Genomic DNA, 121,896 nt, shown 5'->3' on the forward strand with positions numbered 1-121,896 from the left:
TTGAGACATTGTGATCTCTAAGCAAACTATTGTAGAATTGCCCCATTATACTTTCATGGCAGAGTTGATATTGACTTCCACGATGGTCCTGTGCACGGTAACCAATCACTGTCAACTCTCCCTCAGTTCTACCTCAAAATTGCTGCAAGGTGGCTGGTGACATTCAAATGCAGAGTGTCTTGGAGTCCCCATTTGAGTTTGTAGCCAAATTCATGTGAGACCTCGTCCTGAGCTGACATCCCTGTATCTTTCTCCCTGTTCCGGATGTAGGCCATTCAGGCCTACCCCCTGGCCACATGCTGCTCTACAAAGTGAATTCTGTTCATTTGTAGTGAATGAGATACTGTGCAAATCACCTTTTTGTGACTTCTTTTGAAAAATTACTCTTCCTTTTTTTGATTTCACCTTCCAGACTACTCCCTTGTCTGTTGTCTTGTGCTTTTTATCATATTATTATGTAACAGTGGTTTATAAAGTGCCACTCAGGGACTTGTGCTAATATTATTGTAACTGTATTCTCTGTTGTAGCTATGTGTTGAGTGCTGTGTGAGACAGTATCTACTGTATTTTGCACCTTAGCTCTGGAGGAACAAGGTTTCATTTAGCTGCATAATGTGTATGGTTCCTTAAGGTTGTCATAGGCGGGATAGGTAGTAGGCTCAAGCCCCTACTACCTATTAAATGCTCCAAGTGGCAGCATCTCAAATAGCCTCTGACAACCAAGTCCAGCTCCTGCCCTTCATGTGTGGCTTAGCTACAAAGCCTGGCAATTAACAACTATCTTTACTGACAGGAGAAGGGGCAAAGTGGGTTACTGGTGCCTTAAAAGTAGCTTCGGGCAGATGAGTCTCGTCAGATGAGTGGCAGCTCATCTAGGAGAAGGAAAACTCTAATCTCAAACCTCCTCTGCCTTGTGGCTATATCCACCCATGGGGAAGGCTTTTGAAGTAAAACTCTGTGGGAAAAATCCAGAGCTGGAGTCTCTTAGGCAGTTCTATATTGACTTTAATGCTGAATGGCATGTTCCTGTAACGCTGCTGGTGCCAAACTATATCGATCTCTGCCATTCTTTTGGATTCATCTACTGTGTAGAAAGGGGGCAATAGCTCGCTCTCCGTTCATACTGCCTGGCTTGCATAACATGTAGAAGGCTAAGACACAATATCCACAATTATGACCCTGACCCGTGGAGGGCCATAACGTGTATGATTGACTGACAACTAAATTTGAACTTGAACAGATATTCTTTCTTCTGGATAAGTAGGTCTCAAACTCCTTAAACATATGGCATTGTGGGGAATTGCTTCTGGTACTGAACTCCTGACACTTGTAGTCACATGGTCACATGGTATTGTTGCTGCTTCAAGCATATTTTAACCAGAAGAAGGAACTTGTGGCATTAGAACATCAATTATATAGTTTGAAAATGCAGTAGATAATTTGAGGTACAGCGAGAATCCATAGCTATATTGTAATGATCAAATCATCAGTGTTTATTTTATGATGATGAAAATCGAAGGACTAATTCTGTGCATACCCAGCAGAACTCTCAGACTCAGTATCTCTAGAAGGCCTTGGTTTAAAATCACATCGAATAACATATACATGGATGCAGTACTGACATGCTAGTTATATGTTTTTTCAAAATCCTCAATGCTAAGGAAGAATTACTCTTCTCCTGTTTGACCCTTCATGGGCTGGAGATTCTCAGGTGTTGGTGAGCATATTGCATCTTTTCAAGTAAACTCTGAGTGTATTGTAGAATCTTTTCCTCTACGCAATAGGTAATCTCTTCCTCTGACAGAGCTCTAAACAGCAATCTGGCTTCCAGCATGTGAGAGACATGAACTGCCCAATATAACCAACTTAGGCCTCGATGCTGGGGATACCGGTCTGAGAGGGGACACTGATTTTATAGTTTGTGTGATGGAATTGATAACTTTATAGCCTTGTTTGCGGATAATACAAAGATAGGTGGAAAGGTAGGTAATGTTGAAGAAGTATGGATTCTGCAGAAGGACATAGTCAGATTACGAGAATGAGCAATGAATTGGCAGATGGAATATAGTGTTGGGAAGTGTCCAGTCATGTACTTAGGCAGAAGAAATAAAGGTGTAGACTATTTTCTAAATGGAGAGAAATTTCAAAATCAGAAGTGCAAAGTCACAGGGAGAAGGCAGGAGAATGGGCTTGGGAGGGAAAATCAGTCAGCCATGATGGAATAGTGGGGCAGACTTGATGGGCCGAATTACCTAATTTGCTCCTACGTCTTATGGTCTTATGGTATAGGATATGCATCAAAAGTCCCTGTCAACCAGGAGAGGATGGATATGCAATGGGCCTCACACATGTTGTCAATACACTCTCCTCAATTGTGAGCGACAGAGGATCCAGCCAATCCAACAGTTCTTCTTCAAGGATAAAAGAAATATGAGATTAAATTTTAAGTGGAATGGAAGGAGCAAACACTTCAAAATTTATGGACTCTGTCTTACATTCTCTTCCAACTGGGCTTGTTGCTGTGCAGAAGCAGCAATAGACTTCTTTTCTTCCCGTTTCTTTTCACTAATACGTAAGCACAGAAATGTCAAATGTCATCTCTGCACACGTGTCTTATGTGATCCGATTGCAATTGACTGAATGAGGAAAGGCAGCAGCCTCTTTAGTTGATTTCACCCATAACTGTGATGTTGGGGAAGGAACGCGTGTATGCATGAGAAATAAACTCAGTTCAAAGGCTAAGATAAAAACACACCATTGCTTTTATAACAAAAAATCTTAGTTAATTCATTTTTGATAGTTTCAGCTGAAATGTTTTGCATTGTATATACTGTAAAATATAAGCATTCAAATAAAAAGTAATGTTTACCTTTAAGGTCAGGGCACACCCATCCTGCCTAATGTCACTGGGGCAGGCATTTAAGAAGCAAGGATAGAGGTGAACCTCAGAAAGGTTCATAAGCAGGTGATTTAACTGGAATTGCCACATCGACTATAATTACAACAGCATTGCAAATGGCCTCAGGCCCACTAAGAAATCAAAATCTTATTTTGTTGATTTATTTGGAACTTATTCAGCTTCAGTTTAAATGAAGACTTCGGGAATGATACCTATTATATTATTAATCAAAATCTGTAGGCTAATATTTGTGAACATTTCTCTCTCACCAAATGTTATGTACTTCTATTTTCTTTCAAACTACTTTAATGGCAAGATCATAGTCTTCATTTGCTCATCTATTGATATGATGGATCCTTCCATTCACAAGCACGTAGGCTGTGGGTGTTTGGGTGAATGGTGTAAATCTGGTGACCAGTGAAGGAGGAGCTTGGTACCATGATCTAGACATACTTGTTCTTCACCCCATTAATAGGGTGAAAAGTATTGAAGCAATATTGCAACATTTCAGAGAGTGGAGAAAGGAGCTTAAATCTTGGCTCATATCCAACACCATCTAAATCATCACTTTTATTTTTCTAAACTAAACACACCCTAAATTTACTACTAGTTAAGCTTAAAGGGTCAGATTGCATTTCCACATTCCTTAATCCTTACATACTGTCCGGGTCAAATTTGACCTGTTTTGACATTTGACGGCAGTAAAAACACCCTAAATGCCATTTTTTTAGCCAAAATTTGACGACTTTTCCTAAAGTGACCCAAAATGCGCAAAAATGAAAATATTTTAAAATGTTATACTTTTGTACAGGTGCTACAAATTTTTGAAACATTGAGGCTGCTCCGGATCAAATTTGACCTGTATCTATTGAAATGGATTTTAGATCTCTGAAACATTAATTAAGGATCAATCACCCATTTGTTAATGTCAGATAGGCTATTTATACATTCTAAATAGATCCATGGTTCAAAATTTGGTATAGACACTTGTTATGAGGGGATTCTTGGGCCGGGTCAAAATTGACTTGGACTATACTGTGAAGGTATAGAATATGAACAGGTTGCCTGGGTTAAAACATTTTGGTTTAAGAAACATCTGTATGTTATTTCTGGTGCATTATTTTGACAAAAGTACAGGCATCATTTTGTAACTGAAAGTTTTGAAATGTTGCTGGTATTATTATTGCATTATTAGTAGTGCAATCTCTCGAGGTGAGTAAGATGTTCTCCTAAGGGTTGTCTATTGGTCAGTTGTCAGGTAGTTGTAGAGGCCGATCTGGGATCCAAATATTCTCTGTAGACATGAGTAAAGTGGTGACTGTGGTTACCACATATAGTGATCCCTCTGATCACGATAACCCAGTCAGGAGATTTCAAGGCAAGCTATTATTAGTGCACCTTTTCCAGCCCCTTCCCTGAATGGATTGATCCTAAATAGTGCTGCTTAGACATGGGTGCCGTAGCTGAAGTGCTCTTTCTACCTCAGTCCAAAAGCCCAACGACTGAATCAAACACCCACTGCACAATGTGGCAGCTCCTGACTAGGGGCTTCCAGACTTCATAATCCTGCCCTCATCGCCATGGGACTTAATCTGGGATGTGAGGGTGGATTGGTGGATTCCTTTAATGGAGAGTGCCTGTGTGTAACTTTATTTAACATGGGGAGGCTGATGCACAGGCAGCCATTACGTGGTCCTCAGCAGATCGGGGTCAGGTTCCAGTGGCAGGAGTGCAAGGTGTCTTGAGACCTTTCACTGCGGCTTCCTTCATCCGCCTTCACGGACGTTGTGACGTATTATCATCTTCTACCAGCTCCACTCTCGAAATCTTGGTTGGATTGCTCTTTGTCTGGAACCTCTCTCTTGATGTTACCACCAAGGGTGACTCGACCAGGAGCTAAAATCCAGACAGCATCATTCTCAGGATCGCAGGAACTCACAAGCCTCTCCACTAGAGCAAGATGACGATCCTTGGAGAAGGTTAATACTGTATACTATTATTATAATAAATAAAACACTTTTAATTGTGGCCTACATTCTCCATATCTTATCCTCAAATTGAATCCCCAATGCCCCAATATGTGTTTTTTTTTAGGCTTTAACTTGTTTCTAGCTGCCCAGTCTATCGGTGGATAAACATGATAGCATCAAGTTTTAGTGAAACAGGCAACATACTCCATTTATTAATGAGTGTGTGAAGCAGAATTGAGAAGGTTCTGCAGCACCTCCAGGTATGAAGCAACTTCTCAAGGAGAAGGGCTCCACAAAATGCAAGTATGTGAGAATCATCAGGACCCTCGAAGGTGGCTATCTCCACCTGCACTAGGTGTCAGAATTGGGACCATCCTCAGTGGTTTCAGTACTCTGGAGGGTGACAGCAGTTTAGCATCTGTTCCCAGGAAGTGGTGGGGATCATGGGTTGCGGCTCCCAAAATGAGAAATTGTCGATGGTCGATAAATTCAACAGGGTTATATAGGTGGGGCATCCAGAGTGCAGAAGGCAGATGAAGGAAAGAAGTCCTTTGTCCTGGCCCAGATTCACAACAGTGTCCAGATACAGTGGCTTTCACACAGTCCCTCTTGATGGGGCTTCTTCTGGGGCAGTGTTTTGACTTTCACATTGCTGATTTAAAAGTGTCACCTACGCCTGAACCAGTTGTCTAAATCTAAAGATCTAGCAGCTTTTGCCCACCTTATGAGGATAATCATCTAACCATTTACCTTGCTGATACACTTTACCAAAGGCATTGATGTGAAAATATAATTGAAAAGTGAAGTTTTGACACATTTATGCATTCTACTAAAAATGGAACCTCCACCTCCTAACTTCTAAATACTGTTCAAATTGGGATGATGTCATTCCATAAAGTGAAAAAAAAGATGGAGAGATTAAATTCCTAGGAGGCAAAATTTTGCCTTCTGTTGTATCCATTACATGGCCCTAGTCCAAAAGACAAAGCTTCCATGAAGAAAACAGAGTGAACAAAAAGCAGTTGTATATACAGGTGGAAGAGTGAAGTACCGCTGGTCACAGATCAGGGAGAAGATTGGCAAACAAAATAATAGAGAGACATTTTCATGCTGTGATCTGGCGTGTGCTGCTCAGATGGATGTTAGCTGTGACTTTCAACAAAAAAAACTTGATAATTACTTGATGGAAAAATTAATTGCATCATCAACAGGGAAATCGGAAAATTGTGGGGAATAACCACAACTGGTTGCACGGGTTCAGTGGTTAAGGAATTAAAATTCCATGCAGTGTATTAAAACCTCCAACATGATCCAACTAGTTGCATAGTGTTTAGGTATCAATTATTCAGCAGTTGAGATATGGACTCAGCTTTTGAAATGTCAGCATACAGGCAGAACAAAATTTTACCTTGCAGGTAGTGAAAGGTGAATTTTAGTTGGGCGGAGCTGCTGGATGAGTTATTAGGACAAATTATCCTTTGTGAAACTTTAGAAGATGTGAATGATATATTAGCAGGATGTTCAAAGACCTCTATTATCTAACTTAAATTGCCAGACTGCAAGAACAATTGCGAAAAGTTTCAACTCAGAAAATATTGCATGGAACGACACTTCTTAATAATATTTATACAACGTCTTTCCTTCAAATATAATGTTTTGTAGGATTCTGAAGGAATAAATTTGGCCAATATTGCAGCATTATTATTGAGACAAATACTTTCACTGGTACCTGATAGTACAAGTTGAAGAAGTCATGCTATAAAAGATCTTTTCAATGCAGATTTGTTTGAATTCAATTATAATTACTGTAAATTATCGGTCCAAATTTCTTATACTTTGTTTATGAGGTAAATATGCTTTGTGCCGTCTGTGAAGCGAGAAATGGATGCAAGGGAAATACATGAATGAGAATGTGCTCCTTTCTACCTTCAGGATAACAAACAAGTGCTAGAGGCAAGCCAAAATAAGGTGACAAATGTTATACCCTGTGAATACCAGCACTAATTCTTAAAAATAAATTAACGTCTGGAACTTAAAAAGACGTCGTCTCAGTACGATTAAGTGCTTTAAATTTATCCAATGATCACACTGATTGTCTGGCCATGTCAATTTTCAGGCTTCTGCTGAAGTCATGAACTGTGTAAAAGCTTATGTAAGAACTAGGCTTTCCATACTTCCAGATTCTACCTTGATAACCTCCAACCTGATGGCATGGATATTGATTCCTCTAACTTGTAGTAATAACTCTTCTCTGTTCTCCCCCCCATTGTTTTCCCTTATGCCACTGGTCTCCACAACCTCCTCTTTTTCCACTACCCTGTCCTTTCTATTTGCCCATCACTGATGCATTCTCCTTTCTGGCTCCCCTCCTCACATCCCTCCCTTTATTCCATGATCCACTGTCCCCACCTATCAGATTCCATCTTCTTCAGCCCTTTGTCACTTTCACCTATCAACTCTCAGCTTCTTACATCATTTCCACTCTCCACCTCCACTAACTATCAATCTACTCCATTTCACCTGCAATCACTTCTGTCCCTCCACTTTTATTCTGACTTCTGCCCTCTTTCTTTCCAGTCCTGATGAAGGGCCTCAACCTGATGTTAACAGTTCAGCACAGACTAGATGGTCCACAGGTCCTGTTTCTGGGCTGTGGCGCCACTGTAGCTTAGCGCTTTAGCGTGATGCTATTACAGCTCAGGGCACCGAAGTTCGTAGTTCAATTCCGGAACCATCTGTAAGGAGTTTGTACATTCTTCCCATGATTGCATGGACTTCCTCCAGATCTTCCAGTTTCCTCCCCCATTCCAAATACGTACGGGTTGGTGGGTTAATTGTCACATTGTAACTGGGTGGTGCAGACTCGTTAGCTGGAAGGTCTTGTTACCGTGCTCTGTCTCTAAGTAAATGGTTACGGGGGAATACAGTGCATGGAGACAAAATGAAGGCATGGCAAGGTAGACAGGAAGGTCAACTGTGAATCTCTTAGTGTATAGAGGGACACCATTTAGAACAGAGATGAGGAGGAATTTCTTTAGCCAGAGAGCAGTGAATCTGTGGAATTTGTTTTCACGGGTGGCTGTTGAGGCCGAGTCGTTGGGTGTATTTAAAGCAGAGATTGATTAGTCAATGCATGAAGGGATATGGGGAGAAGGTAGGAGATTGAGGCTGATTGGGAAAATGGATCAGCCATGATGAAGTGGCAGATCAGACTTGATAGGCCCAATGGCCTAATTCTGCTCCTATATCTTTTGGGATGAGATGTCTGTTCAGTGATCTGATAATCGCCGGCAAGAAGCTCTCAAAAGTTTCAATTGCATAATTTGCTTCGATATTTCTATGTGGATAAGTGGCACTGTGATTTCCCAATGGAGCAATTCAATCACCTCTGGGAATTCAGATGCCCCAAAATGAGCTCCTTTTGCCACTGCATTAGGAGCTGGCTTTCACTGCTGAGGACAGTGTGGATTCATGAAGCTATCTGTGTCCTAGATCAAAGTCTGGTTCTTGTTTGTGTTAATGGCTGCTAGATCTTGGTACAGGCAAGGCAGAAGGTAAGAGTTTTGTCAAGGTAAGGGAGCTTAGAGGGGTATGGGCAGAACACAATAAATTGAGACTGGCTGGTTGAGCACTGTGGTTAGCGAGGGCTTGTTGTGCTGAAGGGTCTGTATTGAATCACCTAGGCGTATACCACTGGAATTCAGAAGATTGGTTAGGGCATGAAGGGAGATGGAGAGAAGGCAAGAGACTGAGGCTGAGATGAAAATTGGATTGGCCATGATGAAATGGTGGAGCAGACTTGATGGGCCAAATGGCCTAATTCTGCTCCTCTATCTTATGGTCTTATAGTTTTGATTTCCTCTAGCTTTTTGTGTGTTGCTTCAAAACTTGCTCACACACATTGGAATCAGCTCATTTAATCCAGCATTCAGGGTGGAGTTGCTGATAATTTGTGTGCCTGCATCTTCCTACTTCAATAGCTCTGGCTCTTTTCCGCGGTGATCCTAATAATTCCTACTTTCCTCAAGGATTTTCCTGATCAAGGATTAGACTTTAACCAAGGAAACAAGCTGACTCTGGCCCTAAAATGGCTGGCCACTATTTACCCACAGACCATCCACAAATAAACTTCGTCTTGTTCAGGGAACTCAACTTACAGCCTTTGACCCTTTTCTTTACGGAAATAAGGGCCTGTACATATGAACAGATAACCAAAGTGTAAAATTAACATCACTTTTAAGGGATAGAGAAGAGAAATCAGTGGAAATGAAAATGTTGTCTTCTGTATAATTGAATCTCATTTGTTACTGCCATTTTACATCATTTTCTAAGCATTGAATTTAACTTGAACAACAACCAGTTTATGAATCAGACTCTGGAATCCGTTCCAAATCCTTTGAGCACACTCTACCTCAAGAAGAGACTTCACCCAAATTACTCAAATGTTGGCAGTAAGCAATTTATTATCCTTTGCTGAATAGGTGAATGTTCCAGTAACTTAAACAGCTCCAGATTACAATGGCACAGTTGGAAACATAGCTTTGACATCTTGGTTGCCTTACACTTTAGTTGTTTTGTCCTTTACTATGATTCAGATGAATGATTGCTTTTATCCATATTTCGTAACCATCAAATATACTTCTTTTTCAGCTTTATGCATGACTTAATTTAAATATTACCTACTGGAATTTCTTCCGGAAAATGATGATGTTCTGGCAATACCTACAACTTGTCCTAATATGCTGAAGAATGAAACTTGCCTGATGCAGTTTCAGAATGATCTGTTGTACTTGGATACAGAATGGGAGACAGATGTTATAGGCTTTCAGTGATAAGCACAGATAGTCTAGGTGAATGCTTTAAGGATCATGTCTACTCAGTCTGAAAGAGAGACCTTGAGTAACTGGTCATCTATTATTTGATTTCTCCACCCCACGCCCTTACACTGACCTCCCCATCTTTTGCCAACTATACAACATTGCTGCAGATGGGAGCGACAGCACCACGTTCATGTAGATACTTTTCAGATTCTGGATTCAGAACTGCCCTCAGCAATTTCAGCATGTCAGATTTTCTCAATGATTCGGTTATTGCCATTTATATTCCTGAAGACTACAGTACGAGTTTAGAATATAGAACATAGAACAGTGTAGCACAGTACAGGCCTTTTGCCTATAATGTTGTGCCATCCTTTTAACCAGCTTTTGTGTTTCTTTTGTGTCAGAATGGGAATGAGAATGAGAATCAGGTTTATAATCATTAATTTTTCTGTAATATGTGATTTTGCAGCAGCAGTACAATGCAATACATAAAAATACTATAAGATACAATATGAAATATTTTTAAAAATCATCATCATGATGTGCTGTGTCGTATGATGTACATAGGTGATCATGGTCTTCCATCTGTCTTTAATCTGAGAAGTTCTAATAAGTTCTACAAAACATTTGCCTGTTCATCCCTTGATATAACTCACGAATGTCATGTGCTGTGGACCGTGACTCTTTTTCCATCAGGTTTTCCCATCACTACAAGATGCTCGAGCTTCTCTTTCCTCAGCACATTCCAGAAATTCCAGCTGCTGCTTCCTGATTGATGACACCAGTTCTCTTCTTTTTCCAGCTTTTTGCAACACTATTTCCTTTGTTACTCTCCTTCCATGACACTTTCATCATTCTCAAAAATCACATGTTTTCAGTTTTGAGTCTTCTCTCCGTTTTCATTGATATTGTCCAACATTTGCTTCCATATGTTAGTATGGAATGGACGTAGCACCACAGCACTGAGTTTCATATCCATAGAAATTATGTTATTCTTTAGTATCTTGAAATGTTCAAATGTGCATTTAGCAATTCCCGATCCTTCTTTTGGTTTCAACATTATCCTTACCATCAGATGCTATGCTCCCTAGGTATTTGAAATTCCATGTTTAATTATTTTGTTGCCCACTTTCAGTTTGCATTTCTGTATTTCTTCCTTCTTTGTGACAACCATACATCCTGTCCTCTTGCAGTTCATGGCCAATCCTCTCCTTGCACTTTTTTTTTGATGACTTTATCCAATATTTCTTGGAGCTTCTATCCGCATTGTGTCATCTGTGTATTTCAGGTTGCTCAAATTTTATCCACCCAAAAAAAGTAAATAAGTAGTGCTGTAACAGAGCAAAATAATGAGGCAGTATTCATGCGTTCATAGATTGTTCAGAAATCTGATGGAGGAGGCAAAATGCTGTTCCTAATCATCGAGTGTGTATGTCTTCAGGCTCCTGTACCTCTTCTCTGATGGTGGTATTGAGAAGAAGGTATGTCTTGGATGTTGAAGATCTTTGATAATGGATGCCACCTTTCTGAGATATTGCCTTTCGTATATGTTCTCGATGGTGGGTGGGGAGGCAAGTGCCTGTGATGGAGTTGGCTCAATTACAATCCTCTGCAGCGATTTCTGATCCTGTGCGCTGGTTCCTCCATGCCAGGCAATGATGCAACCAGTCAGAATGCACTCCATGGTACATAGAACATAGAACATAAAACAGCGTAGCACAGGAACGAAATACTGAACTGAACCAGATAAAAAGCAAATCAAAAACTCCCAAAAATGAATCCTACCTATGTCCAATATCCATATCCCTCCATCTTCCTCACATTCATGTGCTTTCTAAACGTCTCATCAAAGCCTCCAATGTATTTGCTTCTACCATCATCCCTGGCAGTCCCTTCCAGGTACCCATCACTGACTGAGTAAAAAACTTACCCCTCACATTCCCTTTGAACCTACCACCTTTACCTTCAATGCATGCCCTCTGGTATTGGATATTTCTATCCTGGGAAAAAGATACCCCCTGTCTAATTTGCCTCTCATAACCTTACAATTCTGTATCAGATCTCCACTCAGCCTCCACCGCTCCAGAGAAAACAACCCAAGTTTGCCCAGCCTCTCATGATAGCAAATGCCCTCTAAACTTGGTAAACCTCTTCTGCACCCTCCCTAAAGCCCCAACATCCTTCCTATAGCGGGGTGGCCAGAACTGTATGCAATTCTCCAGATGTGACCTAACCACAGTTGCCACATAAGGAGAAAAGTAAAAGTGGCAGGCCGACAAATCCAGGGCAAGCATTAAAAAGGGCCACTTTTCAGCATAATTGTATGAGGGCTAAGAGAGTTGTAAAAGAGCGCCTGAAGGCTTTGTGTGTCAATGCAAGGAGCATTCGTAATAAGGTGGATGAATTGAAAGTGCAGATTGTTATTAATGGCTATGATATAGTTGGGATCACAGAGACATGGCTCCAGGGTGACCAGAGATGGGAGCTCAACGTTCAGGGATATTCAATATTCAGGAGGGATAGACATGAAGGAAGGGGAGGTGGGGTGGCGTTGCTGGTTAAAGAAGATATTAACGCAATAGAAAGGAAGGACATAAGCCGGGAAGATGTGGAATCGATATGGGTAGAGCTGCGTAACACTAAGGGGCAGAAAACGCTGGTGGGAGTTGTGTACAGGCCACCTAACAGTAGTAGTGAGGTCGGAGATGGTATTAAACAGGAAATTAGAAATGCGTGCAATAAAGGAACAGCAGTTATAATGGGTGACTTCAATCTACATGTAGATTGGGTGAACCAAATTGGTAAAGGTGCTGAGGAAGAGGATTTCTTGGAATGTATGCTGGATGGTTTTTTGAACCAACATGTCGAGGAACCAACCAGAGAGCAGGCTATTCTGGACTGGGTTTTGAGCAATGAGGAAGGGTTAATTAGCAATCTTGTTGTGAGAGGCCCCTTGGGGAAGAGTGACCATAATATGGTGGAATTCTTCATTAAGATGGAGCGTGACATAGTTAATTCAGAAACAAATGTTCTGAACTTAAAGAGGGGTAACTTTGAAGGTATGAGACGTGAATTAGCTAAGATAGACTGGCAAATGACACTTAAAGGAATGACGGTGGATATGCAATGGCAAGCATTTAAAGGTTGCATGGATGAACTACAACAATTGTTCATCCCAGTTTGGCAAAAGAATAAATCAAGGAAGGTAGTGCACCCGTGGCTGACAAGAGAAATTAGGGATAGTATCAATTCCAAGGAAGAAGCATACAAATTAGCCAGAGAAAGTGGCTCACCTGAGGACTGGGAGGAATTCAGAGTTCAGCAGAGGAGGACAAAGTGCTTAATTAGGAAGGGGAAAAAAGATTATGAGAGAAAACTGGCAGAGAACATAAAAACGGACTGTAAAAGCTTTTATAGATATGTAAAAAGGAAAAGACTGGTAAAGACAAATGTAGGTCCCCTGCAGAGAGGGTCCAGTGAGATGGAGGAACTGAGCGAAATACATATTAGTAGGGAAGTGGTGTTAGGTAAATTGAAGGGATTGAAGGCAGATAAATCCCCAGGGCCAGATGGTCTGCATCCTAGAGTGCTTAAGGAAGTAGCCCAAGAAATAGTGGATGCATTAGTGATAATTTTTCAAAACTCGTTAGATTCTGGACTAGTTCCTGAGGATTGGAGGGTGGCTAATGTAACTCCACTTTTTAAAAAAGGAGGGAGAGAGAAACTGGGGAATTATAGACCGGTTAGCCTAACATCGGTGGTGGGGAAACTGCTGGAGTCAGTTATCAAGGATGTGATAACAGCACATTTGGAAAGCGGTGAAATGATCGGACAAAGTCAACATGGATTTGTGAAAGGAAAATCATGTCTGACGAATCTCATAGAATTTTTTGAGGATGTAACTAGTAGAGTGGATAGGGGAGAACCAGTGGATGTGGTATATTTGGATTTTCGAAAGGCTTTTGACAAGGTTCCACACAGGAGATTAGTGTGCAAACTTAAAGCACACGGTATTGGGGGTAAGGTATTGGTGTGGGTGGAGAATTGGTTAGCAGACAGGAAGCAAAGAGTGGGAATAAACGGGACCTTTTCAGAATGGCAGGTGGTGACTAGTGGGGTACCGCAAGGCTCAGTGCTGGGACCCCAGTTGTTTACAATATATATTAATGACTTGGATGAGGGAATTAAATGCAGCATCTCCAAGTTTGCGGATGACACGAAGCTGGGTGGCAGTGTTTGCTGTGAGGAGGATGCTAAGAGGATGTAGGGTGACTTGGATAGGTTGGGTGAGTGGGCAAGTTCATGGCAGATACAATTTAATGTGGATAAATGTGAAGTTATCCACTTTGGTGGCAAAAATAGGAAAACAGATTATTATCTGAATGGTGGCCGATTAGGAAAAGGGGAGGTGCAATGAGACCTGGGTGTCATTATACACCAGTCATTGAAAGTGGGCATGCAGGTACAGCAGACGGTGAAAAAGGCGAATGGTATGCTGGCATTTATAGCGAGAGGATTCGAGTACAGGAGCAGGGAGGTACTACTGCAGTTGTACAAGGCCTTGGTGAGACCACACCTGGAGTATTGTGTGCAGTTTTGGTCCCCTAATCTGAGGAAAGACATCCTTGCCATAGAAGGAGTACAAAGAAGGTTCACCAGATTGATTCCTGGGATGGCAGGACTTTCATATGAAATAAGACTGGATGAACTAGGCTTGTACTTGTTGGAATTTAGAAGATTGAGGGGGGATCTGATTGAAACGTATAAGATCCTAAAGGGATTGGACAGGCTAGATGCAGGAAGATTATTTCCGATGTTGGGGAAGTCCAGAATGAGGGGCCACAGTTTGAGGATAGAGGGGAAGCCTTTTAGGACCGAGATTAGGAAAAACTTCTTCACACAGAGAGTGGTGAATCTGTGGAATTCTCTGCCACAGGAAACAGTTGAGGCCAGTTCATTGGCTATATTTAAGAGGGAGTTAGATATGGCCCTTGTGGCTACGGGGGTCAGGGGGCATGGAGGGAAGGCTGGGGCGGGGTTCTGAGTTGGATGATCAGCCATGATCATAATGAATGGCGGTGCAGGCTCGAAGGGCCGAATGGCCTACTCCTGCACCTATTTTCTATGTTTCTATGTTTCTATAACCTCTTGATTTTTGAACTCTTTGCCTCAAATAGTGAAAGCAAGCAAAACCAGCCCTGTCGACCCTGCAAGGTCCTCCTTACTAACATCTGGAGACTTGTGCCAAAGTTGGGAGAGCTGTCTCACAGACTAGTCTAGCAACAGCCTGACATGGCTGTACTGACAGAATCATACCTTACAGTTCACATTCCAGACTCCACCATCACTGTTCCTGGGTTCTGGGTATGTACTGTCTCACCGGCAGGTCAGATCCTGCAGAGGTGGCGGCAACGTGGCACACAGAAGAGGGGGAGTTGCAACTCTCAACATCGACTCTGGACGCCATGAAGTCTCATGGCACCAGGTTAAGCATTCGCAAGGAAACCTCCTGCTGATTTCCACGTACCGGCCTCCCTCAGCTGATGAATCAGTACGTCTCCACGTTGAGCAGCTCTGGGAGGAGGCATTGAGGGTGGCAAGGGCACAGAGTGTACTCTGGGTAGGGGACTTTAATGTCCATCACCGAGTAGCTCAGTAGTACCACCACAGGTCGAGCAGGTTGGGTCCTACTAGACATTACTACTAGACTGGAACTACAGCAGGTGGTGAGGGAACTAACAAGAGGGAAAAACACACTTGACCTCATTTTCACTATCCTGCCTACTGCGGAAGCATCTGTCCATGAAATGACCACCACTTTGTATTTGTGGAGACTAAATCCCATCTTTACATTGAAGAAACCCTCCACCGCATTGTGTGGCACCACCACTGTGCTAAATGGGATAGAATTCCAACGGATCTAGCAGCCCAAGACTGGGCATCTATGAGGCATCATGGGCCATCAGCAGCAGCAGAATTGTACTCAACTACAATCATGGCCGGGCATATCCCCCACTCTGACATTACCACCAGGCCAGGGGATCAATCCTGGTTCAATGAAGAGTGCAGCAGGACATACGGAGAACAACACCAGGCATACCTCAATATGAGGTGTCACCCTGGTGAAGCCACAATACAGAACTACTTGCATGCCAAACACCATAAGCAGCAAGTGATAGACAGAGCTGAGTGGTCCCACAACCAATGGATCAGATCTAAGCTCCGTAGTCCTGCCACATTCAGCCATGAACGATCATGGACAATCAAACAACTCACTGGAGAAGGAGGCTCCACAAATATCCCCATCCTCAATTATAGAGGAGCCCAGCAAACCTGAGCAAAAGATAAGGCTGAGGCATTTGCAACAATCTTCCATCAGAAGTGCTGAGTAGATGATCCAGCTCAGCCTCCTATAGAGATCCCCAACATCCCAGATGTTAGTATGCAGACAATCCGATTCACTCCATGTGATATCAAGAAACAGGTGAAAACACTGGACACTGCAAAGGCTATGGGCCCAGATAAAATCCCGGCAACAATCCTGAAGACTTGTGCTCCAGAACTTGCTGCACCACTAGCCAAGCTGTTCCAGTACAGCTACAACACCGGCACCTACCGGCAATGTGGAAATTGTCCAGGTACGTCCTGTACACAAGAAACAGGACAAGTCCAACCCAGCCAGTTACTGCTCTATCAGCCTACTCTCAATCACCAGAAAAGTAAGGGAAGAGGTCATCAATAGTGCTATCATGCAGCACCTGCCCGGCAATAACCTGCTTACAGATGCCCAGTTTGGGTTCCGTCAAGGCCACTCAGCTCCTGACCTCATCACCTCCTTGGTCCAAAGATGGACCAAAGCACTAAATACCAGAGGTGAGGTGAGAGTGATAGCCCTCATCATCAAGGCAGCATTTGACCGAGTACGGCATCAAGGTGTCCTACCTAAAATAGAGTCAATGGGAATTAGGGGGAAAAACCTCTGCTGGTTGGAATGATACCTGACACAAAGGAAGATGGTTGTGGTGGCTGGAGGTCAATCACTCAACCTCAGGACATCACTGCAGGAGTTCCTCAGGGAAGTGCACAGGGACCAACCATCTTCAGCTGCCTCATCAATGACCTTCCTTCAGTCATAAGGTCAGAACTGGGAATGTTTGCAGATGACTGCACAATGATCTGCACCATTCGTGACTCCTCAGATACTGAAACAGTTCGTACCCAAATGCAGCAGGACCTAGGCAATATCTGGGCTTGGGCTGACAAATGGCAAGTAACATTCGAGCAATGCAAGTGCCTGGCAATATCCATCTCCAACAAGAGAGGTTCTAACCATCGTCCCTTAACATTCAGTGGCAGCACCATCACTGAATCCCCTACTATCAATATCATGGGGGTTACCATTGACAGGAAACCGAACTGGTCTAAACATATAAGCACCATGGCTACCTGAGCAGGTCAAAGACTAGGAATCCTGCAGCGTGTAACTCACCTACTGACTCCCCAAAACATGTCTACTATCTGTAAGGCTCAGGTCAGGAGTGTAATGGAATGCTTGTCACGTGCCTGGATGAGTGCAGCTCCATCAACACTCAAGCAGATTGACACCATCCAGTGCATGCCAGTCAACTTAATTGATACCCCATCCACAAGCATCCAATCGCTCCATCATCGACGAACAGTTGCAGTGTGTACTATCTACAAGATGCACTGCAACAACACAACGAATTTCCGAAGGCAACATCTTCCAGACCCATGAACTCTACCATCTAGAATGGTAAGAACAGCAGACACCTGGGAACACCACAACTTGGAAATCCCTCTCCAAGTCACTCACCATCCTGACTTGGAAACATATCACCATTAGTGGGTCAAGATCATGTAATTCCCTCCCGAGCAGCACTGTGGGTCTGTCAACACCTCAGGGACTGCAGTGGTTCAAGAAGGCAGCTCATCACCACCTTCTCAAGGGCAAATAGGGATGGGCAATAAATGCTGGCTTAGCTGGCGATGCCCACATCCCATAAATGAATAATAAACAAAAATAAGCCTTGTTAACCACCCTATTGACCTACGTAGCCGCTTTCATAAGACTGTGAACTTACTATTAACAGTCTACTATCTCCTTGCATTTGCCCCACCAAGGTGCAACAACTCACATTTCTCTGGTTTAACTCCAACTGCCTTTTCTGTGCCCATATCTGCAACTGATCGATATCACACTGTATTCTTTGCCAGTCTTCTAACAGTCTTCCACCAATCTTTGTATCACCTGCAAACTTACTAACCCTCCAATCTACATTTTCATTCAGGTCATTAATATACATCACAACTCAGAGGTCCCAGAACAGGTCTCTGTGGAACGCCTCAACTTATAGACCTCCAGCTTGGATGACTTCCTTCCATCACTACTCTCTGTGTTCTATGTGCAGGCCAGTTCTGAATCCAAATAGCCAATTCACTGCAGACTCCCTGCATCTTAATCTTCTGGATTAGCCTCCCAGGAGGGACTTTATCAAATGCCTTACTAAAATCCGTGTAGACAATATCTACTGCCCTACCCTCATCAATTTCTCTTATCAACTTGTCAAAAAATAAATCAAGTTAGGAATACATGACCTTCCCTGCACAAAGCCATGCTGGCTCGAACTAATTAGGCAATGGGTTTCCAAAAACTCTCAGATCCTATCCCTGCGAATTTGCTTCAGCAATTTCCCTACAACTGACATGAGAGTCACCGGTCCATAGTTCCCAGGATTTTCCCTTGTTCCCTTCTTAAATAGAGATAAAACATTAGCCACTCGCTAGACCAGGGGTCCCCAACCTATTTTGCACCGCGGACCAGTCTAATATTGACAATATTCTCGCAGACCGGCTGACCCGGGGGGGGGGGTGTTCAAGTAGGGTTAAACTCACCTCAACATGTCTTTTACAGTTATGGTTGCCAACTTTCTCACTCCCAAATAAGGGACAAAAGTAGCAGTCAAATTCCGGGACACTTTACCCCAGGAAAGACTACAATGACGATGAGGCCTTGCGCAGGCACCTGTGTGCGCATGTGTGACAAGTGTGTCTCATGTGCGCATGCGCGTACGTGCCGATTTTTCCCCATAAATCGGTTTTGCCTTCATCTTCCTGACTATACTGTACATACATTATTTCTACTTTATATAGGCTGCGTATTTATCATATCATTCCTGATTGTACCATATGTTAGTGTTACTTATTTTCATTTTTTTTTTGTTGCTATTTTTTGGGTTTGGGAACGCTCAAAAATTTTTCCCATATAAATTAATGGTAATTACTTCTTCGCTTCACGTCATTTCGGCACGAAAGGTTTCATAGGAACGCTCTACCTTAGCGGGGGAAATGCAGGACAAGGGTGGTCCCGCATGGGACAAACCAGTTTAGCTCAATATACGGGATGTCCCGGCAAATACGGGACAGTTGGCAACCCCATGTTCAAGTTCAACAGTGCGTGACGGAATGAGGATATGGTGCAGCTGACTCATATCGTTTTCTCACGGCCCGGTAGCACATGCTTTGCGGCCCAGTACTGGTCCGCAGCCCGGTGGTTGGGGACCGCTGCACTAGACCTCCGGGACCTTGCCTGTAACTACAGAGGACATGAGGACGCTGGTCAAGGCCCTGGCAATCTCATCTCTCGTCTCCTTCAATAACCTGGGGAAAATTCCATCAAGCCCTGGGAACGTATCAACTTTAATACTCATTAGGAGACCCAACATTTCCTTCTCCTTGACCCCTAAAAGCCCTAACATATGTAATCACTCAGCACTGATCTCCTGGTCCTTCATACCCCTTTCCCTGGTAAATACTGAAGAAAAGTACTCATTAAGTACCTCACTCACATTCTTCACATCCAAGCAAATGTTCCCATCTTTATCCTTGAGTGATCCTACCCTTTTCTTAGTTAGCCTCTTGCTCTTGATATATGTATAGAATGCCTTGGGATTCACAATCCTACTTGCCAAGGACTTTTCATGGCCTCTCATGGCTTTCCTAATTCCATTCTTTAGTTCTTTTCTGGCTTCTTTATACTCCTCATGTGCTCCATTTGATTCTAACTTCTTCCTTTTTTTTCTTGACTAAATTCATCGCCTCTCTAGACATCCAAAGTTCTCTGATCTTTTCATCTCTGTCCTTCCTTCTAACAGGAACATACCTTTCCTGTACTCTGTGTGATTGATCTTTAAATGCCCTCCGCATGTTTGATTCCCAATTAATTCTTCTTAGTTCCTGCCTAATGCCCTCATAATTTGCCCTACTTCAACTTAAGACTCTGCCAGAAGGACCATACCTATCCTTATCTATAGCTATCCTGAAAGTTAAAGAGCTGTGGCCACTGTAATCTAACTGCTCATCTACTGAAAGGTAAGTTATCTGTAGAAATTTGCTGGAGTCTTTAGTGACATACTAAATCTCCTCAAACACTGAATTAAATGTAGCCATTGGCATGCCTTCTTCATAATTGCAACAATATGTTGGGCCCAGGATAGATCTTCTGAAGTGTTGACACCCAGGAACTTGAAGCTGCTCACTCTTTCCACTGCTGACTCCTCAGTGAAATTATGTTCCATTAGCACCATCTTAATCTGTTTCATCAATAATCTTCTATTCATCCTAAGGTCCAAAGTGGATGCTCAACTCCACAGAAAATGTCGTCACTCAAGCACTTTCTTATAGCAAACCCCAAGCCATATTGAAATCTGGGCTAATAAAATGAGTAACATTCCCACTGTGTAAATTCCAAGTAATCATTATCTCCAAAAATAAGCAAGACTAACTACTAACTTTTGATATTCAAAGGGACCACCATTGCTGATTCCTGCATTATCTGCATCCAGGAAGTCACCATTGACTGGAAGTTCAATGGGACTGTGGCAAGAAGCTGCTATCCTAGTGAATGATGCACCTCCTGGGAGCTTTCTCTATGATCTATAATGCACATGTGAAGAGTATGATGGAACTCTCAAAATGACTAGCGAAGTCCATTGAGTCTGACAAAGCTCAGTACAACTCATGACAAAGCAGCCCACTTAACTGGCATCCCATCCTCTACAGTAAACACTCACGCCCCTTTCCACCAGCTGCACCATGAACCATCTGCAAGATCTAATGCAGCTACTCACCTGGGATACTCCTAAACTTGAAACTTTATGTTCTCTCATCACCTCTACTCTTCCTCTGTTTCTGTACTGGCTTAAGAAGTGTTATATGTCTAGTCTTTCTCCATTTGATGGAAGGCCTGGAAGCATCAGTGCTGGTTGACCTGTCAGATACCTTTTATAATGCGATGTTTTCAGGTCCTGCATTACTTTCTCCATGTGAAATACTGGTTTCCTTTTTAAAGATATTTTTATAAATCCTCCCAAAGTATGGCAAATATGCTACCATTGGGTATTATATAAACTTACAAATACTTCTTGTAGGTCTACGTCCCACTCAATGGGATTTATCAGACAAAATAGTTCAGTAATCGAATCCCTTAATGAATCATTATAAAATTAAAATGAGTAATGAAAATCTTGGATGGAAGTCAAGACATCCCTGCTTGAAGGATTGTGACCTCAACAAATGCAATTGCAGCTTTATGTAAGTCATACATAAAGCTGATTAAAGATAAATTATTGCAAATATTCAACCTCTGCAAACTACAGAAGAAGATGAAAAACACAATACAAATACGTATATTTCACATATCAGGCTTGTCATTTTCAGAAAACCATAGTTAAATTTATTGAGGGTTCTTCTAAGAGCAGTCCATAATCATTGCTTAACATTCCCGATCTAGGCAACTCATGCTAACTATAGGTGGCATTTCAGAAATAACACTCCATCCTGGTTCCAGTTGTTCTATATGTGGTTCAAAATGGAATGAAGCTGTCTGCCTTTCTCCAATTTGCATCCTTAAATATCTGTTACTTGTGAAAGCTAACAAGGTAATTATACCATTATCAGTTACCTTTTTGGGAACCAGGCTTATGCAAAATCCTAGTGCTGATATTTGTCACAAGATTTGTTCTTGGGAAGATTTTCAAGAATGTAACTGTAGTGTCTGTAGTTTCTAAGGTCCAGCTTATTCAGAGTAATAATAGATAGTGATCCCAACGAAAGATCCTTTACTGAAGTAGTCCAGATCGCAATATATCAAAGTAATTCCATGTGATCTATACAATTAATAAATGTGTCCTTATGTTCTTTACAACACACTCATTGGAAATTTCACATGACCTTCCATGCTAACAAAGAATAATCAATGTATTTTTGCAATATTTGTGGCAATACATAATGTAAATGCTATAGAAGTTCCAATTTTCAAATTGAACCAGAATCTAATTAGCCTAGTAATTTTTCCTCATTTGGTAGACCTGAACCAGCCGTCACCACAAGTAAAGCAGAAAAATGTTAACAGTTAGTCAGTGTAAATAATGTCTGCTATATTGGTCGCTAAGGAAGGGTTTACAAAGAAGCATGAGAGTACATTTTACACTCCAAGATATGGTGAGTTTCCATTGGACTTATCACCTTGTTTATTCAAGCTCCAGCGCAACTTGATCTTGAATCTGTCAAGATTTTAACCAAATCAGAGACTGATCCCATTTATTTTGTCACGTTCCAGATTATGTCCACATCCAGGTGGGAATTTACTACAGGTGTGGCTGTAGTAAAGAATTTCTGAGAAGGAACATGATGATATGAAATGTTGTATCTCCAATTCTTGGATAAAAAAGATTCAGTGAAACATCTACAGTGTGATTTTGCTCTGAATTGTGATCAATAACATCGTGAAGGATCCCACCCACCCTGCTCATGCACTGTTTCTTCCTCTCCCATCAGGGAAGAGGTTACATAGAATCCACACCAGGACCTCCAGACTCAAAAGCATTTACTTTCCCCAAGTAGTAAAGCTGATCAACACCTCCACCCACTAACCCACCCCTTCACACCCCCAAACACCACTACTTTGTTATTTCCTGTCAGTCACCTTAAGTACAGACACTGCTGGACATACGACTTTTTGTCCTGGACATGTCACTTTATTGACATTCAAACAATCTATGTGTATAAGTTATCTTATGTATTTATATTTATTGCATTTTATTATTATTATTCTTTTGTGCTTTATCATTTGTGCTTTTTATGCTGCTTTGGATCCAAAGTAACAATTATTTTGTTCTCCTATACACTTGTGTACAGGAAATGACATTAAACAATCTTGAATCTTCAATCCTGAAGAAGTGAAAAGTTCCAGAGTTCAATACATTTGCACATGTCTGTAGTTTCTTAGGAGATTTTGCACAGGAATCTTGCTGTAAGTTAGAGCACCAAATAACACATTGCCCTCTACAGGGAAACTGGTTCCTGCGTAAACAGGTAAAACAACTGTGTTTTCCCTTAATCAATCAGAATGAAGAATTGTAAACAAGTCCATAGAGTTTGATCCAGGTGCTGTCAGTCTGAATATTTAATTGAATGTCAAGTCATGTACAGACAGAGAAATAAATAGAAGAAGAAAAGATGGGATTAACAGAAAAGATACAAAATGAATCAAAAATGATTAACTTAAAACAATTTTTGGAAAGGGTACAAAAGAGATTTACCAGGATGCTGCCTGGTTTGGAGAGTATTAGATTAGATTAGATTAGAGTATGCATTATGATCAGAGATTAAGGGAGCTAGGGGTTTACTCTTTGGAGAGAAGGAGGATGAGAGGAGACATGATAGAGGTATACAAGATATTGAGAGGAATAGATAGAGTGGGTAGCCAGCGCCTCTTCCCCAGGGCACCACTGCTCAATACAAGAGGACATGGCTTTAAGGTAAGGGGTAGGAAGTTCAAGGGGGATATTAGAGGAAGGTTTTTTACTCAGAGAGTGGTTGGTGCATGGAATGCACTGCCTGAGTCAGTGGTGGAGGCAGATACACTAGTGAAATTTAAGAGACTACTGGACAGGTATATGGAGGAATTTAAGGTGGGGGTTATATTGGGAGGCAGGGTTTGATAGTCGGCACAATATTGTGGGCCAAAGGGCCTGTACTGTACCATTCTATGTTCTATGTTCTATAATCTAAAGGAATAATACTCTAAGACCTACCATAGTATCAAAATTAATATTTAAGTTGGAATGGAAGACACTACCATTCTCTTCTGAGTTTAGTGGGCATCTATCATGTTAACTGAGCTAATAAGAGGTCCGCTATTTGTTTAAGTGCTGAAACTCATCGCAAAGCATCTATACACAACAGCTTCTGCAATGGCAGGACCCTTTGAACAGTAAATTCTCATCTTCCACAATTAACCACACATGTGCAGACATTATAAGCTGTTGTTAGATTTACATTGAGTATTTATTATGCACTACAATGATTTGCTTCTGAAGCCAGACTAATTAATTAAAATGTTGGCTGGGAGCTCATGGCAAGCTTTCACCTCTAGCAGAGGATGTTATGCAGTGCCATTTAGATATCTTCGCTATTGAAGCCAAGCAAATATAATGTCTTGTCCAGTTAGAAAGAAACTTGTTTTATCGATGGTGGTGAAAATGCAAGATGAGTTTCACTGACCGAGAAAAGTTGATGGAAGCAGATTGGTTGGTTCGTGGGTACTTCCTTTATAAAGTATATCTCAAAATTCTTACCTGTGATGCCAAAGAAATCTGTACCATTGCATTCTACTTATGGCATTAGTAAACCAGTTAAGTCTACTTTGATTCATTTGCATTTTATACTTGTGAGCTTGATCCAATCAATGCAAGAAAATTGGCAAATCTCATTAATGCACTTGCTCAGCTATGCACTTCCCTATAAGCTATGAAATATTGACACATAGTCCTGGCATCTGATTCATTCTCTCCTTCCAAAATTTGCAGTTTTCATATGAGCTCAATGTCGTTTCACTCATCGACATTATCGAAATAGTGTTTTTGTATGGACAAAATATAACTGTGAGTAGGCTGATTCAATCACTTTAGCCATTAAACCAAAGAGCAACTGCCACACTGGAGTGTACAGAATAAATGTTGCTCTTTCACGCAGATCGCGCATTGGGAGAAATAAATGTTGTCTCCTACCTTGCTGGTAGAGCCCCAAAGGTACATTCCAAATTAGTGGTGAGAAGCTAAATGGCAATAAGGCAGCAGTCCTGACTGGGTTATGTTGACTCCCTGGCTTAGCCTGTTCCTGTGGCAATGCTCATCCAAATGTTGTGATTGTACCTGCCTAAATCACTTCCTCTGGCTGCTCATTCCAGGTGCTCGCTAATCTCTGGGTAAAGAAATTGTCTTTAAAATTTCTCCCCCTTTTTCTTGTATCTGTGCCCTCTGGTTTGGGACTCTTCAGCACTGGGGAGGTGTGTAAGACTGTGCATCTGATCCATACCACTCATCATTTTATAAATTTCTAAGAGGACACCCTTCATTCTCTGTGCTCTGGGGAATAAATGTCCAGCATGGTCAAATTCTCCCTTTAACTCAGAGCTTCTAGACCAGGTGGCAACCTTGTAAATATCTTCTGTGCTCTGTCCAGCTTTATGATATCTTTCCTACAACATTGTGATCAAAATTGTACACAATACTCCAAGTGCTGACTCACCAACAACTTATACAGTTGCAACATAATGCTCCTACTCCTAAACTTGATGTTATGGCTGATGAAGGCCAGCACGATAAGCACCTTCTTCAGTATCTTGTCTGTTGGCGCAGCAGCTTTCAGTGAAACGTGCTCCTGTACTCCCAGGTCCCTGTGTTCCAGAACAACCCCCACTGCCCTGCCATTCTTTTTATTTATTTATTGACAACAGCGCAGCATATGTCCTCCCAGCGCTTCAATCCGTGCCGCACAGCAATCCTCCAATTTAATCCTAGCCCAATCATACGTTAATTTACAATGACGAATTAACCTACCAACTGGTACGTCTTTGGATTGTGGGAGGAAACCGGAGCACTAATGGGAAGAATGTACAAACTCCTTACAGGCAGTGGTGGGAATTGAACCCTGGTCGCTGGTACTGTTAAGCATTATGCTAACCACTTTGCTACCATGGCACCTGTATAAGTCCTACCCTGGTTTTAGTGTCCCAAACACATCACCTTACACTTACCTAAGCTGAAATCCTTCTTCCATTCCTTAGTCACCTCTCTAACTGATCAGGATCTCTTTGCAATTCATTGTAGTGAGTTTCACTAATAACAGGATGTCCTAATTTAGTATCACGAGGAAACTTGCTAATTGTGCCATGTACATCATATTCAAATCATTTACATAAGTAATGAACAATAGTGGTCTCAGGATTGACCCCTGGGACTCCTCCAGTACTCACTAGCCTGTAGCTCCCTGGCCTGTCCTTGCTAGTCTTCTTGAACAATAGAGTAACATTAGCCACCTTCCAGTCGCCTGGAACTTTGCTGGTGGCTAACAACAAATATCTCTACAAAAGCCTCTGTGATTTCTTCCCTGGCCTTCTATTAGGTGCACCTGTTCAGGCACAGAGGATTGTCCCACCTTAACGCACTTCAAGGCTGCAAATACCTCCTTCCTCACCATAATCCAAGAACTCACAATTTATTATCCTAATTTCTTTGACATCCATAACTGCCTTCTTAGTAAATACAGATGAAGAATAGGCATTAAATATCTTAGCCAGCTCTTCCATCTCTACAAGGACGTTGTTTCTCCCCAGAATCCTGCAGTAAAAAAAGGCCAGACAGATGATACTTCAGCTTGCTCTTCAAAAGAGCTAATTCAGCTGACGATCAAGCTTTATGGACATCCCGGTAACTTAGACTTTTTAAATTATATGCCATTTGAAACTCTACTATAAGCTATAGTAGAGTTACTAGTAAATCTAGATAGTGGATATTATAAATCTACTATAATAGATGGAATCTACTTCCATTACTCTTTCAGTTAGTCCTTTCCAGAACAACCACTATCTGTGTGAAAAATAATTCCCCTATATTTCCTTCTTTGTTACTTATTTTAAATGGCCTTTGGTTTACCGCCCAGTTACTAAAGGAAACTGCTTCTCCCTACTTGCTTTAAAAAAACCATTCATAAACCTGAATATCATTTTATGGTCTTCCCTGAAACTTCCATCTTCTCAGTCCTTCCTTCATTCTTTGCATTATCTAATAAATTTTGGGAAACTCTTTAAAGCAGGACAATGTTATCGTGCAGCCAATAAAGTCGCTGCTGCACAGGAGCAGGAAATTGAGTTTCATCTTATCCTCCGCTATTTGATGTAGATGTCTACAACTGCTTGTCTTTCTCCTGGATACTCTGTTTTCTTCCTACGTCCCAAAGACCACTGTAGATTGTTTCTGGTGTGGAGATGAGTGCAAGAATCTAGGGAAGTTGATGGAAATGTGCGGATAATTAGTTATGAAAATTAATAGAAAATGGGTTTGCTTTAATATATAACCATATAACAATTACAACACGGAAACAGATCATCTCAGCCTTCTAGTCCATGCCGAACTCTTACTCTCACCTAGTCCCACCGACCTGCACTCAGCCCATAGCCCTCCATTCCTTTCCTGTCCATATAGCTATCCAATTTAACTTTAAATGACAACATAAAACCTGCCTCAACCACTTCTGCTGGAAGCTCGTTCCACACAGCTACCACTCTCTGAATAAAGAGGTTCCCCCTCATGTTACCCCTAAACTTTTGCCCTTTAATTCTCAACTCATGTCCTCTTGTTTGAATCTCCCCCACTCTCAGTGGAAAAAGCCTATCCACGTCAACTCTATCTATCCCCCTCATAATTTTAAATACCTCTATCAAGTCCCCCCTCAACCTTCTACGCTCCAAAGAATAAAGACCCAACCTGTTCAACCTTTCTCTGTAACTTAGGAGATGAAGCCCAGGTAACATTCTAGTAAATCTTCTCTGTACTCTCTCAATTTTGTGGACATCTTCCCTATAATTCGGTGACCAGAACTGTACACAATAGTCCAAATTTGGCCTTACCAATGCCATGTACAATTTCAACATTACTTCCCAATTCCTATACTCAATGCTCTGATTTATAAAGGCCAGCATACCAAAAGCTTTCTTCACCACCCTATCCACATGAGAGTCCACCTTCAGGGAACTATGTACCATTATTCCTAGATCCCTCTGTTCTACTGCATTCTTCAACGCCCTACCATTTACCATGTATGTCCTATTTTGATTTGTCCTACCAAAATGTAGCACCTCACATTTAGCTGCATTAAACTCCATCTGCCATCTTTCAGCCCACTCTTCTAACCGGCCTAAATCTCTCTGCAAGCTTTGAAAACCTACTTCATCATTCACAACTCCACCTATCTTAGTATCATCTGCGTACTTACTAATCCAATTTACCACCCCATCTACAAACATCAGCCATCATATTTTTTTTTTGTGAAGACTTGACTCAGATTTCCCAAAATGAATCTACCTTGAGGAACAGTTTACTATTTCCCAAAGACACTTATGGAGGTAAATTGACATCACTAACTTTTATCAATCTGACCAATGCAACCAACCTGTAAACTCAGATTAATCCTATGATCAAATTGTCTCTGAGAGAGGCAACATTTCTGTACCCATTGGGCAAAATGCGTTTCTAATGGAAAATATCTTTTGTGAACATGAGAAGTTCATGCCGGTGAAATTTTGCCTCACCTGGAAAGACTGTTTAGGGCCCAGAGTGGAGGTGAATGGGCAGGTGTACACTTTGGTTGCTTGCAGAGATAAGTATATGGAGGGAGATTAGTGGGGCTGGATGGATGGATAAGGAAATCATGGAGGGAGCAATCCCTGTAGAAAGTAGAGGGGGAGGGGGTGGTAAGTATACGTTTAGTGGTACTGTATCTCCTTTGGGAATGTCGGAAATTGCAGAGGATGATGTGTTGGATGCAGCACACATCAAAGTTGCTGGTGAATGCAGCAGGCCAGGCAGCATCTCTAGGAAGAGGTACAGTCAACGTTTCCAGATGAGACTCTTCGTCAGGACTAACAGAAAGAAGAAATAGTAAGTGATTTGAAAGTGGGAGGGGGAGGGGAGATCCGAAATGATAGGAGAAGAGAGGAGGGGGAGGGGATGGAGCTAAGAACTGGAAAGTTGATTGGCAAAAGGGATATGAGAGGATCCCACCGTCAGCTGCTGGGCCCTCAGAGGCTCCATCTTCCTCTCAACCCAACCCTCCCCTCTCCACTGACACCACCAGAAACCCCCTCCCCCCTCTGATCCTAGCTCTTAAGACTCCAGCCTTGATCTCCAGGCCGGGTCTTCACATGCTGCTATTGTGACTCCCGTCTCCCCTTACCCCACCAACACTCTGCAACCCCGTCTCCCTCACATTCCATCATCTGCTCCTGGGCACTAGGAGGCTCCTTCTTCCTCTCACCCCAACCCTCCCCTCACCACTGACCCCACCAGCCTCCCTCCCCCTGCCCCCTCTGATCCCACTTCTCATCCGTGCCGGGCCTTTACCATCCCCTACGACCTTCAGCTCTCTGAGGCAGAGTGCTCAGTAAGGGCCTCATCTTTGTCCCCCTTCGCCCACACCTCAGTGAGTTCCACGTTCGCCATGATGCGGAACTCTTCTTCCGTCGGCTCCGTCTTCGAGTCTACTTCTTCGGCAAGGACTCTTCCACCCCCACCGATGACCCCTTCTCCCATCTTCAACCCTCCTCCTCTTCATGGACACCCCACTCTGGTCTTCTGCCTGCTCTGGATCTCATTATTGCTAACTGCCGACGGGACATCAACCGTCTCGACTTCACCGCACCTTGTTCCCATTCTAGCCTCACTCCTTCCGAACGCTCTGCTCTCCACTCCCTCCGTACTAATCCTAACCTTATTATAAAACCCGCCAATAAGGGGGGGGTGCTGTTATAGTCTGACATACTGACCTCTACCTTGACGAGGCACAGCGACAATTTGCTGATACCTCCTCTTATTTACCCCTCGATCGTGACCCCACTAAGGAGCACCAGGCCATTGTCTCCCACACCATCACCGACTTTATCCGCTCAGGCGACCTCCCATCCGCTGCTACCAACCTTATAGTTCCCACACCTCACACTTCCCGTTTCTACCTCCTACCCAAGATCCACAAGCCTGCCTGTCCTGGCAGACCTATTGTCTCAGCTTGCTCCTGCCCCACCGAACTCGTTTCTGCATACCTCGACACGGTTTTATCCCCCCTTGTTCAATCCCTTCCTACCTATGTTCGTGACACTTCTCACGCTCTTAAACTTTTCGATGATTTTAAGTTCCCTGGCCCCCACCGCTTTATTTTCACCACAGATGTCCAGTCCCTATATACTTCCATCCCCCATCAGGAAGGTCTCAAAGTTCTCCGCTTCTTTTTGGATTCCAGACCTAACCAGTTCCCCTCTACTACCACTCTGCTCTGTCTAGCGGAATTAGTCCTTGCACTTAATAATTTCTCCTTTGGCTCCTCCCACTTCCTCCAAACTAAAGGTGTAGCCATGGGCACCCGTATGGGTCCCAGCTCTGCCTGCCTTTTTGTTGGCTTTGTGGAACAATACATGTTCCAAACCTATACTGGTATCTGTCCCCCACTTTCCCTTCACTACATCGATGACTGCATTGGCACTGCTTCCTGCACGTATGCTGAGCTCGTAGACTTCATTAACTTTGCCTCCAACTTTCACCCTGCCCTCAAGTTTACCTGGTCCATTTCCGACACCTCCCTCCCCTTTCTTGATCTTTCTGTCTCTATCTCTGGAGACAGCTTATCGACTGATGTCTACTATAAGCCTACGGACTCTCACAGCTACCTGGACTATTCCTCTTCTCACCCTGTCTCTTGTAAAAATGCCACCCCCTTCTCGCAATTCCTCTGTCTCCGCCGCATTTGCTCTCAGGATAAGGCTTTTCATTCCAGGACGAAGGAGATGTCCTCCTTTTTTAAAGAAAGGGGCTTCCCTTCCTCCATCATCAACTCTGCGCTCAAACACATCTCTCCCATTTCATGCACATCTGCTCTCACCCCATCCTCCTGCCACCCCACTAGGAATAGGGTTCCCCTTGTCCTCACCTACCACCCCACCAGCCTCCGGGTCCAACATATTATTCTCCGTAACTTCTGCTTTCTGCCACCTCCAACAGGATCCCACCACTAAGCACATCTTTCCCCCCACCCCCCCCCACCGGCTTTCCGCAGGGATCGCTCCCTACACGACTCCCTTGTCCATTCGTCCCTCTCATCGCTTCCAACCGATCTCCCTCCCGGCACTTATCCTTGTAAGCAGAACAAGTGCTACACATGCCCTTACACTTCCTCCCTCACCACCATTCAGGGCCCCAGACAGTCCTTCCAGGTGAGGCAACACTTCACCTGTGAGTCCACTGGGGTGATATACTGCGTCCGGTGCTCCCGGTGCAGCCTTCTATATATCGGCGAGACCCAACGCAGACTGGGAGACCAATTCGCTGAACACCTACGCTCTGTCCGCCAGAGAAAGCAGGATCTCCCAGTGGCCACACATTTTAATTCCACGTCCCATTCCCATTCTGATATGTCTATCCACGGCTTCCTCTACCGTAAAGATGAAGCCACACTCAGGTTGGAGGAACAACACCTTATATTCTGTTTGTGTAACCTCCAGCCTGATGGTATGAACATTGACTTCTCTAATTTCTGTTAATGTCCCATCCCTCCTTCGTACCTCATCCATTATTTATTTATTATTATTATTATAGATAGATACATATTTTTCTCTCTCCTTTTTCTCCCTCTGTCCCTCTCACTATAGTCCTTGCCCATCCTCTGGGCTTCCCCCTTCCCCCTTTCTTTCTCCCTAAGCCTCCCATCCCATGATCCTCTCATATCCCTTTTGTCAATCAACTTTCCAACTCTTGGCTCCATCCCTCCCCCTCCTGTCTTCTCCTATCATTTTGGATCTCCCCCTCCCCCTCCCACTTTCAAATCTCTTACTATCTCTTCTTTCAGTTAGTCCTGACGAAGGATCTCGGCCCGAAACGTCGACTTCTTCCTATAGATGCTGCCTGGCCTGCAGCGTTCACCAGCAATCTTTACCTGTGTTGCTTGAAATTCCAGCATCTGCAGATTTTCTTGTGGATGATGTGTTGGATGATGTGCCATGGGGCGGTAAGTAAGGACAGGAAGAACTCAATAACTGTTAATGCAGCTGGAAGAGGGGGTGATCACAGGTGTTTGAGAAATGGAGGTGATGCTGGTGAGTACAACATCTATGGTGGAGGAAAGGACTCCCCATTCTTTGAAGAAGGAGGGTATCTCTGATATCCTGGAAAGGAGTCTTTTGTTGTTCAGAGAGGATGTTACAACAATACGGACTCTTGGCACAAAGGGTTTTGAAAACAGCTGCATTCCTTTTGGAATTTTATAAAGTACTGTACGGATGGTCACCTCTTCCACCTTAACCCATCAGTACTACGATCCCACCTGCAAAGAATATTTACAGTGAGAAATCTGCATGCATTAGTAAAACTGATTCAGATTTCATATATATAATTTGTAGGGTAGGACTTTGACAATTTTAAGTTGGAAGAGATTGCCAAGAGAACTTTAATCATCAGAGGGAGCTGTAGAATTTCTAGCCCAAGGGACTGAAACCGGGAAATTGAAGGTAAATGTAACACGTTGATATTCTACTACTACTACTTCGTCAACTCAGGCCTAGGGGGCCGGTGTCGGGCAAAACTTGTCAAAGTGCGAATGAACTCTGTGCGTCAACGGCCACCTACTGTCTGTGTGAGGAGTGGCGCGCCACACGGTCTTTCATTTCACGCCTTGTAAGGCAAAGTTGATATTCTAAAGTAAGCAAAAAGGAAGAGGGTGGAGTATTCGACATTTTTGCTTTTGGCATTGCATACTGAAAATATAATTCATTCAAACTAGTGTAAAGCAATTGGACAGATTAAAGAGTTTGTCCCAAATAAGCTCAACTTTACAGACTCCAAGTGTGTAATGAAAAAAAAAGGATGGATTGTAGTTGCAATTTCAAGTGTAGAATTGCAGTAGCTTGGGAATTAGGGGGTGGGGACAGGGGGCATGTGTGGAAAATGATCTAACTACCAATTTTAAGACCTGGCTGCAAGGTAGGAAGGGAGACTAAATATATCAAGGTGTAAGGTTTACAGGGAATTCTGAATAAATGATGGAGGAGGGGTAGTATTAGCAACTAAGCATGATAAATTGAGAGAATAAGAATTACAGCAACACCTTTGAGAAGAAATGAGAGTAAGCACATCAAAGGTTTTGCATGTAGAAATTTAGAACTCGCTTCCAAAGATTGCAAGTAATTCAGATTTAACTGTTCAATTTGGATCCAAAGTTGATAGAATTATATTTATCAAAGTTATTAAAAGATTAGGGAGCAATAGCAAATATTAATCATAGCTCAGATATACTCTCAGTGAATAATGGAACAGCTGTCAGGGAATAAGTATACTCTTGCTCATTTCTTCCTATATTCCCTTGGTCAGGGTTTAGAGGAATGAGGAGGGATCTCATTGATTACTGAATTTTCAAAGTCATAGCAAAAGTGGATGCGAAGAGGATATTTCCAATAGCGAGAGAGTTTGGACCAGAGGACATAGCCTCAGAATAGAGGGACATCCAGAATAGAGGGACATCCCTTTAGAACAAACACGAGGAGGTGAATGAATTTCTTTATCCAGACAGTGATGACTCTGTGGAATTCATTGTTACAGATGGCTGTGGAGGGCAAAGGATTGGACATGCTTAAAATCAATTTTGATAGGTTCTTGATTAGGAAGAGTATCAATGGTTATGAGAAGAAGGCAAAAGAATGGGGTTAAGATAGAAAATAAGTCCATCATCCCAAATTTTTCCTACTTCGCGTTAGATTTTATGACAAGGATTTCCAACAGTCATAAGGGAAGTTATACTTTTTCAAGGAACCTTTGAGCTCAACTTGAATTTTTTCCTCTGTCTTCATCATATTTTCAAGTGACAGAGCTTAGAATAGGGTTACTGATATCTACTGCATTCAATTTCATCCATTGGGAAAGGCGCTCAACATGTAGATTTCAAAGTATGTAATGTAGAAATGTCTTTTTTTATTGCAGTATTTCCACACCCCTTAGCCTGTCAAAGAGGATGTCCTCTGAATGGATGGCTTTGCAGACGAACATGGAAGTTAGGTGTTGCAGAAATATATTGTTCAGTAATTGATCAGATCTTGGTAGAATATTGGGATTAGCTCTTACTCATTAAAACAATGAACAAAAATAAGAAGAAGGTGGTCCTGGGCCATAAAATACAGTTAAAACTACTCAACTTCAAAGCAGTTTGATAGCTGATAGCAGCTCTTTAGTCACTTGTACTGTCGAACTTTAAATTGTATTTATTACTTTGTCCTATGTATGAAAACATACTAAAATTTGATGATGGAGTATCAGAGCCTATATAGTTATTTCAGGACAACATGAGACTGCAGCACACTGAAACCATTTTACGGAATTTTTCCTGATCATGAGCTTTACAAGAGTAGATAGATGGGCACCATCATTTTCACCCTGTGCCAAGAAGGAGCCTAGAAAACATTGATTGGTTCAACCAGCAAAAGCTGTTTTGACAACTGGTTACATTGTAGAAATAAGATTTATCTTTGCCCCAAATTTCTGGGACACATATATTCCAGAATGGATGTTTCTGCTTTGGAATCATGCTTGCTGTAGGGCACATGATTAAACCTGTTCTGTGTCACAAAAAGTAGCTTCTGCGCTGTTGTGTTCTTACTTCATGCTGTAGTTATGCAGCAGGTCAGCTGCTTTAATCTCTCTGTGTGTACCCTTACTGCGGGTGCATCCACTTTGCCTTTCCCGCCACAGAGAACTACTGGCTTACTTACGTTTCACACAGACTAAGTAATGAACAGTGATTTCAACCTCTCCCTCAGCATTATTGTGGGAAACTAGGAACAGTTCTCGAGGGCCATATAATCACTTATAAACTGTCCAATTAATTTCAATGGGACCAAATTCCTTGTTTAGCAAACCGCTTTTCTTGTAAACAAGTTTTGTTTTTCCATTGACACTTCTAGCAAGGGAGTTGTGAACCTCAATCAGGTGATCCTAGTGGGTAACTAATTAATTTTGCTACAAATTTGAAAAAAATTACACTGCTATGTTTTATAGGCTTCTAGGCATACAATAAACTTTGGGCTTACTATCTAATACTTTCAAGTTACTATTTATTGGCTAATTCTCCATGAAGCAACAACAACTTCCAGAGATGGTACAGACAGATTTTATATTATATTTATGTTACCAGCTAATTTGTCCTTAATAGCAGCCTCAATATTCAACAGATAGCAAATGCCTTAAACGATGGAAAACATTTGTCTCAAGGCGTATTGTTCCCATGTTACTGATGACAACGGGCTAGGCTCCAGTACTTTTTGTACCAGAAATATGAATTCACTTCCAGTAAGCAAAAGACCTCTGGTTCTGCAAGATCAGAGTAAACTATAATTTGCAGTGTATTTCCAATCTTCAATCACAGCAAACCAGATAACCTGCAGCTCAGACATTATGCGTTATAATCTTCAGTTTAGAGGTTACGTTTGATTTATGACCTTAAGATTGCTCTTCAAAATCCATCCTACATCAAGGTGTATTTCCTTTATTACGATTATTAGAATTGGATTGTTTTCTCTAGAGCATCAGTGGCTGAGGGGTGACCTATTAGAATTATATAAAATTATGAGAGGCACAGATTGGGTAGATAGAAACATAGAAAACATGCCGCTCAATACAGGCCCTTCGGCCCACAGTGCTGTGCGGAACATGTATGTACTTTAGAAATTACCTAGGGTTACCCATAATCTTCTATTTTTCTAAGCTCCATGTACCTATCTAGGAGTCTCTTAAAAGACCCTATCATATCTGCCTCCATCACCATTGCTGGTAGCTCATTCCACGCAGCCACCACTCTGCGTAAAAAAACTTACCCCTGACATCTCTCTGTACCAGTTTCCAAGCACCTTAAAACCGTGCCCTCACATGTTAGCCGTTCCAGCCCTGGGAAAAGGCCGCTGACTATCCACACAATTAATGCCTCTCATCATCTTATACACCTCTATCAGTCACCTCTCATCCTATGCCGCTCTAAGGAGAAAAGGCCGAGTTCACTCAACCTATGCTCATAAGGCATGCTCCCCAATCCAGGCAACATCCTTGAAAATCTCCTCTGCACCCTTTCTATAGTTTCCACATCTTTCTTGTAGTGATGTGACCAGAACTGAGTGCAGTACTCCAAGTAGGGACTGACCAGAGTCCTACACAGATGTAACATTACCTCTTGGCTCTTAAACTCAATCCCACAGCTGATGAAGGCCAATACACCGTATGCCTTCTTAACTACAGAGTCAACCTGCGCAGCAGCTTTGAGTGTCCTATGGACTCGAACCCCAAGATCCCTCTGATCCTCCACACTGCCAAGAGACTGACCATTAATACTATATTCTGCCATCATATTTGACCTACCAAAATGAACCACCTCACACTTATCTGGGTTGAACTCCATCTGTCACTTCTCAGCCAATTTTGCATCCTATCGATGTCCTGCTGTAACATCTGACAGCCCTCCACACTATCCACAACTCCCCCAACCTTTGTTTCTTCAGCAAATTTACTAACCCATCCCTCTACTTCCTCATCGAGGCCATTTATAAAAATCACGAAGAGAAGGGGTCCCAGAAGAGATCCCTGAGGCACACCGCTGGTGACTGATCTCCATGCAGAGTATGACCTGTCTACAACCACTCTTTGCCTTCTGTGAGCAAGCCAATTCTGGATCCACAAAGCAAGGTCCCCTTGCATCCCATGCCTCCTTATTTTCTCAATAAGCCTGGCATGGGGTACCTTATCAAATGCCTTGCTGAAATCCATATACACTACATCTACTACTCTACCTTCATCAATGTGTTTAGTCATATCCTCAAAAAATTCAATCAGGCTCATAAGGCATGACCTGCCTTTGACAAGGCCATGCTGACTATTCCTAATGATATTATGCCTCTCTAAATGTTTATAAATCCTGCCTCTCAGGATCTTTTCCATCAACTTACCAACCACTAAAGTAAGACTCACTGGTCTATAATTTCCTGGGCTATCTCTGCTCCCTTTCTTGAATAAGGGAACAACATCTGCAACCCTCCAATCCTCTGGAACCTCTCCCATCCCCATTGATGATGCAAAGATCATTGCTAGAGACTCAGTAATCTCCTCCCTTGCCTCCCAGTGTAGTCTGGGGTACATCTCATCGGTCCTGGAGACTTATCCAACTTGATGCTTTCCAAAAGCTCCAGCATATCCTCTTTCTCAATGTCTATATGCTCAAGCTTTTGAATCCGCTGTACGTCATCCCTACAATTGCCAAGATCCTTCTCCATAGTGAATACTGAAGCAAAGTACTCAATAAGTACCTCTGATAACTTCTCCGGTTCCATACACACTTTTCCACTGTCACACTTGGTTGGTCCTATTCTCTCACGTTTTATCCTCTTGCTCTTCACAGATTTGTAGAATACCTTGGGGCTTTTCTTAATCCTGTTTGCCAAGGCCTTCTCATGACCCCTTCTGACTCTCCTGATTTAATTCTTAAGCTCCTTCCTGCTAGCCTTATAATCTTCTAGATCTCTATCATTACCTAGTTTTTTGTAAGCTTTTCTTTTCTTCTTGACTGGATTTTCAACAGCTTTTGTACACACGGTTCTTGTACCCTACCATCCTTTCCCTGTCACATTGGAACATAGCTCTGCAGAATGCCATGCAAATATCTCCTGACCATTTGCAACATTTCAGCCATACATTTCCCTGAGAACATCTGCTCCCAATTTATGCTTCCAACTTCCTGCCTGATAGCTTCATGTTTCCCCTTATTCCAATTAAACACTTTCCTAACTTCTCTGTTCCTATCCCTCACTAATGATATGGTAAAGGAGACAGAATTGTGGTCACTATCTCCAAAATGCTCTCTCGTTGAGAGATCTGATACCTGTCCAGGTTCATTTCCCAATAGCAGCTCAAGTACAGTCTCTCCCCTTGTAGGCTTATCTACATATTGTGTCAGGAACCCTTCCTGAACACACCGAACAAACTGCACCGCATTTAAACCCCTTGCTCTAGGGCGATACCAATCAATATTTGGGAAATTAAAATCTCCCACCACAACAACCCTGTTATTATTACACCTTTTCAGAATCTGTCTCCCTATCTGCTCCTTGGTGTCCCTGTTACTATTCGGTGATCTATAAAAATCACCCAGTAGAGTTATTGACTCCTTCCTATTCCTAACTTCCACCCACAAAGACTCAGTAGACAATCCCTCCATGACTTCCTTCTTTTCTGCAGCTATGACACTATCTCTGGTCAGCAGTGCCACGCCCCCACTTTTTTTGCCTCCTCCCTGTCCTTTCTGAAACATCTAAAGCCTGGAAGTCTAAGTAACCATTCCTGCCCCTGAGCCATCCAAGTCTCTGTATTGGCCACACCATCATAGCCCCAAGTACTGATTCACGCTTTAAGCTTTTCCGCTTTGTTCATGATGCTTTTTCATGAACAAATAGTTTGAGCCTTTTTCCCAGTTTGGAAATGTCAAATACCATTGTTCATAGGTTTAAGATGAGGGGAGGAAAAGTTAATGCAGATTTACAAGGCAAGTTTTTTTTACATGGAGGGTACCAGGTCCTTGTAATGATGGGAGGAGGTGGGAGCAGATAAGATAGAAATATAGACTTGCGCATGACCAGGCAGGGGATGGAGGTATATAGACTCTGAGCAGGTGGCTGGGACTAATCTGGAATCATGAACAGCACTGACATCGTAGGCTGAAGGGCCTGTTCCTGTGCTCTTCTGTGAAATTTGTGGCCAATTAATGGAAACTTGCATAGGTGACTGCTGTGTTCCCCCCAAGATTCCTGAGCAGCCCTCGTGTATGTTCAACCCCACCTTGCACTACAAAAGGGCCGTAGAGTGGACAACAGAAGGAAGCCATGGCAGCCTTTCTCACGTTTTTCTTTGGCCAGTTATAAGAATCATTTTAACCTTCAACTCCTTTGCTTGGGCTGATCTATGAACTGATGCATAGTTATGTGGAGGAATCTCACATGATCAAGGAGAATGTGTGAATTCCATACAAAGCACGTCCAGGGTTGGGGTGAGATCCAGGTCACTCCAGCTACGAGATAGAAGCTTGAACAGCTGTATCACTAAGAGGGGTGCCCCATGTGCCTGTCCAACATAGCCAAGAGGTTAGAAGTAGGAAATAAGTTATAGAAATCTTGTTACCCTTCATTGTCCTGAGTATCTTAAGGTGGGTTGATTGAGTTTTTTTAACTTCAATTTTGGGCATGTACTCACTGAAGTTTAGAAGAATGAGAGAGGATTTCATTGAAACCTATCAAATATTAAAAAGGTCTAGATAGAGTAGATGTGGAGAGGATGTTTCCCATAATGGGTGAGTCTAGGACTGGAGGACACAGCCTCAGAATAGAGATAAGAAGGAATTTCCTTATCCAGAGGTTAGTGAATCTGTGGAAGTCATTGCCATGGATGGCTGCAAAAGCCAGGTTATTGAATATATTTAAAGTGGAAATTGATGGGTTCTTCATTAGTTAGGATGTCAAAGGATATGGTGTAAAGACAGGAAAATGGGGTTGTGGGGATAATAAAAACCAGACATGATGGAATGGCAAAGCAGACTTGATGGGCTGAATGGCATAATTTTGCTTCTATTTCTCATGGTCTTATGGAAAAGTGACTGAAAAACAAACTGCTTGAAATAGGAAATATTCTATGTACGTTATAATGTGGGGTGTATGGAATGTCCAGGGAAGGCTAGCACCTCTGATGAAGGGGCTTGTCATGTCCATTCTGGGGCAACTCACTCAACCTCGGTCTCCACTGGAGACTCAACTCTCACCTGTGGCTGTAAATAGGTGTTTGCCTGCGACAGTGACCACAGCCTGCACACCTCTTTGACAGATGGGCAAATCCAGGTGAGGGTAGCCAGTAGGCCTCATACCCCGGTAAGACAGGATATGCCAGTCAATAGACGATAGACAATAGGTGCAGGAGTAGGCCATTCGGCCCTTCGAGCCAGCACCGCCATTCACTGTGATCATGGCTGATCATCCACAATCAGTATCCAGTTCCTGCCTTATCCCCATAACCTTTGATTCTGCTATCTTTAAGAGCTCTATCCATCTCTTTCTTGAAAGCATCCAGAGACTTGGCCTCCACAACCTTCTGGGGCACAGCATTCCATACACCCACCACTCTCTGGGTGAAAAAGTTTTTCCTCAACTCCGTTCTAAATGGCCTAACCCTTATTCTTAAACTGTGGCCTCTAGTTCTGGACTCACCCATCAGCGGGAACATGCTTCCTGCCTCCAGCGTGTCCAATCCCTTAATAATCTTATATGTTTCAATAAGATCCCCTCTCAGCCTTCTAAATTCCAGAGTATACAAGCCCAGTCGCTCCAATCTTTCGACATATGACAGTCCCACCATCCTGGGAATTAACCTTGTGAACCTACTCTGCACTCCCTCAATAGCAAGAATGTCCTTCCTCAAATTTGGAGACCAAAACTGCACACAGTACTCCAGGTGTGGTCTCACCAGGGCCCTGTACAGCTGCAGAAGGACTTCTTTGCTCTTATACTCAATTCCCTTTGTTATGAAGGCCAGCATGCCGTTAGCTTTCTTCACTGCCTGCTGTACTTGCATGCTTGCTTTCAGTGACTGATGTACAAGAACACCTAGATCTCATTGTACTTCCCCTTTTCCTAACTTGACTCCATTTAGATAATAATCTGCCTTCCTGTTCTTACCACCAAAGTGGATAACCTCACATTTATCCACATTAAACTGCATCTGCCATGCATCTGCCCACTCACCCAGCCTGTCCAAGTCACCCGGCATTCTCATAACATCCTCTTCACATTTCACACTGCCACCCAGCTTTGTGTCATTGGCAAATTTGCTAATGTTACTTTTAATTCTTTAATCTAAATCATTAATATATATTGTAAACAGCCGTGGTCCCAGCACTGAACCCTGCGGTACCCCACTGGTCACCGCCTGACATTCTGAAAGGGACCCCTTAATCATTACTCTTTGTTTTCTGTCAGCCAGCCAATTTTCAATCCATGTCAGTACTCTGACCCCAATACCATGTGCCCTAATTTTGCCCACTAATCTCCTATGTGGGACTTTATCAAAGGCTTTCTGCAATTCCAGGTACACTACATCCACTGGCTCTCCCTTGTCCATTTTCATAGTTACATCCTCAAAAAATTCCAGAAGATTAGTCAAGCACGATTTCCCCTTTGTAAATCCATGCTGACTCGGACCGTTCCTGTTACTGCTATCCAGATGTGTTGTAATTTCATCTCTTATAATTGACCGCAGCATCTTTCCCACCACCGTCAGCTCTGGCAGACTGGGCGGGTGAGATCTACAGTGAGATCCAGCAGCCAGGATCTGTGGAGAGAGAAGGGCATGAAAAGGCACAGATGATGTCTTGGTCACCCACTGCAATCGAGGAAAATCCCAGTTTGTGACACTTGTTCATACCATTGGAACCAGACTTCTGAGGTCAAGAAAGTGAAACTACCCCTGTGCAACAGATTTTCCACTTTAAAAACTCTCCCACACAGGTCTCCTGTCATCATTGGACAATGCGGACAACCACCATACCATATGTTATACTGTGGAGGGTATGTTTTCTGAAGTGGGAGTGTCTAGGACCAGAGGGCACAGCCTCAGAATAGAAGCCTGTCCCTTTAATTTTAAAATCTATTTTGTTTACTGAGTCTTTGCATTTATTTGCAACTTTGACAGATTTTACATTGAACATTTGAAACATTATATTGCCACGCCAACTTCCACAGGACTTCTGTCAATGGCTGTTATTGTCTCCTCAGGATAAGGTCTCAATGAAGAATGATAAATGTGTTTGGACACAGACACACTCTTGTTTGACACCACTCTTCACTGAGATTAGCTGTGTAGAAGACCTATTGATTAGGACCAGAACTTACATGCTACCATGAAACAAATAGAAAATGGAGACAAATTTCACTGGGCAACTGAATTTGAGAAAATGTTCTAGATTCCCTCCTCACTGATAGCATTAAGGGTATAATGCTGCCGATAAAAAGCCATAGAGGGTGGCTCTGCTCACTGCATTTTTGTCACACAGTGAAGATCATATCCATTGTTCCTCCAGATGGAATCCACAGTGCAATTTCAGGGGTATCTTCTTGACCATTGAAAGAATGAGGTTCAGGAACAATCTATACTTTATACTTTATTGTCGCTAAACAATTGAGACTAGAACGTACAATGATCACAGCGATATTTGATTCTGCACTTCCCACACCCTGGATTACAAATATTAAATATTAAAAATATTAAAAAAATAGTAAAAATTAGTAAATATTAAAGATTTAAATTATAAATCATAAATAGAAAATAGGAAAATGGAAATTAAGGTAGAGCAAAAAAACCTAGAGGCAGGTCCAGATATTTGGAGGGTACGGCCCAGATTTGGGTCAGGATCCGTTCAGCAGTCTTATCACAGTTGGAAAGAAGCTGTTCCCAAATCTGGCCGTACGAGTCTTCAAGCTCCTGAGCCTTCTCCCGGAGGGAAGAGGGATGAAAAGTCTGTTGGCTGGGTGGGTCGTGTCCTTGATTATCCTGGCAGCACTGCTCCGACAGCGTGCAGTGTAAAGTGAGTCCAAGGACGGAAGATTAGTTTGTGTGATATGCTGCGCCGTGTTCATGAACTTCTGCAGCTTCTTTCGGTCTTGGACAGGAGAACTTCCATACCAGGTTGTGATGCACCCTAGAAGAATGCTTTCTATGGGGCATCTATAAAAATTAGTGAAGGTTTTAGGGGACAGGCTAAATTTCTTTAGTTTTCTCAGGAAGTAAAGGCGCTGGTGGGCCTTCTTGGCAGTGAACTCTGCTTGATTGGACCAAGTGAGGTCATTTGTGATATTGACCCCGAGGAACTTAAAGCTTTTGACCTGTTCCACTTGTGCAGCCCCGATGTAAATTGGGTCGTGCGGTCCACTACTCCTTCTGAAGTCAACAACCAATTCCTTCATCTTGCTGATGTTGAGGGATAGGTTATTGTCTTCGCACCATGCCACCAGGTTCTTAATTTCCCCTCTGTACTCAAACTCATCATTACCTGAGATACTGCCTACAATTGTTGTGTCATCAGCAAACTTATATATTGAGTTCAATGGAAACTTAGCTACACAATCATGGGTGTACAGTGAGTACAGCAGGGGGCTGAGTACACAGTCTTGTGGGGCACCGGTGCTCAGAGTGATTGTAGAGGAGAGCTTGTCCCCTATTTTTACAGCCTGGGTCCTGTCTGTGAGGAAGATGAAGATCCAGCTGCAGATTTGAGTGCTAAGGCCCAGGTTCCGGAGCTTAGGAATTAGTTTATTTGAAATGATGGTATTAAAGGCAGAGCTGTAGTCAATGAAAAGGAGTCTTACGTATGCGTCTTTATTCTCCAGGTGTTCTAAGGAGGAATGTAGGGCCAGAGAGATGGCATCTGCTGTTGACCTGTTGCTCCGGTAGGCGAATTGCAAAGCGTCGAGGTAGACCGGTTGTTGTTGTTGTTGTGTGCCATAACCAATCTCTCGAAGCACTTCATAGCAATTGATGCCAGAGCCACAGGTCGATAGTCATTCAGGCATGCCACCTTGCTCTTCTTCAGCACCGGGATTATCGTTGCCTTCTTAAAACACGAGGGGATCTTAGACTGAAGCAAGGAGCAGTTGAAGATGTCAGCAAACACTCCAGCTAGCTCGTTTGCACAGGCCCGGAGAACCCGTCCCAGGATGCCATCTGGGCCCGTCGCCTTCCTTGGATTTATCTTCAGGAAGGCCCTTCTAACGTCCTCCTCGGTGACGATGAATATCGATGCCACCAGGTTTGGTTCATCCGGAGGGAGTGGGATGCTGCTCTTCTGTTCAAATCTTACATTAAGTTCGTCAGGAAGACAAGTGCCACAGTTATTGATATTCCCAGCCTTTTCTTTGCGCCCAGTGATCTCATTTAGACCCTGCCATAGTCTACTGGCATCCCTTTGGTTAGCCTAGGCTTCCAACTTGGCTCGATATTGCCTCTTGACGCTCTTAATGTCTTTCCGGAGTTCACGCCTGGATTCCGTGTAGCAACTGGTATCCCCAGACCAAAAAGCCGCAGCTCTAGCCTGTAAAAGGGACTTGACCTCATAATTCATCCAAGGTTTCCAGTTAGGGAATGCCCGGATCATCTTGCGAGACACACAGTCCTCCGTGCATTTCCAAATAAAGTCCGTGACAGCTGAGGCAAACTCATCGAGGTTAGCTGCCGAGTCCTTGAAACTAACCAGTCCACCAATTCAAAGCAATCACGGAGGACCTCATCCGTATCCTCTGTCCAACGCGACACTACTTTTGACACCGTGACCTCCCGCTTCAGTTTCTGTTTGTAAGCCGGGAGGAGGAGTACAGCTGATGGTCTGATTTTCCGAAGTGAGGTCGTGGGATGGAACGGTAGGCATCCTTGACTGCTGTGTAGCAGTTGTCAAGTATATTCGGGCCTCTAGTGGGGCAGGACACATGTTGATATAACTATAGCAGCGCCTTTCTGAGGTTGGCCTGGTTAAAGACCCCGGATGTAATGAGCAAAGCCTCCGGATACCTGGTCTCAAGTTCACTGATGTTGGCATACAATATGTTCACAGCACACTCCATGTCCACCTGGGGGGGAATGTAGACTGCTGTCAGTATGACCGAGGTGAATTCCCGTGGCAGATAGTAGGGACGACACTTCACCGACAGGTGTTCCAGGTCCGGGCTGCAGGAACTTGTCAGTGCCACTGTGTCCAAGCACCACGCAGTATTGATCAGTAGGCAGACCACCTCCCCTCGTCTTGCCCAAAGACGCCGTGCGGTCCATCCGATGGATTGAAAATCTCTCCAGTCGGATGGCACAGTCGGGGGTGGCAGGGGAGAGCCATGTCTTGGTGAAACAGAATACACAGCAGTTCTGCATCTCCCTGCAGTAGGTGAGTCTCCCTTTAAGATCATCCACCTTGTTCTCTATGGCTTGCACATTATCTAGTAGGATGGTGGGCATAGGGACCCTGAAGCCCCTCAGCTTCAATCTGACCAGCAGCCCAGCTCTTTTCCCACCCTTCCTCAGTAAATAGTGCATCTTTCCAGGGTTCTATCGATGCAGTGTGTCGTTGTCAGCTCTTTGAGGCAGGTGGATGCGTCCCGCGGGGATCGATCGGCCAGTCGCGTCGCCGTGCACTCCAGGTCGGGACGAGTAACGGGGAGGGAGGGCCCCGCTGCCACTTCCAGCTGCCGGGGGCCCGGGCTGTCGATTGGGTCGGGCCCCAAAGCCGACACTTAATCCCAGATGGCCGGGCTCCTGGCTGAAACGAGTCCTTAAACTGAGTCAAGGTTGCAGAGGCCTCCGCTTCAGCCGAGCCTCGGGCTCGATTTCCAAGGTCGGTAGCGGAGGCGTCACTTCCGGCAGCTGTAGATAGCCACCAACGGGCCTTTACGGTGATCGCTCCGGGGAAGCGTCTGGGGCACATTGAGGTCTCCGCTGTCACTTCTGTGTGGTCGTCTGCTCTGGCGAGGTGCTGGTCGGAATGGGCCGTGTCTCCAAGCGCTCCGGCACAGTAGCAGACCGCGGGTCTCCGGGAACGTGGTGGGCCTCGCTGGTCGGGTCCAGGTGCGGTCCGGAGTTTAAGAAGCGGTTCTGGTGCGGTGGTCTCCAGCTGGGTCAGTAGCTTCGCCAGGGTGTAGTTGATCTTTATCTTGCTAAATTGGAGGTTTAGAAGGGTTTCTCAGGTATAGGATAGTGGAAAGGGCAGTTTGCTCGGGAGAGCACACGCAAAGCCGCCACTTACCGGTGCCATCTTTAATGGACTATCTAGTGATAACTTTCAATGTGGCAATCAATAGTCAGACTTGTCTTCTTTCTTGAAGATGGCGAAAATCTCAGGATTTCTGCGGGCCATTGGTATATTCTTTTACTATCTGCAAAGAAAATGAGATTGTGGATTCATGAGTGTAGCACTTCGCCGCCGAGCTTTACAACTCTGGCAACAACACCATTTGTTTCCAAGTCTTTCTTACAAAGTCCATGACTAACGTCTCCCAAACTTTGGTTAATTGAGACCTTCAAGGATACATTTTATAAATTCTGACATGAAATAGTTCAAATTAAAAATAAAGTCACTGTATTAGAGAAGAGTAAAGTCGCTTCAATCTACCGTTCTAAAATATGTAGTTTAAATTAAGTTGCAGGTATTGGATCATGAACACCAGTTTAAATTAATAAGATTTCAAAATCATTCTCATATTGAAATTCCTTTCTTTTATGGTGATGAATAAGACAGACTTCCAGAAGGCTGGACTGTAAACCTTACATTATTTAAAATTTGGCATGGCAACCAGAACTGCAGACAATATTCTAAGTGTGGTTAGGTCCTATGTTTTATAATGTTGCAACATAATGGTCGAATGTTTGCATGACTTAAACACAGTCGATGAAAGCTAACATACTTCTGTACTGATGAACCATTGGCTTTAACATCAGTATTGTGTAATCTTGTGGTTGTTTCAGAACAAAAGAATCCTTTTAGTGTTTTAGGTGCAATTTTTAACATTAAAATAAGCAGCAACATTAGCATGGTAAGATGGAATTAGTATACTTGATTTCTTTAATTTTTTGTTTCAGTGGTGAAGATATCCCTGAACAGCATACAATGATCATCCTTCCCTGGCTTTGAGGAGTGGTTGGCACTCATCTCCTTAACCAGGTACGTTGACTATATTGGAGGTGCTCCCACAGTGCTGTTAGATTGCGAGTTCCAAGATTTAAAAACTCAAAGTAATTTTGAACTTTGAGTTCCAAGATTTTGACCCAGTACCAAAAAGTAATGGTTGTGAATTGGAAAGGTAGATACAGGAGACAGTAACCCTGATTGTTGCCTTTGGCCTTCCAGAGGATAGGTCAGTTGGTTGGTATATGGGAGAACCCTTGGCAAATTGTCATCATGGAAATGTTGGGATGTTACGTTGCAACTTTATGAAACATTGGTCAGACTGTCCTTGCAGTATGGTGTGCTGTCTGGTCGCTACTCTCGAGTAAGGATATAGTTATATGGGAGAAAATTCCCCAGGATGTTGCCTAGACTGGGGAACTGTAGATTTGGGGAGAGATTTAATAGGATAGGTCTGTTTTCCCTGGGTCCAAGGAGGCTGAAGGGTGTCCTGCCAATGGTATACAAAGTTCCAAAGGCATAGATAGGATGGGTAGTCAGAGTTCGTGTTCTCTTGACAGGGATATCAAAAACAAGAGGGCAGAGGTTTAAGTTAAGATGAAGGAGTATTAAGGAGGACATAAAAGAAAGTGTTTTTTACACACAGAGAGCGATTTGATATCTGGAACGCATTGCCTGAGGAGTTGGTGGAATCAGATACAATCACTATATTTAAAAGGCATTTGGACAGCTACATAGATAGGAAAGGCATAAAAGGGTAAAGACTTAGTGCAGGCAAATAAGTTTAGTGTAGATAGACAAAAGGATCAACAATTGCATGGGGGCTGAAGGGTTATTCTCTATGCTGTGCTACACTATATTGAAATTGTAAACAGTACAGTCATGATTCACTGGTGGTGAAAGAAGGAAATGTTAGGCATGCTAGATGCTTTGAATTTGATAGTTTCCAGTTTTGCAATCGTTTTTGGATATGTGTTTATCAATGCAGATGGGCTGCATTCCATTGTTCTCTATATGTTTTCTATGTGGTTTAGAAGACACTAGACACGAGAATACAACAGCACAGTACAGGCCCTTCGGCCCTTAATGTTGCGCTGACCTATATATTCCTAAAAAAAAGTACTAAACCCACACTACCCTGTAACCCTCTATTTTTCTTTCATCCATGTGCCTGTCCAAGAAGCTCTTAAGTACCCCTAATGTTTTAGCCTCCACCACCATCCCTGGCAAGTCATTCCAGGCACCCACAACCCTCTGTGTAAAAAACTTACCCCTGATGTCTCCCTTAAACTTCCCTCCCTTAACTTTGTATATATGCCCTCTGGTGTTTGCTATTCGTGCCCTGGGAAACAGGTACTGGCTATCCACCTGATCTATGCCTCACATAATCTTGTAGGCCTCTATCAAGTCCCCTCTCATCCTTCTAAGCTCCAAAGAGAAAAGTCCCAGCTCTGCTAACCTTGCCTCATAAGACTTGTTTTCCAATCCAGGCAACATCCTGGTAAATCTCCTCTGTACCCTCTCCATAGCTTCCACATACCACCTATAATGAGGTGACCAGAACTGAACACAATAAATGTGGTCTCACCAGAGATTTGCAGAGTTGCAACATGACCTCTCTATTCTTGAACTCAATCCCCCTATTAATGAAGCCTAGCATCCCATAAGCCTTCTTAACTATCCTATCAACTTGTGCAGCGACCTTGAGGGATGTATGGATTTGAACCTCAAGATCTCTCTGTTCATCTGCACTCTTAAGTAACCAACCATTAACCCTGTACTCAGCCTTCTGGTTTGTCCTTCCAAAATGCATCACCTCACACTTATCCCGATTGAACTCCATCTGCCACTTTTCTGCCCAAAGCTGCATCCTGTCTATATCCTCTAGTAACTTTCGACAACCTACACCTCCATCCACAACTCCTCCAATCTTTGTGTCATCCACAAACTTACTCACCCATCCCTCCACCTTTTCATCCAGGTCATTTATAAAATTCACAAAGAGCAGGGGTCCCAGGACAGATCTTTGCGGCACTCATTAGTCACCAACCTCCAGGCAGAATACTTTCCTTCTTCTACTACTCTCTGCGTTCTTCCTTTAAGCCAATTTTTTATCCAAACAGCCAAGGTTCCACTGATCCCATGCCTCATGACTTTCTGGATGAGTCTCTTGTGGGGGACCTTGTCAAATGCCTTGCTAAAATCCATGTAGACCACATCTACCGCCCTAACCTCATCAATTTCTTTTGTTACCTCTTCAAAACACTCAATTAGGCTCGTGAGGCACGATCTTCCCTTCACAAAACCATGTTGACTATCCTTGAGTAGACTGTACTTCTCCAAGTGCTCGTAGATCCTATTCTTAGGAATCCTTTCCAATAGTTTGCAGACCACCGACGTAAGACTCACCGGTCTATAGTTCCCAGGATTCTCTCTATTACCTTTTTCAAACAAAGGAATTACACTTGCCAATCTCCAATCCTCCGGCACCTCCCCTGCAGCCGAAGAGGATTCAAAGGTCATAGCTACTGCTCCAGCAATCTCTTCTCTCACTTCCCACAGCAACCTGGGGTATATCACGTCCGCCCTGGGGACTTACCAATCTCGATGATTTAAGAAGATCCAACACTTCTTCTTCCTTAATCTCTACATTGTCCAGCATACATGTCTGTTCTATTTCGACCTCACTCTGATCAAGGTCCTCTTCACTTGTGAATACTGAAACAAAGTATTCATTTAGGACCTCCTCAACCTCCTCTGCCTCCAGGCACATGTTGCCTTCTTTATCCTTTAGCAGCCCCATCTTCATTCTTGTCATCCTTCTGTTCTTCGCATACGCATAGAATGCCTTAGGGTTCTCCTTAATCCTACACGTCAAGGCCTTCTCCTGCCCCCTTCAAGCTTTCCTAAGTCCTTTCTTAAGCTCCTTCCTGGCTACCCTACATTTCTCATGAGTCCCTGCTGCTTCCTGCCTCTTATATCTAACATATGCTTGCTTCTTCCTCTTGACGAGTTGCCTCACGTGTTTCAAGAAATGATTAAGGAATGGTTTTGTACAGCCAATAATGTTTTTGCCCTAGAGAGCCTCTGATGTGTTCATTTATTTCGTTGTTGGGTAACTCAGTAATCATCAGACTAGTGGAAGGCTGTTAGATCAGTTTTTCCAAAGATGGTCATTTCCTTTAGTTTTGTGGTGTGCTTATCACTGCATATGCAGCAAGAGCATTCCAATATGATACATTAAAGTTGAGTTAGATTAACCTTGTGTCCATTGTTCAAGGTTTGCAATAACTGAATATGGATTTAATCCATATATAGCATAGGTGGGATTGTTCTTGAAGGTTTCCAGTGAGTTATTAAGGTAAATTATTAGATAGATCATTGAAACCCAGTCAGGTAGTACTGACATCAGATCAGTGTTTCGTTAAGATTAGTGGCATCAACTGTTTATTATGTATACATAAAACTGGCTACTGGATTGACCAATCAGTAAACAACAGGAATTCTGCAGATGCTGGCAATTCAAGCAACACACATCAAAGTTGCTGGTGAACGCAGCAGGCCAGGCAGCATCTCTAGGAAGAGGTACAGTCGACATTTCAGGCGAGACCCTGACGAAGGGTCTCGGCCTGAAACGTCGACTGTACCTCTTCCTAGAGATGCTGCCTGCCCTGCTGCGTTCACCAGCAACTTTGATGTTGACCAATCAGTAACACAAGTCTTACAAATATGTTTACATGATTCACAAACAATATTTGAACCATAGTGTCAATAAAGCAGCTGTAGCTGGTGTTTGCTAAATTAGACTTATTTTCTAATTATTTCAAAATAATTTCCTGATGACTCTAACTCACTCAGTTGCCTCGACAATGCTGTGAAAGAAGTTACTGGTTACGAAACTGCAAGTGTCATCAGTTACTAACGGAAATGTAATCATGCTTTAAACTGGCACCATTGTATTTCTAAAGATAAGAGATAAGGTACATTTTCATACAGGGTATGAAAATGTCATTATTCATATTATTTGGTTTTAACATATAGCTTTTTAATTTTTTCTTTAGTAATACAGCATAAGTTCACAACATTTTCATTATGAAGTTTGTCTTTCCCAATGTAGTTTGTGTGTTATTTTCATTTTTTAGAAAGTTTTTGTTACTTGATATATTTTTAATATATACAGCTGGAAATCAGGGTATATTAATTCTAAACATACTGAATATATTCACCTTCAGTTCAGGAAGCATTTAGTTGAAGAAAAAAAAAGCTATGAAAAGGGTGTAGTCCATAACGCAGAGTGCTTTCAAGGATGCCTCCAGTAATTATAGGTAAATGCATTGAGTAAGAGCTGGCAGTTTCTGTGTGATTGCCTCAGGAAAACATTACTTTCTGTTATTGACCTTAATTGAGACTTTGAAGTCTTACTATTGCCATTGTATGTTATCATTGCATGGTTGATTTATTCTTTTGGAGTTTAGCTCAATGAAAAAGATGTCATGTTATGTATATGGTTGCCATGGTTATCTGATAAACATTTATTCAGAGAAGTTTCACGTGCAATAATCATTGAACTCTTAAGTTTATAAATTATAATCAAAAATGAAGTATAGACTGTTATGGTACAGAAAGGCAATTTCAGCCCTTCAAGTTCATGTGCTCTTCGTAGAGCAATCAAACCAGTTCCCTTTATTCTTTTTCTTATATGTCCACAAGTTATTTTCCACCATTCAGATCTAATTCTATTTGAAAGTCATATTTTATGATGCTTCCATTACCTTTAAAAATTGTAATTCCAGGTCATAACTATTCTTCATAAATCAAACATTCTCTTGCCTCCCAAGGGCTTGCATGTATCTGTCACCCTTTGCTTAAATGTCTGCTTTCAAGAGTTTTGAAGATGAAAAAAAATGTTAATTTCTAACTGTTTGGATTTTAGGATGTTTTTAATAGACCATCTGATATGCAGAGGAATTTTATTACAGCCATGAAAGAGGTTCAGAATAATGAACTGTTATTAGGTTCTTACAGTAAATTTTCTTGTTAAATCTTAAATAACTTTCATAAGAAATCACTTAAACCATTGGGCAATAAGATTATGACATAGGAACAGAATCAGGCCATTTAGCCCATTGGGTCTGCTCCATCATTCAATCATGGATGATTTATTTTCCCTCTCAACTTCAATCTCCTGCCTTCTCCCCCTAACATTCTCCCCTTACTAAACAAGAAACTATTTACCTACCCTTTAAATATACCCTATCAACTATGGTAATGAATTCCACAAATTCACTACTCTGTGGCTAAAGAAATTCCTCCTCATTTCTGTTTGAAAGGGTCATTCTTCTATTCTGAGGCTGTGTTCTCTGGTTCTAGACTCACCCACTAGTAGAAACATCTTTTCCATGTCCACTCTATCCAGGCCACTCAAACATTAATTTATTACATCCACAAACTATTTAAATACCTTAGATAGGCTTTAAATTTATTTCTCATTATATCAGGCTATAAAAGAAGAATGGAGTGCTGATTTACTCTTTCTACATTCACCAGATATCATTGAAGATAGTTCTTGTAGTCCTTAAGTGAAAGAGATAAAGGAAAGCTTAATGTTTAGATAATTTGTACCTGAACATACCAAAACAGTGAGTTCAAAAATCAAGAGGTTATGTGACAACTTTATAAAGCTCAATGTCAAGATATACTTAATGTATCCATGGCTGTCTTCACAAAATAGGGTGTAGACAGTCAAGATTCAAGATTGCTTAATGCTATTTCTAATATACGTGTAAAGGAGAACAAAATAATTGTTACTCTGGATCTGATGCAGTACTAAAACACAATAAGATAAAGAACACAATAACAATAATTAAAAACACAATAAGTATAAATGTTTAGGTTAGCTTATATACATAGATTGTCAGTATATGCATATGTACTGACCTTGCGCTTTAGGAAGTATGAAATGATGACTGTGGGAATATGGCAAAGTAGGACGTACTGAGGAATTGGCATTTTTGAAAGTGAATAATCATCAGGACATCTTTAAGAGAACAATGACTCAACAAGCCAGCATTCATCACTAAGGGCTCTCACCATTCAGGCATGTCCTCTTTCATTACTACCATCGGGGAGGAAGTACAGGAGCTGAAGACCCACACTCAGTGATAATAATAATTGAAATGCTTTAGCCTATTAGGAAGATACATATTGTTTACTGTAATGAGTTTGACCACAGCTTGAGCATTTTGTACAGTTCTGGTAATCACATAACAGAAATGTTGTGGTTATACTCTCGGAGAGGATGCAGAAAAAATTCAGAAAGATATCAGGTTTGGACAATTTTAACTATATACGAAGTTCGGAAGAGTAAGGGTTCTTTTCTTTGGAGAAGAGGAAACTGAAGAGAAACTTAAATAAGGTGTACAAGATGGTAAGAGCTATAAATCGAGTTTAAAGTGATTGGAGGAAAGTATAGGGGGCATGTCAGAGGTAAGTTTTTTTCACACAGAGAGGGGTGGGTGTATGGAACGCCCTGCCAGGAAAATGAATTAGGAGCATTCAAGAAACTCTTGGATAGGCACATGGATGAAAGAAAAGATAAGGTCTATGTAGGAGTGAAGGGTTAGATTGACCTTAGAGTAGTTTCAAAAGTTGGCACAACATTGTGGGCCAAGGGCCCTGTACTATGCTGCAATGTTCTATATTCTGAAGTTAGGAGAAGCCTAGATAGAATGTATTGGAACAACATATTTGTCCTGTTGGGGATGGGGTGAGGATGTGGCTTATTCTGATTGTCGCAAATTGCTTTGTCATCACTGGTTAGTTTAGAAACTGCAACTGCTTTTCCCATTGGTTAGTTGCCTGATGTCCTGTTTCAAATGTCCTGAGTATAATATCCTCCGCTCCCGCACCAGCAGGCTCAGGAAGAGCTTCTTCCCTGAGGCTGTGACCCTGCTGAGCCTCATCACAGTGCTAAGCAGTATTGCACCCATATTGTACTGTCTCAGTACTTTGATATTTGTGTGCTGTAGCACTTACTTTTTATTCGCAGTTATTTTGTAAGTAGTACTATTCTTTCGCACTTCTGGTCAGATACTAATTGCATTTCATTGGCTTTGTATCTGTACTCAGCACAGTGACAATAGAGTTGAGTCTAATCTAATCTAATCTAACCTAATAAAATAGCACATAGAAGCAGCTTGCTTTCTCTTCCTTTGTTAAGGCAAGTGGTCCACATGACCATTGGGAAGGTACACTCTGTGTGCACTTTTAACTAAGTATGTTTATTGAATATTCAGCTTTGTACTTTCTGTAACTTTTGCAACAAGAATGTTTGGTCGAATTTTTACTGATGGTAAATAAATGATTAATATACTTATTCATAGTGTTTCTCTGTCTCATTTGCCAGACCTGCAAACTCGATTCAAAGTTACACTATTTCCTCTTTCAGGTGTTCAAAGTCCAAGGGACAAAGGTTTGAAGTAGTGGGATGTAATGAGGAAAGATTTTTTTCTGCACCTCATTGCTATTAGAAGTCCAGAACTTAGTACTTGAAAGTATGGTAAAGGCAGAGATCCTCATTGTATTTACCTGCAGGAACATGGATCATGGGTTGGAAGCTGGGATTAAACTGGGAAGCTCTTTTTGGACCATTGGTACAATGGGCTGAATGTATAATTTGTGTCTTAGACTTTCTATGATACTATAAAACATATAGAACATCAGCAGGCAGAAACATACATTTTGCATACCATTCAAATTTCCTTAACATAAAGTATATAGAGCTCATCTGGGCACTCATAAAAGAATAAGGGCTTTCACAAAGACCTCAATCTGCATAATTTTCTTGGAGTATTTACTAATGTAAAGGATGGTCAGCATCTAAAAATGTGAGCAAAAGCTCAGACCATAATAATGGATTCATTTCATAAAGAATAGGATCAAATGATAAGTGGGTCAAAGCTGTTCCTTCAGATGCTCCTATCACATGTTATCTCTTTGGCAGTGATTTCCGTATACTTTATCACAAAATACAAAACCTAAACACATATGTTCTTGAGAAAATATAATGGTCCTGGTTTCAATGTTCTTTTGAAAGTTCCCTCATGGATGCTATTATCTATAGTTGAAGCTCACGAGGAAAATATTATGGTTTTTTTTTTTTTATTCATATTGCAAAGATTTTGATGCATGGTGGCTAATATGAAAATGAATCCTGCTCATGTTTCCAGTATTCCCAATCCACTAAGTTACAAGCGTGTATAAAGAAACAGGAGTACATTAGATAGTCAAATACTGCTGTAGGTTTCACATTATGATGTCTTCTGTGACTGAGGCTGAAGCCAAGAATTTAGGTCTGTGTCTAGATTTCATGTACAGACTGGAATCACATGACCTTTGATAAATGCGAAGAAGACACATTCCTGATTTGAAGTACAGAACATTATGGTCTGATAATTAGATTTATGTAGCTAAAGCTTGTTCAAGTTCTATTGCAATATAGCCTACCAGCTTTCCAAACTCCTAGGAGTAATTGCATTCAGCACCATCCTTGAAGTCACAATAAGCAGCTTGCATCATTTATCGAGCACGGTTAAACCTTTCACTGAACAATTTTCCTTGTTCCTTACCATAATCATAGACCTATCTCCTGGCCAGCATCCCAGATGCACTGGTCTCAGTAATAAGACAAGTGTCCTTTGTTCATTGTTCCCTGTAGTTTTCTTATTGTGTGCTGTAACAGTGGCAAAGAACTGAGCTGTCACAAGTTATCAATTGGAAAGAACTCCGGCAACTGAAGCCAGGAGCGCTGTCTCGACAGACTTGGCTGCAACTTGTTGTGTCAAATGGACAATTGTAAGTCCACAGTTGCAAAATGAAGGTGAAAGTGAGGATGTGGTGAATACGGAGAAAGCCTCATTTGACGTAAGTGGACAGTTTTGTGCAGTCAACACACATCAAAGTTGCTGGTGAACGCAGCAGGCCAGGCAGTTAGGCCTGCCTTCGTCAGGACTAACTGAAGGAAGAGTTAGTAAGAGATTTGAAAGTGGGAGGGGGAGGGGGAGATCCAAAATGATAGGAGGAGGGGGAGGGATGGAGCCAAGTGCTGGACAGTTGATTGGCAAAAGGGATATGAGAGGATCATGGGACAGGAGGCCCAGGGAGAAGGAAAAGGGGGAGGGTGGGGAAAACCCAGAGGATGAGCAAGGGGTATAGTGAGAGGGACAGAGGGAGAAAAAGAAGAGTGAGAGAAAGAATGTGTGTATAAAAATAAATAACAGATGGGGTACGAGGGGGAGGTGGGGCATTAGCAGAAGTTAGAGAAGTCAATGTTCATGCCATCAGGTTGGAGGCTACCCAGATGGAATATAAGGTGTTGTTCCTCCAACCTGAGTGTGGCTTCATCTTTACAGTAGAGGAGGCCGTGGATAGACATGTTAGAATGAGAATGGGATGTGGAATTAAAATGTGTGGCCACTGGGAGATCCTGCTTTCTCTGGCGGACAGAGCATAGGTGTTCAGCAAAACGGTCTTTCAGTCTGCGTCGGGTCTCGCCAATATATAGAAGGCCACATCGGGAGCACCGGATGCAGTATATCACCCCAGCCGACTCAAAGGTGAAGTGTTGCCTCACCTGGAAGGACTGTCTGGGGCCCTGAATGGTGGTAAGGGAGGAAGTGTAAGGGCATGTGTAGCACTTGTTCTGCTTACAAGGATAAGTGCCAGGAGGGAGATCAGTGGGGAGGGATGAGGGGGGACGAATGGACAAGGGAGTCGCGTAGGGAGCAATCCCTGCGGAAAGCAGAGAGAGGGGGCAAGGGAAAGATGTGCTTAGTGGTGGGATCCCGTTGGAGGTGGCGAAAGTTACGGAGAATAATATGTTGGACCCAGAGGCTGGTGGGGTGGTAGGTGAGGACCAGGGGAACCCTATTCCTAGTGGGGTGGCGGGAAGATGGAGTGAGAGCAGATGTGCGTGAAATGTGGGAGATGCGTTTGAGAGCAGAGTTGATGGTGGAGGAAGGGAAGCTCCTTTCTTTAAAAAAGGAGGATATCTCCCTCATCCTGGAATGAAAAGTCTCATCCTGAGAGCAGATGCGGCGGAGATGGAGAAATTGCGAGGAGGGGATGGCATTTTTGCAAGAGACAGGGTGAGAAGAGGAATAGTTCAGATAGCTGTGAGAGTCAATAGGCTTATAGTAGACATCAGTGGATAAACTGTCTCCAGAAATAGAGACAGAAAGATCTAGAAAGGGGAGGGAGGTGTCAGAAATGGACCAGGTAAACTTGAGGGCAGGGTGAAAGTTGGAGACAAAGTTAATAAAGTCAACGAGCTCAGCATGCGTGCCGGAAGCAGTGCCAATTTGACTTCTAAGTGAGAATTGTATCTTCATAGTTTGTACTTGGCCTTATAACCTTTATTACACAAGGCAGAAATATCTGTTAGTTGCATTGGAAATTCTAAGCTTCATTGAAAAGAATATCCTTTAATGTTTGAGACCAATAAAGCTGTACTTCCTAAGTTTCTCACAACTAAAATTTGTGGTAGATACACTGATAAGGTCACATATGTTTGCATCTGAAGCACTGTTATAGCATCCAACTCTCCACAAAATTCTCCAGCCCCAGAATTATTCCTCTAATTCTCAGTCTGTTAACATAACTACCACACTTTCACTCCTTGTTCAGATATTCAGATCACGAGTAGAAAGTTTTCTGCTAGTGCAGACTTTCACCCATAATACAGCAAGTTCTTAAAAACATGCAGCTCTAAAGAACTATAATTACAACATAATGGAGCTGAAAGTTGATAGATGTCACCTGAGAGAGCATCCAGTCTAGCTATTCGTTCAATTTGAATGCTAATGAGTTGTCTAGTGGATTAATATGTTTAAACCCATTTTAATGTGGCTTGTAGAGTATTTGATTCATAAAGCTATAGACCAACAAAACATTTCTTCATCTGTGCCAACTGAGTTACCTATCTGAATTCATCCTTTTTGACTACATTTGGCTCGCATCCATCTAAACCCTTCCCTGTCCAAATACATGCCTCAACAATTTTCCCTGACATTTATTCCAAATTATTACTGTGTGTTAAAAAGATATGCCTCTGGTCCCCTTCAAATGTTTCCCCTCACACTTTAAACCTTTGCCCTATAGTTTTTGACTCCCTACTCTGGGTATAAGACTGATTATTCTTCTTAGCTATGCCCCTCATGAACTTATGAACCTTTAGAAGTTTACCCCTCAGACTCCTACACTCCACAGGATAATGTCCTAGTCTATCTTACCTCACCTTATAGCTCAAATTCTCCAGTCTTGGGAATATCCTTGTAAATCTACAGCTGAATGGAGTACTCCAAATATGGCCTTATTCAATACCTTTTACATCTGCAGATGGGGTATGATAATCGTGCTGCAGTTAAGATATGAGATTCATACATAGAGACCTCGACTAACAATCTAAAGACCTAAGATGAAATAATTTCCTTTGAGTTTAAATTCAGTTGTAAATGTGGAGTTCCTAGTCATTAGCAATGATGACCATAAAAGTATGGGTCTATTGTGAAAAAACATACCTCGTTAATGATTTTCCAGGGAGGAACAATAGTTCCTTAAATATGGCTCCAGTCCCAACAACGTGATTGACTCTGAAATAGCCTCAGTTGGCATGGACAATAAAAATGAGTTAAAAAGGTACAGATTGAAATGCACAAATATGGATTTCTGACAGAACCTTTAGTTGACAACAAACTACATCTCAAGATCACATCCTGAAGACATGAATTGCTTGACTAAATCACAACTTTTGCAGCTTGCTTTGAATTAGTTTACAGTGGTGTGTTAAACACCACTCAAAAATTCTAATACTTTACTCTCCATAATTATAATTCATTTACTCCAACTTCTGTATTAACATCAATTTAATTTATCTTGCTTTCACTTTATGACAAGGTCCAGCTAATAAATGGTAAAATATACAAAACAGAAAAGGAGCGATTGATACATTTATGTCACCGGATATCACAATATTTTGCAACAAGTCAGCCTATGTTGAAGTGAAAGTACAGTACATTCTATCTGTTGATTCTAGTCTTTAGAATACCTATAAATTAAAATGCCATGTACTTTTCCACCACTTTTATTATTTGGCCCATCGGGTTTGCATAGCAGTGTTTGATAGCAGGTCAAATTGTGCCCTTTTATAAGTTGAAATGTTTATAATGTGTTTGAAAGTGAAATAGAAACAAAATTGTAATTCACTTTCACTTAACTGTGAACAATTAAGCAATTTTAAGATTTGTAATAAAATAAAATAAATAAGTAGCAACTCTTTCTCAATAATCCTTCCGGAAATTCTTAAGACTTCTCTATAGTTTTAAACAATACAGTGTTTGTACGTGGATACATATTCGTGCCCAGCTTTGTACAAACTAGCAGATTTGTAGCAGATTAATTATTTACATTGAAATAAATGGCAAAAATCATTCAGCTATGATGATCACAAACATCGGACTCAAATCAATGTGCCAAATTGAATAGGTTATTGTTACAGTTAAATATTCAGCTAATTATCTAATGGTGGACCTTGTCCAAAGAGCAGATAGATTTTTATTGATAGTTCTGGTGTTATTGTGGCAACAAAAAGAGAATAAAGTGAATGAAAGTTAAATGTTTGTTATCCATGTGACTCAGAAATGAGTTCATAGGAGACCGTGGATAAAAGGTTGGCACTGTAATGTGCCTTTCCTGGGTAGTATAGTATACGTGCCAATCGTTTAAATACAGCACTTCCTTTGTGACATGATTCATGCAGTTACTTCATTGATGAGGGCCAGAAGATCAATATCAGTGGGGCTATTGTGATGTCAGTTGGCTTTCATTGTCAATTTAACAATACCACAAACTCTAACTAATGCTCTTTCTTAGCCTAGCAACACTGAAAATATTTTTAGCATTTTTGCCACAGTTGTAGAACATAAAACAGTACAACTCAAGAACAGACCCTTCAGCCCACAATATTATGACAATCCAATTAAATTAGTAATCAAATGGGCAACTAAACCAATATCTGTTGCCCGCACAATATCAAAATCCTTCCAATTTCCTCTCATTCATATTACTATCTAAACATCTCTTAAAAGTACCCAAATGTTTCTGCTTCTACTATCACCCCTGGCAGTGCATTCCAGGCACCCACCACTCTGTGTAAAAAAAACTTACCCCTTACATCTCCTTTGAAATTATCCCTTACATCTCCTTTGAAAATTACCCCTTCTCACACTGCATGCATGCCCTCTAGTATGAGACATTTAAACCCTGGGAAAAAGATACTATCTGTATACGCTCTCTATGCCTCTCACAACCATATAAACCTCTATCAGATCACCCCTCATCCTTTGCCACTCCAGAGGAAACAACCCAAGTTTGTCCAACATCTCATTATATCACATGCCCTCTAATCCAGGCAAAATCCTGGTAAACTTGCTCTGCAACCTTACCAAAGCCTCAACTTCCTTTTTATAATGGGTGACCAGAGCTGTATGTAAATTCCAGATGTGGCCTAACTAGAATTTTATAAAGCTGCAGTATTACTTCCGAAGTCTTGAACTCAGTGCCTCAACTAATAAAGGCAAGTGTGCCATATACCTTCTTAATCATCTCATCAACCTGTGCAGCCACTTTCAGGGAGCTACAAACGTGGACACGGACACCCAGATCCCTCTGCTCATCAACACTGTTCAGGATCTTGCCCTTAAAAATATACTGCCTCTTTCCATTTGACTTACCAAGGAGCAACACTTCACATTTGGCCAGGTTAAACTCCGTTTGCCTTTTCTCCACCCATATTGTATCTGTAACTGATCTATATCCTTTTGTATTCTTTGCCAGTCTTCTACACTACCAATCTTTGTATCATCTACAAACTTACTAGCTCACCCATTCTCCATATTCAGCTAGGTCATTTATAAACATTGCAAACAACAGGGGTCTCAGTAGATCCTTACAGTACACCACTAATCACGGAACTCCAGGAAGAATAAGTCTCTTCAACCATACCCTCTGTCTTCTATGGGCAAGCCAGTTCTGAATCAAAACAGCAAATTTACAATGGATTCCATGCATCTTAATCTTCTGCATGAGCTTCCTATGAAGAACCTTGTCAAATGTCTTATTAAAGTCCATGCAGACAACATCCAGAGCTCTACTTTCATGAATCACCCTTGTCACCTCATCAAAAACTCAATCTAGTTAGTAAGCCATGCTGGCTGTCCCTAATTAGGCCATGGTTTTCCAAATGCTCATAAATCCTATCCCTAAGAAATCTCTTAAGTAACTGCCTGACTACTGACATAAGACTAACCAGTCTATAGTTTCCAGGATTATACCTGGTTCCCTTCTTGAACAATGGAACAACACCAACTAATTGCCAGTCCTACTGGACCTTGGCTGTGGCTATAGATGACATACGATATTGGTCGAGGTCCCAATAATCTCTTCTCTTGCCCCTTACAGTTCGCCTACAAACAAGACCGCTCGACAGATGACGCAATAGCCACAGCTCTGCACACCGTCCTTACACATCTGGAAAAGAAGGATGCATGTGAGAAGGCAAACACAAGGAATTCTGCAGGTGCTGGAAATTCAAGCAACTCACATCAAAGTTGCTGGTGAACGCAGCAGGCGAGGCAGCATCTCTAGGAGGAGGTACAGTCGACATTTCAGGCTGAGACCCTTCGTCCTGATGAAGGGTCTCGGCCTGAAACGTCAACTGTACCTCCTCCTAGAGATGCTGCCTCGCCTGCTGCGTTCACCAGCAACTTTGATGTGTGATACATCTGAGAATGCTGCTCTTGGACTACAGTTCAGCATTCAACACCATAATTCTCTCCAGGCTCAACAAGAAGCTCAGAGACCACAAACTTCACCTTCCCTTGTGCAGCTGGATCCTGGACTTCTTGTCAGATCACCAGCAGGTGGTAAGAGTAGGCTCCCTCACCTCTGACCCTCAACACAGGTGCCCCTCAGGGCTGTGTCTTAAGCCCCCTCATTTACCCTCTGTATACCCATGACAGTGTCACCACCCACAGCTCCAATTTCCTAATTAAGTTTGCTGACGATACTATATTGATTGGCCTAATTTCAAATAATAAAGAGGTGGCCTACAGAGAAGTCATCACCTTGACACAGTGGCATTAAGAAAACAATCTCTCCTTCAATGTCAAAAAAAGAAAGGAGCTGGTTGTGGACTACGGGAGGAATGGAGTCAGGGTAACTAAGGACCTCACGAATATCTACCGTATCCCAGCAAATGTTCCCTGCTTTATCCTTGAGTCGAACTACCTTCTCCCTAGATATCCTTTTGCTTTTGATGCACCATCAGTTTCAGGAACATTATTACCCCTCAACCATCAGTCTCTTGAACCAAAGGGGATAATTCCATTCAACTTCACTTGCCCTATCATTGAAATGTTCCCACAACCTATGGACCCTCTTTTAAAGATTCTTCATCTCTTGTTCTGGATATTTATTGCTCATTTATTTGTTATTATTATTATTATTACTTTCTTTTTGTACTTGCACAGTTTGTTGTCCTTTGCACACTAGCTGAATGCCCAGCTTGGTATGATCTGTCGTGGTTCGTATTCTATTGTGGATTTATTGAATATGCCCACTAGAAAATGAATCAAAGGGTTCTATATGGTGTCATATTTGTACTTTGATAATAAATTTACTTTGAACTTTGAACTTTGCATAGAACAACCTGGGATTCTCTTTTATCCTATTTGCCAAAGTCATTTCATGGCTGTTTTTGGCTTTTCCTAATTTCCTTCTTAAGTTCTTTTCTGACTTCTAGCTTTTTTTCCTTTTCCCTCTTGAATAATTTCATCATCTCTCTCTTTGCTATCCTTGTCCATCCTTCTGATTGGAACATACCTGTTCTGTACTCTGTGCAGTTGATCTTTAAACACTCTCCACATGTCGGATGTGGACTTGCCAGAGAAAAAAATGTATTCCCAATTAGCTCTTTCTTACTCCTTCTTAATACTCTCATAGCTTGTCCTGCTCCAACTTAATGCTCTCCTGCAAGCTCCATTCTTATTTCCGATGATGATGTTTGTCTCTGCAGCTCATCAATTGTGTGTTCAAATGTGGCTCTGCAGTCCAATTCTAGAAAAGCATGAGTGTTGACAGCGAGGGAAGATAAACTGTTGGAGCAACAGATGTGGCCATTTGTCTCCTCTCTCGAGCAGTGACCAGATCTGGAAGGCGACCATTCTTGAAGCTGTTGGAGGCTCGTTTTACCAGGGCATGCCTTCCAGCCCAGTCCTGAGGAGCCCACTCGAGCTGCTGCGGTGCAACGTTAGCATGTGCGAGGTTGGCTTTCACACAGTCCTTGAACCTCTTACAAGGTCACCACATGTATCCTCTTTCTTGCGACAGCTCTCTGTGTAGCAATTGTTTGAGTGTCCTGAAACCTACCAAGCATATAACATGCCATGTCCAGCAAAGCTGAGCTTGTAGGAGCATTGCTCCTATGCTTGTGCTCTCTGCTCTTTTGAGGTCTTCGAGGTGGGTGACACAGTCTTTGCCAATGGATGCCCAGGATTGATCTCAGGCTATGTGTATGGAAGGGTTCCAGTATCTTAAGGTGCCTTCTGTGTACAGTCCAGTTTTCAAAGCCATATAATAGACTGCTAAGGGTGACAGTTTTGTACACCTTTGAGTTTTGTGGCTTTTCGGATGTTATGCTGGTTCAGTACACGTGAATGCAACCGCCCAATGGCTTGACTGGCCTTGCAAACCCTAGCACTGATTTCTTTGTCTAGGGAGCCATCACTAGAAGTAACACTTTTGAGGTATTTGAATTCCTCCACTGTTCTAAGCTGTGTACCTCCAACGCAGGTGGATGAGGTGGGGGCAGTAGACATTGGCCCGGGTTGGAACAAGACTTTCATCTTTGGTAGGCTGATGGTGAGGCCGAACAGACGAGTGGCTTCTGCAACCCTATCGACAAGCAGCTGGAGATCGGCTTCTGTGCGGGCCATAAGTGTACAATCATCAGCATATAGGGCTTCTCGAATGAGATTACTGACTGTTTTTGTGCGAGCCTTCAAGCGACGCAAGTCAATCAGTGATCCGTCAGTCTTGTACCTTAGGCATATCCCACATTGTGGGGTGCCGACTGTGTGTGATGTATTATGCACATGAAGAACAGAATGCATGTGAAAAACAGATTAAAATGCACAGGTGCCACTACGCATCCTTGCTTTACATCACTGGAAATACTGAATGGAATTGAAGTCTCCCCATTCTACATAACAAGGCCATTCATGTCATTGTGGAAGAGATGGACAAAGTTGATGAATCTGTGTGGTCACCTAAGTTTTGACAGCACTCACCATAGGGACTCCCTGTCGACCATATCGAAGGCTTTGGTTAGATCTACGAAGACGCCAAGTAGTTTCAAATTCTGTTCTGTGCACTTTTCTTGAATCTGATGAACGATGAAAACCATGTCGATAACACTATAGCCTGATCGAAAGCCACATTGTGCCTCAGGAAGGTTTGCCTCTGATATGTTGGCTAATGCAAGCTAAGACATCCCCCCTCCCCCCACCCAACAGACAGGAGAGATCTGCCCCGGTAGTTTCCACAGTGAGCTCTGCTACCTTTGCCTTTGACACAACAATTATGGTGTCCCTGAAGTCCTCAGGTACGTCTTCTTCCTCCCATGTGCTTGTCAGAATGTCATGGTACGAAGTGAGTGTTAGTGGGCCTGCTGACTTAACGAGCTCATTAGGAGTTCCATCCCTCCCAAGGGCTGTTCCAGAGATTGTCAGAGAAATGGCTTTCCTGACTTCATCCAGGGTAGGAGGGAGGTCAAGGGTGCTGATAACAGGCTTCGGGGGGATCTGATCAAGCAGGGTTTGATCTACAGTGCCCAACATGTTGAGTAGGCCGCCATGATGCCATCTCACATTGATGTTACTCCTCACTCTGCCATTAAGAGGGGCATGTAATTCAGTTTGCGCGGTCCATGAACTGCTTCACTGGCCTTGAAGAACATGTATGCTCGCTCACCACTTTATTAGGTACACCTGTACACCTGCTCCTTAATGCAAATATCTGATCAGCCAATCACGTAGCAGCAACTTAACCCATAAAAGCATACGGAGATGGTCAAGAGGTTCAGTTGTTGTTCAGACCAAGCATCAGAATGTGGAAAAATATGATCTAAATGACTTTGACTGTGGAATGATTGTTGATGCCAGACAGAGTGGTTTGAGTATCTCAGAGATTGCTGACCTCCTGGGATTTTCACACAGAGCAGTCTCTAGAGTTTACAGATAATGATGTGAAAAACAAAAAAACACATCCTGTGAGTGGCAGTTCTGTGGGTGAAAATACCTTGGTAATGAGAGGTCAGAGGAGATTGGACAGACTAGTTCAAGCAGGAAGGTGACAGTACCTCAAATAACCATGTGTTACCACAATGGTGTGCAGAAGAGCATCTCTGAATGCACAACACATCACACTTTGAAGTGGATGGGCTACAGCAGCAGAAGACACAAATATACACTCAGTGGCCGCTTTATTAGGTACAAAGGCACCTACTAATATGGCCACTGCAATGGAAGCCTTAGTAAGGGAGGTGCAAAGTTGGAGACACATTATATTTGTATCTGAGGGAACTGTCATCATAAAAATCTTAGCAAATTTTTACCAATGTACTGTAGAGACCCGTTTGACTGGAGGCATCATTGCATAGGACCAGAAAAAGCTGCTAAGGGTTGAAAACTCAGCTAGCTCCATCATAGACACGAGCCTCCCCACCATCGAGGACATCTTCAAAAGGCAATGCCTCAAGAAGGTGCCATTCTTCATTAAGGATCCTTAGCATCCAGAACATGCCCTCTTCTCATTACTACCAGAGAGGAGGTGAGGAGCCTGAAGACATACACTTGTTGTTTTATGAACTGCTTCTTCCCCTCTGCCATCAGGTTTCTGAACAGACCATGAACCCATGAACACTACCTCACTACTTATTTATTTTTCATATATTTCATTTTGTTACTTAGAGTAACACTGCTATGCACTGCACTGTATGGCTACTGCAAAGCAACAAATTTCATGACATATGTCAGTGATGATAAACCTAATTCACATTCTAGTTGTGCATATCCAGTATTTCTCAAGATAACACCCTCCTTCATATAGATTGCAACAGATCTGGTAGACTACGAGTTTTGTGCCAGGTGTGAGGTTTTGATTTTCAAATGCCCTTATCCTCAAATCACCAAAGGCCATTGGTCACTATGCAACGGCAAATGGATAGGCATACAGAAGACAGCCCTAAGAGAATACACTAAGGTGATTAGTTCATGGTCCTGTGCAATTAGGCATGCTTTATTTTATTGATTTGTTTTTAATCATTTATGTTTGCATTGTGGTCAAATAGACGATGTGATGATCAACAGGAAAAAAAAGAAGAGCTTTGTCTGCTGGATAATGAGGAACTGAGGTTGTGTTCATAGGCATCACATAAAGATGATTTCTTTATGGATGACCCAGTCAGTAAACAGTTTTTCTCCCACTCCGTTTCTTCTTATCCAATCAATGCCAATCCTAAACTATCATCCTCTTTGCCCTTCCCAGTCCCACTCCTGAATCACTTGATAAACATAATATCACTTACAATAGCTACAGATAAGGAACATGGATGGATCCAAGATCAGAGGCATCTGATAGAGTTTGTCATCACTTGGAGGTGGACACTGGTGACTTCAGGATGACCAAAGTTATGCACGGAGTAGACTGCTGGACTGATTACCAGCTGCTTAGGTTGATTCTTACAATACGCATCGCACCCAAACATCTCAAGAAGCCAAGGGACATTCGACAGTCATTCGCTATTGGGAAGCTGAGCCACCCCTGGCATCAGGAACAATTTGGAGACAATCTAGATGACAAGTTGACGTTTCACGGCCCCTCACTGGAAACCCCATACAGAAGTGGGAGGATTACAAAGCCTTGGTAACTGAGTCGACTACATCTGTTCTGGGGTCTAGATAGCGGAACCACCAGGATGGGTTTGATGAAAATGACAAGAACATCGCCAAGATCTTGCGAGAAAAGCAGAAAGACATCTTTCTCAGCAGCCTCAGACACTAATGCTCCAACTCCCTCGGCAATTTCCGGATCAGAACCGAGAATTCCTCCACCAGGAAGATACCCAAGTGACCCTGATGGATACAGGAACTTTATTACGCAGTATGAGCTGACTTTCCAACCCAGCCACGTAGGTTGGGTGACGATGCACATAAACTGGCTTACAAGGTGAATCTCTTAGACGGACCTCCCACACTGCCTGTTCAATGCTTCTAAAGAACAAGGTAACCCCACAGCCTAGTCCTTCCAACAATTCATAACTTGTTTCAAGATAGTGTTCAGTCTTTCAGTATGGGGTCAGGAGGTAGCATACTAACTCCTGGACCTGAGCCAAGGGAAAGGAACAGTAATGGACTACATAGTAAAGTGCCATACACTTGTGGTTGAGATGGGGTGGAACAGGAGATCCCGTTTCACTGCTTTCAATGATGGACTGAGTGCAGTGCTTTGGCATGAGATCACAGTATGTGAAAAGCAGGTCAGTCTGCACGACTCAATAAATCTGGCAGCTCGAATCGACAATTGGGCAAATGAGTGGTGCAGAGAAAGACTGAAGGGGAAGAACAGGTTCCTCTCTCTACTGTGGCAATCCAGGACACTTTCAGGCATCATGTTCCATTTGCCCAGTTAAAAAAAAGGTCAATATAACACCCAACCCCTCAAAAATTGCAAAAAAACGTTTATGATCGTTTATTGTACAATTCGATGTGGGGAACAACATATCAAAAGTTGGACAATTTTGACACACGGGAAAGTCTCCAAAAATGACATCAAAAAACAAGATGGCCGCCAGCAAAAAACGTCAGAAATCTGACTGATAACCATCAAATTGCAAATTTCTATACCTGATGTTTTAATGAATGCTCTTTTCACCAATGTTTTTCAAATAACAGTCGTTCCTAGAATGAAAGTTGCATTTGTATTGACGTCATGATGTCATCAGTGATGTAATCAAAGGACAACTCTGGTATTAAGTACTGATGTCATGACACATAATATGCTACCTTATGGTTCCTTAGATGCAGTCTTGTTCATCATCCTCTTCTATCACTGGCTCATTTGTCATATTGTCACTGGTGCATTCCAGCCCATGGTTTCCGCAGCTGCACTTTAGCGTATTACACCCTCCCGAACAGTTGCAGTGAATCATCTGAATAAGTACCTCTGGAGCAGGCCTTTTGTTTGTCATCACTGGAAGGAGTTTCTCCCCTTCTACCCTCCATCCCCACTCAGACGGCTCCATTTGATCACTACAGCTCATCCACTCCATAACCTGTTAGTAAGTCCGCAGGGAGTGAAATTTACAGGCCGAGGTGGTTGGTGGCAGTCTTTCAGGTGTGACAAAAGTCTTAGCTCTTGTAACTTTCTTGCAGAGCATATTGTATCTGATAGATGCCAGGGAGTCGTTCTGATTTCCATTGAACAATGCCACCATTGCCCTACAGCCATTGGTTTCCACAACATCCTGACTTTGTTTTGGTGAACAGAATGCTTTCGAACAGTCTCTGGTTCCCTTTTCTTTCTTGAAGATTCTTTAGAACCCTGACTTCTTTCTGATCCCAAATACTCTGCACGTTGAGTTGCATCCGGTAAAGGCATGTAGAAACAATAGATCATCACAAGCTGCTGCTCTGAGTATCTGCTTAAGGACCTTGATACTATAGGCATTTGATTTCGCCTTGTCCGAGTGGAAATAGAGTTCAGTGCAAATTATTACCACTATATGGTAGCGCAAGAGTACGAGGAGGTCTGTGTCTTCTCCAACGAGGGCGGTAGACTTGAAAGCAGAAGTTGTGACAGCTGCTTTTGCGATCTCAACGTCGACATCTCCTTAGCCTGAATCACTTCACAGATATGGACAGAGTTCATAGTTCATCACTTCATCTAGCCGGAGATCACCTGTCCGTGACACAAATAGGAACCTCTGGAATAACAATGCTGGATCTATGATACGGTCTTCAGCAACTTTGACTGCCCTGCTGATGCTAGTGTCTTGACCTTCAAACTCCCTTTGTGCGAATACGAGAAAACAGGGTGTCCGTCCATCTTCCTAACTATGTCATTTCTTATTGCGAACAGGTCATGCACATTGACATCCTCATTTGCATAAACCCCTGCGATGATGTTGTGCAATGATTTATCATCCGAAAATGGCGTGAAGCAGTCCAGTTTTGCTGCGACTTTTTCAAGGTCAGCCTCATCTCTACTCACTGTGGAGGTGAACAACTCCTTATGTTGTTCACCTGTTGTGTAACTATTCGCGGTCAGTTATTGCATGGCAAGGTTGTAAGAGGATGACGCAGTGGAAGACGTAGTTCAAACTGCTCTCTGGTTCTCTGACATCCCACTTCCTCGTGTTAGACCCCGTTAGTGTCTGTTCTATCACAAGATCAGAGCCAAGGCCAGCCCAGTATTGGCTGCTGCTTCTGATTACATGGAACCCAGAATGGAACTTCTGATGAATATAAAAGCAACATGTCATTACCCGTATCCCAAAAAATTCGGGATTATTGTGATTGAGACTTTTCTTTTGTTTTAACTTTCGAATATGCATGAAGATGGCAGCACTGTAGTCTACGGAACTCTAAACCCTCAAATACAGAGTCAAAGGCAGAGAGAACATCAGTAGGGAGACCTAAATTGAAACAATAAAACATTTGAAGTACAGTGACAATAACCATTAAAATACTATGAATATGTCATGATGTCATATGACATCATGAAATAATAGTTCATAGTTCTGGCGATAAAACACACCCCGCAGGAATTCCCATTCACATCTTATACCATAATTATGGCACTACCATTGTTAGAAACAGTGAAATATAGCAAAATAAGACAGGTATGGCTCCGATTCTTTTCGTAAGCGGCCATTTTTTTACTGTCAGATTTTTTTACTTTCCCATGCTCCGTTTCTGTCCAACTTTTGATATGTTGTTCAGTATGTCCGAAAGTACAAGAAATGACCATAAAACTTTTTTTTTGCCTTTTTTTTGGGGTAGGGGTATTTTGGCACTATATTGACAGCATTAGATGGGTCAATTATCCCTAATTGCATAATGTTCCTAATTTCCTTGCCGTAGGGGTGCCAGACCAATGAACTTCAGGCATTTAGTGATTCCAGGGCAGGTGGGAACTTCATAGATATCTCTTTGGCTCAACGATGGAGAGCTCTGACTCAGCAATTGAAAAATATCGTTGACAAGGCTCTGGATGGTCAGCCAGTCAAACAAGTGACATTATTTTCTTTGTTTACAGTAGCTTTCACCCTAATCTAATGGCTAAGGAATAAGCTAGTTATCTCTTGCTTGCTTCCACCAAAGTCATGGATCTCTTCCATGGCAGGCACAATGGTCTTGGTTTAATAGAACATAGAATAGTAGAGCACAGTACAGGCCCTTCAGCCCAAAAGGTTGTGCCAACCCTCAAACCCTGCCTCCCATATAAGCCCCCAACTTGGATTCCTCCATATACCTGTTTAGTAGTCTCTTAAATTTCACTAGTGTATCTGCCTCCACCACTGACTCAGGCAGTGCATTCCACGCACCAACCACTTTCTGAGTAAAAAACCTTTCTCTAATATCCCGCTTGAACTTCCCACCCCTTACCTTAAAGTCATGTCCTCTTGTATTGAGCAGTGGTGCCCTGGGGAAGAGGTGCTGACTGTCCACTCTATCTATTCCTCTTATTATCTTGTACACCTCTATCATGTCTCCTCTTATCCTCCTTCTCTCCAAAGAGTAAAGCCCTAGCTCTCTTAATCTCTGATCATAAAGCATACTCTCTAAACAGGGAGCATCCTGGTAAACCTCCTCTGTACCCTTTCCAATGCTTCCACATCCTTCCTATAGTGAGGCGACCAGAACTGGATACAGTACTCCAAGTGTGGCCTAACCCGAGTTTTATAGAGCTGCATCATTACGTCGTGACTGTTAAACTCTATCCCTCGACTTATGAAAGCTAACACCCTATAAGCTTTCTTAACTACCCTATCCACCTGTGAGGTGCCTTTCAGGCATCTGTGGACATGTACCCCGAGGTCCCTCTGCTCCTCCACATACCAAGTATCCTGCCATTTACTTTGTACTCTGCCTTGGAGTTTGTCCTTCCAAAATGTACCACCTCACACTTCTCCGGGATGAACTCCATCTGCCACTTCTCAGCCCACTTCTGCATCCTAGCAATGTCTCTCTGTAATCTTTGACAATCGTCTACACTATCTACAACACCACCAACCTTTGTGTCATCTGCAAACTTGACAACCCACCCTTCTACCCCCACATCCAGGTCGTTAATAAAAATCACGAAAAGTAGAGGTCCCAAAACAGATCCTTGTGGGACACCACTAGTCACAATCCTCCAATCTGAATGTACTCCCTCCACCACGACCCTCTGCCTTCTGCAGACAAGCCAATTCTGAATCCATCTGGCCAAACTTCCCTCGATCCCATGCCTTTTGACTTTCTGAATAAGCCTACCATGTGGAACCTTGACAAATGCTTTACTAAAATCCATATAGATCACATCCAATGCACTACCCTCATCTATATGCTTGGACACCTACTCAAAGAACTCTATCAGGCTTGTTAGACATGATCTGCCCTTCACAAAGCCATGCTGACTGTCCCTGATCAGACCATGATTCTCTAAATGCCCAGAGATCCTATCTCTAAGAATCTTTTCCAACAGCTTTCCCACCACAGATGTAAGGCTCACTGGTCTATAATTACCCTGACTATCCCTACTACCTTTTTTGAACAAGGGGACAACATTCGCCTCCCTCCAATCCTCCAGTACCATTCCCGTGGACAACGAAGATATAAAGATCCTAGCCAGAGGCTCAGCAATCTCTTCCCTCGCCTCGTGGAGCAGCCTGGGGAATATTCTGTCAGGCCCCGGGGACTTATCTGTCCTAATGTATTTTAACAACTCCAACACCTCCTCTCCCTTAATATCAACATGCTCCAGAACATCAACCTCACTCATATTGTCCTCACCATCATCAAGTTCCCTCTCATTGGTGAATACCGAAGAGAAGTATTCATTGAGGACCATGCTCACTTCCACAGCCTCTGGGCATATCTTCCCAACTTTATCTCTAATCGATCCTACTTTCACTCCTGTCATCCTTCTTTTCTTCACATTAATTGAAGAATGCCTTTGGGTTTTCCTTTACCCTACTCGCCAAGGCCTTCTCATGCCCCCTTCTTGCTCTTCTCAGCCCTTTCTTAAGCTCCTTTCTTGCTTCCTTATATTCCTCAATAGACCCATCTGATCCTTGCTTCCTAAATCTCATGTATGCTGCCTTCTTCCACCTGACTAGATTTTCCACCTCACTTGTCACCCATGGTTCCTTCACCCTACCATTCTTTATCTTCCTCACCGGGACAAATTTATCCCTAACATCCTGCAAGAGATCTCTAAACATCGACCACATGTCCATAGTACATTTCCCTGCAAAAACATCATCCCAATTCACACCCCCAAGTTCTAGCCTTATAGCCTCATAATTTGACCTTCCCCAATTAAAAATTTTCCTGTCCTCTCTGATTCTATCCTTTTCTATGATAATGCTAAAGGCCTGGGAGCGGTGGTCACTGTCCCCCAGATGCTCACCCACTGAGAGATCTGTGACCTGACCTGGTTCATTACCTAGTAATAGATCTAGTATAGCATTCCTCCTGGTCGGTCTGTCCACATACTGTGACAGGAATCCATCCTGGACACAATTAACAAACTCTGCCCCATCTAAACCCTTGGAACTAATCAGGTGCCAATCAATATTAGGGAAGTTAAAGTCACCCATGAGAACAACCCTGTTATTTTTGCACCTTTCCAAAATCTGCATCCCAATCTGCTCCTCTGTATCTCTGCTGCAACCAGGGGGCCTATAGAATACCCCCAATAGAGTAACTGCTCCCTTCCTGTTCCTGACTTCCACCCATACTGACTCAAAATAGGATCCTGCTACATTACCCACCCTTTCTGTAGCTGTAATAGTATCCTTGACCAGTAATGCCACCCCTCCTCCCCTTTTTCCGCCCTCTCTATCCCTTTTAAAGCACTGAAATCCAGGAATATTGAGAATCCATTCCTGCCCTGGTGCCAGCCAAGTCTTTGTAATGGCCACTACATCGTAATTCCATGTATGTATCCAAGCTCTCAGTTCATCACCTTTGTTCCTGATGCTTCTTGCACTGAGGTACACACACTTCAGCCCTTCTACCTTTCTGTCTTACACTGCTTATTCTGCTTCTCTTTCCTTTACATGGTGATTGTTTAGAGAAGGGCTGGCATTCAGAGGGATTCATATGGTTTCAAAGTGGATGTTCCTGCTCTAGTGCTGTCTAAAAATATGTCCTGGGATTTTCCAATCTAAGCTGCTACAAGATAGACAAATATGCTTTTGGACATGATTACTGGGTAAGATCTAGTTTTCATCTTTGCTGTTGCCACCGTTCCCTTTCTCTATGTTTTCTATTATTATATTATCCCAAGATGCAAAGTCACGTTTCAAGTTACTCAGTCTATGCCCTTTGGCATATCCCGTAACAAGATCCCAATAAAACTTGCAATGCCTTGATCTAAAAGGAATATATTTTTCACTGTTATTTTCTAATCCATTCCACCTATTACCTTATTTATTTTCCACAGCAATTTTGACGTTCTATATTATTACTAATTTACTTTTAAGAGTAAATGTCTGGACTTCTTTCAGAATCACGCTGCTACTCAAATACAATTACTTCAGTAAGTCCAATGGAATGACAATGCATTTCATGACAGTCTGTGGGTAGCTTGCTTGCAGGCTGATAATGTCAGTGAGATATCACTGTCCATACCATTATCGATGGCACTGGCTTCAAGGTAGAGGTGTTTTGTCTCAAGGAACAAATACTCTCATTCTTCTCATTACTTACCATGGATGCACCTTTCTGTTGTGACTGCTGATTTCAGTCAGTAAAAATTGAAAAATAAACAGGCTTTTATAGTTGTGTCTGAGCCAATACTACATTACAGCCTAGTTTCTATTTGCTCTCAAAATTCCTTATAACAATGGCAGCTTTGTCCATTGGGATGTTGATCTTATTTCTCTGCCACTTCAATAGCCTATATTAACAACCAATGCTGATTTCAATTAACTTGAACATATAGGTGCCAAGTTGTACAACGTCATTGTACCACAGAGGGAGGAAACAAATATGTAATAGTGGTAGTGTAGTACACAAGTCAAGTGTGCCAATTATTTGTATTTTAATGTTCATCTTCTTGGGATTTTGGCACTCACAGAAGTATACCACTTGAAAATGAACAGGTCAAACTGAGTTCTATGATATCCTATAACTCATAATTCTATAACAATTCGATAAATTGAGTTGACTGAAATAGCCAAAAGCTAATTCCTCAACCCAGAACTTTATTGAAACATCGTCCTCAGGTAAATAAAACGTTTGTATGAAATAGGGATTACTTATCTGCGTATTCAAAGAGAAGATTGCTTGTTTGAATAGGCCTGAAGATCTGCAGATTCCATCACATTAGACTAGGATTAAACATTAAACAGGGGTAGCACTGGCCATTTTCCAAGATCACCTACTTCTGTATGATTTAATCTCAAACCACTACACTGCAACAACTGTTATTTCAATCAGAATTCCAGAGAAGCTATTTTTTCTTCATTTTAACCACACAGTATTAAAAGATACACAGGGTCTTCCCTGTTTGATTTTAGGCTGAATAACTAGCTGTGAATGAGTTGGATAAATCTAAATTCACAAATTGAAAGAAATCTAAAATTGCTTGACAGAATTTAAATTTATGCAACAAGTACACTATTGGCAGTATTTATATATTTCATACAATGTTAATCCTTTTAGTTTGAATATTTAATGCCTCCTACTGAAATTTCGAAGGTAAGGTGGGCAGATCCCTAGAGCCTAACCAAGTCCACCCCTGGACCTTATGGAGGTTAGTGAAGTAATCACAGAGGCCCTAGTGGAGATATTTACTTCATCATTAACCACTGATGAAGTTCCAGAACATTGGAGAGAGGCTAATGCTGTTCCATTGTTCAAAAATGATAGCAAGGACATTTTGGACATTCAAACCAGAATAAAACTTGTATAGTGAATTGTAGAGCACCGGCAAGTGTGGAAGAGAGCGACCTGGGAGTATAAGTGTCCAATTGGACAAGCCTCTCAACCTCCTCTCTGTGTACAGACTGATCATTGTTGCTGATGAGGCCAACCGCTGCAGCATCATCAGCAAACCTGATGATATGATTTGGGCTGAATCTGGTATGCCGTCAGCAATGTGACTGAGCACACAGTCCTGGGCAGCACAATGCTCCGTGTGATGTAGCTTGAGATGTTGCTGCCAAGTCAGACTGACTGGGGTCCTTCTGTTAGTCTGGTTACAGAGAGTGGTGTGGAGTCCCAACGGACAGTTTACTCCTCTCCCCCCCAACCTCAGAAGGATGATTGCGTTAAACTCCTGGCTGAAGTTGTTGACCAGCATCCTGGTGTATGAGGCATTGTTTTCTATGTGGGACAGGATTGAATGGAGGGCATGGGCCCTCCATCATCAATGCATCAGTTTGAGTGGGAGGAAAATTGGAAAGGGTCCAATGGCATTTTTTTATGATCTTTTACCTGCCTCTTAGTGCACTTCTTGATTGTTGAAGTCACTAGGCGGGAATCATTTAGGCCAGTTACTATTGCTCCTGTGTGCACTGGAATGCTGGTGGCTCCCTTGAAGCCTGCAGGGACAGTGGACTATTTCAAATAGTTATTAAGGATGTCTTTTAAGACGTCTGTTAGCTGATCTGTACAGTCCATCAGCACCCGACCAGGTATATTGTCTGGCCCTACAGCTTTGCTTGGGTTTACCCTGGCTAGGATCCCCCTCACCTCAGCTGTGGACAGAGAGGGTGCTTGTTTCTTAAGGAGAGAGGGGGATTTCCATGATTTCACATTGCTCAATGTGTCAAATCATGCATAGAAGCTATTCCGCCTACAGTACTGTAGTGGCATTGGCAGTGTTCTAATTTGTCGTGTATCTCATTTGCTACTCACATCAATATTAGTTTGTCTTTTTAATTCCCTTTTAACCATTTCTCTGAAACTTCAGCAAATTGGGGCAGTTGCTTAACTGGGCCAAAGTGTACTGGTCACAATGTGTCCCAATTAACAGGAATCTATTGTTTATGCAAATAATTAGGTTTGTTATTAATAGAACCATCTGTTGGAAATGAAGAGATAAGAGTAGAAAAGAGGATGACTGAAGATTTCACAGCCTCATTTCAAAATCCACATCAAAGCAGCTCGCGGCCATCATTAGTTCCTTTCTCTGTTTTAAAATATAATACACCTGATGTTATGTTTGTTCTTTAACAAAGACAAATTTGCATAGGTCAGAATGCTGGAACTATTTTATTTAAGATTTATTACATTCATAGCTTCAGCTTGACCACATTTTACTCGGAACCTCTGGCACGCCAAGAATGTGTGTGTGTTTCGTTCATCAACGACACTTCCAGTTCTGAGTGAACCGCCTGTATTGCACACTGGGAACAGAAGATCTTTACTATAATTAAACAATCATATAACAATTACAGCACGGAAACAGGCCATCTCGGCCCTTCTAATCCATGCCGAACTCTTCCTCTCACCTAGTCCCACCGACCTACACCCAGCCCATAACCCTCCATTCCCCTCCCTTCCATATAGCTATCCAATTTTACTTTAAATGACAATATTGAACCTGCCTCTACCACTTCTGCTGGAAGCTTGTTCCACACAGCTACCACTCTGAGTAAAGAAGTTCCCAAATTATGTACAGATATAATAAAGCACCCTCCCCTTGTAAAGAAAATCAAACACAATACTATGTCCCCATAAACCTGCAAGAGACAATAATGCTTTCCAACAAAGATATTTACATTAACTTTAATTGTAATGAGCAAATACAGTCTTTTATTCACTCACCACTCTCAAACCGTCTCTGTGGTGGTTTAATGATCCCTTTTGGACTGCTAGTTGTTTCCACGGATGCTTTGCTTTCACTTGTTGTGTTAATACTGGTATCCTTTTGAGAACTCTGATCTACATGTTCATTTCTTTCACACCTGACTTCTCTTCCATCTGATGCAAGGGAATCAGTCAAAAGGCTGAAAAGCACATAGAACATTACTACACTATACAGGCCCTTTGGCTCATGATGTTGTGTCGACCTTTAGACCCAGTCTGAGATCAGTCTGATCTCTCCCTGCTACATAAGCCTGCATTGTTATGATGGAAAGAAATTATAAATTAAAGGAAATGTAGGGAAAGAAGCATCAAAGAGATAACAATACATAAAAGAACAGCAAAATTATAAGCGAAAGGCACAGACTATATAGAAACTGAAATTCCATAAAACTTGCATGTATTTAGAGGGGCTTTATACACTGATTGTCGTGTTCCCACCTGCAAACCAGTATCTTCTGGTGAAAGATTACAGTCGACGTGCATGAGGGTGAAAAGTAACCAATACCATGGACAAGAGGAAATTTACAAAGTTTTACTTTAGACACAAGAAAAGGCTAAACATTAAAGAGAAACAGACTACCATGGCAAGTCAAAGCATTAGTTGCCAGGGCAGTATTAACTATTACAAATTTCAGTGATAGAATCTGTTGATGTAGTTGGACCAATGGGAATTTTCTCATTGGCATTGCCTCTAGCTCCCTCACATGTATGGCTTTAACCTTGCCAAGATTAGTCATTTACATGGTGGGCACTGTCTTTAAAAAAACACTCTGAATTGTCAAATAACTTGAAGAATGGCCTCCAATTCTGCAGAACCAGTCCTGTCTAATTGAAAGTGCTGGATATCCTTCACAGAACCTCTGCTCCTACTTGTTAAACTCCACTGCCTCTCTATTTCTCGGGACATTGTTCAGAGAAAAAGCATGACCTATGTAGACACCTATATTCCTGATAACATTCCCAGTTACTTTGATTATGAATTACTAGGTGTTTTAGGATCATCACTCCTTTGGCAGTAGCTGAACATGACAGAGCTCACATGGCAGGAGGTCCAGGATATCATCAGGAGAGCAAAGCCATCTACCACCCCTGGACCAAGTGTGTTATATCTGCAAGGTACATAAGAAATGCCCAAAACTCATCCAGAATATTTGGGCCAAAGGCTCTATCCCACCAAGCTGGAAAATGCTTGAAGGATGCTTTGTTCCCAAGGAAGAAGATTCCTCCACAATCACCCAGTTGCGGACAATCTCCCTCCTTAGCGTGGAGTGCAAGATATTCTTCTCGGTGCTTACGAGAGGGTTGACTTCTTACATAATGGAGAACCATTAAATCAACACAGCCATCCAGGAAGGTGGCATCCTAGTTTTCCTGGGTGCATCGAACACTCCTGAATAATCAATCAATTGATCCGTGAGGCCAGGCAGAACAAAGGCAACCTAACAGTCATCTGGTTAGACCTAGCCGTCGCCTAGTCAGTTCCACATGTCCTCATCCAGGTTGGCCTGGACCACTATGATAACCTGCTAGTAACACGGGACATGATCAGCAGCTACCTAGGAGTATTCAAGATACGCTTCACTTCAAACCACTTTACAACCAGGTGGCAGGACTCCGAAAAAGGATTCCAACTGGCTGTACCATCTCTCCCATCTTGTTTGTCATGGGTATGAAACTCCTCATATCAGCAGCAACAGACGTGACCCGAGGCCCAGTGTTGGAGCCCAGGATCCGACAACCTGCAATATGGGGGTTCATGAATGATATCACAGTAAGCACTGCAACCCACGTCCAAGCAAGGTGGGTACTGGAAACCCTGGACATATAGCTACCTGGGCTAGGATGACCTTCAAGGCCAGGAAGTCCAGATACACGGTTGATCAAAAAGGGGAAGGTTACTAGCAAACACGAGGAAATCTGCAGGTGCTGGTGTTTCAAGCAACACACATAAAAAATGCTGGTGAACGCAGCAGACCAGGCAGCACCTATAGGAAGAGGTACAGTCGACATTTCGGGCCGAGACCCTTCGTCAGGACGTTCACTCTTCATGTATGGGGAGAAGTCATTCCATCTATAGAGGACAAACCTGTAAAGTGGTTTAACGCAGCAATGATGGACAGCGTCAGCATCACCGACACTGTAAAACAGACTGAAGAATGGCTGAAGAAGATCAACAAAACTGAACTCCTTGGTAAATTTAAGAGATTGCTGTATCAACATGGTCTCCTACCAAGGCTGTTTTGACTTTTCACGGTGTACTAGTTCCCCATAACTCCTGTAGAAGGCATCGAGAAGAAAGTCAACAAGCACCTGCGGTGGTGGTTGGGAACCCCCCCAAATTCTTCTTCAGGGGGTTTCTACATAAGATCTACATAAGTGGGGTTCTACATACAGCTCCTGTTGTCATCGGTAGTGGGGGAGTTCAAGGTGGCAAAGTGTAGAGTTATGATAACATTGAGGGGCTTTGAATACACACTAATATATCAAGAAAGAGTCACACAAGGGGTCTGTGTATGACACTCTCCCTACACCATCACAGCTGCACACATGGAGGCTGAGAGAGGACCCTAACTGCAAGCTTTGTGGTCAGCAGAGTTCACAGGTACACATGCTGTCAGATTACAAAACAGCTTTAACACAAGAATGGTATAGGTGGCGTCACGTCAAATGTCCTGCTGACCCTTGTACTGGAGTGGGAGAGGTATAAAAAGAGACCAGTTGGTAGAGAGGCAAACAGGGCAGTCATTTTCATCAAGGAGAAGGCCACTTCAGTCATATCATGGAGGCCCAAATCCAATCTGCTCAAAACTGCCAAATCATATGGTCAATGTGGTGAAGAAGCTGCAGTTCCCAGAGGTGGTGCAAACCATACTTCGACTGGACATCATACTGTGGTCCACTGAAGACAAGAAAATCATCCTGGTTGAGATCACAGTACCATGGGAGGAAGGATTGTTCCCCTTATGACTTTAAATGTCCTTTGTATAGGCGGATGTATTGCTTGTTTAACTTTCCCTTAAGGCTCTTTTGTTAGAAGTCACAGTGAAGAATGCTACTGAGCTTCAGATCTACAATATTGGTTACTGAATGACAGAAGATCTCTTGTTGTCAAATAATGAGTTAGAAAAGCAGAAGTGAGAGAATCAATTTGTCCTTAAACATCTTCACAAAATTCATGCCAACAGTTTGAAATGTATCCAGTTGCAGAGGGTGGCAACTCATGGATCTGGATTTAAGATAATTTTTAAAAGAACTAATGCTGAGATTAAGTGTCATTTTTAAAAACATAAAACTATGTTGTGATCTACAACGTACTGCTTGGGAGTTTATTGGGAGCAGAATCAACTGTAACTTTTTAGTCAGGAATCGGCTATATAATACAGAACTACCGTTTGTATAAGGAAAACACAGGGGAATGGAATTAATTGGATGTGTCTTTCAAAGACCTGATCAGATTGCCAAATGCCCTCCTCCTATGTTGTGTGAAATGTGAGTCTAGCAAGAAACAGAACTGACATGAACATAATAATCACCCACATATTTTGAAGGTAACGTAAGCAATTGACTTACTGTTCAGCTGCAATTATTGGAGCTATCCACATAATAATGTTTGTTCTCTTTAAGTAAAATGTCTTCCAAAACAAACTCTTCATTGTCCATTAAAAGATAAAACCAGTGACAAAAGTAATTTGAAACGTGTTAGGGCTGGTGAAGAAAAAACAGCCAAAACCATAATCACTCTACCTAATCTATTTAGTTCAATTTAATTCAAGTGCTTTGTACAGCATGTATTAGTTTTTCCCAGTTTCTGTGTCCAGCAAGGTACTAATATCTGTTAGTGTACAAAGCCGTGGTAATCCCAATGCTCCTGTATGCATCAGAAACCTGGACAACATACCAACGACATCTGAAGGCACTTGAAAAGTTCCATCAACTCTGTCTTCGAAACATCTTAAATGCTTTAAAAGCTGGGAAGATAGAAGAACCAATGTCAGTGTGCTAAATGAAGCAAAACCAACAAGCATTGAAGCCTACGTCATCAAGAACCAACTGAGATGGAGCGGTCATGTTGTTTGGATGAAAGATGAACGTCTGCCGAGACAATTCTTCTACTCCCAGCTTAAAGAAGGCAAACGTTAAAGAGGCGGACAACAGAAGAGATTCAAAGACGTCTTAAAAGCCAACATGAAGAAATGTAACATTGACATCAACAATTGGGAAACCAATGCCAAGGACAGGAAACTCTGGCAAGCCATCATCTGAGAAGGAACAGCAACTTTCAAAGCCAACAGATGTGCAGAATTAGAAAAAAAGAGAAGAAAATGGAAAGAGAAACAGCAACAACCAAAGCCCGATCTGCCATCTGGAACTACCTGTCCTCGATGCGGAAGAACTTTCAAAGCCAAGGTTAGACTCATAAGCCACTTGAGAGCCCATAAGTAGATCAACAGAACGAAGACCATCATCCTCGACCTCGAGGGATAGCTACGATGACGAATATCTGCAATGATTACATTTTAATCATTTGTTGTTCAGTCGTTAAGTCGAATCAAATTCTTCGTGACCCCATGGACTCCTGCACACCAAGCCTTCTTGTTGGAAGCTGCGTCTGTAAGATCCCCCATGGTCACACGCATTGTCTGAGTAATACTATCTATCCATCGTAGCCTCTGTCATCCTTTCCTTCTTTTACCTTCTGTTTTACCTAACACGAGAGTCTTCTCCAAGGAATCCTGTCTTCTCATGATGTGGCCAAAATATTTTGGCTTTTGTCTCATAATCAAGCCTCCCAGTGAGCAGTCTGGCTGTATTTCTTCAAGTATTGACTTGTTGGATCTTCTTGCTGTCCAACGAACTCTTAACACTCTCCTCCAGCATCCACGTTCACAGGCGTCGATTCTTTGATTTCAGCCTTACTAATAGTCCAGCTCTCACAGCCATACATCACAACTGGAAATTCCATCGACTTGACTGTACGGATCTTCGTAGACAATGTTATCTCTCTGCTCTTCAGTATTTTATCTAAATTTGCCATTGCTGCACTCCCCGTTTAATTTTGCGGCTGCAGTCACCATCTATAGAAATCTTCGAACCGAGGAACACAAAATCCGTCACTGTCTCCACTTCCTTTTCATTCATTACCATGGAATTAAAATAGGGCTGGTCAACATAATCTTGGTTTTCTTAATATTGAGCAACAAGCTAGCCTTTGCACTGTTTTCTTTCACTTTGATTAGAAGCTTCCTCAGATCCTCCTCGCTTTCAGCCATTAGAGTAGCATCATCTGCATATCTGAGGTTGTTAATATTTCATCCAGAGATTTACTTCCAACATTTGAATCCTCTAGACTTGCATATGTCATGAAGTGTTCAGCACATAGATTAAATAAGTAGGGTGACAGAATGCAGTCTTGTTGTACTCCTTTCTCAATCTTGAACCAGTTTGTTGTTCCGTGTTCAGTTCTAACTGTTGCTTCTTGAACACCGTACAAGTTTCTCATAAGGCAGATCAGATGTCCAGGTATGCCCATTTCTTTAAGGATTTTCCATAGTTAGTCCACACTGTCGAAGGCTTTAGAATAGTCAATAAAACATAGATAAATACTTTTCTGGAACTCCCTCAATTTCTCCATTATCCAGCGTAGGTTAGCAATTTGGTCCGTGGTGCCTCTGCCTCTTCTAAAACGAGCTTGTACATCTGGTAGTTCTCATTCCATGTATTGCTGGAGTCTTGCTTGCATGATCTTTAGCATTTCTATTTTAATTACAGAACTGGTAAATTATAGCAATGCAGAAATATATGGCCATTGGAGACTTGAAGAATACATAAAATTAAAGACAATTGCTTTTGAAATTCCAGACTAGAATGATTCTGCAGATGAATTCCAAACTTGCCTTGTAAAAGGATAACAAGTGCTTTCACTACTGGATCATGTTTAGTAGAGAGAGAAGTACTGAAGCAATCCACTGAGGTAATCAGATAAAAATGTCAAGCAAAGGAGAATATGTTAGGTGCAATCAAATGTTTGCTTATGAACAGACTTGAAATGAAGAGGGAGGTAGAAGGGTTATTTAAAGAAATTCTATTAGGCCCAAACATCTGAAAGCTTAATCCTTGTGGTTGAATGAAGGGGTGAAATGCACAAGACTTTAGAATCAGAAAAATGGAAAGACTGAAGAATGAGTTAGGTCCAGAGGAGTTTACACAAAGAGTGAGACATTGAAAGAATTTAAACATAAAAATAAACATCTTTATTCAGGGACATTGGCAGTCAATCAAGGTTGGCAAGGGTAAAGACAGGGTTGGAGAATTTATCTTTGATCATATATGAAAACCGTGCCACAGAAGTCTGAGTTTAGAACATCCCATGAGTTTAAGATATGCAGCTTTAGGAACACATTAAAACATATATAAAATAGTGAGAACCAACATGACATCAGACTCCTGTAATGGTAAAGACTGTCATGTCAGGTTTGGACCAGAACAAGCAGCAATCACAAAAGAACTGAAACAGATCTATGCAGACAGCCAAACCATTGTCTCTGGGTGAGATATTCTGAAATATTCACAACCTGTTAAAATCAATGAATAACTAACTTTGAGAAATTATTAACATAAACGTGGAACATTACAGTATAGTACAGGTCCTTTGGCCCACAATGTTGTGCTGACTTCTTAGCTTACTTGAAGATCAGTCCAACCATTCCAACCTACATAGCCCTCCATTTTTCTATCATCCATGTGCCTATCTGAGGGTTTCTTAAATGCCCCTAATATATCACCCTGTACCACCCCCACTGCTGACAGGGCATTCCATGCAACCACCACTGACATCTCCGACATCCCCCACAAAATCCCCTCCAATCACCTTAAATTATATTCTCTCATATTTGTTATTTCCACCCTGGGAAAAAGTCTCTGGCTATCCACTTGATTTATGCCTCTTATCATCTTGTGCACCTCTATCAAGTTACCTCTCATCCTGCTTGGCTCCAGAAAGAAAATCCCTCGCTTGCTCAAACTATTCTATTAGGACAGGGGGCAGCATAGTAGCATAACGCTCAGCGATCCAGGTGCAATTACCTCCGTTGTTTGTAAGGAATTTTTACGTTCTCCCAGTGACCTTGTGGGCTTTTTCTGGGTGCTCTAGTTTCCTCCCACACTTGCACACATGTGGGGTTAGTAGGTTAATTGGTCACATGGGTGTGATTGGGTGGAGTGGGCTTGTTGCACCAGGACGGCCTGTTACCTTGCTGTATCTCCAAAGAAACAAAATAAAAAAAAACACACTCTCTGATCCAGGCAGCATCCTTGTAAATCAGTAAGGCAACCACACCGTTCCTGTATTGAAGTGACCAGAAAAACAAGAACACACATAATTTAACTTTTATAGCCAATTAATTCAAAAAATCTGTGTTACTTAATACTTAATGCTTGTACTGCACTCCTTTTAAATGAACAGACCTGCTGAAATTGTGTAAGTGCTGGGAAAATGCCACAACTTCATTGGCTGTGGCTGCAGTTCATGAACTCGAGTGCAGATGGAAAAGGTCTGGCAGAGAGGGGTCAGCAAGCTGGTGAACTCCATGCTTCCATATACGCACAATTCCCAAATGTGGTGACATTTAGATAGTTCTTTGTATAATTCACTGTATAATAACTTCAGGGGCTCATGTGGTATTCTGTTTTTTAATGGTGTAACAAGTAATTCAGTAAATGGATCTCACCCCTTAAACCCCAAAATTGCACAGTTCCGCACAGCCAGGTATACCTGATAATTGGGAATTAAAACATTAGAATAATTTGATTCTAGATTTAATATCAATTACAGACTTAATGGAAATTATTATTCCATAGTCCACATTTTGCAAGTAATGCAAAGTAAAATTATTGAATGGTCACTGAACAAAAGGAAGCCCTTTGGCCTATCATGTCCCTCTGGTTCTCTGTAGATCAAATCTTTAGTTCCATTCACCAGCTCTTTCACCTTAGTTGTACAGTTAGTTTCATTATAAATAACTTGTGAACCAATAAATAACAGAAAGGGAAATGTATATAGAATTAATAAGCCTTTATTGATGTAGCTTTGAATTTAGTTCCATATCTCACACATGCACTACAAGAAGTACGTGTTTGCTACAATCAGAAAATCCTTTTGTATTTGCTCACTGGCTTAATTTTTTTTTGTTCATTAAACTGAGAGCTTCTTATTCTGAATTAACTTTAGTATTTACAAGATTAGTCTACATTTCTAGGCTCTGCTTTTAAACTTTAGGTGCCAAAGGGTCAAGCTATCAGTTCTTCAAAGTAATTCACCAGCAAAGTAACACCCCAGCAAAATAAAATTCTGCTCATTTAGAATTTGTCAATTTGCGAATTGTTTTAAATACTTTAACAGCAGTTTAACAAGTATTGTTAAATACTTAAATTGAGAGATATTTTGGAATCTTCAAAAATTAAAGCAGAGCAATATAGTTTGTAGATTGGTGATAACTGTAGGAAAAATATTGCATGCATACTGTTAACACTGGTCCAGCCAGTTTGTGCATTGTGTTCAGTTGTGGGCAGTGCACTTTAGAAACAAATTAAGTTACCTATAGGAGGTGCAGAAATCATTTACTAGAATAATCCTTAAGGATGAATGACTTGTTGCATGGGAAGATTGGAGAAACATGGATTGCTGTTTTTGGAACTGAGCTTGAGCATTTATTTAACAGAAATGTTTAAAATCAGGAAGAGGATTAACAAAATGAATCAAAAATAGCTGTATCCATTGGTGGGAGGGAAAAAGGCCAGAATGCATGGACTTAGAGAGCTTTTGGCAATCTTTGATGTGGTTGTGATATTGAAATCTCATCAGGCGTTTTCAAGGGACACTATGTTAGCATGCAGTGGTGCTTCGCCTCTGATCTGGTCTGACACTTATGTGCTGGGCGACACCTAATTAATTAACTTGTTTATTTCAGCTTTTTTATTAAAGATATGCTGGGTGCGTCCTGGCTACCACTGCACCACTGCATGCTTCGAGGCCCAGTATCGGTCCACTGTACTATATCCTTGTGACCACATTGGTTTCCTCTGGGTGCTCTGAATTCCTCAGTCATCTCAATGACACACAGTTTGGCAGGTTAATTGTCCTCTGCGAAATTGTCCCTATTATGAAGGAAAGTAGTGAAATCTGGGAATATTTGATGAGAATGAGGGGAAGATAAAAATTAACATGGTGCTAGTACAGTGATTCCCAAAGGGGGCAGTTATGTGTCCTAAGGGGGTGTTAGGGGAAATAGAAGTCATTAGGGGGCATTCAAGATTCTTGAGGGGGCAGTAACAGGCACCTGAACTTGAGGCACGATACTTGACCGACCATCTCAACTCTCTGCCGTCGTCAACATCCGATAGGCACTCCCATTTTGTGTTAATTTTTTATTTAAATTTAGCCCCATTAATGAATGATAAATATGTACAGTGTGACCTCTATGAGTCTGAAGGTGGTGAAGCCTTGAATTCTAGTCCTGCAGAAAATATGTCAACACAATGTCAGTCCTGCTGAAGGGACTTGACCTGAAACGTCGACTGTACTCTATTCCATATATTCTGTCTGGCCTGCTGAGTTCCTCCAACATTTTGTGTGTGTGTTGCTTACATACTCGGAGTATGGTTTAATTCCTTTCCCATCAGATAAGTGATGCCCCATGTGTCTCATTTGTAATACTGCACTGTCAAATGAAGCCATAAAACCATCAAGATTGCAAGAACTCTTCCATAAAAGACGCTCTGAAAAGGCTATTTATGGTATTACTTAATTCCAAAAGATGAAAGAAGCAGTTGAAAAGTGTTGCACACTCGAGTCATTTGACAAGAAAGCTAAAAATGACCTTGATAGCGGTCTCATTGCTTACAAAATGACAGCAAAGTGTGGAAAATCGCATACAATGTGTGAAAGATTAATAATACCTGCTATATCAGAAGTTCTCACCACTGTTCTCAAAATGGATACCAGTATTTTAAAATCAATTCCTCTGAGTAGCTTGTTGAATTGACAAAATGAGCGAAGACATTGGGTATCAACTACGCACAGAGCTACAAAAAACAGCATTTGGGATACAATTGGATGAGTGTGAGACGAGGCATTGCTAATGGCATATGTAGGTTTTATCAAAAATGGAAAAGTTTATGAAGGAGATTCTCTTTTGTAAAAAGTTAAAATCAAATATCAATGGAAAATCAGTCTATGATGAGCTCAAAATGTCTACTGAGGATAAAAGTATTCCAATTGAGAACATGATTTCTTGTGCAATAGATGGAGTACCATATATGACAGGCCGCATTCTGGTTTAGTGGCACTTAGGAAAAAAGAAATTCCATCTCTGTTTGCAATCCCTTGCGTAATTCATCATCAACATACCACAGCCAGAAACTTCAGCCAGCGGCTTTTTTCAAACATGACTCTTGTAATATATGCTATCAACTAAATTAAGGCTCATGCATATTTCAACTCTTGCTAAGAACCATCAAGATTAAGAACAACATTGCTATTGGAACTGCTCAACAGCACACAGGTACTGTGTAAGCTAGGTTTAAAGACAAATAAAAATTTAAAGCAGAATCTCATTTCTCATATTAGCATATGGTAGACATGCTTTTACACTATATGCTGGAGAGTATATTGAGCCTAAGAGGGGTGTTGGCAAGTATGAAGGTGCTTTAGGCGAAAAAAGGTTGGAAAACACTGGGTGATTGATGATTGGCACAGAATCAGTGAGCTAAAGGTCCTGTTTCCATGCTGTAGCTCTCTATGACTCTATATGCAAGTGAAGTTCATGCTGGAAAGATTAATCTTGGGAATCATACAAAATAACTGGAAATAGAACTTACTGCATTTTATTTCAAAGACAGTCAATTGTCAGTCACAAAATTGAATTATGTGATTGAATACTTGTAATATGTGTACTTCTTAGCAAAATCATGGATAGCTTAACATAGAATTGAGAAATCTCCACCATAGTTTAATTTCTTTCTATACCACAGTCCATCACCTTTCACCTGAAGCAGTAGTTGTCAATATTGAGTGTACACTTGTTGATAACTGCCAGTGAATTCACACATTTCAGAATCTGAGCTCTCTGATATTCTTTGGGAAATAGCTTCAGGCCCCAACCACACATCAAGTGTCAGAAATCATAGCATTATGAATGTTTAAAGCACTCCAACTCCTAAATTGAAAAATCAGAGTGTACGTTTAATGGCTGATAATATATATTGTACTGCTAGGCCCATATAAATCAATAAAGATGCTGTTAAAGCAGTTTATATTTGCCCCAGGATCAAACCAAATCATTTAGCATTACTAGATATCCTGTACCTTAAAAAAAGAAAAAAAAACAGGAGATATTATGTTGTCAGAGGAACCTGAGCCATTGAAGAAGTAACAAAGGAGGAAACAAAGGAAGGTTGTCAAAGGTTATTGATTGGGACATCGATAGGATGCAGAACTGGGCTGAGAAGTGGCAGATGGACTTCAACCCAGATAAGTGTGAAGTGGTTCATTTTGGTAGGTCAAATTTGAAGACAGAATATAATATTAATGGTAAGACTCTTGGCAGTGTGGAGGATCTGAGAGATCTTGGGGTCTGTGTCCATAGGACACTCAAAGCTGCTGCGTAGGTTGACAGTGTTGTTAAGAAGGCATATGGTGTGTTGGCCTTCATCAACTGTGGGATTGAGTTCAAGAGCCGTGAGGTAATATTACAGTTATATAAGACTTTGGTCAGACCCCACTTGGAGTACTGTGTTTAGTTCTAGTCACCTCACTACAGGAAGGATGTGGATACTATAGAGAGAGTGCAGAGGAGGTTTACAAGGATGTTTTCCAGATTGGAGCGCATACCTTATGAGAATAGGTTTAGTGAACTTGGCCTTTTCTTCTTGGAGCAACGGAGGATGAGAGGTGACCTGATAGAGCATTAATCGTGTGGATACCAGAGGTTTCTTCCCAAGGCTGAAATGGTTAACATGAGGGGGCATAGTGTCAAGGTACTTGGAAATAGGTACCGAGGGGATGTCAGGGCTAAGGTTTTCACACAGAGAGTGATGGGTGCGTGGAATACACTGCCGGCAGCAGTGGTGGAAGCAGATACAATAGGGTCTTTTAAGAGCTTCTTAAACAGATACGTGGAACTTAGAAAAAAAAGGGCTATGTGCTAGGAAAATTCTAGGCAGCTTCTAGAGTAGGTTACATGGTTGGCACAACATTGTGAGGTGAAGAGCCTGCAATGTGCTGTAGATTTCTCTGTTCTTTTTTCTATGTTCTAAATTGGTCAGAAATAGATCCAGAAATGAATTGCAAGTCAGGAGATCAGGAAACACTGAGCCAAACAGATTCCATGAGAGAAACAGACTTCAACACATCACATTCAAAGATCTTTGAAAAATCTTTACAATGTGTTTACTGCTAGAAAAGGGAAATGCAAGTGTCCTTCACACAAATGTACAAGAGATCAGATCATGTTAGGGCAGGGGATCTTAGAAAATAGAACATTACAGCAGAGCAAAGGAACAGGCCCATCAGCTCATACTGACTGTACCAAAAATATTGCTAATCAAAACTATTCCTAGCTGCCTGCACATGGTCCCTCCATTGCTTTCCTGTTCATGAGTCTGCCTAAATGTCTGATAAATGTTACTATTCTCTGCTTCCAGCACTTTCTATGAGAATGTGTTCTAGGCACCTAAAAACAGAAAATACTGGAAACACTCAGCAGGGTGGGTAACACTGTGGAAAGGAAAACAAAAGTAATGTTCAATTTGTGATGCTTCATCATTTACAGCTTAATAAAATTTTGATTTAATGCAAAAATAAGACCATAAGAATTAGGCCATTCAGCCCATTGACTTTTCTCTGCCATTCCATCATGGCAGATTTATTATCCCTCTCAACCCCATTCTCCTGCATTCTCCCAGATTTGATGCCCTTACTAATCATGAAAATATCAATCTCTTTTGTAAATATACCCAATGACTTGGCCTCCAATAGATTCCACAGATTCATCACCCTCTGGCTGAAGAAATTCCTCATCTCTGTTCTAAAGGGACATTACTCTTCTGAAGCTATGCCCTCTGGTCCTAGACACAGACACTAGAAAATATCATCTCCACATTCACTCTATCTAGGCCTTTCAATAATTGATAGGTTTCAATGAGATTCCCCCAATTCTTCCAAACTCCAGTGGGTATATACCCAGAGCCATCAAATGCTCCTCATACATTAACCCTTTCGTTCCAGGAATAATTCTTGTGAGTCTCCCCAGGACCCTGTCCAGTGCTCGCACATTTTTCGCAATATTCCAAGTGCAGTCTGACCACTGTGTTATAAAGCCTCAACAATACATCCTTACTTTTACTTTTATTTATTATTAATTATTAAGATAATAATAATAAGACACCTTTGCTTGCATCTTCGGAAACAGCTCTATTTCCATCATTAATATCTTTAATTTTTCCTTTCAGGGTTCTTTTGAAGACCTTGATCTGGAGTTACACTCTCGAGGTTTTATGACTGGCCGTTATTTGGGATGCTAAGGGTTCAGCCTAAGAGCTCAGCTCACCTTTGGAGGGCTGAGGTCTCATGGCTCTGGAGATGGGCAAATTGAAGGTCGGTGTCCGGGCAGGTCAGTGTGTTGTGGGAGATGGAAGATCTAAGGCTGTGTGCCCAGAGACCCAAAATCTTTGGGCACAGAGCTTGGAAAAAGCAATGCAATGTACTTTTTAACATTGTAAACCAGCAAGTTGTTTGTTATGTCTCTCCTCTTGCTGTGAAACAGAGACACCTCATTCTCCCTTATAAGGGAGAGAGAGAGCCTGTGGTATGCCGAGCACCGGGTGAAAAAGTAGTTTTTGGAGGACTACAAGTCTGTATCTTTGTTGTTGCTTTGCTCACGTTTGAGTGTTCGGTGACAGGTGCCGATGGTTTTTCTGCTGGTGGGGGGAGGGGGGATCGTTGCTTGCTGCTGCTTATGTGTGGGAGGGAGGGGAGCTGGGGGTGACTTTGGGGTTCTAACATTTAACTGTCATTCATTCTTTGGGGCACTCCTCTGTTTTTATGGATGTTTGTGAAGAAAAAGCATTTCAGGATGTATATTGCATACATTTCTCTGACACCAAACGTGCATTTGAGACATAGCATGGAATTGGCCTTTCTGGTCCTTCGAGTCACGCCACCCAACAATCCTCCAATTCAATCCTAGCCCAATCACGGGGCAATTTATAATGATCAGTTAACCTACCAACCAGTACATCTTTGGACTGTGAGAGGAAATCAGAGCACCTGAAAGAAACCCATGTCGTCATGGGAAGAACATGCAAACTTCTTACAGTTGGTGACAGGAATTGAATTTGAGTCACTTGTACTGTAAAGCATTGTGCTAACCTATATTCTATTCCTCTCAAAATGAATACTAATATTGCATTTGCCATCCTTTCTACCAACTTAGTTTGCTAATTAACATTTAGGGAATCTTGCTCAAGGACTCATAATGATACCCTCAGGAGAACCAGAGTTGGCTTGTACAACTAAAGACCACCTTTGAACTCAAATGCTGTGCCTTGCTTTCTATTCCATTACTAGAAAATAGAACAGGGTATTTTACTCCCTCTTATCTTCCTCTACACCAGTCCCACTTATCTCTCTACAGTATAAAAGAATACAGAAGAGTATCAGACTGAACACACCATTTGGCCTATGATGTTCTACCAATCTTGATGCCACTTTATAATAAATGTACTCTTCCTGTGTATTATCCATATTCCACCATTCCCTTCATAATCTAGTATCTGCCTAAAATCTTCTTAAGTTCCACCTAACTACCTGCTTCTATTACTACTCCTGTTAACCTATTCCAATCACCTGCAACTGTCTGCATAACAAAACTTGCCTCTAGCGTTGCATTTAAACTTTCCCCCTCTATCTGCAAAAGCATGTCCTCTGTATAATATTTCTACCCTGGGGAAAACATTCTGACCGCTTGCCCTATCTATGCCTCTCATTATTTTGAAAATATTGATGTCTCCACTCAGCCTCTGCTGCCTCAGGGAGAACAACCCAAGTTTGCCCAACCTTTCCTTGTAGCTAATACCGTCTAATCTAGGCACCATACTGGTAAACGTCTTCTGCACCCTCTCCACAGTCTCCACATCCCTTCTATAATGGCATGACCAGAACTGCCTGTAATTCTCCAAGGACAATCTGACTAATACTTTATATAGTTTGACTTCCTTACTTTATATAACATAGTTCAATATCCACACCGATAAATGCAAGTGTGCCATAAGCTTTCTTTACCAGCTTATACAGTTGTGTAGCCACTTTCTGTGAACTATAGATGTGGACTCCAAAATTCCTCCATACCTCAATGCTATTAAGGGGTATACCATTAACTATGTACTTCTCCTTCTATTTGACCTCCCAAAGTGCAACACCTCATATTGCCTGGATTAAATTCCATCTACCACTTCTCTGTCCATATCTGTAATCGATCTATGACCAACTACATTTGTCCTTTTATTGTCCTTTACAGTGTCCACAACTCCACCAATCTTGGCATTGCCTGTAAATATGCTAATTCATCCATCTACATTTTCATCCAGATCATTGATAAATATCACAAATACAGAGGTCTAAGATGTTGTTGCTAATCTGAACTAATTGGGGTCTGCCTGTGAGGAAATGAAGATCTAGTTACACAAGAAAGTATTGAAGCCAAGGTCTTAGAGCTTATTAATTAGTTTTGAGGTGATGATAGTTCTGAATGCAGAGCTGTTTTCATTGAGAACATTCTGATGTATGCATCTCCACATTCTAAATGTTCCTGCATTAATTTGACAATATCACCTAAGCTCATTTCTATTGGTTTGGTCAGAGCAGTCAAACGTCAAAGCAAACTGAATGTCTTTAAGCCTAATGCACTTAGCAAAATTGGTAATAATTTCTCATTGTTTATTTCATTTGCTTCAAAATATTGTTCAATTTTCGCAGTGTACATGAGCCAGTTATCGCTTGAGGAATCAAATGCACCAATTTTTCCAAAGTAGCCAGCTATTTCTGCTCTCTTTTTTTTATGATTATTTTCATCCAGTACTCACTTTTTATAAACCTGTGAATTCTTTCATTTTCTGTCTTTTTTAAAACATCTCAATCATCTCTGCATGTGTTGGGCTGCAGTTTTCACTCATCATTCCTCGCTGCAATTATTTTTTAGTTTGAACATCTCGCTGCATTTCAGTAGGTCAGAAGCAATCTTGGGTTCATTTTAAAAGTACCTCATTGCCAAAGTTATGTTTTGTTATTTTAAAACATTAAATTAGTTCAAAGGAAGATATGATATGTGAGTCCAAAATATTGATCTAACTTTGTACCCTACTTTAAACAAGGTGCACACACATCACGTATGTGTGGTGACATATGCAATTCAAGTACTTATATATACAGTATAACACGTAATGAATGACTTAACTAAACAAGAATGCTTAATCGATATACATATATATGTGTGTGTGTATATATATATATATATATATATACAAGATTACTTAAATACTATTGTAATATTAAATATACAACATGGAACATGTATTAAAATCATGAGACATGATGCATAGCAATTGAACTTACTGAGATGTACTGACCAGAACATTGTTCTCCCATCAGCACTTAAAGCCAACTTGTGAACATCAAGATAGAAACCATAGAAACCATAGAAAAACTACAGCACAGAAACAGGTCTTTTGGCCCTTCTTAGCTGTGCCGAACCATTTCCTGCCTAGTCCCACTGACCTGCACACAGACCATATCCCTCCATACACCTCCCATCCATGTATCTGTCCAATTTATTCTTAAATGTTAAAAAAGAACCCGCATTTACCACCTCGTCTGGCAGCTCATTCCACACTCCCACCACTCTCTGTGTGAAGAAGCCCCCTCCCAATGTTCCCTTGAAACTTTTTCCCCTTCACCCTTAACCCATGTCCTCTGGTTTTTTTCTCCCCTTGCCTCAGTGGAAAAAGATTGCTTGCGTTCACTCTGTCCATACCCATCATAATTTTATATACCTCTATCAAATCTCCCCTCATTCTTCTACGCTCCGGGGAATAAAGTCCTAACCTATTCAACCTTTCTCTGTAACTGAGTTTCTCAAGTCCTGGCAACATCCTTATATACCTTCTCTGCACTCTTTCAACCTTATTAATATCCTTCCTGTAATTTGGTGACCAAAACTGAACACTATACTCCAGATTCGGCCTCACCAATGCCTTATACAATCTCATCATAACATTCCAGATCTTATACTCAATACTTTGATTAATAAAGGCCAATGTACCAGAAGCTCTCTTTACAACCCTACCTACCTGTGACGCCACTTTTACAGAATTTTGTATCTGTATTCCCAGATCCCTTTGTTCAACTGCACTCCTCAGTGCCTTACCATTAACCCTGTATGTTCTACCTTGGTTTGTCCTTCCAAAGTGCAATGCCTCACACTTGTCTGTATTAAACTCCAACTGCCATTTTTCAGCCCATTTTTCCAGCTGGTCCAAATCCCTCTGCAAGCTTTGAAAACCTTCCTCACTGTCCACTACACCTCCAATCTTTGTATCATCAGCAAATTTGCTGATCCAATTTACTACATTATCATCCAGATCATTGATAGAGATGACAAATAACAATGGACCCAGCACTGATCCCTGTGGCACACCACTAGTCACAGGCCTTCCCTCTGAGAAACAATCTTCTACTACCACTCTTTGGCTTCTTCCATTGAGCCAATATCTAGTCCAATTTACCACCTCTCCATGTATACCTAGCGACTGAATTTTCCTAACTAACCTCCCATACGGGACCTTGTCAAAGGCCTTACTGAAGTCCATGTAGACAACATCCACTGCCTTCCCTTCATCCACTTGCCTGGTAACCTCCTCGAAAAACTCCAATTGATTGGTCAAACATGACCTACTACGCACAAAGCCATGTTGACTCTCCCTAATAAGTCCTTGTCTATCCAAATGCTTGTAGATTCTGTCTCTTAGTACTCCCTCCAATAACTTACCCACTACTGACATCAAACTTACCGGCCTATAATTTTCTGGATTACTTTTCGATCCTTTTTTAAAAAACGGAAAAATATGAGCCATTCTCCAGTCCTCCGGCACCTCACCCATAGACACCGACATTTTAATTATATCTGCCAGGGCCCCTGCAATTTCAACACTAGTCTCCTTCAAGGTCCAAGGGAATACCCTGTCAGGTCCTGGGGATTTATCCACTTTAATTTGCCTCAAGATAGCAAGCACCTCCTCCTTTTCAATCTGTACAGTTTCCATGATCTCACTACTTGTTTCCCTTAATTCCATAGATTTCATGCCAGTTTCCTTAGTAAATACAGATGCAAAAAAACCATTTAAGATCTCCCACATTTCTTTTGGTTCCACACATAGTCGACCACTTTGATCTTCAAGAGGACCAATTTTATCCCCTACAATCCTTTTACTCTTAATATACCTGTAAAAGCTCTTTGGATTATCCTTCACTTTGACTGCCAAGGCAACCTCATGTCTTCTTTTAGCCCTCCTGATTTCTTTCTTAAGTATTTCTTTGCACTTTTTATACTCCTCAAGCACCTTATTTACTCCCTGTTTCCTATACATGTCATACAACTCTCTCTTCTTCTTTATCAGAGTTGCAATATCCCTTGAGAACCAAGGTTCCTTATTCCTATTCACTTTGCCTTTAATCCTGACAAGAACATACAAGCTCTGTACTCTCAAAGTTTCTCCTTTGAAGGCTTCCCACTTACCGATAACATCCTTGCCAGGGAACAACCTGTCCCAATCCACGCTTTTTAGATCCTTTCTCACTTCTTCAAATTTGGCCTTCTTCCAGTTTAGAACCTCAACCCTAGGACCTGATCTATCTTTATCCAATCAAGTTGAAACTAATGGTGTTATGATCACTGGAACCAAAGTGCTCCCCCACACACACTACCGTCACTTGTCCTAACTCATTTCCTAATAGGAGATCTAATATTGCATCCCCTCTAGTTGGTATATCTATATATTGATTTAGAAAACTTTCCTGAACACATTTTACAAAGTCTAACCCATCTAAACCCCTAACAGTATGGGAGTCTCAATCAATATGTGGAAAATTAAAATCCCCTACCACTGCAACTTTATGTTTCCTGCAGTTGCCTGCTATCTCTCTGCAGATTTACTCCTCCAATTCTCGCTGACTATTTTACAGTGCAAGGCTTTTCTGCTGAGAAGCGTAATTTCTGCCCAGAAATCTTTAGAGAACCAATTAGCCTATGCCTGCAAACTTAATAACATTAAAAATTGTCAAGAAACATTAAATATCTGTGACTGCCTCTGGCAGATATCAGAAGTTTTTAAACACTATTTCAACAAGTATGTGATAATTATTTTAAAAACAAAAACATAAAATAAATTTTAAACATGTGAGTTATTATGCATAAAGGTGATGAACTTAGAGCATAGATCAGTACATACAACTATGATGTTATGGATATAGACAGTTGAGAGAGGGACAGTAATGAGTGTTTAATATCTGGGTTTTGATGTATTAATAAAGATAGAGAGGGAGGTAAAAGGTCGGGGGGTGGGAAATGCTGTTCCACTACTAATCAGGGATAATACCACAGATGCACTTAGAGGGGACATAATGGGAGGTCATCTATATGTGTAGATCTCAAAAATAGGAAGAATGGAATCACTCTGACGGGATTATACTACAGACAACCCCCCCTCCCCACCCCCTCAGTAGCCACCAGGATATTGAGGAACAGATATGCAGGCAAATTAAGGAAAGTTCTAAAAGTGATAGGCTTGTTGTCATGGGGGACTTCAACTTCCCTAATATAAACTGGAACCCTCTTAGTGCAAGAGGTCTAGATGGAGCAGAATTTGTTGGGTGCATTAAAGAGTGTTTCTTAAATCAATATGAAGTTAGTCCAACAAGAAGAGGGACTGTACCGGAGCTGATGTTTGGTAATGTGCCAGGTCAGGTACTGACCTTTTAGTGAGTGAGCAGTTAGGGGACAGTGTAAGGATAAATATAGACCTTGTAGGAGAGGGCAGATTACGAGAGCATTAGGCAGGAACTAGGGAGGGTTAATTGAAACAGCTATTTTTGGGCAAATCCACATCTAACAGATGGAGAGCTTTTTTTTGAAAACTGGAGTTTTCAGCTTTCCTTTTATTTTACAATGAAATAACCATCAATGTCCCTTGGAAACTTATTATAAAGCCTTTTGGAGCCCCAAAAGCTTAACATCACAACATCCAAATTACTCCTATTTAGACAAAAGTAGATCAAGGTGTTCCAGTCTACTCCCATCTCCACTTCTCCCACCACCACTCTGCACTTCCGTCTCCCTCAGATCCCTCCGTCAGCTCCTGGACCCTCAGAGGCTCTATCCTCCTCTCACCCCAACCCTCCCCTCTTCACTGACACTACCAGCCTCCCTCCCCCCTCTGATCCCAGCTCTCATCTGTACCTGGGTCTTTACCATCCTCTCCAACCTTCAAATCTCTGAGGAAGAGCACTCTGTCCTCAGTAAGGGCCTTACCTTTGTCCCCCTTTGCCCACACCTCTACGAGTTCGGCTTGTGCCAGAATGCTGAACTCTTCTTCCACCGGCTCCGTCTTCAAGCCTACTTCTTCGGCAAGGACTCTCCCACACCCACCGATGACTCCTTCCCCCGTTTTCAATCTTCCTCCTCTTCATAGGCACCCTGCTCTGGATATCTTTATTGCTAACTGCCGATGGGACATCAACCGTCTCAACTTCACCGCACCTTGTTCCACATTCCAACCTCACTCCTTGGGAACACTCTGCTCTCCGCTCCCTCCGCACCAATCCTGACCTTACTATAAATCCCCCTGATCGATGGGGGGGGGGGGGGGGTGCTGTTGTAGTCTGGCGTACTGGCCTCTACCTTGCTGAGGCACAGCGACAACCCGCAGATATCTCCTCTTATTTACCGCCTCGATCATGACCCCACTAAGGAGCACCAGGCCATTGTCTCCCACACCATCACCAACCTTATCAGCTCAGGGGATCTCCCATTCACTGCCACCAATCTCATAGTTCCCACACCCCACACTTCCCGTTTCTACCTCCTACCCAAGATCCACAAACCTGCCTGTCCAGGCAGACCCATTGTCTCGGCTTGCTCCTGCCCCACCGAACTCGTTTCTGCATACCTCGACATGGTTTTATCCCCCCTTGTTCAATACCTTCCTACCTATGTTCGTGACACTTCTCACGCGCCGAAATTTTTCAATGATTTTAAGTTCCCTGGCCCCCACTGCTTTATTTTCACCATGAATGTCCAGTCCCTATATACCTCCATCCCCCACCAAGAAGATCTCAAAGCTCTGTGCTTCTTTTTGGATTCCAGACCTAACCAGTTCCCCTCTACCACCACTCTCCTCTGTCAAGCGGAATTAGTCCTTATCCTTCATAATTTTTCCTTTGGCTGCTCCCACTTCCTCCAAACTAAAGGTGTAGCCATGGGGACCTGTATGTGTCCCAGCTATGCCTGCCTTTTTGTTGGCTTTGTGGAACAGTCCATGTTCCAAGCCTATACTGGTATCTGTCCCCCACTTTTCCTTCGCTACATCAACGACTGCATTGGCGCTGCTTCCTGTACGCATACTGAGCTCGTTGACTTCATTTTTTTAATACTTCATTTTCAAAATTTTCAAATAAAAACAATGAGATCAACAAGAACATACCAGCTCAGAGATGTGTAAAAATGAAATAAGCAAAAAAAAAAGGGACGTAACATTGGAGGGATGCCTATTGTACAAAGTACTCAGAAATGCTAAACAATAAATCTCAAATGAAGGCTGTGAGAAATCAGCTGGGGGAAATTGCTCATCTACCCCCGGCCTCGTCCAGGTAGGCAAGAAATGGATCCCAGATAGCCGAATATTTTTTAGCTGAATTGGTTCTCAAGAACCTAAGTTTCTCCATCTGTATGACTGAGATCATATCAGCCATCCATCTCCGAAAGGAAGGGGGAGAAGGTGATTTCCATTCCCTCAAAATAAGTCTTTCAGCAACAATCATCCCCAGCATCAGAGACTGTTGTATGGCTGCAGGGAAACAAATAGTAGATTGCAAGCAGCCAAATATGGCGAGACCAGTTTCCAAGGGGAAGGATCTTTTATCGGCCTTTGAGTACCAGTTGAATATTTTGGACCAAAATCCAGTCAGTAATGGGCAAAACAAAAAGGTGTGTGACAACGTGGCCTCCGTCCCTTGGCATCTATCACACATTGGCGAAACAGAAGGGTAAATCCTGTGCAATCTAAGTTTAGAGTAGTGGAGACGGTGGACAACTTTAAACTGGATCAGTTGGTGTCTGCTGTTAACAGAGCAAGCCTGTATCATAGACGAACACTGGGGCTCCCTTGTGGCTATGTGTGGAGTCTAACTCTGTTGTCAATTCCTCCTTGCCAGCCATGCTGTTCTCTAAGTTAGAGAAGCCTGGGACTTCAAAAAGTTTGAGTTTTGTTTTAAAAAATTCTGTCAGAATTCTAAATCAGATTAGGAGCTTTCCGAATTTATTAGAGACCTCTGTACAAACACCAATCTGTTTCAATCACTGCTTTCTACCCTCATGGTCAGATAAAACCTACCATGCTTGGAGGGTGGAGGTCTAGTTTCTATTGAAGACCTGTACATAGAAGAATGGTTTGCAACATTTAGTCTGCTGAAAGAGAAGTTTGAGCTGACTCATTCGCACTTTTTTTATTATTTACAAATTAGACGCTACACTCAATCTAAGATTTGCAATTTTGAAATCCTTCCAGGGAAACATACATTTTTTGCTATTTTAAAGAACCTTCCTGACTCCAGGCATCTTGTTTCTAAGTTTGTACGGTTGTTTGATGATTGCACTGTAGCGTCTACTGTGAAGATTAGAGATGCCTGGAGAGAGGAATTGGGCATTGAATTATCTGAAACTGCCTGGGACAAGTGTTTGTCTCCTTGACTTCATTAACTTCGCCTCCAACTTTCACCCTGCCCTCAAATTTACCTGGTCCATTTCCGACACCTCCCTCCCCTTTTTTGATCTTTCTGTCTCTGTCTCTGGAGACAGCTTATCTACTGATGTCTACTATAAGCCTATGGACTCTCACAGCTACCTGGACTATTCTTTTTTCCACCCTGTCTCTTGCAAAAATGCCATCCCCTTCTCGCAATTCCTCCATCTCCACCACATCTGCTCTCAGGATGAGGCATTTCATTCCAGGACGAAGAAGATGTCTTCCTTTTTTAAAGAAAGGGGATTCCCTTCCTCCACCATCAACTCTGCTGTCAAATGCATCTCTCCCATTTCATGCACATCTGCTCTCACCCCATCCTCCCGCCACCCCACTAGGGATAGGGTTCCCCTGGTCCTCAACGACCACCCCACCAGCCTCCGGGTCCAACATATTATTCTCCGTAACTTCCACCACCTCCAACGGGATCCCACCACCAAGCACATCTTTCCTTCGCCCCCCCCCCCATTCTGCTTTCTGTAGGGATCGCTCCCTACGTGACTCCCTTGTCCATTCGTCGCCCCCATCCCTTCCTACTGATCTCCCCCCACCCCCGGCACTTATCCTTGTTAGCGGAACAAGTGTTACACATGCCCTTACACTTCCTCCGTCACCACCATACAGGGCCCCAGACAGTCCTTCCAGGTGAGGCGACTCTTCACCTGTGAGTCAGCTGGTCTTCTATATAGTGGCGAGACCCGACGCAGACTGGGAGGCCATTTCGCTGAACACCTGTGCTCTGTCCGCCAGAGAAAGCAGGGTCTCCCAGGGGCCACACATTTTAATTCCACATCCCATTCCCATTCTGATATGTCTATCCATGGCTTCCTCTACTGTCAAGATAAAGTCACACTCAGGTTGGAGGAATAATACCTTATATTCCATCTGTGTAGCCTCCAACCTGAAGGCATGAACATTGACTTCTCTAACTTCTGTTAATGCCCCTTCTCCCCTTCTTAACCCATACTTTATTTTTTTTTCCCCCTTTTTTTCTCTCTCTGTCCCTCTCACAATAACTCCTTGCCTGCTCTCCATCTTCCTCTGGTTCTCCCCTCCCCCTTTCTTTCTCCCCAGACCTCCCGTCCCATGATCCTCTCCCTTCTCCAGCTCTGTATCCCTTTTGCCAATCAACTTTCCAGCTCTTAGCTTCACCGCGCACCCCCCCCCCGTCTTCTCCTATCATTTTGGATCTCCCCCTCTCCCTCCCACTTTCAAATCTCTTACTCGCTCTTCTTTCAGTTAGTCCTGACAAAGGGTCTCGGCCTGAAATGTCGACTGTACTTGTTCCTATAGATGCTGCCTGGCCTGCTGCATTCCACCAGCATTTTGTGTGTGTTGCTTGAATTTCCGGCATCTGCAGATTTCCTCGTGTTTGTGTTCCAGTGGTTTGTGGATTTCTCAAATGCACTCTCCAATGAACCTTTAAAAGTGCCGGAGATTAAATGCAAATCTTAACAAGGTCAACAGAGACAGCATACGTTTTCAGAACAGGATTTTCACAGAGTAAAACTGAAATTCATTGACATTACAACAACTTACATGTCATTTATTTCAAATCCACAGAAATTATAAAGATTGACATTCCTGACAAAATTCAACAGTAATTTTTATTAACATTTTGAAAATTGGCAACCCAAGCCTCATTGTGGATGTCATTGTCCGGTCCGTGAAGTCTGCATTCTGGTTCACAGTCTGGTCCATCGACTCTTTATTCCGGGTTTTCCTGTTTTCCCTTGTTCCATTGAGTGGCTTAATTGAGGCACCCGATTCTCGTTTTGGGCTGGCACATAAATACCTCTCAAACCAAGGATTTCCTGCTGGACTGTTCCCTTCTCCTTTCTTATGAAGCCTTGTCTGCATCCCTGTTAAGTTCAACTGCTGGAGTGAGACTGGAGCCTTGCCATGCCAGGATAAGGAACTATCTATTGTTGAGTTTAGAACTATCACTTTCTGTCCTTGTGTTTCATGTCTGTGTCAAAGGAGAGTCCCAGCCCTAGGTCCTGTTCCCAAAGAGGGGTCCTGACTCTGTGTAAAGCTCCAGCCCTAAATCCTGGTCCCAAGGAGGGGTCCTGGGTCTGTGTTCTGTGTTCCTGTGTTCCAAGTTCCAGGCACTGTGTTCCAGTCCTGTCCAAGTCAAGGCTTTGTGTTCTTGTCCAGTCCAGGAGTCCCTCAGCAGTTTACCTTGGTAGTCATCCTGGCCCTGTGTCCTAGAAAGTGTCCTGGCCCTGCTCTCCAAGAAGGAGTCCCGGCTCTGTACCCAAGAGCCTAACCAAACCTAGTCCAAGAGCCTTGTCCTGCCTTGGAGTACCTCGTCCAGTCCACATCCAAAGCTCTGAGTGTCTAGTCCACGTCCATGGCTCTGAGGGTCTAGTCCACGTCCAAGGCTCTGAGTGTCTAGTCCACGCCCAAGGCTCTGAGTGTCTAGTCCACATCCAAGGCTCTGTGTTCCTGTGTCCCAAGACCAAGTCCAGGTGCTGTGTTCCAGCCCGGTCAAAATCTGAGTTTTGTGTCCTCATCTAGTTCTGGTTCCTCGCCCAGACCGGTGCTGGACATTCCTCATCCTGTCCTTGCCAAGATCCTAGTCCTGAATCCCAGCCCAGACCCAGGTTCTGGTTCCGAGTCAAGACCCAGGTTCCGAGTCCTTGTCCAGGCTCTGGTTCCGGAGTACCGTGTTCCTAGTCCAGGCTCGTCATTCCTAGTTCCCCGTCCAGGTCCCATGTTTCTAGTCCAAGTCCTGACCCATGCCCTGAATCCTAGTCTCATCCAGGGCCTGTGTCAGTGTCCAGTGTCATTTCTTCCTGACTCACCTTGCTATCTCAATAAATCTTGTCCTTCTCCTAGTACTTCAGTGTCTGTGTCTTGCATTTGGGTCTGCCATCAACACCCACCTCGTAACAGCGGAAGATTTTCTTAATTTGTCTCTTCATAAATTTTTTGTTTAATTCTTGTAACTTGAAAAGTGGATAAGAAATTCTCAGGGACGGATTTAATCTGCATTCCATTATCGAGGATAGCCAGAATGGCCGAGTTAAGAGAAAGATTCTGTCAAGTAAGTTCAACTGACCTTTTCGATGAGTGACAAATTACTTCAATGATTAGTTGATGTAACCTATTTGGACTGCAGTAAGGTTTTTGACAAGGTTCTACATGGAAGTCTGATCCAAAAAATAAAAGTATATGGGATCCAGGACAATTTGATAAATTGGATTTAAAATTGATTTGGTGTGTGAGGCAGAAGATGATGGTCAAGGTTATGTATATGTGGAGTACTACAGGGATTTCTGCTAAGATCCTTTCTGTATGTTATATTCATTAACAGTCTGCATATCAATGTAGGAGGTATATTTAGTAAGTTAACAGATGACATGGTTGGTAATGAGATGGGTAATCATCAGGTATATAATATTGATGAATTGGTAAACTGGGCAGAGAAATGGAAATTGAAAGCAGGTGGTGCCAGGTAAAGAAAGTAAGTAGGGTCGGAGATGGGAGGCAGTGGCAGGTGAATGAGAGATGGTGGCAGACGAAGAGAAAGAGGAAAAAGGAGGGGGGGGGAATTTGGAGCAAGCAGAGGGCATGGGGGAGGAGTGAGTATGAGGAAAAGGGACAGCTGTTGGAGAGAGATAAGCTGGAATATGAAGTACCAGCAGAGCTGGATTCTGATAAGTAAAGGAGATGAGAATGGAGAATTGAACAGTAGTTGGAGACAGATGGGGGTGGAATCCTGTATGTGAAGTGGGTGGATGGATCTAGGATGAGCAATGGGATGAGGGTGAGGAAGGGAATTAAAATGGGAGCACCAAAGTATCAGAAGGAAAAGGAGAGTGGGGAAAATGGAGAGTTACCTAAACTTGGAAAATACAATATTCATGCCATTGAGTTCTAAACTATCCAGGTGGAATATAAGCTGTTGCTTCTCCAGTTTGCGATGAGCTCCCTCCTGGTAATAGAGATAGACGGAGCAATATGGGAATGGGAATTTAAGTAGTCTTCAACTGGAATCTTGGGATGTATATTACAGACTGAGTGTAATTGTTTCAGATTTGAGCATTTGTAGTATCTTGATGGCTAGCAGAGCTCTGGCAAGCTGAAGCGCCTTTATGCTGTATGACACTATGACCTTATAACTCTATTTTTTGCAGCACCTGACAGAGTAAGAGTCTATACTGGTTCAAGTGAAATTTGACCTCTGTTTTACCTTGTCTTTGTCCTACAAAGATTTCAAAAGTTTGCAGGAATGCTTTCCGTGCCACAATACTATATTACACCACACACAGCCCCCGAAGGCTACGTAATACTCTGTGACGGAATGCTGCTTTCAATAAGAGACCTCAATTCACTCCAGTTCTCCTAGCAACGGGCTACTTGTGTTCCCAGTAAATTTCACCTTCCCTCATCCATCACAATGAATGATTCACTGCCCAGAGCTAAAAGATGAGTCATGGAAAGTCTGACTACCCCTTGGTAATGCAACATTTTCAAAGTGCTTTTATGTAAATCCATACTTTTGACCAAGTTTCTGCGTGGGTGAAATTTGAGTTTCAGTTTAGAGTGGGATGCGATTTCTTCTCCACAAAACACTTGCTCTAATTTTGCCATCTTCAGCTGTCTTTTTAATATCAAGCAGAGAAAAAAGATTATGCTGGAGGAACTCAGCTGGAGAGGCAGCATTTGTGGTGGATGACCTTCATCTGGACTGGGTCTCATGGGATAGCATCGGGTTTGCTGACTGCCAAGTTCTAAACTTAAACAAAGGTCTTGTGCCCTATCTCAAATAGTAGCTACGAGTATTGTCACCAAAGGGAAGTTATACTGTACTGCCCTCTCTTCAATGACCAGTTCACTTCCCTGTTTATTCTCCATGGTGAGTTTAGCTGTCAATACCCACGACTTGAGTGGGGGGTTCCCCCCTCATGAAGAAGAAAATACTTTCAGCTAACAAAGTAATTTAAACACCATTCACTTATTTTCAACAATACATGTTTAAATCAAAACCACATTTTTAAAACATTTAAAGCTCACAGAGGATTTCTACCTTGTAAAAGACTTTCAATTTACAGTCATTTCTAAAATACAAAGGATTTCTAAAACACAGGTACAATTCCTGTAATCCAAAAAGAGATACCAAAGATGCAGATGAACGAGTCGCCCATTTCAGAAATTGAAGACAGAGGAACCCTGCATTTCTATCATTCTTCATGATGTTCTTTAACCATTCCTCTTAAAAAAAAGTTGTACTTCTTGCCTGCCACTTAGATTTGTATTTCCTTAGATACCATTTTTAACACTAATAGTCTAAAAGCTGCTGGAGACACATTTCTCAGGTACCCACAATTATGCTGTGAAGCTGACTCCATGATTACACAATCCTTCCAGCTTATAAAAACATCAGCCATTTGATATACTAAATCAGCGGTCCCCAACCATGCCGTAAAGCATGTGCTACCGGGCCGTGAGGAAACGATTTGAGTCAGCTGCACCTTTCCTCGTTCCCTGTCATGCACTGTTGACCTTGAACATGGGGTTGCCAACTGTCTCGTATTTGCCGTGACATCCCGTATATTGGGCTAAATTGGTTTGTCCCATACGGGACCGCCCTTGTCCCGTATTTCCCCTGCTAAGGTAGAGCGTTCCTATAAAACCTTTCGTGCCAAAATGGTGTGAAGCGAAGAAGCAATTACCATTAATTTATATGGGAAAACTTTTTGAGCATTGCCAGACCCAAAAAATACCAAATAACACATAAAACCGAAAATAAATAACACTAACATATAGTAAAAGCAGGAATGATATGATAAATACACAGCCTATATAAAGTAGAAATAATGTATGTACAGCATAGTCAGGAAGATGAAGACAAAACCGATTTGTGGGGGGAAAATCAGCATGTACACGCATGTGCATGGCTACGTGCATGTCATGCATGCTCACACAGGTGCCCGCGCAAGGCTTCGTGGTCATTGTAGTCTTTCCTGGGGTAAAGTGTCCCGGGATTTGACTGCTACTTTTGTCCCTTATTCGGAGTGAGAAAGTTGGCAACCCTAACTGTAAAAGACATGTTGAGGTGAGTTTAACCCTACTTGAACACCTCCCCCACTCCCCCCCCCCCCCCCGTTGGCTGGTTGGCCGGTCCGCAAGAATATTTTCAATATTCAACTGGTCCGCGGTGCAAAAAAGATTGGGGACCCCTGTGCTAAATGATAATATCCATCTTGTCTGCTATCTTCCTTGAATAAAACAACTTGGTTAGCTTGCTGGTTTTGAAAGATGCTTATACTGCTCCTCTTGAGAAATCTGTCCAGGTGCTGTGTCCCAGCCTCATGCTTTCTATAGACAGTGTGCATATTGGAAAAGCCGTTCTTTCAACATTAAACTGACTATTGCTTACAATTAACATTAAACACTGAAAACTGCCTCCCATTTGCAACCGACAGCTAAACAAAGAATAATAGTTGGAAATTAATATTATTTTAAAAAAAAAACAGCCCTTTGATCTAAAGTGTCAGCTGCTGTGCTTAGAAAACTGAGCTTGGCAAAAAAGATGAGGCCCCCTTGGTACATAACTGTCCAGTTTCCCCCTCAAGTGTTGCCAGACCTCTGACAGCATTATTTTCTTTTTGTCTAGAGCCTAACAACTGCAGTTTCTTGAGTCTCCAATTTAATATCATGATATCTCAGCTCTTACATTCATGTCTAATAAATGGTAATCCCACTTTCCTTGATATGCCTTATCTTTTATTGAATTACTTTTTAGCTTCCAAGGGGTCAGTGAGAGGATGGTGAGCTCACCATAAATGTGTTCACTAGCAGCTCTCATTCAGTGATCACTGTCCTTTTATTCGCTTATGTAAATTGGACTACCTACAGCAACACTGAAAGATACGGCTGATCGCATCTGTATGAAGTCATTGGAAAGGAGTGAACCCATATCACTGTCAGCTCGCACTCTAACATTCTAACAATGAGGCTCTAGTTACACTCAGTGGAATCAAGATTCAAGGTTCATGATTTATGTTTATTAATCACGTGTACACTGAAACCGAGTGAAGTGTGTCTTTCATGTTAGCAATCAACACACACAGGGATGTGCTGGTGGCAGCCCTCAAGTATCACCACATGTTCCAATAGCAACATAACATGCCCACAATGCCCAGCAGAACAACACAGAACACAACAACAGCAATAAAAACTCTGTTCCTCCCTCACACGCCCTACATTCAGACTATGAGAGCAGACACTTGACTCCAGACTCCAAAAGGAAGAGGCTACCAGGTGGTGGGAGGGGGGGGCATTTTGGGTTGACACCCTGCATCGGGATGAGGTGAGCTTGTATGTGTAAAATGGAACTGAGCTCAACTCCACTCTTTCATCAACATGACAGCACTTGCCTTTGGGTTTACTTTAGCATCTTATTGTAGCCTAATGGCACTCCAAAGTGATTATTGCTAAAATTGTCATTCCAAATGTAGAAGCCATTCTGTCAGCAGATTCCATGGAGAGTGGGCAATTAAATGACAAGCATTTTTATATTGACTGGCAGAGGAATGATGATCAGAACATTCAGACCTTATAAATAAGTTTGGTAGAAAAACAATAGTAGAGCTAAGAGCTAAATTATACCACAGAGGCAAAATTCAGAAAGGCAAAGGACGCAGGAGAGAGTACCATTGTTATTGCAAAGAAAACTGTGCTGGCAAACTCAAAGGTCTTAAGGTGGATAAGTCACCTAGGCCAGATGGACTTCATCCCAGAGTCCTGAGAGAAGTTGCTGAAGAGATAACGGATGCATTGGTCATGATCTTTCAAGAATCACTTGAATCTGGCATGGTCCAGGAGGACTGGAAGATTGCAAAATGTTACTCCACTCGTTAACAAGGGAGGAAGGCAAAAGAAAGGAAATTATAGGCCAATTAGCCTAATCTCAGTGGCTGGGAAAGTGTTGGAGTTTATTCTTAAGGATGAGGTTTTGAGGTATTTGGAGACTAATGATAAAATAAGTTAAAGTCAGCATGGTTTCTGTAAAGGGAAACTTTGCTTGGCAAATCTGTGAGAGTTCATCGAGGAAGTAACAAGCAGGGTGGACAATGGAGAGGCAGTGGATGTCATTTACCTGGATTTTCAGGCGTTTGAAAAGGTGCCACACGTGAGGCTGCTTAATAAGATAAAATCCTATAGTGTTACAGGAAAGATATTGGCCTAGATAGCAGAATGGCTGACAGACAGGAGGCAGTGAGTGGGAATAAAAGGGGCCTTTCTGGTTGGCTGCTGGTGACTAGTGGTCTTCCTCAGGGGTCAGTATTGGTACCATTGCTTTTCACATTGCTTGTCAATGACTTAGATAATGGAACCCATGGCTTTGTGGCAATGTTTGTGGATGATACGAAGATATCAGGAGGGGTAGGTAGAGCTTAGGAAGCAAACGTGATTGCAACAGGAATTAGACAGATTGGAAGAGTGGGCAAGAATGTGGCAGATGGAATACAGTGTTGGGAAGTGTATGATAATGCATTTTGGTAAAAGGGACAATAGTGCAGACTATTAACTAAATCAGGAGAAGTTTCAAACATCAGGGCTGCAGAGGGACTTGGGAGTCCTCGTGCAGGACTTCCAGGAGGTTAATTTACAGGCTGAGTCTTACTAGAGGCTACAATATCATAATTCTATATGCTGATCCATCCTCTTAAGCTTATCTGCCTTTGTACAATACTCCTTGCATTGAAATAGATGCAATCTATTTCAGTAGATGCAAACTCAACCTTTCATTTCCTGAGGCTTAACTCCTACTTTCCCTACAATCACTCCAGTAATTGCCCTGGCACTTCGGTTCCCATCCCTCTACAACTCTATCTTAAAACTCCCAGAGCTGTGCTAATAAACCTTCTGACTCTTCTTGCCAAAGCCTCTTTGGCCAAACCCTCAGCTCCCTACTCTAACACTGGCCCATTCACAAAGTGTCTGTTCCCACAACAGGCACTCCACTTAAACATAGCTTGTTTTTATTGACCCTTGCCAACTGCTCAATAGTTCGAATGATCAACACCTCCACAGAACGTACGAACAGGTCTTGCTCACATTTCAGATTTGGCTCTGATTTCCATCAGCTCCACACTCTGAAAAGGGAAATCTTGCCTGACAAATCTGTTAGTTTTTCAGGAAATAACAAGCAGAGTGAAAAAGGAGAGGCAGTGGATGTCATTTACTTGGATTTTCAAAAGACATTTGATAAGGTGCCACACGAGGCTGCTTAACAAGATAAAATTCTATGGTGCTACAGGAAAGACACTGACATGGAGTGGCTGACAGGCAGGAGGCAGCCAATGGGAATAAAAGGGGCCTTTTCTGGTTGGCTGCCGGTGACTAGTGGTGTTCCTCAGGGGTCAGTACTGGAACCGCTACTTTTCACATTGTTTGAAAAAAATTTGGATAATGGAATTGATGGCTTTGTGGAAAAGTTTGTGGATGAAACGAAAAAGGATGGAGGGGTAGGTAGTGCTGAGCAGGCAAAGCAATTTCAGCAGCACTTTGGCTAATTGGAAGGATAGGAAAAATAATGGCAAATGGAATACAGTGTTGGGAAATGTATGACAATGCACTTTGGTAAAAGGAACCATAGTGCAGACTATTACCTAAATATGGAGAGGGATCAAATATCAGAGGTGCAAAGGGACTTAGGAGTCCTCGTGCAGGACTCCCAGAAGGTTAATTAACAGGTAGGGTCTATGGTAAAGAAGGCAAATGCAATGTTGGCATTTATTGCAAGGGGAATAGAATATAAAAGCAAGGAGATAATGCTGAGCCTTCATAAGACACTAGTCAGGCCACACTTGAAGTATTGTCAACAGTTTTGGGGCCCATGATCTCAGAAAGGATGTGCTGTCATTGGAGAGAGTCCAGAGGAGTTTCATGAGGATGATTCCAGGAATGAAAGTGTTAACATATAAGGAGCATTTGGCAGCTTTGGGCCTGTACTCACTGGAATTTAGATCTTATTGAAACCTTCCAAATGTTGAAAGGACTAAGATAAGGTGGTTGTGGAGAGGATGTTTCCTATGGTGTGGGTATCCAGAACCAGAGGTCACAGCCTCAAAATTGAAGGGGGAGCCTTTAGAACAGAGGTAAGGAGGAATCTTTTTAGCCAGAGGGTAGTAATTCTGTGGAATGCTCTGCCACAGACTGTGGTGGAGGCCAAGTCCATGCATATATTTATGTCAGAAGTTGGTTGTTTTGTGATAGGTCAGGACATCAAAGGTTATGGTGAGAAGGCAGGTGTATGGAGTTGAGTGGGATCCGGGATCAGTGATGATGGAATGGTAGAGCAGACCGAAGGGGCTGAATGGCCTAATTCTGCCCCTAAATTTTATGGTCTTAAGGTCTGTCAAACCTTATGAAGCAGGATAGACGCTGTCCTTGAGCATGGTGGTATGTGCTTTCAGGCTTCTGTATTTTCTACCAGATGGGAGAAGGGAGCAGTGAGAATACCTCGGATGAGAGAGGTCTATCCTGTTGATATTGGACTATTGACCTTTTAAGGCAAGTCAAACTTTTGACCTCACAATCTAGCTAGTTGTCAGCATGCACCTTATTGTTGCAGTTCCTCTGTAACTTACACCACATTCTGCATTCTGTTATTTCCAGAAGCCATGGATGACCGTGGAGGTGTGTGCACTGCTGAGGCCCTGTGACTCCGCCTTCAGAGCAGGCGACAAGGCAGCCCTAACAACAGCGAGGGCCATCAGAGAGGCAATGCATGCACACGCCCAGTGAATCCACAGCCACTTCCAGGACAGCGGCAACACACGGCGCATGTGGAAGGGCATTCAGGACATCACCAACTACAAGACAGCACCACCTGCCTGTGCTGATGATGCCTCCTTCCCAGATGCGTTGAACAAATTCTATGTTCGTTTTGAGGCAGAAAAGACGTGGCGGCGAGGAAGACCACCCCTCCTCCAAATGACCAGGTGCTGTGTCTTACTGTGGCCGACGTGAGGAGAACCCTGTGCAGGGTCAACCCATGGAAGGCTGCTGGACCAGACAATATTCCTGGCAGAGTTTTTAGAGGATGTGCAGATCAGCTAGCTGAGATTCTCACTGACATCTTCAACATCTTTCTGAGCAGCGCCATTGTTCTTACGTGTTTCAAGGCTGCCATCATCGTCCCCATGCCAAAGAAGTCTTCAGTGTCCTGCCTCAACGACTACCGTCCCATCGCACTCACATCCATCATCATGAAGTGTTTTGAGAGGCTCGTCATGAGGCACATCAAGACCCTGCTGCCCCCCTCACTGGACCCCCTGCAGTTCGCGTACTGTCCCAACTGTTCAACAGACGACGCCACTGCCATCACCCTCCACCTGGCCCTAACCCACCTGGACAAAAAGGACACGTATATTTGAATGCTGTTCATAGACTTCAGTTCAGCATTCAACACAATCATTCCTTAGAAACTGATTGGAAAGCTGAGCCTACTGGGCCTGAACACCTCCCTCTGCAACTGGATCCTAGACTTCCTGACTGGGAGACCTCAGTCAGTCCAGATTGGAAGCAGCATCTCCAACACCATCACACTGAGCACGGGGGCCCCCCAGGGCTGTGTGCTCAGTCCACTGCTGTTCACTCCGCTGACCCACAACTGTGCTGCAACACACAGCTCGAACCACATCATCAAGTTCGCCGATGACACGACCGTGGTGGGTCTCATCAGCAAGAACGATGAGTCAGCATACAGAGAGGAGGTGCAGCGGCTAACGGATTGGTGCAGAGCCAACAACCTGTCTCTGAATGTGAACAAAACAAAAGAGATGGCTGTTGACTTCAGGAGGACACGGAGCGGCCACTCTCCACTGAACATTGACGACTCCTCCGTAGAGCACCAAATTTCTTGGTGTTCACCTGACGGAGAATCTCACCTGGTCCCTCAACACCAGCTCCATAGCAAAGAAAGCCCAGCAGTGGTTCTGCCTTCTGTGAAGGCTGAGAAAAGTCCATCTCCCACCCCTCATCCTCACCACATTCTACAGAGGTTGTATTGAGAACATCCTGAGCAGCTGCATCACTGCCTGGTTCGGAAATTGCATCATCTCAAATCACAAGACCCTGCAACGGATAGTAAGGTCAGCTGAGAAGATCATCGGGGTCTCTCTTCCCGCTATTACAGACGTTTACACCACACGCTGCATCCATAAAGCAAACAGCATTATGAAGGACCACACGCACCCCTCATACAAACTCTTCTCCCTCCTGCCACCTGGCAAAAGGCACCGAAGCATTCGAGCTCTCACAACCAGACTATGTAACAATTTCTTCCCCCAAGCCATCAGACTCCTCAATAGCCAGAGCCTGGACTGACACCAGCCTACTGCCCTCTACTGTGCCTATTGTCTTGTTTATTATTTATTGTAATGCCTGCACTGTTTTGTGCACTTTATGCTGTCCTGGGTAGGTCTGTAGTCCAGTGTAGTTTTTGTGTTGTTTTACATAGTTCAGTGTAGTTTTCGTGTTGTTTTATGTAGCACCATGGTCCTGAAAAACGTTGTCTCATTTTCACTGCATACTGTACCAGCAGTTATGGTCAGAATGACAATAAAAAGTGACTTGACTTGACTTGACTTTTCCTTTATACCACTTGATAAACTGATGTTTGGTATTGATTTGTGTGGGTGGCATGTAAACCACTGTACCTTGGTGCAGGTGACAATTATAAACTAATTTACCAATTATAACCAATTATAATTATAAATTATAAACTAATTTACCAATTTCCCAATTTAATTTCTCTATATCCGTTCCTTGCTAGCCCATCTCAGACATTAATAAAATTAGGATGGCAGAGTTCCATCATCTTAGTGAATCAGTTAGGTTTTTAATAATAATCTACTGGTTTTCATGGTCACAACTATTGGTACCAGCTTTTAACTTTTTGTTCCTTATTTAAATTTCAATCTACTCTCATGGGTTTTGAAGTCATGTTTCTGGATCAGTAGCCCAAATCTACGAGTGCATGTGCAATGTCTGAAGCAGTAGAATACATATTGTTTACAGCACTTCATGTGTGTAGTGTAACCTAAATCTCTACTGATTTAAATATACACTGTACTGCAATGGGATTTGTAATCTGACTGCTTGGCACTTTTTTTATATTTAAGAGACCCTTGGAATGGCTAATAGGCAAAATTGTGTTCTTGTGGACTTGGATCCTAAGATCCCTCTGTTCTTACATTCTGCTAAGATCCCTGCCATTAACCACTGTACTCTGCTTTCAAGTTCAACCTTCCAAAGTGTACCACTTCGCATATGCATATGACAATAAATTCAACTTAACATGACCATTCTGATCTTTACCAAGGGCCACTTTGCACTTGCAATATTTCTAGATTTTTTTCATTGAAAAAGTGCTCTCCTCCATCCTTTCAAATCTCAAAGTGCTTAAGCATATGTTTACCTGTATTGAAATCCATTTGTCACAGATTTTTCTTTAAATTATGAAGACGCACAGTCCTCTTTTATTGTCATTTAGTAATGCATGCATTAAGAAATGATAAAATATTTCCTCCAGTGTAATATCTCAAAACACAGGACAGACCAAGACTGAAAAAACTAACAAAACCACATAATTATAACATATAGTTACAACAGTGCAACAGTACCATAACTTGATGAAGAACAGTAAAAAGTTCAAAGTCTCTCAAATGTTTCACATCTCACACAGACGGGAGAAGGAAGAAAAACTCTCCCTGCCATGCCCAACCACAGTCCGACTCTGAGTCATCCGAAAACTTCGAGCCTCCGATCAGCTCTCCAACACCGAGTACTGAGCACCATCTCTATCTGAACAATTTGACCTCAATCTCGGTCCCCAGCAGCAGGCAAAGCCGGGGATTTTGAGGCCTTCCCTCCGGAAGATTCTCGATTGCACAGTAACAACAGCAGCGAACCTGCGTTTCAGAAATTTCTCCCGATGTTTCTCTGTGCTTTCACATCTGTCTCCATCAAATCAGAATTGTCCACGGCCCCTATTTAATGGATACGATATCATTTTCACCGGAGGGCTGTGCACGCGCAGCGCGCTGCTCTCTCTCCTCCCGCCTGTTTTGCCCATTTGTTTAATCTGTACTCAGATGTTTTTTAATGAGTGTATCATATGAGTTATTTTATTTTTGGCTTTGTAGACAAGCAAATTATTACATCCATAGACATTCTTCTGTCCAAGAGGTTAGTCACATCTTCAAAAAATTCAAATCCATCATCGGCCCATATTTGAAAAAACTACCATTTAATTTAACTAACTTAATTGTGTTTTAATAATATTTTAAGGATTTATATTCATTTTATAGATTTTTAAGGTTTTAATAGGTATGAATAGTATTGAACATTAAAGAGATGTTTTTGCATGTCAGAAACCAAAGTATTTAGTAGATTTACAGCTGGCTTAGCTATTTTCCATAGGTTTCAAAATTTTGTGGATAGAGTTTGTGCTGCCAACCCACATGGTCCCATCATGCTGTTGAAAGCCTTTTCACCATATCAGCTCTCCACATGGATCAAGTTAGCTCGAAACTACAAGCTGTTGCTAACGAACTACAATAGGTAAGTCCAAGCTTGTTAGCCAAGGACGAGCAACAATGACTTGCTGCTGACAAAACTGCTGGGCAATGCCCAAAATTCATTTGCTCTACCATACTTACAAATGTAGGAATTATTTTGTAAAAATTGTTTTAACTTCATGACACATTTTCTGGTTGCTGGCTAAAAGGCAATTTAAAAGGCTTAAAAGAAACCTGCTGACAAAAATTTCTAAACTTGATGCCAAAGATTTTTCTTCCTCTAACATGAATTGCTCTCTGGCACATTCTTTATGAAAGGTATCGCACCTGGTGACTGTAATGTCTCAAAGTGTCCCGACAGACAGCCAAGGCAAAGAGAAAATCTCTAGTCATTATAACTATAAATACAGGGACATTTATGAGATTAAAATAAAAAAGAAGTGTCTCAAATTTACCATAAAATGATTTTGAAATAATTATTGTGAAGGAATTAAGCTCATCAATCATCAGCTATTATGGCTCAAAAGGTGTTTAAGAAAATCAACAATACCTCCTTTAACAGTTTAATTATTTTAGAGATGTGATGACGTAATGGTTAAGTTATTGGCCTAGCAATCTAGATGCAATCTTGTGTGGGCACGTGGCCAAGTGGTTAAGGCATTGGACTAGCGTCCTGAAGGTCGTGAGTTTGAGCCCCAGCTGAGGCAATGTGTTGTGTCCTTCAGCAAGGCACTTAATCACACATTGCTCTGCAACAACACTGGTGCTGTATGGTATGGGTCCTAATGCCCTTCCTTTGGTGACGACATTGGTGTCGTGGAGAGGGGGGACTTGCAGCATGGGCAACTGCTGGTCTTCCATACAACCTTGCCCAGGCCTGCGCCCTGGAGAGTGAAGACTTTCCAGGTGCAGATCCATGGTCTCGCAAGACTAACAGATGCCTTTAAATCTAGATGCCTGTATTGGTGATGTGGTACAAGATCAAATTCACTGTTGCAGCTGAGGAAGCTTAATTTGATCAAATAATCTGGGGAAAAAGGGCAATGATAACATCTTCAATGATTTTTACATCAAGAGTGCAATGAGTTAATATTCAGTTCAAATCAGTCACTTGTGTTAGTGTTGACTACACAGAATGGAGTATTGTATACTGTGGGGGAGCAAGGTATTAGTAACAAAATAGCATTAAGTTTTTGCATTTATGTACTGTAGGTGCAAATAACAGATGTTGTCATCAGAGCAATAACGTTAAGAGCTGACATTTTTGACTTGGATCTAACTGCAAATTCCAACAAAATATACTTTTATGGTCACAGATTCCTATCTTTAAAATATTTGGAATAAATTTGACCTTTTCAACAACTTTACAAAATCAATTGTTCCCATTGATTACCAACTCCCTGATCTACGATGAAACCAAACCAAATGTTTACTCACATAACTGGTCCAGGGATTGCCTCTGAATATCTATTATTTTGTTTGTTTATTTAGAGATGCAGTGCAGAACAGGTCTTCCAGCTCATCCAGCTGCACTGCCCAATGACACACCTATTTAACCCTGACATAACCACAGGTCAATTTACCTACTAATGGGACGTGTTTTTGGATTCTAGGAGAAAACTGGAGCACCTGGAGGAAACCCACATGCTCACAGGAATGACATACAAACTTCTTAGAGAAGACGCTGGAAATGAACTCCAAATTCCGACGTGCGAGCTGTAATAGCATCACGCTAACTGCTATGCCACTGTGGTCAATTTTGCATTCATGTATTAATATCACTTTGGTCAAAATGGGAATTCAATGAAACTGGAAGACTTTGCACAAATTAGATCCAATCAGAATGTTAAAACCAATTAACCTTTCAAGAGATCTTCTTTGATTTTTTCTGTTAGCTTCTCTTATTTATATGTTTAATCCGGTTTTATAAAGGGGTGTGTCTTTGGAGGACACTAGGCCAAAGTGTGGTAAATGTGTCTTGACAAGAAAATATAAATAAATCTACTGCCTGGAGCAAGTGCAGCTATGTGTACTCTGACACGCAAACTCTATTAAAGTGACAGAAAGTAACAGCATGATCTCTAATTGATGTGCAAGTTACCACAGAACCTGCTGAACACATGGAAATCAATATTATTTAAAAACAGTTGTGTTCTAACTGGTTCTTGACTAGATTTTGTTTTTATTATGTGCCTAAAGCAATTAAAGTGCATATTCTTTCTGGGATGAAATGGGATATCAAACACCCACATATTGCATAAAAGTTGACACCGTGGGGGTTCAAAAGCACCTGTCATGGGGTCTTCCCGGGACAATCTGATCTCCCCAACAGTGTGCTAACTGGGACACAATAAGGTAACTTAATAGGCATGGATTCTGCAGCATGCAGTCACAGAACATGCTGGAGGCAGTCCAGGCAGCCAATCAGATTAAACATTGCTCACAGCCTGGTTTAGGGGGAGAAAAGCAGGGAGTAAATTTTACATTTTAATCATTGTACACAAAACATAATAAAAATTGGTTCATCCACAAGGGATTAAGAGGGAAGTTGAAATTCAAATATATTTAAGCAAATGCATAATGTTCACTTCTATTATTTGAAATTAACATGAAATTTATACATGTTCTGAGGGAATGTGATGGCATATTTCTTAAAGTGAGTACTTTTTCTGAACTAAAAAGGAGCTTGATCAGTAAATCTGAGCTTCTTTGACAATAAAATTATTTTCTGATTGGATATAACTTAATACTTTCATAGTGAGAATATGTTTAAAAATTGAGATTCATACAGTGATTCTCTTGATGGAGTCTGCAAAGCCTGTTGGAAGAGTAGGAAATCTCTGACAGTAGCCTCTGGATTTTCGGGCTCAATAGCACATGTGTAGAAATCAAAGGTGGCTGTCAATTTCATACAGTAATGATGTCAAAATCTGACAGGTTCCCTTGCAAAACAAATGCAAATTCAGGTCATTGGCTATTGTGGTGAGTAGTTAGTAACTAGTTCTGCAAGATCATGACTGAAAAGAAAATATGGTCTGAGAAGCAAATGGTTCACTAAACTTTTAAACTGAAATTGGTAATGGAGTAGGGAGAAAAGTGCCAAAACACAGCAATTACAGTTGGTGATAGATTCATGAATATACCCAGCTCAAAATGAACCTATTCGGCCCATCGTATTTCTGTTTGCCAATAAATTACCTTTGGGTATATGGGCGTTTGGAGGGTCTGAAGAGAGTTGAAGAGTGTATGTTGCAGAGTAATAGATGGGACCTCTCCGGGAGCCTGTTTAGACAAATTATTTTAAAACTTCTTCCACAAATCCTTTTACTTTGAATCACTGTTCCTAATTATTAGTCTTTCTGCCTTGTAATGTTTTGTCAATTCCACCTTAGCACCTCATAATTTTCCACAAAAATGGAAGCCAATTCTGAGACAGTTCCAAACTTCAAATAAAGTTGGAAGTAACAAACTAGTCACTGAGCAGTAGCTAAAGGCAGTGGTATTGTACAATTACTCAACACTCTCCTGCCAAAATTCTCCTAACACTTCCCTGTCAATCACAATCACAGCCCATCCTTCCATCCAGTCCACCTTCATGTCACAAGATGGTGGCATGCATGGTTGCAGTTTGCCTCTCCAGCTTCAATCAATGATGAAATTTCATGTCCTGTTTGTCTTTTCTATGATTGGAAAACATAATCATAAAGAACACTAAAATCTGCAGGTTGACCTCACTAGTGAGCTGGATTATGAAGGTGCAGTGCAGTCATGGCCTAACACGTGAAGCGACCTTCAAACTGCTCCCAATGGTGCCAGCAGGACTGTTTCAAAAACTCGGACTGGAGCATATTCAGGGAGACTTCTGCCCACAATCATCACGTCAACATTGATGAATGTGATTGGTGAATGATTGATGAATGTGATGTGTGATTGGTGATGAATGGGATGAATGATTGATGAATGTGATGTGTGATTGGTGATTGGCTGCACAGGAAAAATGATTGAGGACATTACTATGATTAAACGCTGCACTGCCGGAACAAACCAGAAACCATGTCTGACTGCAGAGGTTCATGCACTGCTTAGGGATTGGGTCACTGCTTTCAGATCACAGGACAAGAATACTCTAAGGTAAACAAAACCCATGCTTGCTCTCCCATGCGCTCAGGAAGGCAAAGTGAAAGCACTCATAGAAAATTCAGATTCATCTTTGTGACACCAAGGACACATGGCTCATGTGGCAAGGTATACAAACCATAATAGATTACAAGTCCACCCTGCACACCAACGACAGTGATGCATTCCTTCTTGATAGGCTGAATGCCTTCTATGCAAGATTTGATGCAATGAATGACATGACATCAAGGAAAGCCCCCTACATGTCACATCATTGAAAGAGGTGTGGGGCTGGACAATATTTCTGGTCAGGTGCAACACACACAAAACGCTGGAGGAACTCAGTAGGTCAAGCAGCATCTATGGAAAAGTGAGAACTGTCAACGTTTTGAGCCAAGATCCTTCATCAAGACTTTTACTCAGATCATTTACTCTTTTCCATAGATGCTGCCTGTCCTGCTGAGTTCCTCCAGCACCCTGAGTGTGTTGTTTTGGACTTTCAGCATCCACAGATTGTCTTGTATTTGTGATACTCAGTCAGGTGCTACTGGATTGTGTGGTCCAAATAATAGAGGTCTTAACAGATATCTCTTTGCAACAGTCCCTTTCTTCTCAGGCTTCAAGGCACCCACCATCACCCCCGTGTCCAAAAGAGTGATGATAACTGGCCTAATCCATTACTGCCCAGTGACACTGACCTCAACAATCATGAAGTGTATTGAGGGGCTGGTAACGAATCATATAAAATCCCAATATCCAGCTACATTGGATCCTTTCCAGTTCACTTACCGCTCAAAGTGGTCCACTGATGATGCCATAGCCTTGGATCTCCACTCTGTCCTGTCTCACCTAGTAAAAAAAAACTCTCATATGCCAAGATGTTGTTCATTAACTTTAGCTTTGTGTTTAGCACGGTGGACACACTGTCCTCATTGGGATTCAACTCTATCACCGAATCTTGGAATCCTTGATGGAAAGACCACAGTCAGTCTGAGTTGGCAGCAACATCTCAAGCTCCATCACGTTGGGGCCTTTGTTATCCCAGGGCTATGTAGTCAGCCTACTGCAGTACACACTGCTGACTCACAACTGCACTGCCAGCAACAATGATGAGTCAGCATACAGAGAAAGCAGAGAGGCTTGTCATATAGTGTGAGAACAACAGCCTGGATCTCAACATGGATATGACAAAAAGACGATTGTGGACTTTAAGAAGATGCAGGTTGACCACTCTCCATTGCACATCAATTGCTTTGTTAGATAGAGTGCGTAGCACCAAGTTTCTTGGTGTGCACATTGCAGACGATCTGACCTCACCCACAGCACCTCCTCATTAGTGAAGAAGGCACAGTTAGCATCTGCACTTACTGAGGAGATTAAAGTGGACAAGGCTCCTCACCCCCATTCTAACAACTTCAGAATTTATACCTTCCCTATCACTGATATTGGAGTCACTGGCCTACAATCACTTGGTTTATCTCTGCTGTCATTCTTAAATAAAGAAACCACATCTGTTATCCTCCAGTCATCTGGCACCTCTCCCGTGTCAAGTGATGATTACAAATTCAATGGTTGAAAAAAACAGCACATGTTACATCTGGCTATTCAAGACTAACGATATTCTAACGATACTAACGATAAGCTTTTGGTGCTTGGAGGTTCATGGCAGGGAGAATTTCTCCCTTCTGCCACCTGTATGAGATGATGGGGCTATTGGAACTTTGAGACTTCTTTTTATCGTGCCCATATTCTGCTCTTTATCAAATTACGGTATTGCTTTGCACTGTTGTAACTACATGTTATAATTATGTGGTTTTGTCAGTTTTAGTCTTGCTTTGTCCTGTGTTCTTGTGATATCAATCTGGAGAAACATTTGTATTATTTTTTAATGCATGGATTTCTAAATGACAATAAACGAGGACTGAGTGTCCTCATAATTTAATATTCAACAAATTACTTTTTTTGTATTCATTTGTATTGGCATTTGATAGCAAGAAATTGGTTTAAATTTTGGGTGATTTTTAATCATTCTGTTTCTTTATTATGCAGGCTTTCAAGGTAAGAAGCCACAATATTAGAGGATGAGGGCTAGAAAGGAAGATCATTGGTAACAGATCCGAAAGAATCACTGACCTAATCAAATCTGGAAATCTTCCAACCACTGCCACAAAACTCTAGTTCCCTTGGCCTGAACTGCATAGTTCCTTCACACCTATATCCGCAACACTTCTCATGCTCTCGATCTCCTTAATAACTTTTATTTCCCTGGCCCTGACACCATGATTTTCACCATTGATGTTGAGTCCCCATACATTTCTATCTCCCATCAGGAAAGCCTCAAAGATGTTCACTTCTTTCTTAACAAAAGAACCAACCAATTCCCCTCCACCACCACCCTCCTCCGTCTGGCAGAACTGGTCCTCACTTTCAACAATTTTTCCTTTGGCTCCTCCCACCTTCTCCAGTCTCAAGGGGTAGCCATGGGCAGTTGCATGGTCCACAACTATGCCTGCCTCTGTTGGCTACATAAAGCAGTCCACGTTTGAAGCCTTCCCCGGTAATACTTCCCAACTCTTCCTCCGCTACATTAATGACAGCATTGGTGCCGCTTCATGCACCCATGCTGAGCTCATCACTTTTATCAAATTAGCCTGTAACTTCCAACTTGCCCTTAAATTCACTTGGTCCATTTCTGACACCTCCCTCCCCTTTACAGGTCTCTCTGTCTCCATCTCCGAGACAACCTGTCAACTGACATCTTTCATAAACCTACCGATTCCCATGTTTATCTCGACTATATCTCTTCCTACGCTATTTCGTGTAAAATGCTATTCCTTTTTCTCAGCTCTGTTCCCTCAGCCGCATCTGATCCCAGGATGCGACCGTCCTTTCCAGGGCATCAGTGATGTCTTCCTTCTTCAAAGAATGGGATATCCCTTCCTCCATTATTGATGCTACCCTCACCTGCAAATGTTACACCTGGCCATTCACCTATCCTCCATTCAGTGCCCCAGAAAGCTCTTTCCAGGTGAGGCAACACTTTACCTGTCTGGTGCTCCTGATGCAGCCTCCTCTACATTAACGAGGCCCATCATAAATTGGGGGGACTGCTTCGTCAAGCATTTCTGTTCCATCCACCTAAAGAGGAATTTCCCAGTGGCCAAATATATTAATTCTAATTCCTATTCCCATTCCAACATGTCGGTCCATGGTGCCAAGATGGAGCCACCTTCGGGATGGAGGAGCAAGACCTTATATTCTGTCTGGGTAGCCTCCAACCTGATTGAATGAATATTGATTTCTCCTTCCCGTAAAAAGTTTTTTCCTCTCCCCCTCTCCTCTTCTTTTATTCCCCTCTCTGGCCTTTAACCTCTCCTC

The 121,896-nt window shown here is 42.2% G+C and overlaps 2 long non-coding RNA genes across 4 annotated transcripts; both read left to right on the top strand.

Moving 5' to 3' along the window:
• The first annotated feature begins 44,914 nt into the window (after positions 1-44,914).
• On the top strand, positions 44,915-61,215 carry LOC140204177 (uncharacterized). 3 transcript variants are annotated; one of them, XR_011887548.1, is made up of 3 exons: positions 44,915-45,528; positions 46,490-46,571; positions 61,050-61,215. It is a non-coding gene; the product is annotated as an uncharacterized lncRNA (long non-coding RNA). The 3 variants fall into 3 exon arrangements; XR_011887549.1 differs by having other exon boundaries at positions 44,915-45,478; XR_011887550.1 differs by having other exon boundaries at positions 44,915-45,054.
• A 119-nt stretch (positions 61,216-61,334) lies between these two features.
• On the top strand, positions 61,335-117,083 carry LOC140204178 (uncharacterized). The gene is made up of 5 exons (XR_011887551.1): positions 61,335-61,513; positions 68,787-68,897; positions 90,242-90,386; positions 114,305-114,445; positions 116,016-117,083. It is a non-coding gene; the product is annotated as an uncharacterized lncRNA (long non-coding RNA).
• The last annotated feature ends 4,813 nt before the right edge of the window (positions 117,084-121,896 follow it).

Source organism: Mobula birostris, chromosome 10 (assembly GCF_030028105.1).
Source record: "Mobula birostris isolate sMobBir1 chromosome 10, sMobBir1.hap1, whole genome shotgun sequence".
NCBI classification, from domain to species: Eukaryota; Metazoa; Chordata; class Chondrichthyes; order Myliobatiformes; family Myliobatidae; genus Mobula; species Mobula birostris.